General features: G+C 33.4%; 2 protein-coding genes across 5 annotated transcripts; one reads left to right on the top strand and one right to left on the bottom strand.

The window, feature by feature from the left end:
* The first annotated feature begins 3,607 nt into the window (after positions 1 to 3,607).
* Positions 3,608 to 87,482, top strand: LOC106058994 (uncharacterized). Of its 3 annotated transcripts, none has more exons than XM_013216516.2 (92): positions 3,608 to 3,957; positions 9,079 to 9,135; positions 9,308 to 9,370; positions 11,511 to 11,549; positions 11,738 to 11,776; positions 14,086 to 14,124; positions 14,243 to 14,281; positions 14,410 to 14,448; positions 16,088 to 16,138; positions 16,352 to 16,396; positions 16,603 to 16,671; positions 17,392 to 17,497; positions 22,184 to 22,362; positions 22,504 to 22,545; positions 22,722 to 22,809; positions 23,204 to 23,494; positions 23,922 to 24,170; positions 24,723 to 24,839; positions 25,236 to 25,448; positions 29,637 to 29,977; positions 30,090 to 30,186; positions 30,480 to 30,665; positions 30,912 to 31,160; positions 33,800 to 34,027; positions 34,406 to 34,639; positions 34,941 to 35,092; positions 35,384 to 35,478; positions 35,604 to 35,751; positions 36,471 to 36,552; positions 36,670 to 36,894; positions 37,766 to 38,002; positions 38,207 to 38,392; positions 38,626 to 38,813; positions 39,011 to 39,031; positions 39,156 to 39,261; positions 39,565 to 39,786; positions 39,952 to 40,179; positions 41,166 to 41,393; positions 41,850 to 42,045; positions 42,202 to 42,364; positions 42,464 to 42,499; positions 42,629 to 42,740; positions 42,992 to 43,240; positions 45,693 to 45,959; positions 46,592 to 46,852; positions 47,455 to 47,927; positions 48,045 to 48,130; positions 48,466 to 48,631; positions 48,854 to 48,941; positions 49,287 to 49,499; positions 50,231 to 50,494; positions 50,587 to 50,728; positions 50,989 to 51,086; positions 51,578 to 51,821; positions 51,926 to 52,064; positions 52,969 to 53,089; positions 53,686 to 53,857; positions 53,998 to 54,068; positions 54,207 to 54,370; positions 54,599 to 54,701; positions 55,498 to 55,704; positions 56,609 to 56,873; positions 56,991 to 57,084; positions 59,061 to 59,090; positions 59,297 to 59,311; positions 59,499 to 59,607; positions 60,171 to 60,404; positions 60,547 to 60,634; positions 61,632 to 61,810; positions 61,938 to 62,174; positions 62,300 to 62,393; positions 62,607 to 62,859; positions 63,522 to 63,627; positions 63,765 to 63,838; positions 65,366 to 65,468; positions 65,699 to 65,804; positions 65,981 to 66,120; positions 68,286 to 68,520; positions 69,192 to 69,271; positions 69,369 to 69,432; positions 70,231 to 70,425; positions 71,219 to 71,321; positions 71,538 to 71,670; positions 72,552 to 72,691; positions 79,949 to 80,076; positions 80,198 to 80,374; positions 80,484 to 80,664; positions 83,360 to 83,556; positions 83,736 to 83,948; positions 85,721 to 85,832; positions 86,194 to 86,335; positions 86,878 to 87,482. In XM_013216516.2, exons 1-92 carry the CDS (start codon positions 3,882 to 3,884, stop codon positions 87,035 to 87,037), a joined length of 13,716 nt encoding a protein of 4,571 aa, XP_013071970.2. In that variant the 5' UTR covers positions 3,608 to 3,881; the 3' UTR covers positions 87,038 to 87,482. The 3 variants fall into 3 exon arrangements, with proteins under 3 accessions (XP_013071970.2, XP_013071971.2, XP_013071973.2); XM_013216517.2 differs by having other exon boundaries at positions 3,609 to 3,957; positions 51,926 to 52,058; XM_013216519.2 differs by lacking the exons at positions 11,738 to 11,776; positions 14,086 to 14,124; positions 14,243 to 14,281 and having other exon boundaries at positions 3,609 to 3,957.
* A 2,053-nt stretch (positions 87,483 to 89,535) lies between these two features.
* LOC106058992 (ADP-ribosylation factor-like protein 5B) lies at positions 89,536 to 105,850 on the bottom strand. Of its 2 annotated transcripts, XR_008780349.1 has the most exons (8): positions 105,587 to 105,850; positions 99,040 to 99,150; positions 98,740 to 98,800; positions 97,964 to 98,111; positions 95,081 to 95,164; positions 94,829 to 94,980; positions 90,763 to 93,834; positions 89,536 to 90,673 (listed from the first exon to the last, which is right to left on the bottom strand). XR_008780349.1 is itself a non-coding variant. In XM_056045170.1 (7 exons), exons 2-7 carry the CDS (start codon positions 99,083 to 99,085, stop codon positions 93,786 to 93,788), a joined length of 540 nt encoding a protein of 179 aa, XP_055901145.1. In that variant the 5' UTR covers positions 99,086 to 99,150; positions 105,587 to 105,850; the 3' UTR covers positions 89,536 to 93,785. The 2 variants fall into 2 exon arrangements, 1 of the variants encoding a protein (XP_055901145.1); XM_056045170.1 differs by having other exon boundaries at positions 89,536 to 93,834.
* Between the last annotated feature and the right edge of the window lie 4,709 nt (positions 105,851 to 110,559).

The following is a 110,559-nucleotide window of genomic DNA, read 5'->3' as shown; positions in this document are numbered from 1 at the left end:
AAACCAGCGGAGACGTTTTGAAATGTCTTCTTCAAAACGTTTTGACCCATATTGTTTCTTACGCCTCTCACAAAAAAAAAAAGGTCTACATTGGACAAAGTCCTATTATAAGATGAAACGACTTCTCCTAATTAAGATATTGTAATGTTTAAAACATTGGTAATAATGTAATTTTACAAATATTCAGAGAAATTACACTGACAATAAATCATTTTTTATCGCCCCCCCCCCCCATTGTTGTTGGTTGATAATTGGCTTGTGGCTCCAAACAGCTAGTACAACTGAACCAATGCGGGCGTTTTACATTTTTAATAAATAAGATTTAAATAACTTGAACAAACTTTTTATGTGAACAAAAACTCAATATAACTGTTATTACAATATTCACAGACTTAATTTGAGATATAGATCTAGACTAATAGTAATGAGATAAACTGATATTTAAACAAAATCTAGCTCACAACAAAACAACATCTTTACTCTTTCATATCTCAAGATCGTCTGCCGTTTCACATTTGCATTACGCTACTTTCATCCTCAATGCATTACCACCAATCAATCGCATAATCTCTTTTTACCATCGCCACTCTATGACACCCCTTTTTTTTTTTTAGGAGGTTGCGCCTCCCCCCCCCCCCCTTGGACCCAAAGTTTGAGAGACCTTACATTTAAAATGCAGATGATCAATTGATGTAAAACAGAATAATAGTAAAAATTATCCAATACGTAATACTAGCACAATTTTTAAAAAATAGGAAACACTAAACAGAAACTAGAATACCAGTAACCTTTATATATAATTCAATATTAAGTAGATCTAATGTTAAATATAAAATAGATACCGTTTTTAACTGATTTTACTACGAAAAGAGCATAATTAAAATGTATTTTTAACTTATTAGGCCTACACAAATGAACTTAATGTAGATCTACATCTAGACTTTATAATTGGCCAAAAATATTCAACGCTTAACCATGGCTTAACTAACAGCCATTTAAAAGTGAAAAGTTTTTAAAGTTGACTTTTTAATTACTAGAACTACTTAAAGTGCGGAATATTCGATTCGAAACAAATATCACAAACAGCCTTCGAAAATTCAAGGCCAGAAATGAATCGCGCCAATGGAAAAGCCCGTGATAATCCCTCGCGCGACGCTCTATTTTTTTGTTGTTGTTGTTTTAAGTCAGTTTCCAGAATAATTTTTTGTAGTATGAATATCGCCCCCCCCCCCCCCCACGTCTTCAATAGATAATGGAATCATTAGAATCTATATAAAATATTTAAGTATTTTTTAAATTATCAAATCAACAATTTAAAAAAAAAAAAAAAAGGAGCCTTGAATAATGTAAAGTAGGCCGCATGCGTGCAATGTACACATTGCACAATAGGTAGCGGCGGCCCTGGGTACCATGACTTTTCACGTGTGTACGTGTAAGAACCGAAGAAACTCTGAATTTATAATCTACCAGGGAAAGTGAACGGATCTTTACTTTTTTTGTGTGAAACATGATAACATCCAACTTGTACAAATTGTCGCTGTTTAAAACAACAACATATAAACGGCATTATAAAACAAATAGGACGCCATTCTTGCTTTGAGCTGTGAATAAAGATAGTTAAAGATTGGAGATTGGAGGATCGATGGGAATATTTACTAAAAAGAGTCATCAAAATGAGTCGGTGGTAAAGGTAGCTACAATGATATTCACATTTTAAGTAGAAACGTGAAGCCATTTTCCGATCTGTAAAAACAAAGATAAAATTCAAACATCCCATTAATTAATTAAGTACTAGAGCCACAATTTTCTAATAAAATTGTTTCAGGTCAATTTTATTTCGTTTTTGCACATTTTCGGTCATTTCGGAAATTAAAATGGCCCGCAGGTCGAATTAGGTTGGGCATCACTGATCAAGACCATTTTAGACTAACAATAACAATTCTTTGCGATTAGAAATATTTTTTACACATTGTTTTGGTTTCTTAATGCGGTATGATCCTATCACTTGTCTGGAGCTGATGAGAAAAAGGAGAGGGGGTATCTGTGTAAATGTTACCGTGATCGCTTTTAAAATGCATAAAAAAAGTTGAACGATTTGAATTCGAACTCAAGGGAAGTAATTCAACTTATATCACCACATCTGTCAAATACGTTTTCTTTCTCTTGTTCGGTACCAAACATAATAATTAATTACTAATAATTAATTAAATAATTGGTTAATTTTTTTTATTGATTCTTGTTTTGTCAGGTACTAGAAATAAGTGTGCAAAATTTCAACTTGATCCAAGATTGGGTGTGGGAGAAATAACGTGTACAAACGTTTTACTGGACAGACAAGCTTTGTAAAAACTCTAAAAGCGTATCAGCAGTATAAAATCCTAAGATACAATAGTAGAGATTCACAATCAGACGAAGATATTCATTTTAACAAGAAAATAAACATATTGAGTACCGGGATTATTGCGTTTTCCGTGTATTCATGTCCAATAACTTTACAGCTGTAAGGGAAGGTTTTCGGCTCTCATTAAATTATTGCATAAAAATGGGAGCTAACATGACCTATGTTGTTGCATGTTAAAATTCTCTCTCTCAGCGCATTGTGGTGCTGAAGGCATCCACAACTGAACGTTATTGAATTTCATGTAAGACTATGTAGGCCTATTTTGTTTACTTGCTGAATAGGTTACGTAACACCGCCTTAATTCCCTCCATAGATCTCGGGGTTTCCTGTAAACTTATCTTGAAGTGCCCAAAAGCATGTCTTTTAATCCGGAGTAGATCTTGATTTTTAGGTTTCCCTAATCGCCAGTGTAAGTAAGCATACATAACCAAGCTATTGGCAGATATGTTATACAATTTAAGTATCGTATGCAGAATTTTAATCCACTCCTGATTACAATCTAATAATTGAATACGCCAAGTACTTTGATCTCAAAGAAGGATTTCCTACAGCTTTCCCCTTTTTGCACAGAGTTTGATGTTTAGTTTGGCATAGCTCATATTAGAACTACTTCGTGTCTGAAGCACCCTTTGAGACTGAGCCGCCCCTCCATTTGCCACCTACAAAGGCTGCATCTGGAACTGCCGGATAATAAAATTCACTAAATACGCCACATTAAACGTTATTTTTTAAAATTTAAAGTATAATATTAGGCTACACATTAATTCTGTTATGATGATTGTTGTTGCTTTTCGTAATTATATTTCAAAAATAAAATGCCATGAATTTATTGACATAATGACATGGCTGAATAATCCACGTTCCGGCACCGCGACATGGAACTTGTGAGCAAGCCATGCATGTTATTTGAAGCGGAACACCGCTGTGAATCAGGGCATGATCCAAGTTTTTTTGTTCCATTTCTTTTTTCTAGTTTGTCTCGCTTTTTATTTCAAGCCAGATTTATGTAGGCGTAGTTTCAATTTGGCATACTTAAAAAAAATATATATATTTAGCCGTTACGTGTTTTTTTAAAAAGGCCTTTTATTGAATTGAAGAGACAGAAGTGGAAGTATTCATAAGCAATCTTCGGATTCTAGAATAGTAAACACGTTGCTATTGAATTCAAGTTGGAATGAGAATAACTATTGTTGACAGGCCCAGGTGAATGCTATCAAGTAACCTTCCAAGTTGACAGTTGAGGAGTTATTGAAAAAAAGGAACCTACAATGATTCGTCATTCACATTGCAAAATAATAACATCAACAGGTCTGCAGTGGAAAAGCCTGTTTTTCTGTCGAGTTCCACCCAATTTTTTTGTGCAAACTTTCTTTAACGGACACTTTCTGACGTAGATATTGAATGACGTAGAAACAGATTTTTTTTTCCGGCAAGTTTGTCAGAGTTCCAGCATTGGTGTTCTTGGCTTCAACAAGGCACCATGCCACCACCAAGTATCTTGATACAGGCGTTATGTCTGTTCGGTATTTTGCTGCCATGTCTTGCTCAACAAAGTGGTAAGAAAGTTTTTTGATATCTTGTACTGATTCATGTGATATCTTTTTAATTTTTCAGACTTAATTATTATTTAATGAGGCTATTAAAATACATTTATTAAAAAGCTGAGATAAAAAAAAAGTGTAATTATAGATATAGGCACGACGGTTAATCTACAGCCTAAAATAAATCCGTCCTACTTGTTTGAAATACAGAGGGATGTTCAATTAAACTTAAACTAAAGTATAAAACAACCTGGAATTCCGCTCTATATAGGCTAAAGCAAAAAAGAACGCGTGAAAACAAATCTCATCAATTTGTATTTTGCTTATAATCTATGTTTATAAAGCAATGTAGGCCTACTAGGTGAGGTGAATCATGCGCACATAAACCTGGAAAACGGAAACAAATTCTTATCCGATAATGATCAGATCACAGATCTAGATATATATATAGATTGTTATTGTTCAGATCACAGATCTAGATATATATAGATTGTTATTGTTCAGATCAAAGATCTAGATATATATAGATTGTTATTGTTCAGATCACAGATCTAGATATATATATAGATTGTTATTGTTCATCACGTAACTTGTTTTCAAGCTGTAGGGGATGTCGCCCCGCCGAATCTAGGAAAATCGATCTTTTCTGTCTTATAAAAGTAAAGATCTTTAGTTTTCAAAGTTTAGAAATAATGTTTTACCATTTTGCGGATTTTTAATAGAATGGGCTCATAGACTTATAAGGACCAATGGCGAACGCTTTTGTGCCAGTTTTTAGTTTGGAATTTATAACTCCACAATGTATTTTGCTTATAATCTATGGTTATAAAGCAATGTACTTGGTGAGGTGAATCATGCGCACATAAACCTGGAAAATGGAAACAAATAAGTAACTTATTAAAAAACTGAAAAAATCTGCGGACTCCTCAGCTATTGGGCGATAAAACTAAATTTGACTCTTTTTTTCCATATCAGCTATTAAATTTATAATTCAAGTCAACTTGCGGTAGGGGTCGGACCATAGACATAAATAAATATAGACTGGAAAAAGGAAGTAACTTCATGTAACTTGAAAACTTGTATATCTATTGTATTCGGATTTCCAAATTCTGAAAAGTTTCATGATCTTCATTCTTAGAGATTAAACAAAGCTACACTGCCTCCTTATTTACAATATATATAGGTGTGTATCAAAGTTAAAAAAGCACTTTTATACTGCACTTAAATGCTTTATAATAAAGTACACAAAATTGCAAGTCACAAATTTTCGTTTCATAAAACTCTTTAATTGGCCAGTCTATATTTATTTATGTCTATGGGTCGGACCTAATCAACGAACGCAATTTTTGTGGGAGTCATAATGAGCGAAAGGCCGTAAAAAATAGCGAAATAGCATGTTAAAATATAGGAAATTATGCTTCTATCATCTAACTTCTTCCATGAAGCATTAGGCCTAAATTTGTTTTCACTTTTCTCGTGCTCCACATCTCCTTTCTCTGCTTGGAACTGATGTCTATATATGCCTACGAAACTTGCGATCAATTTTTTTCTTAAAAGAAAGAAAGAAACTATAAAATTCTATCTCGCCACCTTCCTATAGGCTAGTCCACGTCGTACTACTCTCCATTTCATAAACTCTCGTTACTGCAACTATTTTTTTTAAAGAACTTATGTTCAGTGCACTTAATCACCATCAACTCGATCTCCCCCCCCCCTCCCCCCACACACGCTGATTGACCCAAAGGCAGATCCCGAATGCGATGGATTGATGATGTATGGAGACAGATCTACAACAGCTTGGGTTTCGGGCATAGAGACGAAAGGCTCAGTAGAGATCTTGTAATTTTATACATGTATATTATATTGTTTATATTATATTTTATATCTTATATTTATTACTAAATATATAGTTCGCGTTTTTTTCCGATCCTAAAATCGAATATTTTCTCCTGGAAAACTCTTGGAAATCTCCTGAAATCCTAATTTCAGAATGGTGGGGGAACCCTGTGAAAATGAATTCTGCACTTCTTTTAAACATTTATACACATATTAATATCATTAATTAGTAACAAGAGGTTAACCAGCCAGTTAAAAAAAAAGAGGACGGCAAAACAGAGTCCCTTCCCCCCCCCCCCCCCGTATAAGCGCTGTTAAGATCAACTGAAGCGTCATTTCACCCTCACTGGCATAGAGGAAAGTAACTGCCAGCATATGACCTCTGAGAGACTGTTCGAGAGCTGCGAGTCAAACATTTTAGACGGGCGTAGTCATGTGAAACACATACTGCACTCATCCTTAATCTTCGAAATCGAAGACATTGGGTTAAGATTAAAAATAGGCCTATTATTTTAATATTTCAGTTTACAAACAATAACAATAGATAAAACAAAAAGAAAAACAGATTAAATCAGTAACTAAATTAATATTAATTTCTTTTTAAGCTTATAATAGGGGTTTCGCTGAATAGGTTTTCAGTTAAAAAGGTCATTTTGAGCGAACACCCCATAATATTTTTTTTTCAACGGAATGAATAGCCTTAGCTATTCTAGCTAACTATTTCCTCATCTATTTAGAAGCATAATATGCAATTTTGTTTCGGCCGATGTCCATTGGTGCTTTAAAATGGCCTTAAGTTCGGACCTATTCTCGTTTATCCAGAAACGTTTTGAGAATGAAATTTCCATACATGTCAACTTTCACCTTCAGCTATGCTTTATTTTATGAGGGAATATGTGGGAAATGTAGAAAAATGGAGTCTTTGTAATACCATTTTATTAGTTCTTCAGTTACTTTTGAAATAAATAAGAATGGATAAAAATTACGGGGAGGTGTTCGCTTTATATGCCATTTTGCTGATGGGCCTTTCCTAATATATACTAGAGTATATCTAGACTGGACATGGAGACTTTTTAACACTACAAAAAATGTCGTGAACATTTTTAGAAAGTTGGATCAAGGCCTTGTTTTGTAAAGTAGTTAAAAGAAGTAAAGGCTATTTTTTTTTCAACCCTAACATATGTAACATATAATTTAATTTTTAGATCTAGATCACTACTTTAAGGTTTATTTCTCTATTTGTATGCCAAGCAAAATTAATTAGTAACCATTAATTTTTTTTTTATTGATTCATGTTTTGTTAGGGACAATGAATAATTGTGCAATTTTTTTTACTTGATCCAAAAAAAAAAAATGGGAAGTGAGAGACATAACGTGTAACAACTTTTAGACCAGACAGACAGACGGAGGGATTTTATATAAGCTTTGTATAAAACATTGACCCTTGGACAGCTTACAGCTGAATGGTGCTACATTCTGGCAGATACTGTGTCGCTGCTCTAAAGGCTCTCAAACGTTTTCCCTAATTCAGTCTTTCGTTATTCTCACATACTCTCCTTTCTCCATCGCCCCTTTCTTTTTTTTTCTTTCCTCATCAACCCATCACTTTTACTCCCTCTATCCCTTCTCTAAAGCCCTTATAGTAGTTGCGCTTTTTGTTTCATAGTTGTCGAAAAGTCATCAAATCGTTTCCCTGGATTTAACTCCACATAGTGTGACATTGAAAACCCTATTTACATTTCCTATATATCTCATTCATGACAGTTTCATAACAACTTTCAATATTCTGTCTTTTTTTCTGTTAAAAAAACCCACTTAAATATCTATTCTACTACAAAAGCCTCCACTGGTTTCTACTGACCACAGGTTGCTACGTTGAAGGTCAGTGTTCAGTACTACTATGACGATTGACCTCAGTACGGGGGTATATTCCAGGCCTCATAGTGGCACCCCCGTGGAAACGTCCGTTTGGTGAGACGAATAGGCTAACAGGGATAGAACACTGCCTCCATACGTGTTATGTTGGCCTTGTCATGGCAAGCAGCGCTATTTTATGGGAAAACATAGGAACCCCTCGTAAGCTAGGCCTCCGGACAGTTGCGTAGCTAGGTTGGGGGGGGGGGGAAATTTGAAAATACCCCGGGCCCTCCTCAACCCAAATGAGTGTTCGATTTTTTTTTTACTTTAAATATATCAGGTGCCTTTTTGTTCAAAGGTCACAATAGGGCGCAAGCTCAACCCTTAATGAACAGACACTCATTGAGTTTAAGCGAGTCAGGACCTAATACTCTAGTGGGTTTGCGAAAGATATTTGTGAAATGGTTGTAGGCTGTAACCTGCTCCCGTACAAGTCTTTTCATTTTTACCAACAAAAGGAAAGGTCTAGGTAGAAAATCCTGATACAGACAGTCAAGGAAAAGAATTGATTGAAATTAGTTTAAATTAAAAGCATTTAGCCATCTCCTTCGATATCTTTGGTATCAAAGCTCAAGTCCAAAAGTCACTACAAAAGACCAAACTGTGGCGTATCTCTGCTGATGGATTAGTATTCGATTCTTCTTACCATCTTCTCTAGACTGTATCCATATTGGTCAGAATACATAAGAAGCGCTTTGTTGGTTCTACAGTTGTGAAAAATGCGAAATATTGTCAGTGTGTTGACCGGGTACTAGAAGAAATAAACAAAAGGGTCACTTAGCGGAGATATAACTAACTCTTTATCTCCGTAATTATTTTCCACGTTCTGAAAAAATTATTCATTTTTCACATTTGTACATTCTACCCTGCTATGATTAAACTTCAATAATATTTTTTTTTGTAATTTTAAAAAAGTTACTTTTGGTATTTAATTATAGGAAAATGGATGCACAAATACAAGTTTATAAAACCAACAAATTAATTAAATTTAATGAGGTCAAATCAACGATCGTATCGTTAATTAGGAGAGTGATACTCCGTTAATATCATGGCAATTTACTATCACTCTTTGAAAAGTGGCGCCAACCGAAAAGTCGAGCGGAATCTTTAGACTGTAGTCTAGAACCTAGACTTAACAGCAGCTTTTCTATAAGCGTTTCTCCCACGGTTAGTGGCTGAATTGTGTAGGAATATGAAGTGATCTCCCTAGATCTTCTTCTCTCTCGCTTCAGCAAAGTGACAAGTAGCAAAAGAGAGAGAGAGAGAGAGAGAGAGAGATTCGCGTGAAACTCAGAACTAACTCATTATTGATAACCTGGAGTAGCCGAAACGTAAAAGCTAATTTAGCCTTATCTCCCTTTTTGTTATTTTGTTCGCTCACAGCATCAACCAGTAATGTGACATTTTCTAACACAACAACAGTCACCAATTCAAGTGGAGGTAAGAGACACATTTTTTCCTCTTAAATTAAAGCTTCTTCTTTCTTATATTTAAATAAAATAAAATAGTGCAAAGTGTACACCATTTCTATAAGGAATAGCTATTATGGTGAGATATTGAAGTCTTAACTTTCATTTACATAATCATATGTCACAAATTATTCACCCCTCAGGACAAATTATCACAACAATCACCAACGTTACCTATATTAATTCTACAAGCACTTCAAGCAGCAGTAAGTATATATTTATCTCCATAATTGTCGTTGTAAATGTTCACCCTATCGATTTCGACCACTGACAGCGTTTACCTTTTTTAAAAGTCATAATATTTAGACTCACTTCAGTTGTGACATGCAGTCTATCTTTCTACCTCATCTGCACAGAAAACAATGACGTGGCTTCATTACTAAATTTTGAAATTGAGACATTCGCCAGTAAGGGTTACTATCTTCAAATATCTGGGAGACATTGCCTTTTGTTTAAATGCTACTATCTTCAAATATCTGGGAGACATTGCCTTTTGTTTAAATGCTACTATCTTCAAATATCTGGGAGACATTGCCTTTTGTTTAATTGCTACTATCTTCAAATATCTGGGAGACATTGCCTTTTGTTTAAATGCTACTATCTTTAAATATCTGGGAGACATTGCCTTTTGTTTAAATGCTACTATCTTCAAATATCTGGGAGACATTGCCTTTTGTTTAATTGCTACTATCTTCAAATATCTGGGAGACATTGCCTTTTGTTTAAATGCTACTATCTTTAAATATCTGGGAGACATTGCCTTTTGTTTAAATGCTACTATCTTCAAATATCTGGGAGACATTGTCTTTTGTTTAAATGCTAGAACATCTTGCCTTAATTGTCCAGGAAACAGCGGAACTCACCAAATTTATTTATCTAAAGACAATATTATAGAACGATAGAAAAAGCTGTAACACAATCAGCTTAGTTTGTTCTTTGTACTTGACTAGTTCTACACGGCTGAGAATCATGGCTCTTTTAAAGTAGAGCTGATGAAAAAGGAGTAAACCATGATGTGATGAATGGAAAGAAATAGTTATGAAAACATCACCTGCAAAAAAACTTAATTTCATTGAGGTCAAATGGAAAAGGATCAATTAGCACATGCAAAAACATTACTGTGACCCTAAAAACATTAACTGATGTGGTTGAGGTGGTATATAACGCCTTCGACACAAGTTCGTCAAGTTGAATGAAAGATGCATGACAAAGAATGGGAAAACATAGATTTTAATTTAAAAAAGGGTCTAGAGATCAACAGATTTTCATAAAATTTGTAGTATTTTGGTTATTTGTCTAAAATAGTATTTAGCAAAGCAATTTTTTTTCTCGTAATTTTGCATAAATGAGGTTAGAGAAATGGGCTTCAAGTATATAAACCCAATTCATAATAAAGCAAGATATTTCCTTTTAATTGTTGATCAAAATTAAACCACTGCCCACAGTCCATATATATCTTATCTTATAAAATACAGACTGTAATAGGCCTATGTGATGTTGCAATTCATTCGTCAACGGGGTAGGTGATTTTGCAACAGAGTACGTGATTTATATTTCACTTTTTGTAAAAATCCACGACTTTAAGGGCCCCTGCATTTTGCGTAGTATTTAATATTTAATGTAAAAAAACACTCATTTGGGGACCCGGGGGATTTTCAAATTCTCCCCTCCCTCCCTCCCCCACCCCAGCTACGCCTCTGTGCTAAATAATTAAAGACATTGCAAACATGTTTTACAAAAAAATAAATATTAATGTAATTCTCTTCTAGTTGTAGATAATTGTCAAAGTGAATGTGAAGGATTATCCATAGATTATTGTGATTACCAAATGTGTTTGTAAAGATAAGTTATTCTAAACAAGGTGCCTCTCAAGATCTAGATCAATGACTGACCAATATGGAGTGGACTAACTTGCGAATAAAGATTTTATTGTCATACTAGTTGTTATACTGAATATACAAGGGCCAAAACTGTATTGTTGGGGGAGGGGCGTTTCATTAAAAATAGTGTGTGTGTGTGTGTGGAGGCATTATAATGCAGGTAGATAAGAAGACTACAACTGATGGGCCTAAGAAGTGTTTGTGCATACTCCATAACAGTGGCTTGCGGGTCGTTCGATTGGATGATGAAAGAGACAAAAATAAAGGGGACTTGTAGAATTTGAGGGCAAGAAAATTGTGCAAGCTGTGGAGAGCGTTGTAATGCGGGCCGTTTAATTGAGGGTTTTACGAGTGTTCGGACAAAAAAAAAACAACAACATATATAGGCCTACCAACTATTTATAAAGACCGTAGCGTAGCAGAGAAACAAAAACAAAATATTTTAATAGTTTCAATTACTCTCCAGGCAATCAAACGTTCAGTTCTAGCCAGAATTCAAGTTATGGTAAGTAGGCCTATTGAAATGAAATTATGAAAATTATCTAAATTAAAATCTAAAATTCTTTAAATGTAATTTATAAGAGAATCATCTAAATCTAAAACTAATTATATTGCTAAATAAGTAAAGACATTGAAAACGTATGTATTAAAAAACAAAAATAAAATATTTTAATAGTTTCTATTACTCTCCAGGCAATCAAACGTTCAGTTCTAGCCAGAATTCAAGTTACGGTAAGTAGTAAAAACACGAAAATAACAAGGTTACAAAAGACAGTTTGTGTGGAAACACAAACTCAAAATCTACCCAGGCAGGCTTCAATATTTTCAGAAAGAACATCCGAATGAAATTATATCCAAGACAAATGAGAGATAAGAATGGAGAAAGAAGGTTAACAGAACTTGTGTAGTGCCCCAACGGTCCCGCAGATCAAAGGATAGGTGAAAGTGAATGTAAAGTTAGATGTAAACCTGGCCTAACTAGTTCCCCTTTCAGACCTTGTGGTCTATAGGGCAGATGATGTAAAGTTCATCTGTTTTTGTGGCCCACGGTTAACGAGGGTGTCATGTAGCCAGCACAACGACCAACCGCCGTTACTCTTCCCCAACTAATGTCAGGTACCCATTAGAGCTGAGTGGACTCAGAGGCGCCCAAAGATTCCAAAGTTGAAAATCCCAGTCTTCACCAGGATTCGAACCCGGTTCGGAAGCCAGGCGCTTTACCGCTCAGCCACCGCGCCTCCCTTGGCCTAACTGATGTCTTATAATTGATCTAATTGTTTTGAAAACAATCTCTTATTCGAATCCTCAAAAAAAAAAAAATTTCGGCAATAAAAAAAAGTTCACAAAAATGAAGTTTACAAGATTACTATTCTTTTTAAATTAGGTCTAACTTGTAATGCATACTAATTAGCTTTTTCTCTTAAAAAAAACTGCTTGCATAACTGATTTTAAAAAATTAGATTTTTCGCTTTCAGAAAAAAAAAGTAGCCGTTGCATCAGAACTTTGAATGGTCTAAAATATTGTGATGTCCGATTTTCAATATCTTTTCTAGTTTACGAGATCTAAACGGGACGGACGGACAGACGGACAGACATTTCGCACAAAACTAATAGCGTCTTTTCCCTTTCGCCGGCCGCTAATAAAACAACTTGAAACCAATAAAACCGCGTGCGATTTTCTCAGCCATTTCTTTAAATGTAATTTAATAGAGCAGTGATGGGTAAACTTTATGAGGAGCAGGCCAAAACATTAAAGGACTAATTTGGGCGGGGCATAATTATTTTATTAAGAAAATACTGACATTTAGTATCAGAATTAGTTATATCCCAATTTAAACTATGTGATTTATGAAACTACGAATGTTTTAATAATATTTTTTTTCTTAATTAGTTTCAGCTTATAACGAGATTATTAATAATTAAGTTAATCCACCAATATATTTCTGACAAATTTTTTCTAAGCTGCTTACAACTATTTTATGATATAAGCATTGCACTTAATCTTTGAGCATAAGATATTCCATTTGGAAAACTTTTGACAAGCCCATGTCGATGTCTAATTCGGAAAATGCTTAAAAGAATTATTAGATAGTTCAATTATTTCAAATCGGGTTTCTCTCCGAGTCAATCCACATTAAATGTTATACTGAAAATATCCAAATTTTTGTCAATGGCACTGAAGTCTTGAAATCTGCTTTCCCATTCACCATAAACTTGCATCAAACTATCTTTGCGGGTAGTTTTTATTGAAAATCTCACAAAATACAAATCCAGATATTTTCCCTATTATATCTGACATTCACTACACCTATCGTAAAAAAAATGCATATGAATTAGAACTTTAAACATTCTTAGACTTTCCACGAATGCATAAAAAAAAATAGTTGACTCTTTTGTTGCTCCCTTGACGGATCGCATGAATGCCAACACACCAGTGACAGAAAAGTTTCGTCAATACCTTTTATACGCAATACTTATCAAGCAGAAACATTAACATCGGTTTAGTTCGTCTGTAGAACTTAAGCAGAACTCCCTATCAGACTTGAGATCTATGGAGAGATGAAGTAAAGGTCATATGTTTCTACAGCCCAAAGTTAGCGAGGGTGTCATGTTGCCAGCACAACGATCAAATGCCTCCTTTTTTCAAACTAATGTCAGGTATCCATTAGAGTTAGATAAACTCAGGGGCGTCCTAAGACATACCCCAAAATGAATTTAAACTACTAAGAAATAATGGAGCAACAACTTTTGAGTGAATCACAGAAATTGGAATTCTCTATTTTGCTCCTTTTGGTTCATTTGGTATTTAAACGTGAATTTTTACATATTGAATGAAATTTGTTTCGGACTATAATTAAAAAAAACATGTCTCGGGCCGGATTAAAAACCTTTACTGGGGGTCTGGAGCCAGAGTTAGCCCGCGGGCCATAGTTTGGCATCACTGTACAAGAGCATCCTACAAAAAAAAGTGCTTAATAAGTAAAGATATTGAAAATCTTTGTAGAAAAATATTATTTTTAATGGTTTTTATTCTTCATCAGGCAATCAGACGTTCAATGCTAGCCAAAATTCAAGTTATGGTAAGTACTGAGATCAAATTATGAAAAATCTAATGGAAACAGAAACATTTGTTGCATAAGTTAAAGCACGTTATAGGCCTACGTAAATACCTTTAAATAATGGTCTGTTTTTCATCAGGCAATGAAACGTTCATTTATAGCCAAAATTCAAGTTATGGTAAGTATTGAAATCAGGTTATAAAAATGATACACTAAACAAATTGCTAAATAAGTAAAGTCATTGGAAACATATGTATTAAAGAAAAACAAAAAACAAACGTTTTAATGGTTTCAATTACTCTCCAGGCAATCAAACGTTCAGTTCTAGCCAGAATTCAAGTTATGGTAAGTAGTAAAAACACGAATATAATAAAACAACTTCACTTACTCAATGGAGCATAGGGCCGTAACAGTAGGCCTACTACGCGATAGCCCAATGCCTCTTAGTTGGGTTCATGTTTATCCTGCCATCTTTACTTCTTTTAGTCTACCGTTTGGTAGATAGTAAAACTGTTTATTAAAAATATGAATTTATCTTGAGTATGGTTCATGTTAATAGATTCATGTTTCGTTAAGTACTTTAATTAAGGTTTAAAGTCTCCACTTGATCCGAGAATGGGTGTGGGAGAAATAAGGAGTTCAAACTTATTACCAGACAGAGTGAGTTGATATAAGCAGGGCCGGCCCTAACAATTGCGGGGCCCTATGCAAAACATTGCGCGGGGTCAAGTATGGATAAGGATAAGTGAAAATTAAGATTTTGGTATTACCCCAAAAATTCGACTTTTGCATTTTAATCATTTTTTTACTAAATACAAAATCACGATAAAATGAACTTTACATTATGATCCTAGCGTGTAACGAAGTCATACAGTATATCATCAAAATTCTGCTTCCTAAATAGATCACGCTCAATAGCAAGAATCAACAATGTTTTTCAATCTATCTTCGTGAATTGTTGATCTCAAGTAATTCTTGATTAGTTTGAGGCGCGAGAAGCTTCGATCACCAGATGTCAGTGTTACGGGTTTTGTCTAATGCCGTTTTTTTTTTTTAGTGCGCGTTAGATTTTCGTTTTCCATGTTGAATGATTCTAAAAATGACAATTTTGTCTATATTTTAGAAGTTTTTCCATGAATTTTTGGGAGATTTTAATAATTTCATGAAAGTGCGGGCCCACTGCGGTCGCATAGGTTGCAGTGATTTAAGGCCGGCCCTGGATATAAGCTTTTTAAAATCTAACCTGTGTAGAAATCACGCACATCTAGTAATGGATACTTAAAGCTATCATTTGAAATATTCATCCATATCTTTTAAAATTTGGTATCTTCCTCCCAAACAAGAAACCAATATTTCAATGATTTTCCTACGATTCTAACACACTTCACATTTTAGGTCTACGAAGCATCACACCTGCTGAATATAGGTCAAAGGTCAACATGCTTCTAGTACATGCTCTATACATTTTTTTTTTTTTTTTTTTGTTTCTAGATTGGAACAATTTTTTTTTTTGGAAAGCTTATATCAACTCACTTTGGCTGTCTAATACACATTTTGAACACGTTATTTTCCTTACTTCCCATTCTCGGATCAATTAGAAACTTTGCCAATTATTCATTGTTTCTAACAAAAAATGAATCAATAAAAAAATTAACCGATTATTTTTTTAATATAAAAAGGGAAATACATCTAACAGTATTAAGCGATATAAGCTAAAATTGCTCTCAGAATTTACTTGTCTTTAGTATGTAGACTCATATATATTAGATATATATCCACACAGTATGAAATATAATTATAAAATACAAGATTAAGCTTTTGATTGTTTTCAAAATAATTGTTTTCAGAATGTTTCTTAAAAAATTTCTGACTTGTTTGGGTTTTATCAAAATAGTTTTTACATATTAACAATTGCACCATTTTTATAAAATCATCAACAACAATACTCAACTCTTATATAATCTTTATGTATTTCTAAACGCAGAAACTCAGTGGAATTACACTAGGTGGTCAACCTTATTTTCTTATGAAAAAGGTAAGAAACATATAATATATTATATGCATTATTGTTTAAATTGATGGATATTTGATGTCAAACTAAAGCACAACTTACAAGTTGAAAATTTGGCTTGAAAAAACAAGTAAAATACAACAATAAAGAAACAGCAACAACAACAAAAAACAAAGTTGTATAGTTGTTATGAACTATATGAAGAACAATGTGGTTTTGTTTTTTTCTTCTTTATAGATGTGACATGGAGCTACACACAATGGTACAAGTTAATTCAAAGTGGTAAGTGGTAAAAACAAAACCATTGCAATTGTAAAATTAACAATAAAAGACTATCTATTACATAAGTGTAGGCAGATAGAAATCTATTACTCTGAAATTACACACAGAGGCTTAAAAAAACACTTTAAAAAATTGTTAGCACTTTCATACAAAACTTATAATTTTTTTTCATATCACTAAAATTTTTTGTTGTAAAAATTATTTAGTAAATATTGCTGAAATGTCATGGAACTACACAGCCTGGTATTCTTATATGATGCTGAGCATGAAAGAAGGTATGTGACACTTTGATCTATCTTTGAAATTTTTTACTTAATACATATATAAGTTTATTTTAAGGCTTTAACGTCAGGGTGGTGCCTTTTCTGTGGTCTGACAAAGGAAGTAATTTCTCAACTTTTCAAAATATTTAATTCTTTACTAGGACCCATGATGACTAACAATATGCTTCATTGTGGTCTTCTACCAATCACTTTGAGGATTCACAAGCAAGTGTCCCAATGCGTTTGGGAAATGAGATTTTTTTTTTACAACTAATTTAGAAGTTTTTTAATTTGACAAAACATGTCTCTGTAAGAAAGAGATTGGGTCTAGCTTTTATTACTATTAGAAACGAGATATATAAAAATAATGTTGTTGATTTAAAAATGAATTTTTTAAATCATTTTAATGAAAACAATAGCTATTTGTAAAAAAATACACTATTTAGTTTAAAGAGACAGCAAACAAATACAAATATTATAAACTTCACACAAGGTGTCAAAAAAAGGATATTGCTTGATTCATTAACCAGCTTTGTAGGCCTATTTGGCGAAAACAAAGAATCGCCTTGAAATATCCTGACTGACAAAGTAATGTACATCATAAGCATGATGAGCAGACACTATATCAAATATTAATTAAACCAGACTGTGTTTTCGTGTTCCGGTTAGCAAGTAAGAACACTCCATCTATAACACACTGGCTAGAACTATTTCATTTTATCATCAAAACAGGTTTTACGTGTAAAGAAAATTCTATTGGCCAAGCCACGACTGCATTTATCCTCACTTTGTTTGATGCTTTATCTAAACATGTGAACAACCGGACCGACAATTGCTTGTAAGTTTTAATTATAACCGAATAACCTCGCCAACAAAATAATATCCTTGTTAATTAGTTTAGAGTACATTCGTTTATAAAAGCAAAAAACTATATAACATAACATTATAAAACTATAAAACATTAATGTTTTAAATTCTTAGCCTTTTAATTAAAAAAAAAATTGTCAAGAAAAAAAACTAAGTAGGCCCACAACATTGCGCCACTAAGAAGCCAGAAGCAACTATATATGACTGCACCATTGATGTAGGCCTTTTTTTTTACGCAAGCGTGTGTGAGTGAAATAAGCTGGGGGATGGATCTTCACACACATTAGTGTTTCACAAACGTTTACTATAACCGACACCATTCGTCTCGCTATAGCCCGCCTCCACTAAACCAAACTACGTTCGCTTTTCCTTTAGCTAAGGGTCTGTGAGAGCCATGCACAACCCACACACCCAGCGGCGCCTAACAGTTTCCTGCATTCTAAGCTTCGGGAATTCATTCTGTTGCTTCTATAACTCACTATTTCTCCAACTAAGAAGAGGGCAGGTCAAAAGAAAAATTAAGAAGGTATGGTCGTAGGGACCAGACTGATACGAAAATGTGAGAGATCTTAGAGACAGAAGAGGATGACGATTGTAATGTGCGTGATTGTCGTACGATCGTCATTGTGTTCAGCACTGTTTTGGTTACGTAAAAGAAACCAACAGAACACTGGTACGTAACTCGGGAGAAATTCGACCTGTCTGTCGTAAGAAAGAATTTAAGGTAGACTCTGGAACAGCGTATTGAAGTGACTTCCTTAAAAGAACTTTTCAGACTATCTTCTTGAAGACGCTTCTTGCGAAAAGGGTATGAATTAGAGATGGGAATCGAACCCAACTTTTAAAGTTCGGGTTCGGTTCGGTCAGATTTAAGTTCGAGTTCGGTTCGGTTCGATGACGAGTATAGTTCGGGTTCGATTCGGTCAGGTCTAAAGTTCGAGTTCGGCTCGGTTCGATGTTATGAAATTATGTAATAGCAAAATTAAGTTATAAGGTTTAATGCAATTTATTAGTTAAAACTTTTTTATTTGAATTTTTACATAAAACAAATACTTTGCAATATATAATAGGCCTATGGGCAATACTTTTTCCAAATAATGTTGCCTACATACATTTAAAGCGTTGTAAAAATTTCTTAATGGAGATAGAAATAAAGATGCGGTAGGTTTTCGCTCAAGTAGGCAAGTGGTTTAATTCAGGGCGTGACTCGGCGCTAAGCGAATTTTTTTAAAAGGCTAATATCGATGTGCTTTCTTTCAGAACGCACTATTCATCATAATAAAAAAAAAAAAGTCGAGGGCCATATGAAATCTAATAATAAAGAGGCAGACCTGGCCAATAGAATTATGCAAGGGACATTCTAGGTAGGCCTACATATTGCGCACGTACTTCTATAATGGGCGTGATCTTTTTAAAGAAATATTCTTCGTGTAAAGACGTCTCTATCGAGGATTTTTTTTTCACACATAAGTCGTCACTATAATAAATTGCAATATACGGAAGAAATTCGACTATTCTGAGACATAAAAAAAATGCAGAACAATCACACTAGCGGAGATGTTTTAAAATGTTTTCTTCAAAACGTTTTGACCCACATTGTGCATACGCGCCTCGCAAAAAGCAGTCTTCAGTTGACAAGGTCTTATTAGAAGATAAAATGACATCTCCACTTAATATATTTTAATTTTTAAACATGTAATTATACTAATATTCAGATAAGTTACACTAAAAATAAAACTTTTTTTTTCGATGCCCCCCTCTCTTTGTTAGTTGGTCGTTGGTTTGTCGCTTACAAACAGCTAGTACAATTGAACCAATATAGGCATTTTATATTTTTACCGGTAAGGATAGTATAGATGGACTTCTTATGGTCCGACAGTTATGCTGGGCAGGGCACGTATCCCGTATGGGAAACGAACGTATGCCAAAGGCAGTCTTTTTTTTTTTGGTGAGCTAAAAGGTGGTCAACGTTACAGAGGCGCCCCATGGAAACTCTTCAAAGACCAGCTTAGGAGTCAACTTTGCTTAGCTGACATAGAAGAGAGCACCTGGTTGCACGTGGCCTTAGAACGAGTCAGTTGGAGTTCACTCCCGAAGGCCGCGGGATACACATTTGAGACCAAAAGAAAATCCGCTGCCGGGGACAAACGCAGACGCGAAAAGAAAAACTAAATCGACCACCTGCGAACAGTGGTTATGCTTGCCCTGGATGTGGCAAAATATGTAGGTCACAGCTGGGCCTGCACAGCCATGGGAAAAACTGCATTCCTCACTAATCTTCGGACTCGAAGACAAGCCTTATAATAACATTTAAACTTAATACACTTTCAAATAAAGTTCTTATGTGAACAACTCAATATAGCCTAACTGTTATTACAATATTCACATATTTAACTTGTGATAGAGATGTAATATTAATGAAATATACTGATATTTAAACAAAATCTAGGTCACCACAAAACGTCTTTACTCTTTCATGTCTCAAGATTGTTTGCCGTTTCACATTTGCATTACGCTAATTTCATCATCCTTAATGCATAAACACCAATCAATCGCTTAACCTCTTCTTATCGCCACCAGACAACACACACACTCTCTGACACCCCTTTTTGTCAGGAAGTTGCGTCTCCCCATCCCCCAATTCAAGGTACTAACCATCCCCACCCACGGGAGAGGACCCAAAGTTTGAGAAACGCTGCATTAAAAATACTGATGATCAATGCAAAACAGAATAATAGTAAAAATATTCAGGGGCGTAGATATGAATTTTTCATCATTTGGGGGCCCAGGAGGGGCTGGACCTCTTTGGATTTTGCGTAATATTGAATATTTGTTGTAAAAAACACTAATTTGGGGCCCCCCTCAAGTGGGGGGGTACATTTCTCACCCTCCTCCCCCACCCTTGCTACGCCAATGATAATATTCCAATATGGAATACTTCAAAATTTTGTAAAAATAAATCACTTAATAGAAGATAATTAAAATTTATTTTAAACTAAAACACAAATGAACCTATTTATATCTACACTCTCTAATCGGCAAAAAATATTCTACTCTCAACTAACAGTCATCTCAAATAAAAGTGACAATATTTTAATGTCAACTTTCTACTTACTAGGAACTTGAATCTATATAGATCTAATTAGAGGGCGCCTATTCGACTCAAAACCAATACTGCAAACAGCCCGCGAAAATTCAAGGTTAGGGGAGAGTCGGCACGTACGGAAAAACCCATGGGAATCAAAGCGAGCCGCTTTTTTTTTTTTTTTTTAATACCACCACCCCCCTCCCAAGTTTTCAAAGTATAATGTAATCATTAGAATTTAAATAAAATATTGAAGTAATTTTTATTTTAAACCCGAAATATAAAAAAGGGATGTAAAAATTGCAAAATTAGTTCGGTTAAGAAAAGGAGGGTTCGTTCGGTTCGGTTCGTACCAAGCAGTTTCAAAGTTCGGGTTCGGTTCGGTCATAAGTGAGGTTCGAGTTCGGTTCGTTCGGTTCGGGTTCGGTTCGTTTCCCATCTCTAGTATGAATAACCCAAATGATGATTATGACTTCACTTCATTAATTTATTTCATTTATTAAATATTAGTTATGAAGTAGTTTTTTACTTAACTAATAATAAAATATAAATGTATATTTAGCCTACAATGAAAATGAAACACAATTTTGTCGAAATTATTTAAATTTAGAGGTCTTTTCACAATTTTTTTTTTTTAGAAAGTCTTTGTAACACCACAAATGAAGAGCTCGATTTTAAATATATATATATAGATATTTATATATATAGATCTAGTAATCTAGTCTTATCTTAGTCAATATAGATATCAAAGACATAAAAATGTCACTATGATAGATCTGTAGTTTTTTTTTTTTAACTGCTTAGGCTTTTATAGAGATCTAGGTTAGATCTACAATTTTTTTTCTAATGGTAAAAATCAGTGTTTTTAATTAGATTTATTTAAATGATCAGGGTGAATTTAAGCCATCACCCACTTTCACTTTTCTGTCCCTCTCAATCCCATTATCATGATTATGGTGAATGATTATGAATGATTACGATTATAAATTATATCATCATATGACTATCTCACTTTACTGTTAGGTTTTGGTGCTATTTACTTCGACTTAGAATCTATAGATTATAATAGATCTAATTAAACCGCTGGTCTGATTAACCAGACTTGACTGCATACTATATATTAATAATACACTATATAGATTCATTTCGATTGGACCAATGATATTGTTGAATTTAGTAGGCCTACAAATAAGTGGCTGGTGTGATATTAACTAAGCAGTGGTTCAAATTAATTGAATTTGACAGTATAAATGCAAGCTTTATTTAATGTATTTTTCTTATAGGCCTATATTTAAAATATATTTATTATAATATTTTCATTTAAAAAACAACAACTACATAGTAACATATCATAGGCAATATATTGCTTACTCTTCATATTTTATTATATATAAGCATAATAAGCTATAGGCATAGACCAGGCCTATACTTGTTTTAGTTTAACTTAAAGTCACAAGAAGATAAAGTTAAAAAAAAACAACAAAACTTTGGTGCCATTTTTTTTTCAACTGATAAACATTTTTAATATATAAAAGCTAAATATATATCCAATGAATTAAATGTATTCTTCAGGTCTCTAAAAGCTTCTTTCCTTCTGAATAAATATATTTTACAAAAATGTAAAGAAGAGGAGTCGCAGCTGGATACATGGGAATCATCATCCAGATCATCAGTGCTTTATTACTCTCGTTTTATGCACAACGATGAGTTTGTAGCCATCTACAGATGCGTCTGCACTGCAACTACAACAGGTAAACGCTAAAGAAAAATATTTGAATGTGTGTGATTGTATTTTTGGTTAGTTTTAAGAATAAATAGTTTTTATCTTTTGTATCTGCAATGTTTTTTTTTTTGTAGCAATCCTTGAAAAAAATGTACTTTTCTTTTTACAGATTCTATGCTTCGTATTGATTATGATGAAGTTCAAACAAGAAGTATGTTGAATTAAAACAATATTGTTACTTCTAAAAACTTATTGATAATTTAGTTACTAGTTAAGGTTTTTTAAGTCTTTATATGCAGTGAAATATCTTTCTTGCAACTGAAATACATTTTGTGCTCAATAGACATTGGAAGTAGTGAAATCACTTTTGTAACAAACTATTTTTAGGTGCTACATGTGAGCCAAATCTCATTAGAAACTCAATACTTGCTTTCTTCAAGCTTGGATTTCATTGGGAAGATATTCGAGTTTGCAAGTAAGAAAAAAATTTCAATTACAATATTATAGAGTTTGTCTTGTAAATGTTCTTTTTAAAAATGTTTTTAGTCTTTTTAAATAAATTTGACCTTTGTCCTGACCAAGAGTTTTATGGTCATCAGCCTTTAATAATTATTCAATGACTTTTTGCTAGGTAAGCATTAGAGCTTACTTTTTAACAATAGATGCCTTAACTGACAGCCCAATTCATTTCATTAAGCGTTATATTTTTCAAAGATACCATATTGAAGATATACAAAAAATGTATTGGAATGAAATAAAACATCTAACAAGGCATCTATTACAAACAGTGTCATTCTTGATAGAGTATAAACTTATATTTCAACATTGAAAAAGTCCTCAAATATTATACTGCAACATGTATCTTGCAGAGAGATTACCCAAGCAGTCGAAGAGACATCTCAGAGACTCAGTGCATGTGAATGGGAGCTATCCTCCTCCCTTTCATTGCTTGTGTCAGTGATGAAGGATATGAAGAGCATTATGTGCACACCTCCATCCTGTAATGTTGAATATGCATCTTTGTGCCTAGCTAATGCTGAACTCTTATGGCATGCTCATGAGCAGAACATGACGCAGAACATGACCATAGCTATCACAAACATAACAACAACTAGTCTAAATAACACTGCAATGGCAAACAGTCGCATCTCTATTTGCAGGTAATTTTTTTAATGTAGTAAAATCTATTTGGACAAGTTCCTGGTAACATTTTTAGTTACTTAGGTATGCTTGGATGCATAATAAATCATGTTATATGCTAATGTTTCAAACTAAGAAAATCATAAAAAGAAAACCTACTTATAAACATTTTAATGGAAACCTGAAATTTGACTGTCAAAATGACAAATTATACCTAACAATGCATTGCATTTTGATCTATATTGTAAAGAGATACCACTTGAAATATAAAATGAAACCTTTAATAGTTCTCACTTGAAACTAAGTGGCAGTTTGAATTTGACAGTTATTAAAAACAGGCCCATAAATAAGTGTTGGCTAATCATTTAATATAATTTGAATTTTATTATGTAAACAAATTATATATTATTTTTTTGTTTCATCACATGCTGAAAATTACTTTTACAGAAACTTAAAACTTGGTATAGCATGCGTCACTAACCATACCATTGATTGTCAGCAAAGTATTTATTTGAGTATTAGTTCTCGCTTTGAACAAGTAAACACTATTTATAAGCAAATGTGTCCTGACTTTATACCTGCTCCAAGAACTTGTCCAACACAACCAGAAAATGTAATTCAAGGAAAGTCAAATATCTCAAGCATTGCCAAAATCATGAAATCAAGTTTCCTATTTAATAATTCTGATGTTTGTCGGTAAGAATAAATTTACTTTTCAGTTCTATTATTAGTCATTAAAAAATAGTTTACTTTGCAAAAAGCAACAATAAAAAGACAAATAAACATGAGCACTTATATATTTTAATGAAACATAACTACTTTGGAAACATTTGGACATAATGTAGCATCAAAAGTCACATTTGGTGATATTAAAAAAAATTAATATAAAAAAAAAACATGACATAGCCCTTCTGTGAAAGTCAGACCTGTGAAAGTCAAAAGGACCATAATGTAGCATCAAAAATCACATTTGGTAATATTTAAAAAAATTAATATAAAAAAAAAAACATGACATAGCCCTTCTGTGAAAGTCAGACCTGTGAAAGTCAAAAGGACCACTGTACCTGTTATTTCATTTTGATTTTTTTTTTTATGTAACACATCTTCAGTCCACTCCTTCCCACTTGTAACAAATCATAACAAAATTTTTTTAATCCTTCCCCCCTTAGTTGTTACGCAACATCTGAAGATTCCCTTTGATAAATATTTGTGTGAAACTTAAAAAAAATGTAACATGGATTCTTTTAGGTCTGTAATAGCCAATAATGGAAGTCAAGATCTTTTGGATACTTTCTGCTATGGCTCAGCTTGTAGTTGTAATCTCCCTTTAGCAAGGAGTTTGATATTGAAAAATATAAGCAGTTGGTAAGGAGAATTTTAGTTTAGCTATCTGTTCATTACTAGCTTTTCTTTACTGGCATCTTATGATATTTGTAGCATGACTGTTGTTCTCCTATCACATTCCCCTTTCACCTACATCCCTATCCTTTGTTTGTTTCCTTACTTAGTGAGTTATGCTCACCAATTTTATCCAACATAAATATATTTCTTGAAGAAAAAAAAAGAAAATCTAGATGAAATTTTAAACTATATTAGCATTTTTTTAAATACAATTTACAATAGTATGCTGGGCATAGTTGGTGGTTAAAGTCTAGTTCATTTATAGTGCATTAAAACCAAATGATGTATAATTGTTTCTTTGTTGGTTTATTGCCTTTTCAGTGCTAAATCACTGATTTAATTACATATTTGTCCTTTCAGCTCATTTGACAAACTAAACATAGTCACCAGTATCAGAGGATGTTCAGCTATGGACATACAAGCGCTATTGAATGAAAGCTCTATAAATCAGGCTCTCCTTAATTGTGCTGAAGTGAAATATATGATATTAAGTACACCACAATGCAGCTCTTATTGCCCAACATTTGAGCAGCTAAAACAACAGTGTAATCAAACAAACAGTAATTATTGCATGTAAGTAATATTTTGACCTCAATGGTTTAGCTGCAATCATACAAGTTTTGACTGAAAATCATTGTCTTCTTCACCAACCTTATGTGTGGTTCAGTGATTTCTTTTTCTTTATGGAATCGGACACTTTCTTTGCATTAGAGTTGAGGTTGGTGAACCAAGTGTTATCTCTGGTGGTTAGGAACTAGTAGGGAGGAGTAGTCTTAAACAGTCAAAACTTTGGCACTTATGCCTTTCTGTGTGTGCCTCTTTACTTGTTTGATGTAATTTGCCTTTATCAATGTTCACTGCTTGAGTTCACAATAAAGGGTTATCTTTGGTCATGTAACCTCTGTGACAGGTGGGGAAATGTGACGTGTGTTTGGCGCGTTAATTGTCTAGGGGATGATTATTTTTAAAGCTATCACACACCAACCTATCAGCATATGAATCGGGAGCAGGCACGCAACGAGACAAGCAATGAAAGATAGATACAAAAGTTAAAATAAAAGAATATTTATTTACATAAATATACATATAAGAATGAAAAAGGGGGGGGGGGGGCTTTGCATCTATCTCTAGTGAATACTAGATTTAATCATCACGCGTGCATTTAATATGAGAGTATGTCACTTTGTCCTCTGACTTAGCTGGTATTCCTGTTGATGTCGCAGCTGGCTGTGTCCTGGCTTGAGGTTCTGCAGCTGGAGGTGGCGCTCTAGCGGATAGAGGGACGCCGGTGATATAGTTCTTGTGGAGTTTCAATCCCCAAAATCTAATATCTGTAGTGGGCACAGTAGGGCGGGTGGCCGGCTACCGTGGGCACAAGGTTACTGCGGGCAGAGCTGATCTGCCGTGGGCAGCGTAGTTGACAGGATATGTCCAGTGAGTTGCAGAGGGTTGGCGTAGCTATGACGTCTCGCACAGACCTGAGTCCATAGGGACGTCGCACCTAATAAGATGACAGGTGGGCTGTCGAATAGGCGGGCAATGCCGATAGCGCCAAGTAGTAGAGTTGAGTAGTGTCGTGTAGACACTGAACAGCAACAGCAAATAGGCAGATCTCAGTAGGAAAGTGCAGTGCTGAATAGCACTAAGCACAAATGCAGGTAAATAGATCGTTGATCCAATGAATAAATAGGCAGGTAAATAGGCAAGTGCAGTGCTGAATAGCACTGAGCACACAGGTAGTAGGTGATTCTTGATATCAAATAAATAAATAGGCAGATAAATAGGTTGTTGATCCAATAAATAGGCAGGTAAATAATTCTTGATAGCAAATAGGTGATTAATCCAATAGATAAATATGCAGACACCTGAGGGAGGCACCAGGTATTCCTCTAGGAGAAAGAATAAATGAAGCGGTCCAGACTTGATAGCTCAGCTCGAATGAGAATGAAAAAAAGTCTGATTTGAGTTGGTTTACTTTATATAAGCCTGGAAAATGCGGGCGGACACAGGAAATGTCCTAGGCTAAGATTTATCTTACACGTGGGTGGATTTGACTCGAGGTGGGAGTCGCACCTTGGAATATCACGCGGTGTGTTGACCAGGGTAATCTCTTAGATCAAAGAGAGACGTGAGAGAAGGGGGGGGGATTAGCTTGCATTCAAACCAAGGTGGTGTAAACCGCTACCGTCCTTCAGACATCCGGCGGGTAAGACAAAAGAGATTGTGTGTTTACCTTTCCCCGATCAAGGGCAGATAAATGAAAGGACGCGCCTTAGCTATCTCCAATGTGGTCAACTAAGTCTAGCCTTTAGAGGAAAAGGTGGCGCGGGTGAAGAAATCAGGGGTAGGATGGGGAAATAATTAAAATAAAATAAATAAATAATGAAAAATAATAATTAATGCTGTGATAATTTAGAGTGACTCTGACAGCGAGTTTTTGACTTGTCACAACCTCTTGAAAAAGCTTAAAAGCTTTGTTTTTTTCAAGCTGTTTGTAATTTTCCATGTAGGGGGACACATATAACTTCTAGTTGGAGACTTATAGATTATCATGTAAAGACCTACAGATCATCATGTGGAGACTTATAATCATCATGTGGAAACTTTTAGATATCATGTGGAGACTTACAGATCATCATGTGGAGACATAAATTATCTTGTGGAGACTTTTAGATTATTATGTGGAGTCTTATATATCATCATGTGTAGACTTACAGATCATCATGTGAGACTTATAGATATCATGTGGAGACTTATAATCATCATGTGGAGACTTATAGATCATCATGTGAGACTTATAGATCATCATGTGAGACTTACAGATCATCATGTGAGACTTATAGATCATCATGTGAGACTTATAGATCATCATGTGAGACTTATAGATCATCATGTGAGACTTATAGATCATCATGTGGAGACTTATAGATCATCATGTGAGACTTACAGATCATCATGTGGAGACTTATAGATCATCATGTGAGACTTATAGATCATCATGTGAGACTTACAGATCATCATGTGAGACTTATAGATCATCATGTGAGACTTATAGATCATCATGTGGAGACTTATAGATTATCATGTGGAGACTTATAGATTATCATATGAGACTTATAGATCATCATGTGGAGACTTATAGATCATCATGTGGAGACTTATAGATCATCATGTGGAGACTTAGGGATTACCGGTATCATGTGGAGACTTATAGATCATCATGTTGAGACTTAGGGATTACCGGTATCATGTGGAGACTTATAGATCATCATATGGAAAACTTATAATCATCATGTGGAGACTTATAGATCATCATGTGGAGACTTATAGATCATCATGTGGAAACTTGTATATTAAATTGTGGAGACTTATAGATTATCATGTTGAGACTTATAGATCATCATGTGGAGACTTATAGATTATCATGTTGAGACTTATAGATTATCATGTGGAGATGTATAGATCATCATGTGGAGACTTATAGATCATCATGTGGAGACTTAGGGATTACCGGTATCATGTGGAGACTTATAGATCATCATGTGGAAACTTATATATTAAATTGTGGAGACTTATAGATTATCATGTTGAGACTTATAGATCATCATGTGGAGACTTATAGATTATCATGTTGAGACTTATAGATTATCATGTGGAGACGTATAGATCATCATGTGGAGACTTATAGATCATCATGTTGAGACTTAGGGATTACCGGTATCATGTGGAGACTTATAGATCATCATATGGAAAACTTATAATCATCATGTGGAGACTTATAGATCATCATGTGGAAACTTGTATATTAAATTGTGGAGACTTATAGATTATCATGTTGAGACTTATAGATCATCATGTGGAGACTTATAGATTATCATGTTGAGACTTATAGATTATCATGTGGAGACGTATAGATCATCATGTGGAGACTTATAGATCATCATGTGGAGACTTAGGGATTACCGGTATCATGTGGAGACTTATAGATCATCATATGGAAAACTTATAATCATCATGTGGAGACTTATAGATCATCATGTGGAGACTTATATATTAAATTGTGGAGACTTATAGATTATCATGTTGAGACTTATAGATTATCATGTGGAGACTTATAGATTATCATGTGGAGACTTATAGATCATCATGTGGAGACATATATTAAATTGTGGAGACTTATAGATTATCATGTTGAGACTTATAGATTATCATGTGGAGACTTATAGATTATCATGTGGAGACTTTTAGATCATATATAAGTAATATGTAATATATAAAATATAAGATGATGTGGAAATAGGAACCCTTTGTATTAGGCTCATAATATGTACTGTTTGTTATTGTTTTGGCTACTTAATTAAATTTTTTTCTTTCTACATTTTATTTCATTTTCATTAGATCATTACTTAACATTTTTTCATAGCTCCAAATTTTGGATGCATCCATACATTATATCTGAATGACATAGTTTTGGGGAAATCTCTTTCTTTTAATATTCAAACACTTAATTAAGTCTTTTATGATTTTATAAACTTTTAATAATGAGAAAATAAAAAAAATAAAAATTTAATGAGAATATATAAATATTTTAAACTGTGTTTTTAACCAATCACTTGTTTTAATTTGAATTGAAACAAATAAATGTAAATATGTATGTAAATATAATTAAAAATCTAGAGATGAAAATGAAAGGATATATTTTACTGTGTAGAATCTAAGTTTGTTATTTAAAACATATTTTTAAACAAATATTTTTTCAAGATCCCAAGCAATGGACTGCTTTAGCTATGCTGCTGTAAGTTGTAGCAATGCTGAGCGGTCAAATCTTCTTTATGGTGTGATTAGTCTTGTCAGCAATTCTTGCCAAAACAAGACACTGACAAAGGACATTCTCAATGGCTCACTTGTTCCTGTGTTCAACATTACATCAGACATGCTGATAGTCAATGAATGCATTGAGAAAATAAAAGAACCATCTTCAACATTACTGCAAGAAACCATAACCTATGGATTAGGCTGCTTAAATGAAGTAGAGATAAAAGATGTAAATCAACTGAAAGTGGAGTCATTCTTGAATTATTTAGAATCAAATCTTCTATCAGGTAAGACTTGTAATTATTCTGTCAAAGTCTTTTATTGCTTGAAAAGTAAGAAAATTCTAGATATAGTCATAAGCAAGTGAAGGAGCATTTTTGTTGACTATTTCTTTTAAAGATATGCACATATGTGCAGCAGATGTGACGTTCAAAGAGCTCATCTTTAATATCACAAAAAGTATTTTGCAGGGGACAGTTGATGTTGGTTCATGTCGGTTAGTTGTTTGTCTTTTTTTAAACATTTCACACAAAAAAAATGTAGTTCAGAAATAAAAGGTAATTTAAAATTCCTTAACATCTTGTTATTTAATTTGTATTTTATGTATTTCTACACTGATAGTGAAAGCCTGTAGATATTAGTTTATAAAAATTAAGTTTACATTGTTTCTAAAAAAAAGAATTTCAAGCTGTTATTTAAATGTATGTGTCAAGTTAATAAATTTGCCTAGGGTAGCTAGGATCTGAAGCTATGTCTCAGCATACCTACTATATCAACATCTCTTTTCAGCAAAACACAATCTGTGATTGACATGTGGTTCACAAGCTGTGGTTATGGAGACAGTTCAAAGCAAAATCTAACTGCAATATTCAGCTTAGTGTGTCATCAAGAAATTCAACTAACCAACTGTAGCTACAATGAAGCCTATTCCTGCTTTTATAATCCTAATGTAAATCTAACTGGAGAACAATATTTGTGAGTAGTATCATTAAGGGAAATATAATTTAATGCTTACCTTTTCATTAGGCTATTAGGCTATGAAAATTAATAGCAATATCTTTAAATATACTGTACCCAACAAAAACCTTTTACACATGTTATATATTTATTTTATATATTTTTTTGCTGAAATAATTTTTTTTGGTAAAACATTTTTTATGTGTAAGCTTTATTTAGTAAATATATTTGTAAACTATTATATATTGTTTTTTTTTTCATTAGCCAAACACTACAGAAATGCATCAATGCTTCAGTTGCAACCTGTAAGGGTCCATTACCTGTTGAATACATAAACCTAGCCAAAAATATAACTCTGGCATTCGGATATAAATTGTCTGCATTGAACCAATCAAGCAGTGTCAGCAACTTTACAGGAAGCTGTGGATGTGATCCAGCAGCAGCCATCAACTGCATCATGGATGTACATCACATGGCTAAACAGCCAAGTCCTGACTGGGAAAGCTTATGCCCGTATGTTTTGTGAATATTATAAGGGTCACAATAACTCAGGGGTCTCAAACACGTGGCACGCGGGCCACAAGAAGCTATTTTGTGTGGCACGCGACCACGTCCGCGAATTAAAAAAAAATTAGATAAAATTTACAATGACCACATATAAGCCGTGAAATGATTTACAACTGCATAAATCAGTAAATGAGGTGTCACTGTCGCCAACCAACCGCTTAGGCTTTCAGCTAGGTGAACGCTGGCCGGATTCTTACCGCTGGCCGATAGCGGCTAGAATCTGGCCACCATTATATCATTATATCAGGCCACGCGGCTAGCGAAACAGGAGAAAGAAAGGGAGATGGGGAGGGATGGGGTACATGTGTCAAGATTCTGTGAAAGCAAGCTTTGTTGTTAGCGAGATGATAGCAAAGGCATCACGACCATTCACTGAAGGCCAGTTTGTAAAAGAGTGTATGCCTTAGGCGTGTGAAATTATCTGCCCCGAGAAAAAGAAACTCTTCGAAGGCATAAGTTTGTCTGCAAACACAGTTGCAAGCAGGATCACCGAGTCAGCGACAAATGTTCAACAGCAACTGATTGCCGCTGCAAAAGACTTTGTAGCATATTCCATTGCACTGGACGAGTCTACTGGTGTAACAGACACCGTGTACTGTGTCGTATTCATTCGTGGGGTCGACGAAAACTTGAACATTGTTGAAGAGCAATTGGACTTACTAGCAATGTTTCAAGAACTGGAAGCTTGTATTGACAGGTGTGTGGGCTACGTGGGAAAAAACTTGTTGAAGTGGTTACGGATGGTGCACCAGCAATGTGTTCAGAGAAGGTTGGTGTTGTTGGATTAATGGTAGAGAAACGGTATCCGCTCAGCTTGGCGGGACCTTCTGCACCGAGAAGCACTCTGTGGCAAAAGTCTACAAACGAAGAACGTGATGGATGTTGTCGTGAAGACGGTGAACTTCATACGTGCACAGGGTCTCAACCACAGACAGTTTGTGTCATTTCTAGCTGATTTAGAAACGGAATACGGAGAGTTGCTTTATCATACGGAAGTCAGATGGTTGAGTCGTGGAAAAGTGCTGCAGAGATTTTTTGAACTGAGACGGGAAATAGCATTGTTCATGGCAATGAAAGACAGAGATATGTCTCAGCTCAGTGACCTAATGTTTTTGTCGGATCTTGCTTTTATTACTCACATCATGCAACATCTCAATGCAATCAATTCACAACTACAGGGCACAAAGCAGCTTATTACCGTGATGTTTGATTCATTCAGATGCAAGTTGACTTTGTGGGCCACTCAGCTGGCAGATGGAAACCTGACTCATTTCTCTTTTCTACAGAGCATAACGGTTGAACTACAGTGCCTGAAAGACTACGTAGACATCCTCTTCAGACTACTTGAAGATTTTGAACACCGCTTTCAGCAATTCACTGCTCTCGAACCACAGTTTTTCCTTGTTGCCACTCCGTTCGCAGTTGACGTGAAAAACGTTCCAGTGGAAGTCCAGATTGAACTACTGGACCTGCAGTGTGACACTGTTCTGAAGCAAAAATACGCTGATGTTCCAGATTTCTACCAGTTACATCCCAGAGAGAAGTTTTCAAACTTATTCTGCGCACCTGCTAGAATTCTAGCGATGTTTGGGAGTGCGTACGTTTGTGAACAGTTTTTCTCCAGAATGAAGATCAACAAAGCAGCATTACGATCAAGATTGACTGATGAGCATCTGAGAGCAACCTTGCGGCTTGCCACTACACGCGACTTCAGGCCTAACGTCGATGGTCTGGTCTCTGCCAAACGCTCTCAGCTGAGTGGACAGAAACATGAGTGACGAGCCATCTGCAGTAGGCCTAGTAACTAGTAATTATAGTTTTTTTTTTTTTTTTTTGGGGGGGGGGGGGACTACAGTTTCTGCTTTTTTTTTATATTAGTGACAGAGGCAACGTCAACTTATTTTAGTAAACAAAACTGCCTGTGCATGTATAAACTACAATAAATGTAATTAATAATTATATAAAAATGTTATTTTATCATTTAACTGCACAGTGACAGTAGTGTTTGTAAAATTTAATGAAAAAACATTCTCTTTTCGTGGTGTGGCCCACTGACTGATTGTTACTTTCCACTGTGGCCCACATGCTGATATGAGTTTGAGACCCCTGCAATAACTGATTAGGAGGGCTTTGATTTGGTAGTTTAAAATTAAATGGCTCAGAATTTAGGCATAAGTTAAATTTTATTAATAAATTAGAAAAATTTTTTTTAAAAGTGTTTCTCAGTATTCTCTTATTATGAGCTAATGGCTTGGGTAGGGATTGTGATTATGATATGTTGTAAAGATATACATTGCTATGCAAGTAAGTAGAATTGTGAAATGATTAAAGCAGTATAATAGTAATACATAACCTTTAATACAACATACAAGGTTTTGATAACATTTACACAGCAAAATCTCACATTCAGTACACCTTAAAGTATGTCAAATAAGTTAGCTCACTCTCATGGTTGTGTAATTAAATACCTAACATTTAAAAACATATTATTATTAATTTGCCATTGTCAAGAATGAATATTTCTAAATACATATAGTTATGTATTCTGTTATTTCATAGAAGTGTATTCTATTATTCTATCATAGACTGTTACCTCTCAGCAAAGATTGTGCCTACAGCTACGTGTCAGAGTGTGATGAGTGTAAAAGATCTACAGTAGTATCTATTGTTTCCAAGCTGAACAACAGACTAGAGGAGCAGTGTATTGAACCTCCCGAGACAGTATGTCCAGAAAGCAGAGCTATGAAGTGTGTCACTGACTTGGCTAATTTCCAAACGAGCGCGAAGGTCTCTGACAACAACTCCATTTGTGTGTAAGTAATAATTGATTGGTCATTGTAAAAACTATTGATTGGTCATTGTTAAAACTATTGATTGGTCAGTCTTAAAACTTGATTGGTCATTGTTAAAATTATTAATTGGTCATCGTTAAAACTATTTTTGCTTTGACTAGGAGGAATTTATTTCAGTTAGAATAGAGATATTCTACAAACACTTGAATAGAAATGTGGGTATTTAAATTTAAGAATAATTTTCATAATGAAAACTTTTTACAAAACAAATTAACAAAATTTGTCTCAATAAACATAAAATCTATATAAAATCTTTATGAAATTATTTAGTAAATAGTAAATATGTTTAATGAATAATTATGTCATCTCAGACTTTGCTTAAATTTGTTTACTTCACAGTAAGATCACATTGGCACGTGACTGTGTATATGAAGAAACTAAAAATTGTGATGACATCACTTCTCTGTCCATTTCAAAACGTTTGGAACAGGTGATTAAACAGTGGACCAATTTGAAGTGTAATGACACAGAAGACCAGCTCGTCTCATGTCTCGACATCTTCCAGAAAAAAGTTTATTCTATTGTTGGTTTTGATGTAAGCCTGATGGAAATAAATGTACAGAACTCTTCCATGTAAGTATTGATTTTGTCTTTCATTCAACTGACAATATATTTTTTTCTTTCAGTGTTTTTTGATGACTACATTAGGACAAATAAAATTGCGCTTCTCTTTGTATATAAATACATTTTAAGTAATGTGATATTTATTTTAGGGATCAGTGTTTTTTAAGTTTGTGAATATACTAAGTGACACTCATGTTTATCCAAAAATTTTTTTTTCCATTTACTATATTAAAAAAAAAAAGCATATGCTTTGAGAAAAAAATTGCTACAGAAAACTAAGGTTATGAAATATTGTTTGCTGTCTCTATAGTTGGACTCAAGTCTCCAGTTTGTGTGAAGAGCTGCAAGTGTCCTGGTCCTGTGTTAAAGCTTCACTTAACCTGCAAAACAATAGTACTTCTGGAAAAATCATCAAAAAGTCTATGCAAGCTTTATATACAGCAGTTGATCAGATCTGTACAGGTAATGGCTGATTGTTATCTTGATTTAGAATCTTTTTTTTAAATTTCTAAAATGTTTGTTATCCTTTAACTCATGTGTATATAACATCTTATCTTATCTTATATATTACAAACATTGCTTCAAAAAAGAAGATAATTAGTTCCTACGCATTTCATGTGTCAAACTAGTTATGCATGTTAATCAATGACTTAAACTCTGTCATTGGTTATCCTAGCTGATTCAGACAACCCATTCCATTCCTTATTATTTATTATTAATATCATAACAATTTTTTTCTGTTCTGAAATCAAGCAAGGAGAGATACTTTACAATGCTACTCATGTCAAGGTGAAGGGGCAAAAACTTGTGCTGATGTAGCAGAGGTTGAAACATGCAACAACAATCAGGTTTTCTTCACTCATTTACTCTAACAGTTTATATTTGAAAAGATAAACAAAAACTTGTATATATAAATAAATTCTGTAAATTTTTGATAAGACTAATGTTTGAAAATATTTCCCAACATCTACAGATCTGTGAGACAGTGACTGAAGCAGGCCTACCAAAATCTAGAGGCTGCAAACCTGAACCAGCTTGTAAACCTGGATGCTTCAAAGATAAATGTACCTATTGTTGCTCCAACAACTTATGTAATGATCTCAACAATGGACCTCTGGCTGGTGAATATTCATAATCTAAAGATTTTTACCTTGATTTTAGCAAAAGAATTAAATAATTCATATAAAATGTGCAACTTAATCTGTAAATTCAAAAAATGAATTTACATATTTGTTTCTCAAGATGTTGACAAAAACATGACTGGATTAGTTCACTTTACTCAACATCTCTCTCCAGTTGTTTTTTTTTTTTTTTTTTTGGGGGGGGGGGGGGGGGGGGCAGGGAGTTCAGGCACAACAAAAATTCTAATTTATAATAGCAAATATGAATTTATCATAAAGTAGGACAAGCCAAACTAAATACATGTCACTTAACTCTTATAATCTTATTTCTGATTTCACCTACACAATAGGACATTAATATTTTTGGATTATCATACATATAATACACTAAGCATAGTAAAGTAACTTTTATCATTTCAATATAACTCAACTTTGCCACTTGTGACTGAGTGTAGTTCTAATAATGATGACTGTAGAATCCTGACATCATTTTTGCTGTACTAAATGAATGAAAAAATTAACCTCAAAGCACACTATTTTTTTTCTTGTTCTGTGAATATTTTTGTTGTATATTTTGGTATTCGTCCAACCTTAATTTTAAAATAATAGGAAAAAGTAGATTGATCAAAAAGGTTAACAATTCTGTACTGGTATGTTTTAAATTTAAAGGCTTATTTTTTTTGTTTTTCATTGCTTATAAAATGTTTATTTCTGTCCAGGCTACTGTAATACGACATCTCTAGCAAGCTGTGTGCTAGACCTTAGTGCAGAATATATTCAGAAAAAAGAAATCCAGTGCAGGTAATCTTTCTTATGCACACAACACTCAGACCTAATACAATCTTCCTTAATTTTGTGCCTAATTTATTTTATTTAAAGAGTAGAAAGTACATTAAAATGTGTATTTGACTGTTTCAGCTCTGCTAGTGTTGTGCTAGACTGTATTCACAGCAAGAAGGCTGATTGTGAGTTGGGAGGGAGGAAAGACTTTGTTGACACATTATCATCACTCAATATATCTGCTGAAGTTAAAGTGTGTCTCATCCAGGAGGCTAACCAAACTTGTGACATAGGACCCATTAGCACCACAGCTATTTTAATCAACACTAATGGTCTCGAAATGTCTGAGGATGACTTGTGCAAGTGAGTGCTCTCCCCCAATAAAAAAAAATTCATCTTTTTTTTTAAAATTAAAAATAAAAAAAAAAAAAATACAGAAAAAATATCTGTTTTCTAGAACACTTGTTGGTCATATTTTTGAAAATAGTTGTATGCAATAGTTTGCAAATATTGATGACAGTAAGTAACATTCCCCATTTATAAAGCTGATAACGTTTTGTAAGAGGGATTACTTTACTCTTTATAACAAATGATAGATAAATAAATAAATATTTTTATTAAACAGCTCCTGTTCCCCTGTTCTCCTTCCCCCCTGGAAAAAAATACTGGTTATGGCCTGTATAAATCTACTTAGAATATATAAAAAATTCTAGTTTGGTATTATAGATCCAGACTTAAAAACAGAAAAAGACAGAAACCTAGACATTTTGGGTGAGACATCTACAACTGAATATGTCATTGAGAATATCTTAAACCTGGTGGAAAGTGTTTCTGACACAGGTGAATTGAATTCTACAAAAGACAGTGCCCAAAAATATTCCTTAATGCCTATTTGCTTATTTTTCTCTTTAGTGAATATAAGAAGAAATTTCCACTAAAGTTTTCACGATATAGATCGCCAGACCAAATTTAATTTTGAAATATTCTTATTTGAAAATTATAATGGTTTAGTGCTGTAGGTTAAATTAGCTAGTAATTTTTTACCCAAAGTTATACATAAACTGTAAAATTTCCAGAAAATTGTTAGAGCCATTTTCAAGATCTGTATCAGCATTCCATATTTTTTCAATGAATAATTTGTAAGCTAATTTGAGGAATTGTAAAACAAAAAAAAAAAAAAAGAAATTGTTTTGTTATATGCTACTAATTCAAGTAATTAATTTTTTTTATGTAGCGCTGTCAATGAAAGCAGAGGTCGTGTTGCACAAGCTGAGTCTTTCTGCCTGAAAGACAGTATCCTAGAGTTCAAACAAACCCAGTGGGCACTTGAAGCAATGATTGGTTCTTTGAACTGTTCTGAGAAATATAACTTCACAATCCAAGATAACTGTAGACCCTTGGATGCTTTGAAATGTTTCACATCAGTTTTAAATTCAGAAAATATTCCTTTAGTTCAAGATATTTCTTGCAAGTAAGTCTTAACATGCATGTGTCATTTGTATTTTAAAAAAAAGAAAAAAAAAAGAAATAAATTTGCATATATTTCTTGACTTCCAGTATTTAAACAAATAAATATTTAATTAATATTTAATTATATATACATCAAAAGCAATAAAGCATTTATAAATTATGCATAAATGTCTTTGTTGACTTGTCACCTGAAATCTTCCATTAGCTTATTTAATGAGACTACCCAGTGTGTGAAGGAAGCCATCAAGAACTGTACATCTGCTTGCCAGCTAGTTCAAGTCAACTCAAAGTTTGAAGTGTTTAAATCAATCTTTTCTCAAGTTTGTTCTACTGATGTTAAAATTATAGAGAAGAATGTTACAGATTTAGAAATAGCCACTTGTATTAGCAAGTAAGTTTTGACAAGGAAATATAGTTCAATGAAATTCACTCATCTGAGTCACAAGTAGAATAGGTTTATGATGATCTTTGTTCTTTTCATCTCCCTGGAACTATACAAAGTCAACTGTACATTTTTTTTTTTATCTTTACTGTTCATAGCCCAGTAGTATTTTTTAAAAATTTGATTATATTATTAAAAATGATCAATCTGTTGAGCAGTGAAAATTTTTTTTATATTGACAGTTTTACAGAGTCTGTAGGGAAACAACAAAGTAATCATAGTACTTTCAGTTTCGAAACCATAACTGATGCCTTCAATAATTTGCGGTCCTGCTTCATGGGGATAGAAGTAGACATTTTTGGTGAGACATCTACAACTAAATATGTCATTGAGATCATCTTGAACCTGGTGGAAATTGTTTCTGACACAGGTGAGTAGAATAGAAACAATAGCTGCACTATTAATATTTGATCCAACTTTTTTTTTCCAAAAGTGTTTATAAGCTCAACATCATTTATTATTGAAAGACACATTTTGAGTTAGAATTTTAATCATTGATAAAATATAAAATTTAAAATGAAAATACTTAAAAAAATATTTATTGATTATCCTTTTTTTTTCCTTCAGAAATGACTTTCCCGATGAATGGTATGTTGTATTTGAGATGGTTGATAAATAAAATTGGAATTTTATTTTAAACTATTGTTACATGATTTCATTAAATTTAATTCTAAAAAAATGTAATGTTTTCTATTTTCAATCTATTTTTTAGTGACACCAAAATGTGAGCAAAGCATCAATACTTTAATGTATGGCCATGTGGAACGCATATTTACTCTTCCTTTCCTTTCTCTGTCACAACGTGAACATGCTTGTGGGTAAGTATTATCAATTACTGACCTTCAAGAACTATTCATGGAGTTGGAAAAAAGTTGTTTAGGAAACTTAAAAATAAGTTTATATAATAAATAGCCTGTTGAAATGTAACTCAATTGTTCATCTTCTCTTATTTTTCTATTGACATCATTTTAAGACTGAAGTAATACATTTACTAGTCAACCCAGAAGCTACAATTTTATATCTTCTTTTAAATTTGGGCAGTTGGGGTGATCCATTTATTTCTTCTAAATAGTGTTAAAAAACAAGTAACTGAGCTAAATGTCTTCTCTTTGTTTTGCCAGTGATTTTGATGATGAACAAGCTCAGCTAGCCGTGAGAACCAATTGCACTAGCAACATGACTTCATCATATTATGAGGTCTTAGACACAATGAGAGAGAAATTCATTATCAACTTCTGTCCTGAAATAAAACCTGTACCCAGATGTCTGATAAGCAGAGCTGAGGAATGCATGGACAGATTCACAGCTTATTTGAATCCAAATTCAAGTGATGGACTGTGCAGGTTAGCTATGTATTTATATATATATATTTATGTAATTTTTTAAGTATAGAAACATTTTTATTGGTTTTGGAGCTTTTTTTGCATGCTGATATATTTAGGGACATGTTACATTTTAAGATAATAACAATGTATTGACATTAGGTGTTTCTTGTAATTCTTTTATAGAGAAGCAAGGGAGACAATCACATGTGCTGTCGACTACTCACAATTTTGCTCCTATGATGAGATTAAAGAATTCCACCGCAAAGCAATTATTATTTCTGACATAGTGTCACAAACTTGTTATGATGACACTGAACTAATTACCAAAGTTCGTTGTCAACTTCTAGGACGCATCGATGTTCAGCCAGGATGTTCAGAACTTACATGTAACAAAGATTTCAGTGATTGCAGGTAAAATGCATATTTAATCTAGTAGAACATTACAAAACTATGGTATACATTTAAAGTCATAAATAGCAGATAGCTAAGTTTTTTTTAACACTTTTCAAATCATAAAGAACAGAAAGCTGTTTAGTATACTTTTAAAGTCACAGATAATAGATAGCTAAGTTGTAGTACACATTTCAAGACATTACAGATATTTTTGTTTCTTACAAAATTTACGTTTTTAAAATATAACAATAATAAGGCATTGTCTCTAAGTTTGAATATTAGAGTAATGTCTAAAATGGCTTAAAATATCTTTATCTATTTCTTTTTTATATATCTATAAATTTTACTGTATACTCCGCACAAATTACAAAATGAGTAAAAAAAAATCATACAATCCACACCCTTATATACACTGTATGTGCATAGCGCCACTTGCCGTCAACTACTTTACATAGAGTTTTTGCTTATCATGGTGTATTAAAGATTCTCAGCCGCATCCATACTAATTGTTTTCTTGGGGTTTATAATGATATGTTTATAAAGCTATCCAATGTAGATTTCACAATCACACAGCGAACTATAGGAAATATAAAGACCTACTGGTATGTCCATAGTTTCCTATATGCTATGTTTATGAGTAAAATAAATTTTGTAAACCCATTTATTTGTAAAAACTTTTATGACCCGCGGGGTATAAGCACAAAACTATGGTACACCTTGTTGAGGTCAGTACAAAGGGTGGGTGTATAATCTAGCTTCCACTGTATTTAGATATTTTATATTTACACATTGCTGTAACAAAAAAAAGAAATAAATTAAAAAAATCCTGTTCAAGGCATTTTTATTAAAATCTTTGCTACTTCTCACCTTGTCAAGTAACTACTGGGGCAATTTAATATTGCCCTGTGCTAGACAGCATGTGTAAAATTTGCCATGAGCTATAATTCATTAATTAATGTAATAAACAATGAAATAAAATAAAAACAACTTTTGTTATATTCTAGTGAGGCTGAAGAGCAAGCTGCTTGTCTAATCAAGTCTGCTGGTTTGTGTACAAACCCCAATTTAGACACCACTATCATTCAACAAGTATCTAAAATTGGTGAATGCCGTTATGGAGAACCAAACAGCACCATTTCTTTGACATCCTGCAGTCAATTGCCATTCAAATGTGATATCAATGAAGCCAAAAAATGTTTAACATCAGCTTTGACAGCTTCCACAGTCAACTAGTAAGTTTTCTAAATATATATCTCATGTCTCTTGGTTGTGAATTGTGATGACATGTGAAGACATGGAAATGAAAAAAAAAAAGGATCTAGTTTCTTCTTGTAATAATGCTTGTTTTTAATTTAGTGTGATTTATTGAAAAATATATCACTGTTACGGTCGTAGCACAGCACGGTGTGCATGAATAATGGTGCAAATTTGTGTAATGAATGGAAGGGAGGTTTAAAAGGGGAAGCCGGGAGAAATTGACAGGAAGAGAAATGAAATGTTCGTATTTACATAACTTGTTGTAATATTAAAGTATTTATAGAGTAATAACCTGAGAGTGTATTATTATTTCGAAGAGTCTTGTGTCGTAACAATTACTAGTATCTGTCTTCATGACAACACTATTTTAAATTAAGAAGCAAATCATTAATATACTTCCTCATCAATTATTCTTAATAATTTTCTTTCAGTGCCACTGTTAAACAGTGTTTTGAAGAAAACTTTTACTGCCTTGGCTCTACTTTAAGTCTAGTAGACTTTGATCTGTCCATTGTCCAATTGTTCAAGATCATAATTGATGTCACCCCAGGATGGGAGAAATTGGAGAGTGAGGAGCTCAGACAGATTCTTAGCATACCAACTCATATCATTGATTTGTTTAATAAGGTAGGGTTACAACATTTATACATTTTTTTAGAGCTTATCTCAAAACTCTTTTTTTGTTCTTTATAAATGGTTTCTTTAATGTTATATTGGATAATACTTTTTGTATACTTGTTCACCCTTTCTTGAGAAATATTCAGCACATTTGAATAATTTCAGAGTTTATCTGTCAGCCTTAATTTGTGGGATGTTTGCCAGCGACTGGACACCATTGCTTTGTATATACAAGATATTCAGAGAAAATTCACCAACAGTTTTTTCCCTGCTGCAAGCCAGTCTGTAACCAAGATATTGAATGTCTTAAATGATTTTTGTGATTCTGGTAATTAAAAATACTTATTGTTGTCTTAAGAACAAAAAGTCTTTTTTTAAAAAATACTTTAATCACCAAGCTTTAAATTTGAATGTCATTGTTCAACAGGTGATGTTGATCAGAATCTTGAATTTCCTGTGATTGGTAAGTAAAATACAATATTAACATGGCTTTGGCTTCTAATTAAAACATACTTATTAATTGTTTTATCACTTTTTGAGGAAATAAACTTATGTCCGAATTTTTTTAATTGAGTGAAAATATTTTAAACAGAATCTTCAAGTTGTCCATTTCTGCAAGTCAATGCAGAATTAAACTTGTTGGTGTCACGTTCCATCTCAGAGTTTTACTCACCATCTCAGTTGGCCAACATTTCTTTGTGCAGGTAAATATTTAGTGAATCCATATGGCATAGTTAAGAAATAAATGATACAAATCTTGATAGCTAGAGAACTCATTACAGCAAACCTGTTGGATATGTATTACAGCAGTCACAGAAATTATGATAAATATTTAGGAAATCAATCACACTGATCATAAGTCTATATTTGGAGATAGAGTTTGGCATTAAATATGAAAATAAAAAACAACAACTTCTTTTTTAAATTGCTTTTTTTTTTTTTTTTTTAAATTTAGGCTTCACTCTAGGCTGCAAGAAAAGTTGGATTTTGAATTATCTGGAAGTTGCTCTGCTAGCTACACAGCTCAAAGTAAGTTTATCTTAAAAATTGCCCAAACAATTCTTGGAGATCGATGTCAAGTAGATCTATCAGAGGAGGATGTGCAAAAAAGATGTGATTTGAAAATGGTGGAACAGTGTATCCACACTTTAAACAAGAACATCCAAGATCTAGGCAAAAGTCAAACCATTACTGGCCTATGTCTGTAAGTATAGTAGCTGTATTCTCTGAAAGCACAAATATATTATTATTATTATTATGTTAGAAATGAACGGGTAGTCATTCTCTGGCGCTGCCAGGGTCGAGTTTCGCTAAAGAGAAACAAAATTCATTGTAGTCCCTTTAACAATTTCCACTGAGGAATTTTCTGGTGATGTGGCAGGTCTGCAGCAGTACCGCCCTCTGACAGGCAACAAAGATGTTCCTAGGAATGTTAAGGGCCTTGAAGGTGTCTGTGAGATCAGTTGTTATTATCCCCTTGGTTGATATAACAATGGGGTATATTGTTATTTTGGATAATATCCATAGACGCTTAATCTCCAAGCCAAGGTTCTCATATTTTCTTTGTTTTTCGATCTCAGTTTTTCTTAAATTATGAGACAGTGGTACGGCGATATCGATAATGGTAGCATTTTTTTCTTTTTTATCGATGAACAGCAGATCCGGGCGATTGAAATCTACCGTTTTGTCGGTCAGAATAGGCCTATCCCAGTACAGCAGATGTTCAGTAGACTCGAGAACCTCTTGCGGAGAGTATTTATAATAAGGGGGAGTGTCCTTACCGATCAATTAGTACGTCAAAGCCAGGGGTTGGTGTATTAACTTTGCAACTTGGTTATGGCGACCTAGGTAGGCTGATTCTGATAGGGCTGGACATCCTGCCATAATGTGTTCAATCGACTCGCCCACATTTCCACATTTTTGGCATTTGTCGACAACATTGAGTTTCAGGATATGCTTCTGGTAATTTTTTGTCCTGATTACTCTGTCCTGTATTGCTGTAACAAAGCCTTCTGTTTCAGGGTAGAGATGACCTGCTTTGAGCCATGTTAAGGAAGCAGCCTTGTCGATGTTGTCCCCATGTAATGAAGCCGGAAATTTTCCGTGGAGTGTTTTTTCTTCCCATTGGTACTGCATTTAGTATTTAGGGGTATTAAGTTTCAATGAAGTCTTTCTTAATATTTAGACTTGTAAGGCAATATTTATACACTAGCCCTGTGATGACCAACCTTATTTGGTTTGCGAGCCATTTAGTTTCAAACACTAGTGTTACAGGCCACAACAATGAAAATAAGAAAAAAATGAAATAGAGAATAAACCATTTTAAATAGTTTATTACAAATCAGTCTCTCTACTTACACAATTAAAGTTTTTTTTTTTCTGAAAATATTTGTGTAGCCCTACTCAATTAATTGTTTTTAAAATGTTCATGATTGGAAATCTCAAAAGTTTCTACAGGCAACAGGGCATAGAAAACAATTGTCTCCATCGCTTGAAATTTCTTAAACAGGGATGTCTAGCTTTGTAAATCAGTTTCATTTGCATATCTGTCTGGGCACTCCTCAGCAGCAATTAAAAACATTTCAAAATCTGCTTCTCTGTCATTTAGTTTTGAATGGAGATTTGTACCATATCTTCCACTCGTCTTGCGATTGTCTTACGATAAAGTCTGACAGCTACAACTGCATTCTTCTTTTTAGGACAGATTTCTTTCATCACTGCTAACAAGTACTTTTGCATGCTTCATTTCTTTACTCATACTGTGTGCAACTCAGTAGTTTGCCCTTACTGCAAACTCATTTTCTTTTTCCTTTTTGGTAAATAATTTGGTCATTCCCTCAACTCACTCAACTAGGTGTAAATTAGTAATCTTTTTCTTTGCGGCTCAAACCAATGATGCCGCAATTTTTAAAATGTTTTGTTTTACAATGCCTTTTTAAGCTATGTTATGTTATGTTTAATAGCAGACTCCTTTTCTGTACAAATCAAATATTTTGGCTTATTATCATGTTTAAAAAAAAAGCAAACATCTATCAAGTTTTTCTGGAAGTTTCTTAATTGAGTCTACCTCTTGCTCCTATTTCATTAACGCTCAAATATTAAATGGTATGGTACTACTGACATTGATACCAAAAAGATGCAGTAATGATGCCATGTGTTGCACACACAAGGTGTCAAGGACATGACCAGCTTAAGAAATCAGTGATATTGTCTAAAAATAAAAAATAATACACTAGATTTGAATAAAATCCATGGAATTTCCAATCCTAACTTAGTGATAAAAATGTTCTACTTTTTAAAACATTTTCTACACTTTGTTCCGATGTTTTTGTGGGCCGGATGGAAACAAGTCACAGGCCGGATCTGGCCCACAGGCCATAGTTTAGGCATCACTGTACTAGCCTACTTGTATTTAACTTTAATATTATAGTCTAGGTTATTAGTGTCCCTTAAGCCTCTGTAGAGCAATATGGGCTCATCTCTACAATAGCATAATAGCATATCTGTCTTTCGTACGTGGTTTTTTAAGTAACTATAATGATGTTAATTAATGTATAATTGATGGGGGTTAATTCAATTACTGGGAAGTCTTTTTATTAATCTTAGTTAAAAAGTTGATACTTGTAATTTTTTCAAGTATGTATAAATTTTTGCAGAGTTCTAGAAAAGACAGATTATTGTGTTGAAAGATTTAGTTACAAGTGTGATAGATGTGCACTGTCTAGAATAAATGCAATGTACAAGTCTGTTAAAGAGTCTGCTGCAGAGAAGTGCACTGTGGCTGAACCAGAGCCAGTCTCATGCCAAGAGAATGACCCAGAAGATACATCAGCTAAATGTGATGTTAAAAAAGCTGCAAAGTGTGCTTTCAACCAAATGAAAGAAACATTCAAAATATTTAAGAAAAACAAAGACAAGTGCAAGTATGTACAATGTTAACCATTCATTGTATCTTATTAAAGGATCTCAAACACAAGTTACAAAGCTACATCACCTTTTTAAAACAGTGTACATTAAACACAACTAACAAAGTGAAGAATTTACTCTGGGATTTATTTTTCTATCCTTACTCTATTAGATTCTATTTTGAAATCTGCAAGATTTGTCCAATGACCATAATAGGAGAAAATATAATGTGGTGAAAGGTAGTAAACAACCAAAGGTTTCTGATTCTTTATTAGCCCCCACCACCACCCAGAATCTTACAAACTTGCAATTCTTATCTCTTGTACAACTAAGATTAAAATATAAGATATGCACAGACTCTTCTCATTCCTGTTATCATCAATCTGGAAAAGCCTACCTTCCTATGATAATTCAGTATAAATTTAAAACTCTGTTTTTGTAGCATACTCTTTGCAAATATTTTTTATTGTTTAAATATGATTGTAACTCCAACATAAAGTTTTTAAGCATACTAGTGGTTTTATGCTAGATAACTTACCTTTATAATTATACTGAATTATTAAAAAGTTTTTAATTCAAGACAGCACAAACATCTTTCAATTCTAAATATCTTTGAATAAAATAAAAAAACAATCTCTTCTATGTGTAGAAAACTGAGTGAAAATTTGGACTGTGTACAGAAATATACTGCCAACTGTAACTCCTGGATTATACCAAAACTAGCTCTTTTAGACTCAAAGATTGTTGGAGGTCTACAAAGAAAGTATGGCTGTGAAGTGGAGCAGAAAGATGAAGTCAACTTTGGGTGTCGTCCTGGTTGCTGGGTGAATGAAGCCAACAAGTGTTTTGATCTCTTCTACAAGCATGTTCCCAAGTCCCAAGTGGTCAATGTCAAAAGAGACACATGCCAGTAACTATTTGAATTTATAACAAATATTTAGTAATTTTCTGACATTTGGTTAAACTGAATAGCTTTGACTAATTAAGACATTTTTCAACATATTAATTGGACCAAAGTGTAAATGTTCTAAATATAAAATGGTTTTATATATTAATTTAAGTTTTAAATATCTATTGTTATGTCTTACAATTCCCTCAAAAGTCAATGTATGGAATAGGTTTTTCTTTTTAAATGATATATAACAATCAAGTATCTCATTATTGAACAATCTAGTTTATCCACATTTAAGATTATATTCTCTATGTAGTCTTTTACCTAGATTTTTCTAAACACTCTCAATTTAAGCAATAATTTTTTATTTAAATTTCCTATAATTCCAAAATACTATTTTGAAACATTTTGTTTGGAACAAGATTGACTACAACATGTAGTAGAAATACACACCAGGTTTTAGAAGGATTTAATTGACCTTTTAAGCTTGTATTTAGCTTTGATTTAGTTTTATGAGAACATGTTTTTATAGGCCATTATTAAAAGTGTAAAAATGTATCCATAATAAAAAGAACTATTCATTTTTGTACAAACACATGTTTTTATCCTAATTCAAATAGGTACATCAACACTTTGAGGTCTTGCATTTCTTACAACACTACAAACTGTAACAAGGAAGAATCCAAACAGATATCACTCAAGCTGAGCACAGTTCTTGACAGACTACCTGGCCATGAAGATCTTTGTATAGATCTTCCAAAATGTGCCCAAGACTTTGATAGGCTAGTTAGGCTCCTAAATGATCTTAAGCCAGAACTGAATGTCTCAGACAGTGGCACAGTTCAATCGGAGGATCTCAACAATGAGAGTGACAATGATGATGAGGATACTTCCCCAGCCAGTGAAGAGAGTCAGGAACCTGACACAGAAGATGATAGTCCATTCAATCTAAATACTGTTTGTGTTCAGGCAAAAGCTGCTTGGGGATGTCTACAGAAGGGAATTAAGAATTTGCCCAAAGGAAAAAAGAAAGTGCTTACGTCTATCTATGGAAGACTGTGGGACTTTGTGACAGACAAATGTGATGATACCAGTAAGCAAAACTTGAGAAGTATCTAGTGTTTTCAATTTGACTATTCTAACTAATTCTGAGTATAAATATTGAAATAGAAGGTATAAAAAACAGTATGTTAACTCTTTCTATTTTTAGGAGAGTTTTCTTGTTATTCTTGCAAAAATGTCATGAGCTCTGAAGAATGCACAGCAGACATTGAAACCTGCCCCATGAACAAAAGGGTGACTACTCCATTTTTTATTATTGGCTACATTACTTTTCCCTCTACAGTAGTCATATTTGAATCACATATATCAATACTTTCAAAATATTTAAATGGTTATATTTATCTATATCCACTACTACATTATGTTCATTTATTACAGCTACATTTACCCCCCCCCCCCCCCCACTATATTTGTTAATATATAATGGATACATAGCCATTTCTTTATTTTTCAAATTAGTATTAATAATAATTTCATTTATATTACAATAAATTGTATAATATTACTAATATTAATTTATTTAAACTAAAAATATAAAAATCCTTAAGCTTGTGATATTTTTCCCCTAGGCATGCATGTTTAAGCAAATCTTAACTGGTAAAGGCATCAAGTACTCAGCAGGTTGTATCCCCATTAGTGCCTGTAAAAGTAAAGTAGCTGGAAACGAACGTACGTCTTGCTGTACAAGTGATCGTTGTAACACCATTAGTCAAAGCAGCACACCAGCAGTACAAGGTTGGCAACATAATAACACAACATGAATACATGTTTTCATTCATTTTTACTTGAAAATTTTCTCATCAGAAATCATTCTAGAGATTATTAGTACTGTTATGTGATTTTGATTCTTATGAATAAAAATAAAATATTTCTGTACTTAGTTTTAGTTTTTGTCTTGATGCATACTGCACAATTTTGATTCTCTTACTGCATTTCATTAGCTTCATTACATTTCAGAGCCTGTACAGTGCCGCCAGGATTATGCTTTGGGCTGTGCTTTAGATTTTGTTAGTGAATACTTGAGTTCAGAGACTATTAAATGCAAGTAAGTGTTAAATAAAATAAAAAAATCATTTATCTTTGAAAATGTGTTGCCTACTGATAAGAATAATCTTACAATCATAACATCTCAGTAATAATAGTGGTTAGGGTTAGGATGTCACAGTTAATAATTCATTAAAAAAATTGAAGCATAGGAAACAACTCTTGCAAAGCTTAGAATAGTTAAAGAGTATATATATATATATTATATAGTTCATATGTTATCTTATATTTTCTTTACTATAATTACAATACACCAATAATAATTACAAAATGGTAGTACTGTAATATAATAGGAACATAATTATTTTAATTGTGACATTTTCTTCTTGTTTTTTGTTGTTCACAGTCAAGTTTCTGCTTATCTTGGTTGCATCCAGAAATACAGTAGCAGCTGTTCAAGGGGAAGCAAGCTAGCTGCAACATCTGTGGAGATTCATCTGTACTTTGCCAATACAGAATGTGTTTTAGATGCCCCTGCCGACTGCTATTCATTAGCAATTACCTCATTGCAAAGTGTCTTGTCAAATTCTTACTTTATTCAAGGAAACTCACCTTGCTTGTAAATAAGTTACTCTAAATTCATTATGACATTTAAACAAGCACATTGACAATCATCATAATTATATAGTTATAGTAATAATGTCATGTCCCTCTAATGCATCATTTCTGAAATGCCTGTATCTGGCTTTAATTTTAATTAATCTTAAGCTACTCACAGATCATGTGGTACGCTAGCTGGCCTGTTATTCAGTTGTCTTGAAGGTCCAGTGTTCATGCTCTCCCCACCCCCACTCCCCATCGTCCTGCTGGAGGTATGGGCTGGGATCTAGATTATCATTTACAAAAACAACATCTGAAACATGTAAAAACATTTTACAAAACATTTGGTTTCTATTTCTTTTCTTACTCCTGCTGCCTATAGGAAGATCTGCTAAAAGAAGAAGCCTACAGTTTTTGCTAGTTTTAATGCCTTTTGTAAGACTTTCTTGTATTTAGTTCAATCTGTAGATACACTGTTTTCTTGGTGCTATATGTTTGCAGTGCTAGTTGATTAGCACTAGTGCCAAAACTAGTTAAGTTTTTTCAGACAAAGATGCTAAAGCTGCTAAGTGATAAATGGCACCAACCAAACTTCTGATGTTGTCATTACCTCTTTTACCATTTCCTTTGACCAAGAAATAAAAAACAATGAAATGAAAACATTTTCCGTACACAAACCTCATTGTAATCAATGTGTCTATTATTGTTTTCACTAGGACTGAGTGCATTTATAATTGTCTTTGTTTTCAGATCAATGAATGAAACTGCAAACAGTGTGACAAAAATTTTAGCATCTGAAAAGTGCACAGAGGCAGGAAAAATCAGCCTACAACAATCTTTTGACTTCTTACGTTCAGTGGTTCAGCCTTATTGTAGCCAAGGGCAATGTTCTGACAGTAGTGCAGATGATGATTCGAATGATGATGCTAGTTGCTCTGGGATCTTCAGTGGTATAAAACATATTTACAAAGGTTATGATCAACTAGTTAAAGGAAGTGAGAAAATGAACTGTGGGTAAGGATATTAAAATACTTTTTTGTATGATAGTTTATTTATTTTATTTTTTTGTGCCAAATAATTTATATTTATGGATATAATGTTCGTAGTGAGTGTGCTACTAGTGCTTTGAAAGCCCGCAAAGCCTTAAAGAATTGTGATATTGCAAAGTTTGTCTCCAATAAACTTGATGAATTGGATACTGGAATTCAGAAAAATTGTCACATCAAGTCACAAATTGAACTTCCTCAGGTAAAAGGTTTTACATAGAAGCAAGATTTACTAATTCAACAAATAAATTACTAGTTGAACCAAAGACTTTGCAATTTAATTTAAAAAAGGATTCTGTAAGCCTGAAGATAAAGCTTACAAGTTACTTGGTTTATTATTTAAAATTAAGAAATCTTAAAACATTTCTCATTTGAATAAATATAGGATCTAGCTGTTAGACTGACTTTTAAACAATGACTTGTGAATATAAGGAACTACTTAATTTTTTTGTATTTGCTCAGGTTTGTAAAACACTTTGTCAAGAAGAGAAGATTATAACTTTTGTTGATAACATTGCCAGAAATATAAGTTCAAGCACAAAGAGAGATCTTCAATGTTGGTAAGCTCACAAATGTTTTTTGTAAATAGTAGATATATATTATTATTATGGCCTCATTCTATTGTTAATGACTATGGATCATCTCATAGAGATGAGATGAATGCTTGGGCATTAGCTATAGTAGGAACCATTTTGCCCACACAGCAGTTCCCCCCTCTCAACGCTGCCTATACCTATATAGTTTGGGATCAGCAACATTGCAGGCTCTGCCAGCGCTGTGCACTGCAAGCTGCCTAAGAGTCACCAGCTCTTGATTTTTGTCAGGGTTGACTCTCAAAGCTTTTCTCATGTTTAGTTTTTAAATTGTTTTTGTAACAGTTTCTTCATAATTCCTGCTTTTAGAGTACAACAATCTCTTTATTCTAATATGACCCCCATCTCCTGCCTTTTGTTAGTATTGCACAGCAAATTTTTCCATGATCAGCTTAAGTAAAAGTAACTTGATCAACAAGTATGGGTATGTTTAAATCACAGCACAAGTCTTTCACCAGGTACTTGGCACAAGTAGCTGAAGCATACCAGGCCTACACTTCTGGCTGTAGCTCAATCCAACAGAGAGATGTTGTCAACTACATTAACTATGTTTTTGAAGAGTACATCAGTGACTGCGAACATAACTATGTTGAGTTTCAGTTTGAGCTTGTGCTGAATGTCGACATATATATCAGCATAGCCAAGAGTCAATTGGATTTTCAACAAGCCATACAAATAGCTTTCCAGGAAAATTCTCAAGAGGTACATAAAATGATTCTTTTGTTATCTTTATATTGACAGATTGTAACGTAATATAATAATAACAACTGAATCTCTTGAATCTTTTATATCTCCTTTCATTCTAGAAAACATGTGCAGCTATTAGCAACCTTCGAAATAGTAATTGGAATGTTCCAGTCATGATCATGGATTTCTTAGTTGGACCAGCAAAGCAGATAATTGAGGCTCTTGATGCTGCAAAGATCTGCAGCAATATTGGTAATGGTGAGAGTAAGATTTCCAAGGGGGGATAATGGAGTTTTTTTCTTGAGATTTTGACTGTAGATGTGCAAATCTGTAGTGGTTTGTTGAGAAATCTCTTAACAGTAAGTAGAGTAACATTTCTTCCTAACAGTGGGTTCTCATGGACTGTCTCTTAGAATAGAGATTTTAGTTGAAATTACTTCTCAGTTCTTAAACATTTTGCAACTATGACCATTTTTCTTCTTTGTTCGCTATGATGCTAACAGATTTTTGTTTCTAAAACTCTTGCAATTCATTGCTATCATTTTCTATCCTTTTCTGTTTTACTCTTACAAGTAGGATAGAGTCTTTTTCAGTTCAAAAATAGAAAGCTGTATGTAGTACCACCTAAAAACTGCCAAGCACACTCCTTATATTCTTTTCTCCTTGTTAGACCAAAATTTGTCAGAAAATTTTAGTACAAACTTAGGAAGTAATATTAAACATTTCTACAATGGGTTTAAAAACGGAATAAGAAAAATTAGTAAAATATGTCAAAGTAAATAGGAAGTTTTCTTTGGATGTTGAAAGTAATGAAAATTATTTAAGACAAATCTTAAAACTTAAAAAAGTCTTTAGAGCATTAGAGATGTTTGAGTTAATAGTTTTACATGCTTAGATTTGAGTGAAGTTTGCTTCTTTTTAAAGGTTTCTGTTTTGCATTCTAAATATTTGGTAGGCTTATGTAAGTCTGTTTTTTTTTGTTAAGCTTTTTAGATATTTGGTAAGTTTATTTGATTCTTTTGTAGCTAGCTTTTTTCTATTATTAATTTAGAATTTTTAACTTAAAATCAATTAGAATTTATTTGATTAGAAGTTAAATCAATAGTTTTAATAACAAAATAATAAAGAAAAACATATTTTGATATTTTACATTTGAATTCAGAACGCACCAAGAGAGATAGCCCAGTGTGCCAACTAGACAAACTAGCTTCATTAATTTATCATATAAGCAGTCCTCCACATATTGCCTCTGCTCCAGTGGAATGTAGAAATAAATACTGTCAGTAAGTACTTTAAGAGTGTAGAAATAAATAGTGTCAGTAAGTACTTAAAGAATGTAGAAATAGTGTCAGTAAGTACTTAAAGAATGTAGAAATAAATAGTGTCAGTAAGTACTTAAAGAATGTAGAAATAGTGTCAGTAAGTACTTAAAGAATGTAGAAATAAATAGTGTCAGTAAGTACTTAAAGAATGTAGAAATAAATAGTGTCAGTAAGTACTTAAAGAATGTAGAAATAAATAGTGTCAGTAAGTACTTAAAGAATGTAGAAATAAATACTGTCAGTAAGTACTTAAAGAATGTAGAAATAAATAGTGTCAGTAAGTACTTAAAGAATGTAGAAATAAATAGTGTCAGTAAGTACTTAAAGAATGTAAAAATAAATATTGCCATTAATTAATTTGTGAGTGTAGACATAAATGCTGTCATTAAGTAGTTTCTGAATGTAGACAGTAAGTAGTTTATTTTAAATCATAATTAAAAAAAAATAACAGATCTATTTTTGTAAAAAAAACTTGAAATTTGTTCTTTTTTAACCATCTATAATAAATCTAATTGTGTAAAAAAAATCTTGAACAAATTTTTTTTTAACTATCTCAGACAGATGGAGTCAGTATTTGACCAGGCGGATTCATTAGTTCAAGAATGTGGTGATGCCTTGTCTTTGTTTCAGAAAACTTTGTTTAAAATTTTCCAAGAAAACTACAATAGTGTGAAGAATCTACTTTGTCCTGCCTTGCACTATGAAGAAGAACAGTGTGACCTGAATTTGGTAATCTTTTTTTCTTTTTTTTTTTTGCTTAGAAAAAGTAAAGTAGCTATGAGAAATTACAAAAATTTTTTTTTATTTATGTATATTTCATCAAAAACATAAGACATTTGAAATGACAGATGTATGTTTCTTATGTGCAGACATTGGCTTGTAGGAAAGATTTTGAGTCAGTTTCACAGTTTGCCATGATTGATTCAGATGTTTTATGTAGGTGAGTGAACTATTATTTATACTTATTTTGAAGTTGATTCAATACTTGAAGCTTCTTGGCCAAGTTGCTATTTAATTTATATAACAATGTTTATTCTCAAGGTAATATAATAACACAATCCACTCTTTTTGTTTTCAGGCTTGGAAAGTTTACTTTGGAATGCACTGCACGTTTCACAAAAAATTGTTCTTCTGTCAGTGACATCCAAAAGGCAGAAAAAATTCAGTTAGAAACAAAAATACTTGTCAAGCAGGCTGTGGGCAACAATTGTTCTCTTCTGACTCCATATTTCTATTGCAATGGTAACACAATCTTTCAAGCAGATATAGTGGTATATTCTGCTTTTGTGTGAAGAAAGAAAAATCTAGTTGATAGTATAATTTGTTATGTTAATTAGCCAAAACAATAGTTATTTGATAATAATGTGTATATTTGAAGTAAGTAGTTACTTGATAGCATAGTATATTTTAATAAAACTTACAATCACATGAAATTGAACTTGAACAAACCTAAAAACATTGCTGTTTCAGAATCTTTATCTGTGCTGGAACCAGCATGTAGGGAGGAAGAAGCTAAGAAATGTATGGCTCTGTCTGACTTTGACTTTACTAAGACTGATAATGTTTCCTGTCAGTAAGTTCAAAAGTTTAGAATTATGAACTGTTGAGGATGAATAGCTGGGATTGTCCATTTTTCTACATTATATATATATATGGGGTTTTGTGCCTCCTCATGTGGCTGGTGAGACCTACATTATATAACTACATTTAATTGAGACTATGTTTTTGTTAACATAACCTACCATTAATCAAAAACTACTGTGACATTAAGTGTATTTTTCAAGGTACTTAGAGGTATCAAGCATTTTCTTCTATATATATATATATTTATATATATTTTATATTTGTATAGCCAATAAAGATTATTTGAATTCAGCAAAATAACTACTTTCAATCATTTTGAATGACAAAAAGATTTTATGACTTAATCCATAATACTTCTGATGGAGTGATGGGCTGAAGTTCTGGACAGTTTTCGTCATTTAGTTTTTACCATCTCAGCATTCTTAGCCTTACTAATGAACAAATCAAATCCTCATTTTAGTCCTGTTTACTAATTCATGCAGAGTATTGCTCCTTTATCTACATTAGCACTTTTGAATGACCCACCATGGGATATGGGCATATGCATCTTTCATAGATTGGTAATAGATTAACCATATAATATGCAAGATTTGAAAAAAAAAAAAATTATTACTATTAATCTGAATCATCAGTATTGTTAATGTGTCTAACATACTGATTATGCACTGTTTTAAACTTGCTTAATAAAATGGTTAAATATAAGTTATAGTTTTTTTTTAAATTGCTAATTATTAATACTGTTCAGATAAGGAATTGAGCATTAAAAATTTTATATCATATTTCAGATATTTACAGAACAATGTCTCCTGTGTCCAGAAAGCTATGAGTGGTTGTCAGGCCAATCAGATTAAAACCCTGGGTTGGTCCAGTAAAGTGGTTGCAGGTGTTTGTAATATTGCTGATGCCACATTGAACAACGTCTGTGTTTCTACTCCATTGTGCCCTTCCAAATCTATTGCTGAATGTTTCAGTACTAGCCCAAACAACTGCTCGTAAGTTGAGCTCTTTAATTCCTTTTGCTATGCCATTTGCATAGTCTCATAGCTTCTGAGTTAGTCAGCACACTTACAACGTTTGCAAAATTTCTTTAGCACATTTTTCATGTTCAGTGTACTATGATCCAATCTCTTTTGTGGACCCTTGGGGAAGGAGGTATCTGGGAAGGTTTCTGTGCTGTCTTAAGGTGCTCAGCAAACACAACTTAGCTTAAGTCAGGATTTGAATTCAAGCCATTTTAATAGGTAGCCAAACAGTTTATGTCACTCAACTTTGCCTTGAACAAGACTTCTTTTTCCTGAGAACTTGACCTTCAGGATTTTATAATTACCAAAATATTTATTTAAAAAATTAAAATGATACCATATATAGTGCAGAATTACCCTTCCTTTTATTTTAATAAAAAAAAACTACCATAGGATTTATGTCTTAAAGGTAAGAAAATCCTTCATTTTTCTAATACTTGGCAATTAAATCACTTTTTCTTGCTCTAGATTACAAGCAAAATTCTGCAGACCATAACCTAGGAGATTATGTATGAATGAGTGAGAATGTAAAGTAGTGGGGAAACTAGTTCACTCTTCATACAGAAAGCAGATGAGGCTATTTATAATTGGATTTGGATAGTAGTAATCATTGAGAAAACAAAACACAGTCAACAATGATAACAATCATTGTGATGGACTGAATGCTCAACTATCTCAATCTTATATTACAATTGAATGATAAATTACATTGATTGATCTGATTAATGTTATTTTATTTTCTAGCTTTATGAAAAGAAATATCATAAATATTCCACACCATACAGCACTCACACATGTAACATTTTCCTACACATAAATAATCATGTTTCTTTCTCATCTTCTACAACATCAATGTCCATCTCTTCTGCCCCAGGTCTTTACAGAAAGCTGTGACGTGTGTTAACACACTATTGGCTGCCAACAAACAGTGCTCAGAATCTTGGGGAACTTTCATTGTGCGCAACTATGTATCAGTCTACTATGAAAGGCTGTATCAGAAGTGTAACTTGAACAGTGATGTAACTGTCCCACAGTTTTACAACTCTTCCTGTCTAGTGACTTTGGTCAAGGATGTCAATGTTGCACTAGTTACTAAATATAGAACCAAAGATCAAATGTTTTCTTATTTTGTGTCAAGGGTAAGTTTGAGAGGAATAAACAAACAGCCTTTTAAATAAATTCAAAATGTATGAAATTTACAGAAACATTTTATTTCAAACAGTGAAAGAATTCTTACTCATTTTTGTGTTTTTCAGTTTATCAATTGCTTGCAGTCAAAGGAAAATATAAGCCCCATCATAACCATGCTTCTTGACTTGAATGTGCAACTGAATCATACAGTCATTTATGGTAATATGTCACATTACTTTCCTACCACTTAGCTAAGATGTTCTTTTTAAAAGCAACAACAAATAAATAAAATTAATTCTTCCAATAAATATCCAGCAATTAATTAACTAAAATTAAATTAATGTTAAACATATTTCTGTTGAGCAAATACTATATTTAATTGTATATTACTGTTTGCCAGTATCTTGTAGATCTTATCTCAATAAGCCAGTAGATTGTTTTGACTTATTTCAATATATATCAGTACATTATAGGCTTTTGACATTTGACTAAAGCTTTTGACATGGTCAGCAGAAGTGGCCTTTTCAAACTCCTGAGGAAAATAGGTTGCCCTCCCAAACTACTGAAGTTAATTGAATGTTTTCACGAGGAAACTAAATGTACTGTCAAATTCAATGGAGCCCAATAAGCACCTTTTTAGGTTTGCAGTGGTGTCAAGCAGGGATGTGTGCTCGCACCTACTCTGTTTGGCATATTCTTCTCCTGTCTACTGCATTATGCGTACAGCGACATAAACGAAGGTGTGTTTCTCCATACAAGATCCTCTGGAAAACTATTTAATGTATCAAGGCTGCGTGCAAAAACCAAGGTTAGGAAGCTACTCGTCAGGGAACTCCTGTATGCTGATGATGCAGCTATTGTGGCTGATTCTGATATTCAGCTACAGTCCATGGTTGACAAACTATCTGCTGCTTGCCAGAAGTTCGGCTTAAACATCAGTCAAAGCAAGACTAAGATACTTGTCCAAAACACAAACACTGCACCTCAAGTAAGCATTAATGGCCAACCACTAGAAATTGTTGATCACTTTTGTTACCTTGGCTCCATCATATCCAACAACACTCTACTGGATAAAGACATAAACAACAGGATAGCCAAGGCAATGGCCACCATGTCACGGTTGCAGAAAAGAGTCTGGGACAACATATTGCTGACTAGCAGTACTAAAGCCCTAGTCTACCGGACCTGTGTGTTGAGCACCTTGCTGTACGGAAGTGAAACATGGTCAACCTACTCATGGCAGGAAAAAAAGCTGAATGTCTTCCACCTCCGATGCCTAAGGCGGATCTTTAAAATAAGGTGGCAAGATAAGATAACAAATGAGGAAGTGCTACATAGAGCAGGATGCCAGGACATCCGCTCTGTTATCAGCAGCAGACGCCTTGGCTGGCTTGGCCACGTTCGTAGAATGCCAGTAGGTCGACTTCCACAGGACATCCTGTATGGCGATCTAATTGAAGGCAGGAGAGCCGCTGGTCGCCCACTTTTACGCTATACGGATGTATGCAAACGCGACATGAAGCTCTTCAAAATCGACACTGGCAACTGGGAAGAGGTGGCACTGGACAGATCCACATGGAGAGAGAGCATAAAGGAAGGGTCACAGATTGCAGATGTCATACACAACAGAAGCAGAAAGAAGGGTGAAAATGCAATGGCGCCTGGTGATTTTATATGCCCAACCTGTGATCGCAGCTGTGTATCAAGGATTGGCCGCTTTAGTCACACAAGAAGTTGCAAAGGGAAAAGATCGTCTCACGAGACGTAAAATGCCACAGACAGATTATAGGCATATCGAAATATAATCCAGTAGAATGATACATTGAACTCTATATTCACATTATAGCTGTTTAGATGTTTTATAAACACATGTACCGGAAGCTCAAAATTGGAACTAGTGAAATCTGCCCATGTGGAGTATCACCAGAGAATGCCGACCACGTCCTCCAAAACTGCTCCCTTTACCAAGAAGCCCATATAAGACACTGGCCCCAAAACACCCGAATAGAAAGAAAACTATATGGAGAGCTCCCTGATTTGGAAACCACTGCGCAGTTCATCTCATGTATTGGTCTAGTCATCTGAACGCTCCAACATAACAATGAGAACGAAGAAGATTAAAGAAGATGTTTTATACAGATAATTTATATGAACATTTTCTTCTAATTACTTTCATTCTTGTTCTTTTAAAACAGATGTTTCCCTGACATATAACAGTACTACAGGTAAGTAAATATTTATAAAATATATGACTTGGAGTTTCTCTACATAACCAAACAAAATATAAAAAAAAATAGGAAAACGTTCCATTATATCTTCTTATTTCATAAATTTAAAACAAATAGCATTGAAATATTTATAATTTATATATATACATACATATATATATAAATTTCACTTGTCTAAATTGCTTGTTCATTTTCCTCCTCAGATCAACAGTTTATAGGTATGTTTAAAAAAAATAATTTTTGGTTCGTCTATCTAAAAAAATGTATTTTTAAGTGATAACCTTTATTTAAGTCTCAAAATAAACTTTGAAACTCAATTTGTTTTTTTAGATGTCTCGTCATGACTGTCTTGTATTAAATAGTTTTTGTTACACTAAGTTTTGACTACTTTTTATATCTTTATAGATACAGACACCTGCTACTATTCTCAAGCAAGAGCTTGTCTCACTAAACAGATTCTCAGAGTTACAACTGTAAAGCTGCTTAATGGGGATGAAAGAAATGAACTCTGCGAGTATGTTTTTTTTTAACTTATATTTTCTGTAAACTAAATATTTTTCTCTTTTGAAAATCATTTAGTATAGTTAAATTTAACATTATTAAATTCTTCTTTAAGATCTAGTAAAGGTCTCTGTAGTGGGAATTGGAACATTTTTAAGGTTAATAATTTTAAAAAGAATTATGTAGCTAACACATCATTATTTTTACCTTTCTCCTTATTGTGCAGAGTATCATTACATAGATCTCTCAAAAATGCCATAAAATTTTGGAAACTTTTAGAATTCAAACTCATGGCTACTCTGCTAACTGAAAAAAATGAAAATAATTAAGTATAACCCAGTGCTTTTTTGTGACGATATGCACTGGTACGGCGTACGAACACCTTTTTCAGTGTGGGGAAAACATTAATTTTCTTGTATTTTAATGTTTATTTTTAATTTATTTGTAGTTAAAAGATAGGCAATCGATCACTGAGTACTGGCACCTATTGTATTTAATAATACATGACTCAATAAAATACTACTATTTATACTATTTATAAATTAAAAAATCAATCCATTTTTAAAAATCTTTCAGCTCTTACAGTCAAAGTACTGTATCATTATGTATTGAGCAAGCTCTAAGCAAATGTGGTGCTGATAAAAGTGTATTTTTAGGAGTTAATACACTAGTAGATGTTTGGATTGAAAACCTTGAGATTTGTGACCCACCAAAACTGTGTATTGTTTCTGAGGCAAGTGAACTAGTCAATAAGCTTGCTGCTGCCATGGCCAGTTTTGATCGAACCAATGACAAGGATTCTCTTTGCGAGTAAGTAAAGATGCTAAATTTTAGTTAGTGTAAGGTGTCAATTTTTTAAAAAGCATTACTTAGATTATTATTTAGAATTGTGGTTGTTTTAAATATAAATTTATAACAAAACTATTTAAGTTATTTTCATTTTTTTTAACAGAGCAAGACTTCGATACAAGGAACGACTTGATTCATATTTGTTTACATGTGCTGAGGCTGAGACAGTATCAGCCAAACAGGATTTCATGGTCAGAATTCATTCTTCTAAAAATACTTATCACTTATATTATTCTTATATGACATTACATTGACCAGCTACAAAATGTGTATGTCAAATACTAAAATTCATTATATAAACTATTTCTTGCTCTCTGAATCAAATTAACTAGGTAGTAATATTACTCATGTGCTTATAAAATAAAACTGTTGATTAATATCACTGAAAAGCTTCCATAAGAGTTCAATAGATTCTGGATTGATTAAATTAGAATGTTGACAAGTTCCAATTAATCTTGCAGGCTTTCATGTGGCTAACAGATTGGTCCATCACTTGCTAATAGTGTTTTTTTTTAAGATTTTTATGTATGTATTCATGTATTTTTTTAGCCTTCCCGAGATAGATTCATACAACATATTTAGTTGTATTCTCTGAGCATATTGTTATGGCACAATTTGGAATTGGTGCAAAAAGTTATTTAATAAAAAGGGAAAGTTTTGCTTAGAGACTGACAAGACTAGTAAAAACAAGATTTAGAAGTGTAGTGAAAAGCAAATAGAAGACTTTTGACTGCTTTATAATAAGGTCGGCTTTAATTTCTGAAGTAGATATTTAGATAATACAATAATCAGTGGTTCCCTTCATTATGTATAAACTTCTTGTTTGACATCGTTCATCAGCATTGACTACCTTTATATTGTTGGCCTTTTTCCTGTGTTATTTTGTTATTTGAGTGATATATCCATTTAGACTTATCTGCACCAGACACAGTATGGAGGTTTTTAACAATATCATAACCATCAGACTTCAAATTTCATATAATGTTTTTGCCTCTGATGTGTATGAGTAAAATCAGAAGTGGCTTATTGATTTAGAAAGTTGTTTCATGTATTTCAGTTCAGTGAATTAGAGATATAAAAAAAGGATGACTGCATTAGTTTGAAAAAAAGTTTTTAATTATTAGTTAATAAATAATTGATTGTTAAATACATTGGATATAAAAACAAATTCTGCATTCATTACTTTAGGTCTTATATACTAAAGTTGAATCTATATGTAAAGACATTGAGACACCATCACTGATCTGTCCACAAATACCAGAGAGAAACCGTGTGTGCTACTTTGGCAATGCCTTCCGTTGTATAGCTCGCTGGAACAGCAATACTATTCTCACTGGTGATTCACTGATTTGGCGACAACAGTGCCTGTAAGTTAATTTTTGTTGTTGTCTTGTTTCTTTTTTATTACCTAACAACTTATTTCAAAGAAAAACTACTTTATGACCTATGTATTTAACTATTTTGATTTCACACATTTGTATTTACTATTCTCAGTGCCATTCAGTCTGTGATGGTGTGTGTGGCTACCAACACTACTTCTTGTGATTCAGAAAGCTCAGATGTCAAAGCCATAAGAGAGTCCTTGGATGAATTCAGGCAGGCTGCTGACACCCAGTGTCCTTGGCTTTCAGATGACCTGTGCACCAAACAGGAGATCTGCAGTGTTGTTACTGCTGGCTGTGAAGTGGAGTTGGAGAATGGACTCATCAACAGAGCTAAGACTGTCTGCGAGTGAGTAGTGTACACAATTGGAGTCTAAGCTTAACAAAATATTTTTAAAATCTTTGTAATTTAAACTTTATCTCTAGCCTCACCAGAGTTATAGGTATTAGTAACTTTTATTCTTTTTAAAATAGATTAAAGAAAGAGGCTGATGATTGTGTGGCTAAAAATACAGTTAATTGCAATCGTGCACAGAAACATCAGGCTGTAACAGTGATAGCTAAAAAGGTAAATCAAAATACTCAAAATACTCAGGATTTATTAAAACTTTTAGAGCATTTTTACAATCTTCTACCAGTACTTAAACATTTTCTTATTTCAATAATTATCAGTACACATTCCTTAACTCCTATAAGTTCCAGTATCATTCCTAAAAGTGCATTTTTTTTCATGGATAATTGTTGTTTACATTATTTTAACATTTAAAAATATATTCTACAGCTTCAAGCGGCTGGCTTTCCAACAGACTTGTCTTGTGATAACAATAGCTATGATGGATGCCTTTATTCTTTCATGTCAGTGGGGAATGACATTTATATTGAAAAACAGAAAAATGAGTCTTGTCAAATATTGTACTCACAGTATCAATGTATCTCTACAAGATTCTCGAATCCAAACAACTCTGCATTGGTTGCTTTGGGTAGACAACTGCTGAGTGAAGTTTACAGACTCTTAAATGCTTCTTACTGTACAGGTGAAATAACTTTTTTTCTGTATTATTTTTTTTTTTTAGAAGATTTGAAGATTAATTAAACCAGTAACTGTCTAGAGGGTTATGGATCTAACTTTTTTTTTTCCTCTTTCTATTCAATTGGAACTTTTAACATTCTACCTTTCTGTGTCAATGAGTTGTTGTAGTACTCAATGATTGCTATGTTTGTTCTAGCTAGAGTATAACAAAAAAGTACCCTTTTCAGACCTTGCAATCTAAAGGTCATATGTTTCTATGGCTGATGGTTAACAAGGGTGTCATGTGGCCAGCACAATGACCAACTGCCTTTACTTTCTCCAACTCATGTCAAGTACTATTAAGAGTTGGGTGGATTCAGGGGCATCCTAAAAACCCCAATTTTCTCCAAAATTTGGAAGCCAAGCACTTCACCAGTCTGCTATGACACCCTTATGGCCAGAGTAGATTTTGAGATATTTTAAATCAGCTTTTCAAATATCAGGTCTCATCCACTGTAGTAGTAGAGCTATGATAACAAATATAATGCTGAAGATATATCCTCTCCCTATCAAAAAAAAATAAAATTTTATGCACTTAAACAGAAAACTATGTTGGTTTCTCAAAACTGATTGATAGCCATTGAGATTGAAAAAAAGAATTAAAACAAAAATATCTTTTTTCTGCAGAACCCAATACATTGAGCTGTACCAAGAAACTGCCTATGCAAAAATTGTCTGTCCTAATTACACAGTTACTGTTTACTGAAGATCTTCATAGCACATCATTTTGCGCGTAAGATAATTGAAACTCAGTTATGAGAAATCAGTGTTACAGAAATAATTGTATCTTTTACCAATACGTTGTTCTTAAGCTATTAGCAAATCTAATATTGTATGTGGTGACGTAGCCTATAATTATTGTCATTTCAGAAAAAGTTTGGATATAATCCAGGAGCTGAAGTTGACAAACTGCTACACCGGGCTGTATGAGATCATTCAGAATTGTAAGTCATTAAATGTAAATTTAAAGGTAACACAAGATGAAGGATCTTAATTTGTCTGAGTGTTCTGTTGACATTTTATTTAATTTATACAAAAAAGTTTCAACATTTTTTTCAAAGTAAGCTTAAAGGACATCACGTTCCGGGGGGAGGGAAGGTTTGAGAAAATGTGACAAGGGGCGGGGGGGGGGGGGGGGGGGTAGCGATTTTGTGACATTACAAATTTAAAATTCAGAAAAAAAACAAAATATTTTTTTAATCTTTAAAAATCTTTGAAAAATAATAACATTTTTTAGGCACTCATTTCAACATGAACTTCTCAGGTAGTTTTATTCTCAAATAAAAAGCATTGAAAATATAGAGATATTTCAGTCTTGTTTGAGGAGTTCAACTGAAAAAAATCATGTTGGCACTGCCGACTGAGAATTTCACGTTGTTCTTCTCAAAAATACTAATCTTAAAAAATGATGTCAACATGTTTTTTGAAAATTCAAATCTCTAACCTGAAAACAACATCAAATGGAGAAAAAGTTAAATTCATTTTATTTTGGACAGCACTTAGATGGAGCAGGAAAGACTGTAGATCAGGAACTTGAACAAAAAAACTTCGAGCACGATGGAGAAGTCTTGGCTAAGGTATTTTCCAATACAGTCATTGATGGATTTGGAGTCCATTCAGAATTTATCAAAAGCAATGATTCTGAAATAGACAAAAGCTTGATCATTACAAAAGACCAAAATTGGATCGCCACCCATGTACATTCATCACAATATATGCTGCAAATATCAAAATGTTTTGACAAGCAATGCTGTAGTTCACCACGGGGAAAACTCTTGGAATTTTTCCCTGATCGCTTCCTGCCTCCTCCTACTATTTTGAGCTACAACCCTGAAATCAACGTAAAAAAATCAAGTGAATCCAAATTTAAGCACACAAGTTTGTTCCAATCTCTTCATTTATCTCAATCAATTCTGCCCATCACTTTCAGGTCAACTTCAGAACAAAATTTGTGAGTATGGACTCTACTTTGCATCGTTAACTCTTTTAAAAAAATCACAAAAAAGTTCATCCCACCATTCAAAAAAACACGAGCACAGAAAGCCCAAAGAATTATTCAAAAACAAAAAGACAATGAAGTCCTTGTAGTTTTGGGAAATGCAGGTGAGGAGAGTGTGGAATGGATAAATGAAGATCTCATTGAAGACAATTTCATTTTTGAGTCAGCTCCTCAAGCAGCAGAAGAAAATTTTCCTGTGTATACTATCGATGAGCACATGAAACCTCTTTGGGAAAAAATTGATGAGAAATAAATAATTTGAAATAAATATTTTTTTTTATTTTGTGACATGATGCAAAGGAAGGGGAGGGGGTCTGAGAATTTGTGATACTTTGTGACAAGGGTGGGAGGGGGGGGGTGTAAAAAAAGGTCATATTTTGCGTGATGTCATTTACGAACGACCCCTTACATGCCAAAATGAAATATATTTCAAAACCTGTTAGCTAGATGAACATTTTCATTATCTCTGCAGCTACTGCATTCCAGCAGAGATGTGTTAGTGAGTCAGTCAGCTGTTCTGATGCTGAAGCAAAGATCCAAGAATGTATTAAAGGTTTTTCAAGTTCCTCTTGTTTGTAAGTCTCCAATGTTTTATTATTTGAGTGAACAACAAAACTATTATCTCTTTTACTTGAACATCTAGTAAATAAAAATACAGTTTGTTCCTAATAAGAAAGATATGGCTTCCTCTCTCCTACTCATTCTTTTCATGTTAACATTTCTGTATATTGCAACGCTCCTGAGAGCAATGATAATTATATAGAATGAAACTAGGATGGTGTATTTTTTTTTGTTTTAACTACAGTGACAATCAAGCAGCTCTATGTATCACCAAAAATCTGCCTGCTAACTGTACCTTTAAATCTGAATGGATCTCACAAAGTCTTTGCAATGACACAGTTGTTTTAGTGGTATTTATTGCATTTATTTATAACATTGTTAACATTGTTATTTTTAACAATTATTTGTTCCTTTCTTATATACTTAAAAAATCTGACTGTATTTTATTGTACTCTTTAAGCTGTAACTCTCTTTTTTAAACACCTAAACTAACTAATTAGAACAAAAAAATCTGTGAATCTTTCAGAATGCTGGCCAACAGAACTCAAAGAATTTTATCTCTGAATCTGGACTCTATACAACTTTCAAGTGGAAGTGGGTGGCTGGAAGCCGTAATTTCAAAGTCCTAATGACAGCTCAAGCTGTAAACAGCAGTGCGCTACCCAGGTAAATATTTAAATATTTCTGAGTAATTTGTTTTCACTTCTGTGATGACTGCCTAACAAATTTATTTCCTTGATACTAAACACTTTACTTTAACTACACTAAAGCTTCATAATGTAGTGTAAATGGGCGAAAATCCCAACATAACCTGATTTTAAAACCAGCATTATAATCTATCACAATGCAGTCAGATTGGATGGCTGCCTGGGTGTGTGGTATGCATGCTGGACTGTTTTTCGGTGGTCTAGGTGGTCTTGGGTTAATACTCTACCAGCTGTCTCCCCTGGCATGAGAGGTTTGGGCTAACATGTAGATTATCTGTGAAGGAACATTCGACACATGTAAAACATTTTACAAAACATTTTTAATAATCTTCACTAAAAATGTCATTTTGTAAACATATCAAGCTGACTCATTATTTGGTCCTACTAAATCAATAGAAGAATCTTTCATTTTTATTATTGAGACCGATAAGTTCAAAATAAAAATGTTACACAAAAAAAATTTGAAAAATTTCTGTTTTTACAAGGTTATTATTTATTACAAGTAAAGATTGAACTAAAACTAGAAGATGAAAGGAAGAATTAATAATAATAATAATAATAATAATTTTATTTATAAAGCGCTGTTAACAAACAAAATGTAGGCTCAAGGCGCTGTAATAACATTACAAACACAAACACGACAATAGAAATCAAAAACTAATCTAAAAAAGTTTTAAACAAGTAGGTCTTAATGTTCTTCTTAAAAGTGGTATAGCATGTTGTCTGTCTGAGATCAATGGGGAGTGAGTTCCAAACCTTTGGTCTGTGCACTGAAAAAGCCCGCAGACTGTAGCTTTTGAGGGAGAAACGTGGCACCACTAAAAGCGTTGAGTCAATTGAGCGCAGGGCTCTCTGGAGGACATGGAGTAATCAGTTCTCTAAGGTACAGGGGCATCTCATTGTTATATATACACTGATGACAAAGTGTGGCGACCTTGTAATCGATTCTCGCTTTCACTGGAAGCCAATGGAGCATGCGCAAGAGCCTAGTAGCAGAATCTTGTCTTGTTTTTCTAAGTACTATTCGTGCGGCGTTGTTCTGTATACGTTGCAGTTTGGCTATTTTGTCATCAGGTATACCTGCTAGCACGGCATTACAGTAGTCAAGGCGGGAGAGTATGAATGCCACAGCTAGCGTTTTTGTTGACTCCGTTGTTAAATATGGTCGGATCTGGCCTAATCTACGCAGCTGCAGATAAAGACCCTTATGTGTGGGTCGAAAGATAGTGTTGAGTCGAAGAAAACTCCAAGATTCCGCACTACATGGACATAAGAAAGCTGGCAGTTCATAATAAAAAGAGAATCTGTGCATTCAACTTTTGAGACATTGTTCCGAGTGCCAATCTTAATTATTTCTGTCGTATCTTCGTTCATCTTGAGCTTATTTTCAACCATCCAATTGCTCACCCTTGCAACGGTACTACTGATTTTCTCTGCCAGATGCAACACCTCTGATGGTACTGAGGAATCGTATAACTGTGAGAAATGGTATAGGATGCCGGTTGGCCGTATGACACCGCTGAGTGGATATGTATACATAGTGAACAGTACTGGGCCTAGAACTGATCCCTGGGGTACTCCGTACTTCAAGAGTAAGCTTGTTGATTCTGTTCCGTTAACAACGACACTTTGGGTGCGTTCAGTCAGGTAGGATCCAAGCCATTTTAGGACGATTCCTGTTAAACCAAAAGTGGCAGAGAATCTGGCCATCATAATTTTGTGGTCTAGCGTATCAAAGGCTGCGGACAAGTCCAGCATTGAAAGAATTGAGATGTGGCCTATGTTGGAATTGTGTAAAAAAATAAATATATATATTTTTTTTTGAGTTCAATGATAAAATGTAATTAAATTGTTACTTCAGATTTCATAGATCTAATGGCAGGGGTTCTCAACCTGTGGGTTGCGACCCCCTTAGGGGTCGATTGACGATTAGCCAGGGGTCGCCTAAGACCATCGAAAATATGAATTGTTACTGTCTACTCTTCTATCGCTGTATGTGTGTGTGTGGGGGGGGGGGTCGCGGCAGAGTGGGGTATTGTAAAAAGGGTCACAGAGCATAAAAGGTTGAGAACCGCTAATCAAGTGTATTGATAGATGTAACACTATGTTTCTATGTTTCTCTAGGTGTTTAGAAGGATCCCAAACCGATGAGCCCATACCTCAAATCTACACTGAGAGGAATCCTAAAGTTCTGGCTAATGAGAGCAATGAAATAATTTTCAACATCTATGCTCGTCAAGATTATATCAAAGATGGACCAGTCTCAATAGACACCATTTTCAAATTGATACCATGTAGAGTCGAGAATGGAACTCTTCAAGAAATAAAGACAGCTTCTTTTAAACTTGCAACTTTCAGAGTAAGTAGTTTACCTAATTATTTTATTTGATCTAAACATTTAATGTTTGTCATTTAATAGTAGAAAAATCCACAAATGATAAACATAGTTCCAACTTGTTTCACTAAAATCTTTTATTGTAATGAGTGCCTTATGAATTTCTCATGTTAAAAACAACTTACCAATTACAATAATTAGAATAATTAGAACAACCTACATACACATAGCTTGTTTGTGATTGGAAGACTCTTTAAAATACAGAAACATTAGTGAACATAAAGTTTTATTGTGTCATTTTTTTAGATTAAAAAAAAAAGGTTAATTCTAACAAATATATATAGATCTAAGTACAGTCTACTGGCATCAGCTTTTATTTGTTTCATAAGATACACAGTTGTGTGCAAATACAAAGCAACACAATGTAGGCAGCTTTGTCAACTTTGGCATCATGCTAAGTGCAGTATGCAAACCCAGTTGCAGTGTATAATAGATGTGTCACATATATGGGTTTATTGAGACTTATCCTTTTTCTCAGCTTTTTAAATTAGTTTTGGAGGTAGTTTGATATTTTGATATCCTGAAATATTTTCTTAAAGGCTTGCAGAATATGTGTTGCCTCATAGGTGTCTGTTATCTTATGCTTAATTTTTTTTTCACTTTAGAATTAAGAAATTTCAATGCTCTTATTACAGGTTGAAGTTGACGACAGAGATGTGAAAATATCTTTGTGTACAGTCATCAATGATCCTCATGTTAAGACGTTTGATAACTTGTAAGATCTGTCACTGATTGTTTTTGTTTTTTAGTTGACACATTTAAATAAAGTCACTTCACACAAAATGTACCATCTCGGTATTTTATATCTACAGTAAATACAATAACATGGAAGAAGGAAAATACATCATATACAGACACCCACTATTTCCAGTAGCTGTAAGTACAGTACAAATTAATTCCTGGAGGATCATACATTATTGTTTGTTTTTTTTTCTTTAAAAAATTATTATAATGCTCTACCTACATGCACATTTACACATAATTACTTTATATACACTAATAGCCTTTGTGATGATTATAGAGAAAACAACAACAAAAAAATAATCTCACTGTGTAATATTCCATTGCAAAAGCAATGTTAAACATGTCTAGTAATGAACTGAGTGAGAAAACTATTTTTTTTTTATTAAAAAGGCAGAATAATTTCAGAATAATTTTATTAAACAAAAATTTAATAGCAGGATTCCAACTTAGATTTGCAGATGATTTGGAGCTTATAATTCAGTTTTAAGATTTTGCTTACAATAGTTAAGACTTAAAATTTAGTGCTTTTGTAACATGTGCTATAACAATTGAAGCTTAAGGATCAACCATTTAAGAAAGTCAACACATTCAAATACTTTTTATTAAACATATAGTTAAGGAAGGAGATACAAGAGACATTAAAAGTCTGAACTGTATCGTTTCCTTCATACTATTGAGATTTAGACATTAGATTTCTAGTCAAATTAAAATTGTACTTGACACTGTTGGTTTTGAGGACTTTGAAAAAAGTTGCCTGCTACATGTCAAAAGTTTGAAAGTGCATTCAGTTCTTGAAAATTTCTCATGATATGCTTATTAGCTTAGCTTCTGTTTGTGTACATTGTTATAGCCTCCCTTGATATTAAAGTCAATTGATATGATTTTGTGTTTTACTCTTAAAGTAACATTTTACTTAACTCATATTGACAGGTTATTGCTGAGTTTCGTCGTTGTGCTAAATATGGTTCATGCACTTGTGGTATGGAAATAAAAGTAGGGCTCAGTACATTGACCCTATCCAAATGTAGGTTTGCACCATTTATAACCTATGACACACCTCCAGGAATGAGTACAGACAAGCAAAGATTACGTTTATTTCAAAATAAAGATCAAAATACATATGTTGTAAGAGCTTGTTTTTTATTTTTTAAGTTTTAAATGTGAACATTTAAGATTGAGTAATAATCACAATCTGTTATAGATGTAAATAGTTTTTACAAAGCTTATATCAACTCTGTCTGTCTGGTAAAACATTTATGCACATTATTTCTCCCACACTCAATCTTGGATCAAGTTGAAATTTCGCTCAATTATTTCTTGTACCTGACAAAACAAGAAAAAAAAATAAAAAATTAACCAATTATTTCATTGACTTGACTTTAACGAATAATTATTTTGTTTGGTATCAAACAAGGGAAAGAAATTGTACTTGGCTGATGTGGTTATATAAGTTAAATTAGTCCCCTTTATACTTTGTTTAGAGTATTAAGTTGTTTGAAACTAACAATAGATAACTATTAAACCTATTTTTGTAAGCACTTTGCTGGCACAGTGGTTAGTGCATTTGCTTAAGGAGGCTTGAGCCCTTGAGTTCCAATTCAAATCAAACAACTTTTTTATTTATGATGCATTTAAAAAGTGATCACTGTAATATTCACCCTTATACCCCTTCTTTCTCCCCTTCTTTCTCCCCTTCCTTTTACCCAACTTGTCCAGACAAGTAATAAGATCATAGAGCTTTGAGAAAGCTAAAGCATGAAATTGGACTAAACAAAAACAATTGGTAAAAATATTTCTAATCACACAGATTTATTATTGTTAGGCTAGATCTATTACTAATTTAATTACATGACTGATCCAAACTAATTGATACAATTAAGCTTAATATAAGCTTTATTTTTTTTATTTTTATTGTCAGATAGTTCTCTTGGATACTGGTGCGATGGTGAAAATAACTAATCAAGATACTTTCATGAATGTCATTATTATGGGATCAAGGAATTACTTTGGCTATTCTCAAGGTACGTGCAATGTCTTTCACACTACTTATGTACCAAAATGCAAATACAATCTGTGTCAGATATAGAAAGAAAAACAAATTTTACTACAGAATACTACTTAGAGTTGACATGCTTTTTTATCTGTATAGAAACTTATAATACAATACATGTAATAAAACTATCTTATTGAGTGAAATCCTTGATATTTGATTTGTAATGTTTGATGTCAATGTTTAGGTCAGTGTGGAGATGGTGATGGTAATGGCTACAATGATTTAAGAATGCCAAACTCTAGTCTGTACAAAGTGATGGATACTGACTATCAGTTTAATGTTATGAGTCCAACATTGTACAACCAAGCATGGTTCATGTATGTAATGGATTAAGGCTTCTTCATTGCATTGATAAATTTAAACTTTAATACATATTTTTGATTTATTAGTTAGTGATTTTTAGAAGCAACTTAAAAGTCATCTTCTTTATCTTGTAACATTGAAACCATACTTTTTATTTTCAAAGATTTTCCCATCTCTCTTAATACAGTTTTATTCTTGGTAAATCTGTAAAGGATATGCCAACCCAATCCTTAATGCCCTCAACCTATTATTTATTTATTTTTTTTGCTTTCTTTTATGTGGTAATATGCTTTGTAGAATTGATTTTGAAATGTTGTTACAACATATCTTATACCATTTAAGATATTTTGTCTTTAATAATACAGAGCAAAGAGTCGGAAACGCTCATTACAGTCAAAATATAATCATTTATTATAAACATGGATAATAAATTCAGTTTTCTTATCATTTATAAAGAATAGAGTCATTTAAATGTACATTCTTATTTTTTTACAAATAATTTTAAACCAGACTACCATTATGGATTCCCAATCAACTTTTACAATTATACATAAAACACTGAACCATAATTTTCAAACACAAAAACAAAATTGAATAAAATACTCTGAAAGACACAAAGATAAAGGCACATTTCTGGTTCCATATGCTAGGACAAATTTGTACTAATGCTCCTTCTTCTCTAGTGCTATTGGGCTGCCTAAGCTGGCCAGGAAAATCAGTGACTTATACAGAATTTAGGTCATTTGTTAATATGCATGACTGAATGCATGACGCGTAGGACGTAATCATCTTCTTTTTTGAAGTAATATCTGTATTATATAAGATAAGAAGATATATAATGAATTATAATATGTCATGTGTGATTTTAATTTTTCTATGTTTTTTGTGTACATAGCTCCAATTCCTCCAACCTATCCAGTGTTTATGGACCAGATGTTGATATGTCCTACACAAAAGAACATTATTACTGCTATGGCTGGGAAAATAACTTGTGTTCCACATATGGTCATATAGAGACTTGTAGTTTCATTCAAGGTATGTTGTACTTTCCCTTAAATTAAAAACAAGTGAGTCTACCATCATCTTACATCTTTTGTCAAACTAATATCTTCAGATTAAGTAAATTTCCTTAAGTTATTTTATGTTACAGATATTTTATTGAACTACAAATGCGTCCTGAGACATGACGTTAAACTGCGCTCCTCTTTCCTTAGCACTTTTGGAGCTCAAAAGTGCCCTACTGCTTTTCTATCATTGTGTCTGACTCCTCTTTTCCTCAGTCTGCCTTCATTGATCAACACCCTGTCTCCTTATCTCTAAAATCTCACTACGTCCTAGACCAGTCCGTTTGCGTGGACTGTGACGGGTAAGGGGGGATAAAGAGATCCTGGTGTTTGAGTGGTGGCTATCTGAGGATAAACCACCACAACACAATACTTAGGCTCCAAGTTCCCCTAGACCTGAGGCCCAGATGGCCCGCTCTGGGTCAACCGGCTGGTCATGGAGGGTGGTGGCTGGAGGGTCAATCAGGGAGCTGCTGTATTAGACACATGTCCGATGCAGCAGCTGAGTATAGCACCTGTGTAGCCCTGGCGGGCTCATTCTGGACTTCCGAATGGCCCATCCCCTTGTTGGACTCGATGGCGGGTGGGGAGCATAGGTGCCGAACTAACAAGAATATATATGGACAAAAAAACCCCCCAATAAACAACTTGCCCTAGATTTAAGTCTGGGCAAGAGACGCCGTATTGAGGCAAAAAAGGAGGAGGCCACAAAAAGCTGTACTACCTGGCCATCATTTTTGGTGGTCAGGTGCACAGAGGAGGGGAAAAGCCTGACAAAGCTGAGCCCTTTCCTTATCTATAAGGGACTCAAGTCAGTAGTGGGAGAGCCCAAGAGTGTGTCTAAGCTACACAAGTCAATGGAACTTCTTGTAGAAGTAGATAGCAAGACACACTCTGATGGGCTTTTAAGATGCAGAAGACTCTGATCTCCAAGTAGATGTCATGCCACACAAGAGTCTGAACACCAGCAGAGGTGTAATCAGCTCTAGGGACCTACTGGAATGTTCCGAGAAGGAAATAGTGGAGGGCATTGAAGGAGTCACCCATGCCCGGTGCATTATCAGGCGCCACTATTATCCTCACATTCGGAACTAGGACACCGCCAGAGTATGTGAAGGCAGGATACCTACGAGTTCCAGTGAGGCCCTACATACCTAACCCCATGAGGTGCCTCAAGTGCCAGGGTTATGGACACGGCGTGGCAACCTGCAAGAGGAACACTGTGTGTGCCAGATGTGCTGGAGAGGGTCATAAGGACAAGGGCTGCACAGCCCAGTTCAAATGCCCAAACTGTCACGCTGGCCACTCAGCCTACTCCAAGGACTGCCCTGTGTGGAAACAGGAGGTTGCCATGCAGGAGTACAAGGCAAGAAATGGATGTACCTTCAGCCAGGCAAAATCAGTTGTATTGGCCCTACCCAAGGACCTACGCCCAGGCTGTTGCTAAGATAGGAAGATCCATAGCCACACAGACAGACACATTGACCCCACCACCCCCTCCTCCAACTCTGAAGAAAACACAGCCACAGAACACACCTCCGAAGAAACAAGAAAGCCCTGTTGTCATGCTAAAGAACAGGTTCTCTGTGCTCGCTGATGAGAGCATGGAGACTGAGCAGCATGTCAAAGTCAACACTCCGGGAGAACCCTGAGTCATCATGGCTGACACAGGTTCTCCTCAGAGAACCCAGCCAGACACCCCAACCTCTACCGAATTAGAGGTTGACCAATTCTCTAAGGGGAGAAATCAAAGTGGAGAGGATGCCCGAGGTGAGAGAGGAGGAAATAACCTCCGCTCTAACCAGAGGGATCTCCCCTCTCCAGAGAGAAAGACTTCCCCCAAAAGGGGGTTGTCCTCCTCTCCATCCAAACCCAAGAATAAAAATACCAAGGTCACTGGAATAAAGGGAAACCCCTCCAGGGGCCTCCCAAGGTCAAATAGCTCCAAGTAGGTCATTTAGAATAAGCCATGGACTCCAGAATTATACAGTGGAATTGTAGAGGCCTCAAGGCCAATTATGAGGAAATGCAGCTACTGATGGACTCTGAGACTCCTGTAGCTGTCTGCTTACAGGAAACATTTCTGAAAGATAGCATCAGTTTCCGAAGTTACAGTGCTTACAGCAAGAATGTTGAGGATGCAGAGAGAGCATCAGGTGGAGTCTGTATCCTTGTGAAGGACAGCATCCCCCATGAGAGGGTAGAACTATAGACCACACTACAGGCCGTAGCACCTAGGATAACCCTTCACAAGGTTATCACTTGCTGCAGCCTGTATCTACCACCAGGCGCTCCATTAAACCCAACAGACATGGAGGACCTATTGAAACAACTCCCCCGGCCTTATATAATCCTTGGGGATTTCAATGCCCATAACTCCATGTGGGGATCCAACAATACTGACACAAGAGGTCGTATGCTGGAGGATATCTTCCTCCAACATGGTTTATGCATACTTAATAATGCATCACCGACCTACTTGCACCCAGGAACTGGATCTCTCACATGCATTGACCTCACCGTATGTGTCCCTGGACTTCTGGACGACTTTAAATGGTCAGTTAGCAATGATCTACGGGGAAGTGATCACTTCCCAATCATCATTACTAACAATCTCCCCTCATTGGAACGACCTCAGCGGTGGAAACTGAATAAGGCCGATTGGGAACAATTCCAAAAAAGATGCTCCGAGGATATCACAGAAAATATCCTTGATGAACAGAACCCAGCTGATACCTTTGCTAGCAAGCTACTTAGTATAGCCAGGAAAGTTGTCCCCCTAACCTCCGCAAATCCAAAACGGCTTATCAAACCATGGTTTGATACATCTTGCAAAAGTGCTATTGGCGATAGGAAAAAACGACTGGCTGCATTTATAAAGAATCCTTCCCAGAAAAACCTAAAGCTATTCAGGATAGCTAGAGCAAAGGCTAGACAAACCATACGGTCAGCCAAAGGAATTCCTGGAGAAGTTTTGTTGGCAGTCTGGATGCCAAAACTTCTGCTAGAGCGGTTTGGAAGGCAGTAAGGCGAATCAAAGGGAAAGAATCAAATGCAATAGGGCATTTGAAAAACCAAGGACGAACTGTCACGTCCCCCAGAGAAATAGCTGACTGCCCTGCATCCTCAATAGCAGAAAAGTCAACCACTGCACACTACACGCCAGAGTTTCAAAAAGTCAAAACCAGGGAGGAAAGACACCCCATTGATTTCAGGTCAGAGAACAATGAAGACTACAACAAACCGTTCTCGCTTGAGGAACTGAGGGGAATCGCTGGACAAGTCATATCGTGACATGACACAGCGCCTGGAGAAGATTAAATCCATTACCAGTTCCTCAAGCACCTTCCCGAATCCTCATTGGCAGTCCTGCTAGGGGTCTATAACTGTGTGTGGCAAACAGGCACTTTCCCAAACAGCTGGAGGAAAGCCACAGTTATACCGATACCTAAACTGGGAAGAGACGGCTCTGACCCAGCTAACTATCGACCAATAGCACTAACAAGCTGCATCTGCAAAACTATGGAAAGAATGATTAACAGTAGGCTGGTCTGGTATCTGGAGAGGAATATAGTGATCTCCAACTACCAGTGCGGATTCCGGCAGGGGCGGACAACAACTGACCACCTGGTAATGCTGGAAGCTTATATTAGAAATGCATTACTCATAAGAGAACATCTAGTAGCTGTATTCTTCGATATAGAAAAGGCCTATGACACAACCTGGAAATATGGCATTCTACATGACCTGGAGCTTATGGAGCGTAAGGGACACCTTCCCCGTTTTGTGGGGGAATTCCTGTTTGACCCAAAATTTCAGGTTCGAGTGGGCAACTCCGCTTCTGACACTCATGACCAGGAAATGGGTGTACCCCAGGGCAGCATTCTGTCAGTCACCCTGTTCAACATTAAAATAAATAGCATCATAAATGCTCTGTCCCCTGGCATAGAGTGCTCTTTATATGTTGATGACTTTGTCATCAAAAACATGAACACCTTAGAAATAAAATTACAGTTATGTTTAAACAAAATTCAAAATTGGGCAAACGATAATGGTTTTAAATTTTCGGACTCCAAAACAGTTAGTATGCATTTTTGTAATTTAAGGGGACTCCACCCAGACCCTGAACTATTTATACACAAAAAGAAGATCCCTGTCGTGAAAACTACAAAATTTTTAGGCCTCACCCTAGATTCCAAATTTAATTTTCTCCCCCACATTAAGGAACTTAAGAAGAAATGCCAAAAGTCATTAAACATACTTAGAGTACTCAGCCATACGGACTGGGGAGCTGACAGAGATACCTTGCTGCTGCTATATCAGAGTCTAATTTGATCCAAGCTAGACTACGGATCCATAATATATGGAGCAGCAAGGAAGTCTTATCTAAAAATACTGGAACCAATACAAAATGCTGCCCTGCGTCTCTGTCTCGGCGCGTTTCGTACATCACCTATCCCAAGTCTCCATGTGGAGGCTGGAGAACTCCCCATGGATATAAGAATGAAAAAGCTTGCAATGCAGTATATAGTCAAGCTAAAATCCAACTCCACGAACCCTGCTTTTGACTCCATATTTAACCCCACAGAGGTAGAATTATACAATCGAAGACCTAATGTCATACAGCCGTTGGGCCTTCGAATGAGAGAACCCATCCAAAATTTAACCCCACCCATTGACCAAATCTCTAAAATAGAAACCCCTCAGAACTCTCCATGGCTAATGAATAAACCCAAATTAAATTTATCCCTCCTCAATTTCAAAAAAGAAAATACAGACCCAAGCATACTACAAGTCCACTTTAGGGAACTGCAGGAGAGCTACGGAGATTGTGGCACCACCATCTACACAGACGGATCCAAAATGGAGGGAAAGGTCGCGTGTGCCTGCTCCTTTCGGAACAAAACAATCTCCCATAGACTCCCCGATGGCTGCTCCATCTTTACGGCCGAATTGCATGCAATATCGCTTGCACTTATGGCCGTGAAAGCATCAGAAAGGAGGAAATTTATAATCTGCTCCGACTCCAAATCTGCATTGCAAGCTTTGGGGCGGATGAAGACTGACATCCCATTGGTACATAAGAGACTGAAGCTGTTGGACCAAATAACAGCCGACCATAGGGATGTCACCTTCACCTGGGTCCCCTCCCATGTTGGCATTGAGGGAAACGAAGCCGCAGACAGAGAAGCAAAGAGAGCCCTAAATCATGCAGTGTCAGGAACCCAAATTCCCTGCTCGGACCTGAGACAAAGTATTGCCTCTGCCACCTATCGAGAGTGGCAGAACCATTGGGAGGCTGAGACTCACAATAAACTCAGGCAGATTGTGGCGGATGTCAGGTGGCGGCCCACATCTAAGGGTCTGACAAGGCGTGGTAGCACAACCATGTCCAGACTTAGGATTGGCCACACCTACATCACGCACTCTTTTGTGCTGAAGAGAGATGAGCCCCCACTTTGTGAGTACTGTGACTCTCGACTCACCGTGGAACATATCCTCGTTGATTGCCCCAGATACCAGGATGTCAGGGCGAAATATTTTAGAGTCACTAATTTAAATACACTATTTGATAATGTCGACCCTGGGAAGGTACTGGGCTTTATCCGGGAAGTGGGGTTGTCTACGAAGATCTGATTTATGAATTTGTGAACATGTACTATTTACATTAGATTTTTACCAAATAATTAAATTTTTACTACCTTTACTATTTTAACTGTGAATAGACCTTGATTTTAATGATATGACTGTATAGAATTTGGCCCTTGTTGTTTAGAGAGAGAGTAGTCCTTAAGGGACTGCAGGCATGACATGGCCTAAATTGTGCCGATGTGCCTAAAATCAAAATCAAATCAAAATCAAATCGAACTACAAATCTTCATTGATACCGGTATTGTCTATCATGGGCGTAGCATAGCCAGGGGGGAGGGGGAATTTAGTTACTGATTTTTTTGCTTTGATTTTGTTTATTTTGTTTATTATAGTTGAAATTTTAATACTAAGCCATCATTTGCCCCAGCTCAGCCAATGGGGTTTTGAGTTTAACTCCCCTACCAGGGGGTTTTGCAGTTAAATCCACCTCTTCTATAAAACAAAACAAAATAATGCAAATGACAATCCCCAATTCCAAGAGAATAGCTAAGGAAGATTTTGATTTTAAAACCCTCTCTTCAATATGACTATTCATTCATTAGTCACCAGATTCTTTGAGTGTAGTCATGAGGGGTTTTGTGTTTAAAACCCCCTCTAGTGTGGTTTGAAGCTAAAAAATACCTCTTCATAAAAAAAAAAAAAGGAAACCATTCACTCAAAATACTATGAGGGTAACAAAGGGGTTTTGAGTTTAAAACCCCTTCAGCAGTTTGAAGCCAAAAAATACCTCTTCAATTAAAAAAAAAGCAAATTACTCAAAATTCTATGAGTGTAGTCAAAGTGGTTTTAATATAAGTTTAAACCCCCTTCAGCAGGGTTTAAAGCCAAAAAATACATCTTCAATATAAAAAAAGCAAATTACACACTAAAACTTTTATAAACGTAGCCAAGCCAAGGATGGTTTTGAGTTTAAACCCCCCTACCAGAGGGTTTTGCAGTTAAATCCCTCTTTTCTATAAAACAAAGCAAAAAAATAATAATGCAAACGACAATCCCCAAATTCCAAGAGTATAACTAAGGAAGATTTTGATTTTAAAACTCCCTAAGAAATAAACGATAAAACCATCTCTTCAATAAAAGACTATCTATTCATCAGTCACCAGATTGTATGAGCTTAGCCAAGAGGGATTTTGTGTTTAAAACCCCCCTCCAGCTGGGTTTCCAGCTAAGAACCAACTCTTCAATATAAAAAAAGCAAATTACACACTCAAAATGCTATGAGCTTTTGAGTTTAACCCCCTCCCCTTCAGCAGGGTTTGATGCTAAAAAATATCTCCTCAGTATAAAAAAAAGCAAATTACACAACAAAAATTCTATGAGCATAGCCAAGCCAATGGGGGTTTTTGAGTTTAAAATCCCCTCTTCCATAGGGCTTTTTTTTTAAAGTTATAAACCACTCTCTTCAATGAGTTTAAAATCCTTCTTCAAAGAGTTTTGAGGTTGAAAACCACTCTCTTCAATATTATTCTAAAGCAAACTACAGTCACCAAATTTTATGTTCTTAAAGTTAGTTCTTTTTATGTAAGATAAAATAGAAATATATGAAATCTATACTTAAGTATGTTTCTTTTATCAGGTGAAGACCAAACTAGTCAAGTTCTTGAGATGCAGAGCCAAGTTCAAAGCAGTGGTGGAAGTAAGAGAAGAAAGAGACAAGCTGAAGCTGAAATACCCAAAGAGACCACAGCTATAAACTCTACTCAAGTAAAACACACTATTTATACACAATATAGCTTCATGTCATTGATATAACAATATTACTTGCATACATATATATATATTAATGTTCATTAATTCTATAATGTAAATTCACTATTTACTGCAGACAGCTGGATGGCCAACATCTACTGGCTGGACTTTGGAGAATGCTACTTTATACTGCTTAGATAACTTATTCAACAAACCCCTGCAGGCTTGTAAAGATGCTATCTCAGCTATTGATGCAACTCTGAAATCTATGAGCTTTGATGACCCAGTTGCTATTTGTGTTGATGATATCAGGGTGAGCTAAGGGTTTTTGGTTAGTTCTCAATGCTTTTCAAATTACACTGATTTAAAAAAAAAAATTGAATCAGTGTTCTATTGTTACCATACTTTTAAACTGTTTTCAGGTGTCAGGTGGAACAGAATGGGTAGAAGCTGCCCGTCAGGCTGCCTCTCAGCTGTGTATCATTGAACTGAATCATAATCCAGAGTATCAGAACCAAAAACAGTCTAATGATCTGGCATTGACATTCTTAAACTTGACTTGCTTGCCTTATGATTGTAATAACCATGGAACTTGTAACAAAGGTCAGAAATCTATTTTTTCCATGTAAATTTGTTTCATAATGTTTACATTTTCATACATTCCTTGAATTTGTCTACCTGCTGACACTTTTCCAAATATTTCTTTGCATGGCGTATAAAATTGCACAACAAGCGCAAATAAATTTTTATTAGTCGACCCGCGGCGTAGCATACGCCGCTATTTAGTGATGGGTGAACACTTCCTGAGTCCAAAGGGAGTGGGTTTGGGCAAACGACTGTGAGTGAATGAAAAGAAGGAACTCTGGAGTGTAAGGACTTAATTACTAATTATTAATTACTAAGTATTATTAATGTGCCTATAATAGGTATTAAAACCATAATTTGAATTATAATAGGTGTATGTGTTATAATTACTTTAACTTGTAATATTTTAGGCCCAAGTTCAGCCCGACAGTCACACCATACACACCCAATTTTTCATAAAATAGTAAACAATGTGTATGATGATTTAAATAAAATTATGAATTTAATCTAATGTTATTTGTACAATGTAAATGATATATGATCAATGATAATAATAAAGAAATATAATTACATATAATATGGTGTGAAAGATTCAATACTTGTAGTAAGATTCCCATAAATACTTAATTAGTATTTTAAAAAAAACACAAGAATAATTCACCTTAATAATAAGGTTCAGTAATATTGTTCACAACAATATTTCAAGACAACAACTGGCAATACAAGTAGATCTATCTTCCAGCCAAGATACTGTCCGCCGACGATCAATACTCAAAAGTTCATAATAGCATCAAAATTCACATAGTACCACCAGGTCTGGATATAGCAACCCACAATCTGGAACCTCAGACTCGTAAATCAAACTTGAAACATCAGACAGACAAACTGAGATGAAAACCTCAGTCCTGTAACCTAAAACTGAGAATTGTGATTTCACCCCTGAAACCTGAGACCCCATAGAAAGATAAAAAACAGATTCTTCTAATCCTCTAATCTAAATACAAAATATGAATATAATCGAATACATACTAAAATTAACTTTACAATATGAAATAAACTCACCCTAAACAGGGGTCAAGATAATCCTTTAAGAATATCTACCAAGGCCAACGATCCAATATTAGACACAAGGAGAAATTCAAGAGCTGAACAGAATAGAGCCTGCTTCTGTCTAATAACATGGTGTGAATGCACCAAATGTGCTAAGACAATTTACGTCATAAAAAATTATGACGAAGCAACAAGGGGAGATCGATCACCTACTGCACACAAATAAAACAAATGCAAATGATGACATCACTTATAGATGAAAGCCGTGCTATTAAAATGTGAACATATTTACTATGCAACTACATAGATAACTGCGACATGGAGAGAGCAACATACAATTGTCCATGACTGAAAACAGGTTTTGGAAGATACAGGCATATCTTTTCAAACTTTTGGCCTTATGCTTTATTAATTGTCATGGCAAAGGCTAATCTAACAGGGAATTGTCTGCACCAGATTTTGACATGTGTAAAAAAATACACACATAAATGTAGTCATATAGAATGTAAAGAGAAAGATTACTTTTCTCCCCCCCCCCCCCTCTATTTTGTCTGAGCCTCGCTCTTTGTGGCCGCGAATGTTATGTGGGGTAACTCTAGTCCGACTTGCAGAACTTTTTCATCAAGGGTTAGAGAGTCAGCGGGCATGCATGGTGTCCCACATGGTTGGTGTAAATGTTAGTGTTGACGAGTATTAATATTACACATGGGACTGATCACTAAGGTGTAGAAATGTGTATCACTATCAATGTGTCGCGAATGCTGTAGAATGCTGGGTTCGTGCTTTCTGGAGTCGCACTTGACATGTGACAAACATAAATGGTATAGATTGAGTGAGTCCGAGTTTTGGCAGACAAGACATAACATTTATTCAATAAAACAATATGCTGCACTTCATAGTAGTTACAAAAATGATCCAATGCATAGAAATATAGTTACGTCCGCATAACAGCGGTATCAAACATATCCAATATACTAAGTCGTCAGGAATAGGTACATATATAACTTTACTATGAAATCACGTCCGCATCACAGTGGGTAACAATAAACTTCAATAATAAGTATCCAGCTCTAAGTACAGAAAATAACTATCAAAATATGTGTACTGTCTCAAGTCCCATAAACAACTCTAAGTAACTAATTCACTCAACTCACTTAAGGTTCTTACTACCATCCGCAAAGGACCTAAAGGTTTTACTGACTAGAAGTCAATTTAGTCATTCTTACTTCCTCTTTCCATCTCAGAGGATTCACATGTCTTTCACTCTAATGACCCGAGGTGAACATATAACAGGCAATGTCAACAGAGACTGTGACAGTTGGGCTACCAGGAGAATTATATACATAGATTTAACTATTCTGAAGTTAACTTATTGCTTATCATTATCATCTTCATTAGACTCTCAACTTGCATTATGTGCATCTAAATTAAGGCTCTCCAGTCATGTTGTCAATCTGCTTGTGCAAATAATAGACAGCTTTATACCTTAACCTTATCTAACCAATATTTCTGTTGATTTTTTTTTTATCTGTAGCTCAAATTATTAACTTTGAGCTTGACAAACTCATTGGTTGCATTCTTCTGTAATTGTTCACCCAGAAGACTTTTCTAAGGTTTGTTTAAAATATGATGAAAAAATAGAAATTTATTTATCTAATTTTAGGTCAATGTATCTGTAACACTGGTTACTTTGGAGTAGACTGTAACATGACAATGGATCAACTTGTGCCACCAGTACTTGAAGTGTTTGAAGACAATCTGCATATATGTGAAATATCTGACTCGACAGATTGCTCTGCTGTTTATCTAACTGGCAGTGGGTTCATCAGTTCAGCTTTACTTTCATGCCATGTTAAAGAAGTAAGTTTTCTTTCACAATAATTTAATATATTCAGTGCAGTCCACTTAAGATAAACATTATGATTGGCAAATCTAAGAACACTCAGAATGACAATCTTTGTCATGAACAAATGTATGCTAATTGTTATATAGAAACAGTATATTATTTGTGCTGATATTTCTGTTATGAACTATTTCAGTCTGTTGAAGGTGCAACACTGACATCAGTTGTAAGTGCTAACTTACTCAGCAAAGATCTTGTACGTTGCAATCTAGGTACCAAGAGTGCAATTAAAAGATTACTGCAAATATCTGTAAGCAATGACGGCAGGAGACCAGATCCACATTATCAAAACTTCCTTGCATTTGACCCAATGTGCTATTCATGCAATAAATTAACTTGCAAGAAGAATGTGAGTATACTTCATGTGCATCAGCGCTTTTATATTCTTGAGCTTTAATCACTCTTTTTATTCTTGTGTTTATATAAAAGAAATTCTTCATTAATTAGCACTATTTCTTTAAATAATACCTTTTAAGAATAGGTTAGACCCATTTTGTAAAATAAAGTAATAATTTGTGGCAGTTATGGAGGTACGGTGGATGAGTGGCAAAGGGGTCCCGGTTCGAATCCTTTAGACTGGGATTTTTAATTTTGGTATCTATAGGGCACCTCTAAGTCCACCCAGCTCGAATGGGTACCTGATGTTATTTGGGGAAAATAAAGGTAGTTGGTCTTTGTGCTAGCCATAAAAAACAGATGATCTTTACAAGGTCTGAAAGGGAAACTTAACTTTTTTAAATGCTAGCATCCTGTTGTTCAATGCATTTAAAAATAAAAATTTAATGCTGCTGCAAACATGCACTTAGTGCTTAGCTAAGCCAATATAAATAGCTACAACAAACAATTTAAGTAAAATTCTTTGGTAAGTAAAAGTCTCTGGTAAGACTCGTAAGTTACATGTGAAATGTTTGTTTATCAGGTAGTTGAATTGTATTTAATGATTTCATTGCCATGGAAGCAAAGGAAATTTTGTGTCTTTTTGTTTTTCTAATCAGTATCTCCTTTGTGATGGTAAAATCTCAAAATCATGACCCAGAGGATTAAGAAAACAATCACAATAGACTTAAAAAGGACTTGAATTTAATGTACCATTTAGGACCCATACAAATTTTAAACTTGGAAAAATTATGACTTAATTTTCACTATTTTTTTACCATATGACACACTTTAAAAAAATTATTTTCAATTGAGTGAGAAGATCCCTGGCAACTTAAAGACGAATGTGTCCTTTATTCATTCAGTTTGTTCCGCTGGTCTTTTAAGGAAAGGTGAAGGAGAAAGATGAGGAGCACACTTCATAAAAGTGCGACGATTTATCAATACTTTTTTTGTTTTTCAGTCTGCTGCTAACTAAATAAATGTGAAAACAGAAAACACAAACATGTTTCTTTTTTTTAACTGAAGGCAATAAATGTTCTCAAGAACATGCAAACATAGCAGCAGCTCACAATCTGGTTTCACTACCTTCACCTATCCCTTAGTCTGATGAAATGTTAAGGCACCACACATGATCTGTCAACCATCTTTCTCCATTTCTCTCTATATTTTTCATAGATAGAAACTCTATCAATGACAAGTTCGTCCATTCTTTTATATTGTCTTTCTATTGCTTTTTGTCTGCTTCTTCTTCTTTTTTGTGGTAATGTTCCCTGTAGGAAGGTCTTACAAGCCCTGACAATCTTGAGAAATGGTCATAAAGTTTTAGTTTGCGTTTTTTGACAGTGGTTAGCAAGTCATCGTATGGTCTGATTGCTGTTGTGATCCTGTTACTGTCTCTTCATTTGTGATGCAGTCTTTGTATATGATATCTAGGATCTTCGTATAGCATCTCTATTTGGTTTAGAATTTTGTATTGTCCCTTAAGCCCTTTATGGAAGCATCTCATGGAATGTAAAAGGTAGTTACTTAGAGTAAAGCTAAAATGATTTAATTTTTCTATAGGAACTTGACAAATTTTTTGTACAACACAACATTATCTCCTAAATTGAACAAATTAATACACAAATTGTTGGCTAGCTCATGCAAAGCTATCTTCATTCCAACATATTCAAAGCTATTGTATTTTTTATTTATTGAAATTATTATTTTTTTAAATTGAGATATTAACTTTGTTTCCCACAGACAAATGTTTGTTTCATTGGCACCAAATGTATAGGAGAAGGAGAACAATCTGTTTACAATGAATGTGAATACTGTGACCTAAGTAATCCAAACAAATGGTCAATTTACAAAGGTATATCGCTTCACAGTTTTTGTATTGCTAGCAAAGTATGCTGAAATTTTTTTTAGGTTATTATATCATTATTCATATTTTCTATTAAAATTGTTTTAATTTCACAAACAAATATTAAATTGCTTTATTTATATTGAACATCATTTTTTAGAAATGGTAAATTTATGTACCAAAGTTTTGTTTATCACAGCATTCTAGAATATGTTTTGAATAAGATTTGTTCTCTCATGGTCTTATACTGCTTCGTTCAGAAGTCCATTCCACCACTAGTTGACACAAGTCTTTAAAACATTACTATTATTTAGACTGTTAGTTGTTTTTTGTTTATGCACACTGTATTGTATAGCACCATACCTTTCAGATGTGGCAGGCTGCAAAGAGGAGACAGTTAGCAAGAAAGACAATGAAACTTCTGTGGTGGCTACAGCTCTTATAGCTGCTGGTGTGACATTAGTGGTGCTTTTAATTATCTTGGTTGGAGCCCTGTTTATATATGTTAAAAGGTAAATTGTGGGATAAAGTGCATGCTTTGCCATATTTTCCATTTAGCTGCTTTGCCTACTCAGACCACTCACATTTTTAATACTTTGCTAGGTTTCTCTCTCTTGTAGGTTGATTGATGAAATAATGCAAATGTTGTGACAAATTTCCTAATGGACAATTAAAATTATTATTATATTAGCAAGTAACTTTTAAAAGTCTGAAGCTTTATTGGTTACTATGCATGTTTTTGAAATGTATAAATGTCTCCTAATGGAGAGACAAAGATTTTAAAAGTTTTCTGAAGCATTAAATGTGAACAAAAATGTGCTTGTAGATTAGAAAATAAAAAAGTACAAGTATTGTTTAAAACATTTTATTTTCTATGACTTCTGCTACCATTCCTCACTCTAAAATTTAATAGAGGTGGTCCTCCATGCAGTTTGGAAGTTGAGGTTCCAGAGTTATCATTTGTAAGCCTGTATCTCTCAACCATTAGACATCTAGATATTGTGTTTTTCTTTTTACTTTAACTGTTTGTTGTAGGTATTTTTTTGTTTTTCAGAAGAATGGCAGCTAGAAAACGTGAATCTGCTGCAATGCACAGATATCACAATCAGGCATACCAAGAAAATCCACCATTTTATGGACAACCCATTTTGGCTCATAACACAAAGGCAGACATAGCTGGACTTCTACGACCAAATGCTACTAATTCAGCTTAAGGTGTATGCCATAACACCTTATTATACATTTAATTTTGCTTTCTAGTTAAACTTTTATTGTTGAATTGTTTTTATTATTTGAAAAACATGTCGAAAGTAATCTTGAATATTTTATGTTTTTGTTGGTTAAAATAATGGCATTGATTTTTTTATTTCATTCTTACAGTCTGTAAAGAAATATTAACTGAGAAGTTTCAATGCTATTTACTTTACTTAAAGTACTTGTAAACATTTTTTTTTAAATTTATGAATCCATTTTAAACCATGGCCAATCTACTGGTAAGCGTTTTTAAAATGTTAAAAAGACTATTATTTGTTTGATATGACTTTGTCAAATTATTTTATATGAAAAAAAGTCATATTTGTTACGACTCTAAGTTATGCTTGTATTATATGTATTTTCAAATTTCTAGTTAACTTAAACAAATAAATCTAAATGCATTCATTTTGTAGCTTTTTTTAATTCATTAAAAATGTTGACCTACACAATAATAACATGCCACATCTCTATGGAAGTTTTCTTCCTTTTAATAATGTTTTATGTAGAATGAAGAGACACCAAAGTACAGAGTCATTCCTCTCAAGAGTATAAATATTAAGAATATAACTGCCCTTAGTAAAAACATTTTTTTATGCTTCCTGTTTCTTTCATTGTACCAGTATTTATATTGTATTAGTATTTAGAGATGTTGATCATAATATTTTTTTTTAATTTCCTAATAAAATATTCATATTCACCGTATATGTTTACTACAGGGATGCCCAATATATGACGAGTGGGCCATATGTATTGCTGGCTCAAATAAATGTCAGCACGAATGAGTAGAAAATCACACAAAAGAGAAATTCAAAAATTTCTTTACCTACATATAACTAAATGTTTTAAGACAATCTGCCAGATAATTTGGGATGAAAAAACATGGCCAAAATTATTCCACTGCACAAGAAAGGAAACTTGAGACAATGCCAAAACTATAGAAGCAAGATAATGCTAAGAATAATTCTCAACATACTAAGAAAAAAGCTGAGGAAGTTCTTTCCAAAGAACAGGCTGCAGAGACAATAGAAGAAATGTTGAACAAATATTTTACATCAGAATGTGGAATAAAAAATGCCTTCAATACCAAGAGAAACTAGTACACAACTTCAAAGACTTCTTTCAACCAGGTTTGGAATATAGCAAGTGATGAGGGAGTTCCATAGATAAAAACATTATTGACGTTATCAAAGCCCTATATCAAAATGAGAATAGCTCAGTTATTCTGAACAACCAAATTGGAGAAAGTTTTAGGACATCTATAAGGATGCATTCTCTCTCCAGCTCTTTTAACTTATTTCTGGAGCATATTATGTTGGAAACTCTGGATTGAAAGGAATTACTCCTAGCTTGACCATAAATGGGTGGCCTATTTCCTATCTCAAGTTTGCAGATGATCTAGACCTCATTGAAGAAAACTTAGACAAGGTACAAGATCTTACTTCAAAACTAAATGGTGCAGATAGAGCAGTTGGCATGGAAATCAGTGCCGAAAAGAGCAAAGTACTAGTTTGTGGTGGAAATAGTTTGAGATGTTGCATACAGTTAAATGGCCAAACATTAGAAGTTGACTTAAATTTAAATTCTTAGGGTCATGCACAACAAGAGATGGAGGATCAATAAAAGAGATAAAAATCTGTTTAAGCTTGTCATCCGGTGCCATTAGCAAACTCTGGAAAAGTACAGTGAAGGGACCATGAAGAAAGGGTTGTCCAAAGAAAAGCTTGCTGGATAATATAAAAGAATGGACTGGCATCTCTCTTGATATTCTGCTAAGAACAGCTGCTGACCAGGAAAGGTGGAGGGTTTGGTTTACTGGTTACACAAACTATCACAGCAACCCTACGATGAAAGTCAAGAGACAGATGAGATGGCTTTAAGTTCATTCTTTGGTTTTTCTTATTTTCAGTTTTTTCTTCTTGTAAAAAAAAAACAAAAAAAAAACATGTTAATATTTTCAGCGACATGAGTTGACAGCTATTGTTAATTTTTGGACATTTCTGCTGCTGTCTTGGGCTGGTCATGCTCTTGACATTGTCTGAACCGAGTTGGCATCTCATATATTCAGCCAGATATTCAAAAGTTGATTGCTAATAAACTTTGAAACATCTAACATCTCATAAATTAATGTTAATACTAAATCTATACTGGGGTTTCTTACAAAAATATTATCAGGTACAGGTATATTTCATTCCCCCTTTTTTTAAAAAATATGTTTAGCCGAAGTGACCCCAAAATGTTGGAAATTTAAATTGATCCTTGGGTTGAATAAGGTTGGGCATCACCGTTTTACTAAGTTTTTAATAGTTAATATGACACTAACTGTATAATTTTATCTTAGTGGGTCATCAATTGCTTTTGTCCAGAAGTCCAAATTAGTAGAAAATTGATGGCACCTTAAATTTATTACGATTTAATTTGATGAGATACACAAACTAATCAGCCTAACAAACAAAACACAAATCATTGAAACAAATTGTATTTCCATTTCAAAGTGAATTTGTTCTCATTTAATTACTTGATCAGATGACTAACACAAGTTGTAGTTTGTTTGTTTTTTCATTGAAAGTGTAAGCACAATTAAATGTCATAGCAACAGCTTGGAAAAAAATTAGTTTTTAATGTCAAATAATATACTTTACTGCTGGCTTGTACAAAATATCTAGGATTGCAAGTTGACAACATGTAAGAATTTAAAGTTTTTCATCAGATATAAACTACAAATACATATTTACACATACCAAAAAAATAAATCATCATTCTATCTTCATTTTGAACAAACAGAATTTGTGCCTGTAGTGCCGAAAAAAAAATATGATATAATCCAAAATGTGCATCTGAAATGTCATAAGCTTCCAGTTTAGATGAGCATAAAACACTTGATAAGCAGCAGTACAAAACAAAATAAATAACAACAAAAATGAAAATAGTTTTTTTTTTTTTTTTAAATATCAGTAACTCCTTTCAAAGTGAAAGTAAATATTAGAAGCATTTCAACTGAATGACTATTTTATTTTAAAAACCTTTGGTATAACCTCAATCATTTCCATTGGATCATCATGTGTATTAAAAAAAAAAACTTGACAGAATTAGTGAAGGCACCATTAAATGAAACATGAATATAAGTGTGGCCAACCATGTTAAGCATACATTTGGGATGATTGTTTACTTTAAAAAAAAGTTCTAGGTCCGGATAAATGACTGAAAACTGAACTAATGCCTATCTAAACCATGAACCCATCTCCCATGTTAGGTTTTTCATACATACACCCACAGTCAATGTCAATCACACACTCGTGTGGAGCAATGTGACATCTAAACTAACATACAAGCATATATACATAAGAACACCAAGCAACAGTTTTCAGTGTAACTTTAACCCAATCTTTCTCCATCATATTCTTAGTCAATATTTTACCTTTATTTGAACAGAAAACTATGTTATTGCCCGCTTATAAATAAGTGGCCCAATTTTCCTGATTGAAGTTATAAAGTAACATGAAAATTCGCCTTCAAATTAATTACCCCCTCCCAATAATGTAATCTATACTATAAAGTAGAATGTGAGGTGTATGTATGTTACTTATAGACATCAAAACCTTCAAATTAATTACCCCCTCCCAATAATGTAATCTATACTATAAAGTAGAATGTGAGGTGTATGTATGTTACTTATAGACATCAAAACCGCTTGACCAATCTTGATAAAACTTGGCAGGAATGTTTCTTGGGTACCAACTTAGACCTTAGTGTATGTATCGTAGCCCTGAAAATTACTTAAGACCCTAAAAAAAAAATAAAGTTGTCCGACTCTATTAAAGCTATAGTATTTTATGGATCTAGGCCATGTCTACAATGTTGACATGAGAAAAGATCGAAAGGATTTAGACCTAGATCTAATTTTAAGAAATACACTTTGTGCATATAGTTTTTTACTTTGACACATGAAAATACAAAAGAAGATCCTTTGATTTCATTATATAATAAAATTAACCTTCAATTTTGTGTTTCAAAAGCATTTTTACATTAATTAGTTCCTTATATATGTAACCACAGATTTCCTGACGAACATTCTTTCATTAGACAATACCGTAATGAATTGTGTACTAAAAATTAATTCGTTTAAATGTTTACTTTATAATCCCATCCCTAGATCTAAAACTCTAATTCAACTCTAAGATGATAAAACTTCTGTTCGCACAGATAGTTTTATACTTTAACACATGAACATACTAATTATAGTCCATTAATTTCATATATTGATCAAATAAACATTCAAATTTGGTTTTCTAAAGCATTATTTTTAAGAGACTACATTCGTTTACAAAAGCTGCGAAGCCGAGTTGAGATAGGCCTAGATCTATATTCATTCATGAATCGCGTACTAAAAATTATTTCGTTTAATTGTTCACTTTATAATCCCATTCATTTAACAAAGCTATCGCTCTTTTCGTTTTTAATAGATATGAATGTATCGACTTCGGGTAAACCCATTTTCGCAAAACTAATTTTATTTTCGTAGCGAAAGAGAAATAACGTGAAAGGATCATCATCTAAGTTTAACATACATCTAAATCCAATCCACTACATTAGTAAACACAAACTTAGACCCGCAGGCCGCGGGTAATGCCAGGCTAGTATAAAATAAATAAAAACGACCTTTGACAGGGGATGACTGTCCACATGATTATAGATTGAGGAGAAGCACTGGACACAAAAATATCAATGCAATGCAAAGTGAAAAAAGCATTTAAAGTTATCAAAGTAAACTTAATGAAGAAAACAATAACTGGCCTATAAGAGTAAGAAATAACAATACAAATAATTGTACGGTAAAGGTCACAATGTTCAATAAAACATTTAGTTCATTGTATTTTTTTTCATTATATGAGAAAAATTCTCTCTCAGAACTAATGCAATGGAAGTTGAATTTGGGCCAACTGAGTCAAGGCCCTTATGAAAATCAATCAATAGTCATTGGACATGAATCTTCAATTACTTTAAAAGATTCAATTGTGCTCATTTTAATGACATTTGGTTAAAAAATACTTGTAATTTTAATTATGTGTTTTAAACACAATTACTAATTATTGGCCAAGAGCACATGTCCGGGTCATTACAAGTAAACATAATATATAAAAAAATATAAACTTTATCTATCAATATAAAAGTACCATTACACTTCCGCGTTTCACAACAAGAGTAAGTAGAGAGTAATCAGCTCAGGTAAAAAAAAAAAAGCCTAAACATGTTTATAATTCTATAACATACAGAGCAAATAACACAATTTTGATAACATTAGGTTTTTAATATATATAAAATACAATGCAATATAATTCACAAACAATCTACAAATACAAGATTACAATGATACCTTTCAAAATCTTTATCAATCTTTGCAACCAGGCTGCAAATTATTTTCACAACAAAAAGCATTAGATGACATAAAATGATAGAAGACTAAATTCTAATGAACAGTGTTAATTAACTAGCTGAGGTAAAAATAGCTTTTTTTAACAGCTGAATATTAATAAAACAACAATCTAAGTTTCAATATATTTTAGAAAATAACAAATATAAAAAAAAAAAAAAACATCTATAAAAAGGACATTTTGTTTTTCTCAACATTTCGAAAAAGTAAAGTATCCCTTTCAGACCTTACCATCTAAGGGGCAGATTTAAAATGGAGTTCTGTAGAAGCTAACATACAGACTGTGACTTTTTCCATTACTAAATCTTATAAGATACAATGAATTTGTTTCCATTAACACAATTTGTTTACTCACTGGCAGCATTTACAACAAGGCAATCCAAATAAACACCCAAAAACATTTCTGAGACATTGGCATTTCAATTGAATGAAGAAATAGTAACAAAGAAGATATCTTTCAACCTAATACTCTTTGTTATTATTGTTCTGAGTAGTTTTATTTATACAAGATATACAGTTTTTTTTTTTTTTATATGAACAGTACAAGTGATTGAAGTATTATACAGCTACTAAGTTATGTTTACTAATCTTCCTTTTTCTCAATTATTTAAAAAAATAAACATAACAAAAACAACAATATGACAACTGTAAATAATAATGATGATAGGAATTTATTCTTTTGATGTCCCTGTTTACAAAAAAAAAATGTGCTAATCTTTTTAACTTGAAAATAATTTTGTTTATACTGAGCACTGTGGATCATAAGAAAAAATTGCACATGCATAGCACAGGAGTTGTGACAAATGTCTAACATGAGTTGCCATCATTTTCTTTGTTCCTAGGTAACAATCTAAAACTAAAAATCTTTATATCAAAACATTATTAAAAGAACTCTCTTAACAGTATTTTCTCACATGGACAAAGGATCCAAAATATCTTGAATATCTATCACATATACCTCGATAGGGTCACCTGCTAGTTCAACTAGTAAGAGAATGCTAAAAACATGCTTTTTTTCCCTCTCTTTTTGGAAGACTAATTAATAGTGTTTAATAGAAGATACTCAGCACACTCTCATCAAACTGTGTTGATAATATGACCAGATATACAAGAACAGTAGTGACAAATGAGCTTAAATTAAATGGATATAGAGGCAAGGCAAAAACTTGCCAATAATATATATGAAACCATACACTACTTAAAATGTGTGTGCTAGTCATAAACTTCCAGGCCGCCAACATTTCTTAGTATCAAACTAAAACATATTTACAAAATAAGCGTCATCGTCGATGTATATGGGAAGTAATCCATTCTAATCCTTGATACAATCTTCAAAGAAAAGAACATACAAATTAAGATTAGACTATGTGTCATAGTGAAGATTACAAAAGAGAATGCTAAAAACATGCTTTTTTTCCATTCTAATCCTTGATACAATCTTCAAAGAAAAGAACATACAAATTAAGATTAGACTATGTGTTATAGTGAAGATTACAGAAATGGAGGCTAAATAGATAACAGTCTAATCAGAATTATATATTCTTTACAAATGAGAATGTTTCCAAACAAAGTGACTGTCATGGTACATGGCTTAACTTTGTCTCTCAGTATTTAATAAAAGTATTTAGAAGTCAAATTACTTACTCGCCTATTATATATTGATTGTGTTGACAGTCCATTAAGTAGAATTATAGAAATGTTCTATTCATTACTAAAATTGTACTGTTTAGCCAAACAATTCAAATAATGTCAATACAGAAGCTACTTTAGTTAAATTTGACAGACAAAAGAGCACTAGATTGCTTAGAAGATATATATATATATAAATGTATTACTATTAAGTACAATCTCATCCTCTTAACTTCCTATTTTTCCCATTAAACAGCCTGATAATTTTTTATCTAAGAAACTAGCTGTACAGCCATAGCAGAAGTATGATGATTTATAAGATAAAAAATGATGGTGATTGGCTAACATCTTGAACAGAAATTCAACATGTTCTATTGAATTCTTCACTAAAAAGGAAACTATAGAATAAAAACTGAATATTTTATTTACTTTGAAAAGTTATGGCATTAAATTTTACCCCATATCTGGCTAAGCTAGAAAATGTAGAAAATGTGAATTTTAAAACTTAAACTTCTGATGAAGAAAATGGGAATTGTAGAGAAAATCATGACTATCATTTTTGTTTGTGGACAATTTTTATAACTGTAATGTCTTTGAAACAAAGACGAATGCTGAAACATAAAATTCCTCATGTTGAGTCATATTGGGTACTACTCCTAGTGATGACAGTCAAACTATCAGATAACTAGCTTACCCTTCTCCTGTGAGTCCACAGCATGCCTGTATGTGCCAGACATGATCCTTGACTGCAGTTAGATTCAGCTGTTGTGAAATTTCAGCCGGGGACATGCATCCTTTAATATCCTGCTTGTTGGCATAAATTAAGACAGCGGCTTTACGCAGATCCTGAAGTAAAACAAAAGATGTGGATGCAAGTCCAAATTATTAAAATATTAATTATTCATAAAAAACTTTCATCAAATACTATATACTAAGTAAACTTTACCTCATGGGCCAACATCTTGTAAAGTTCTTCTTTTGTTATAGATAAACGCTCTCTATCTGTACTATCAATAACCATTATTATAAACTGAAATACAAAAATTAAATAAATAAATAAAGACAAATTATATTTTTTATTTCTTCAGTGTTTCTCAAACTTTTTTGTCTGGCAGCACAGTAAAAAAAACTACAAAAATTTCGTGGCACACCACGAAGAGCAACAGTTATTTTATAATAAAAAGGAAAAAAAGTATTTTACCTGTTTTGAAGTATTAATTTAATTTGAAGGGTTTGCCTGTTTTTTTTTTTAGAGCAAATGCGATCTAATCGAGGCTCCAGAGTCGACAAACAAACTCGTATTTCATCGTCTATTGTAAGAAGTCTCCTCTTTTCTTTGATTTTATTTCAGTCAATGCTGAAAATCCAAACTCATAAAACCATGAAGATGCAAATGGAAGAATTATTTTGATTGCTTTTAAACTGATTGCAGGATATAACTTGTTGATTGAAATCCAAAACTTATCCAGGCTTTTCTCAGCAAAACTTGACTTAAGAACTGCATCGTTTTTTAAATCAATGAGCTGCTCTGCTTCTTCAGTTGTCAGATTTGTAGCTTCATTGTTTCCAAATGGATAACTGACCCATCCATATTCATTACTTCCAACTGTTGGAAAGTAATGCTGCAATGCTGACTGCAAGTGTGTCAAAGTGTCCAGATTTTCGGGGGGGATTTTTTTTATTAGAAGCACATTCATAGTAAGTAGGAAAGCAGTCGAAGACTCCTTTCGAGATCTTTCTTTGCCACAAAGACAATTTTTCACTTCAGTTTTGAGGATGCAGTGATGATGGTTTCCGATGGTCCTTGAAGACTTAAATTCAATGAATTTAATTTGTCAAATAAATCAGAGAGAAATGTCACCTTAACCCACCAGATCTCGTCATGAATAGAAAATCCAAAGTCTTTTTTGTTTTCAGCCTCCAAGAATTGGAGTTGGATGACACCTTTAACACTTTTCCCCTGGAGAGCCAACGAACGTTGGTGTGATACAGGAGACATTTGTAGTCTGAATCCATTACTTTACAAAGCTCTGAGAAAAGTCTGGATGCAAGCGGTCGAGATTTGATGAAGTTTACAACTTCAATCCCTTGATCCAGAGCAGACATCAAATCTTTCGGTAAAGATTTGAAGGCAAGAGCTTCTCTGTGGATCATGCAGTGAACAACTAATACATTTGGATTTTCTTGACGCACAAGAGTGACGAATCCCTTTCTATTTTCCTGCATGGAAGGACAGCCATCGGTGCAAACGCTGACACAGTTTTTCCACTGTAGTTTGAAGAGCAAAATGTTTTTGTTCACCACTTTAAAAATATCTTCGCCTTTGGTCGTAGTTGGTAAGTCTTTTCAAAATAAGAATTGGTTGACACATTTTTCATCCTTTACGAACTGAATAAAAGCTAGCAGCTGGGCTTTGCTGCTAACGTCAGTGGATTCATCAACTTGAAGAGACCACAGCAGAGACACTTCATCGTCAGTCATGTCGAAGTGTTCGCAGATTTGATCTTGTAAATCTGACGATAAGTCTTTAATTCTGTGCGAGATATTATCATTTGACAAAGGAACTTTTTTAACTTTTTCGGCGGCATTGGGTCCAAGGATAGTTTCAACAACTATTGCTAAAGCTGATGCAATGATTGATTCAGCCTTTGTGTGTGCTTTCTTGCGTTTTTGTTAATAACTGAGCAACCTTATAACTTGCAATCAATCCCTTTTCTGGCAGCTTTAGGTACTTTGTAAGTTTCTTAGCTTGTTTTTTTGTTGAGCCCTGATGTTTTCAACATATTTTTTCAGTTGCTCTTATATAGCTGGATATTTTGTTTCCAAGTGTCTCTTCAATTTGCTTGGAACAAGTGCCTCATTCGACAGAAATGCATTGCAGATCAGACAGAATGGCAATGGAGCATCTTCAGGTCCCGAAGATATGAAACCATATCCGATGTAATCTTTGTACCTTCATTTCTTTCCTTGCTTTTCATTGAACACTTTCGCAGTTTCATTCTTGCTAATGTATTTCTCCATGGATAACAATGAATAAGGCTTAGTGATAACTTGTTATTATTAGCATACATCTAAAAAATTTACATGAAACGCATCGCTTATTAATATCGTTACCAATTCAAGAACTGCTGTGCGTCTGCTAAGGCGGCCTACATTTGAATCATTATAGTAATATATGTATAGTTTAAAAATTCCATAACCTGAATAAATAACAGCCCTTTCCGTCATAATGGAGCAATCCACTACTACTACTGGTCATAGCAAGTGGAGATGTCATCGCAACATAAAATAAAAATTTAGAAGTAGGCAGACAAGTGTAACGCCTGCACGTGTGGCGTTCTGAAAACTCCCGCGGCACACCTGCTAATCTTCGGCAGCACACAGTTTGAGAAACACTGAATTATAGCCATAGAAATATTTGTTTTAAAAACTTTTAAAAGCTTTTGGAATAAAAAAAAAAATGAATATATTGTTTTAATAAATAAAAACTTAAAATGTAGTTTAGAAACTAATATTGCCAGTAATCATTTATGGTATAAACATAAATAGATCTATAGAAATACATTTTTGTTTACACCCAGTTATAAGCAAGTAATTTTGTAATTTGTGTTAAGTAAAATTTTCCCGTTCTTTTTCATTTTTTTCTTAACAAATAAAAATAGAGAGGACTGGTTTTTAATCTTGTTTTCATATTAATTTTTTTATGTCTAAGTCTATTCAAGAAAACATGAAAATATATAGAATATAGATAGGAATAGTCATTAGAAAATTTCTCCACATTGTGTTACATATATATATATATAATATATTTTACAGATGACCAATGTACCTCTGAATTAGTATAATATGTGGTCCAAGAAGCACGCAAAGATTCCTGACCTCCAATATCCCACATTAGAAAGTGAATATTTTTCCACACCACTTCTTCAACATTGCTTCCAATAGTGGGAGATGTATGAACTACTTCATTCATCAAGCTAGCATGCGAAAAGAATTATAATTGTGTTTGTTTATCTCAATATTATTGACAAATTAATCAAGTTACAATAATATTTAAAATAATCAAACTAGTTCATGATAAACTCTTTGGATCTTCTCTTTTTGTTTTTCTTTCTTTGAACATACAAAGTGGTATTTTTTTTAAAATAAATGGTAGACTAGAGGCATGTAGATTTATAACTTATAAATATTATATGTTATATCAATGAGATAAGTTAAAATTATTAAGCAAGGCCACATATTTCCATTCAAAGAATGTTTTCCAGTATAAAGCTCAGTTGAGAAATATCAGGGATATGAGGGAAGAATAGTGAACAGGAATGGAGAGAGGGAGACAAACATTTGTTCAAATTCTGGCCAAAGCATGCGCGACATGAGTGTAAAAACTAGTGTTTTTTTTTAAATAACACAATTTATATAGTAGAAGGACAACAAAATGACTGAAAAATGTATACCAAAATGGAATTATTTGTGTACTGCTGCAAATCAATGTACAATATGTAGCCAACAAGTAAAGAAAGATTACTTTTTAGTAATTTGCATTTAACCCATCATGTTTTGTCTATTACATAAGTATAAAAAGTCTTAATATTTTTTTTTACTTACAATTGGTATAAAATTGTTGTTTTTCCTGCATTATCAAGTCCTACTATAATAATTTTATGTTCTGAAACAAAATATTTTTAAAAATTCATATTTCAGAATATAGAATGGGGATTATTTAAAACACTAAAAAACCTTCCATACTGAAACGACAATAGTGTCAATATTTTTCAAGTATATATAACATAGCATGCTTCACAAAATACAAACATATAGTTATACAATTTTTTTACTATCCCACATGTTGATGAAATTAACTTGAAGTATGAAACTATTAAAAATAAATAAGAAAAAAAGAGATACCTTCATTTGTAAACAGGCTCCATATTTTTGAAAACAAAATGCCCATTTCACATAACACAATATCTCTTAGTATCAATGTGCAATTGCTGTCTTCTCTCTAGCTCATACTAGCTAAAAGAAGATAAAAGGTTAAAATTTAATTATTATACAAGAGGCTTCTTTTCCATTAGGTATTAGGGCTTTGACTGACAGTCCTGTTTGTTATCCTTCAATTCCTTGGTAAAGAGCATTATAAATCATTAAATGCCACTTTGCTTAGACTAAGAGTGATATTAAGAGAAATTAAAATATTTCGGCATTAATGGTCCACTGCATCAGTGGATTAAAGACTTTCTGATAGGGAGAGAACAAACTGTAATAATAAATGGCTCTAAATCAACACCGATAACAGTAAACTCAGGTGTACCTCAAGGAACAGTCTTGGGTCCACTACTATTTTTAATTTACATAAATGATTTACCAAATTGCATTACTTCAGAAACAAAAGTCAGATTATTTGCAGACGATTGCATAATATATAGAACAATAAAAACAACACAAGACACAGATATTTTACAAAGAGAATTAGATGAATTACAGAAATGGGAATCAAATTGGAGCATGTCTTTCCACCCAGAAAAATGTCAGTTGTTAAGAGTAACAAAAAAACTAAAACAAATTAATTCCACTTATCTTATTCATGGCAAACCAGTAACACAGACTAAAAACGCAAAATACCTAGGTGTTATAATAAATGAAAAACTGTCATGGAATCCACATATTGATGAAACTACAAAAAAATCAAACAAAGCATTAGGATTTATTAAAAGAAATTTCTATAAATCAAATAAGAACATAAAACTAAAATGTTATTTAACCTTGGTTAGGCCAATAATAGAATATGCATACTCTGTTTGGGACCCCTCAACTCAAGAAAACATTAAGAAACTAGAACAGACACAAAATAGAGCAGTGCGATTCATAACAAACGAATATTCACATTTGACTAGAGTAACACCTTTAGTAAAATCACTAAATTTAGAAAGCCTTCAGGACAGAAGGCTCAAAAGTAAATTAGCAATAATACATAAAACACTGAACCATAATCTTCAAATACAAAAACAAAATTTAATAAAATACTCTGAAAGACACAAAGATAAAGGCACAATCCTCGTCCCATATGCTAGGACAAATTTGTACAAATACTCCTTCTTCCCTAGTGCTATTAGAGCATGGAATGGGTTGCCTGAGCTAGCCAGGAAAACCAGTGACTTGGCAGAATTTAAGTCATTGGTTAATATGCATGACTAAATGCATGACGCATAGGACGTAATCATCTTCTTTTTTGAAGTAACGTCTGTATTATATAAGATAAGATATCCTCTACCTTCCCTAACAGCCTACTAAAAGGGACTCAGACAGTGAAAATATGTCTTAGATATATCTAATAAATAATAAACTGCTAGTTTTTTTTAGACTGTATGTTTTATACTATGATCTAGAATCCAGATATATGTAGCCCAGACTTGTCTAGATCTTAGTCTTAACTTCATTAGTAAAAAATTCTAAGTTTGATCTAGGATCTAAGTCATCTTAGACTTTAGACAAGATTATATTAGCAGTAACTAGGCAGTCTCTAGTTAACTCTAGAGTCTAGTTACCTAGTGTTAGGTACTTCGATAAACTGACCTAGATCCATTTTTTTTTCTCCCAAAAAAATGGCTGAAAAGTGTGTCAGCACATTTTACCCTTTTTTTAGGGGTGGTCATTTCCATCAAAGTTTTAGCATATTGTATTTGATTTGAGGACTAATTATGATTACTTTTTGTAAACATAAGATATCAGAGATCATTTTTATTTGCTTTTGAAGCCAATCTGTTAAATTTTTCTTAACAAAAGTTTATGTGAAAGTTGACATTTTTACAACTTTTTTCCTATAAAAGTTACAACAATGCTGTTTGCTACAATAATTTATCATATTATGAAATGTGTATATTTCAAATTTCATTAAATTCTCTTGGCGCACTTTAAAGATATTTGATATTAAAGTTAACAAAGACAAAGAAGGGTAAAATTTTCTTTTTTAAATAAAATAAAAGTGTTTATGGTTACAACAATCTCACTAATTCTATTGAATTTAGCATGTTAATATATATATTGTGTGCTAAGTTTGAACTTTGTAGCTTGGCGCACTCTTTAGATATTAATTTTCAAAGTTGATGGTTAAAATCTATTTTTAGTAACAACCAACACTGTGATTTACTGGAAATTTCTGTCTATCACAAGCTATTTTTAGAAGCACACATAGGAATTTTTCATTTAGATTAACTTTTATAGTGTTTGAATGCTAGATTATGGAGAGGGACTGTGTCTTTATTATAATGACTTTGTAATCTGCAAATTTTAAAGTAAAAGTTTAATTACTTTAAAAAATAATATTAAATATTACAATTTTTTTTTCATATTTTTAGCTCAGCAAACTAATAATTTTTTTTCTGTATGTTGTTTTTTTCTATTAATATACATGTAAATTAATAGTTAATAAATGAGTACATTATATTTTTAAAATGATGAGCTATTATTGCACAAAAATTCAAGTAAAAAATCTTTTAATAACTTCTAAAAAAATCGCAAGGTTTTTTTTTATTTTATTGTCCGAAGCAAGAAATTTTTAATTTACAATCTAATTTTTAAAGCATTTAAATTAAGGCATTTTAAAATGATTAATTGCCAGTGCTCTACAAAAAGGTTAAAACTGTTTTTTTATGAAGTTTATGAAACTTATAGTCATTAAATTTTAGGAAATATTTTTCTGCGCAGTGCTATTTTCATTTATAATTTATAAGAATTATCTATCTGATGCATATAAATAGCTATTTAAATACAGTAGAATTATAATTAAACAAAATAAAACACAATACAGATCTCTGATTTGTTTTATTTGTGATTTTTGGGCTCATATGATAACAAAATCACATATATTTTTATTTTTTGTCGAAGGCTTTTTTTTATATATTAATTAACTTTTTTTCAAAGATTTTATTGCTTGGTCTTATTTTTTAAATTTATTTTAACAGAATACTGGTTAATGTAAAAGAGTGTGAATTTTCAACCCCATATCTTTAAGACTTTTTATAATACAGTTAATTTAAGTTCAACTGTCAGTTGTTTCGGTCACAGTTTTTTTTTTAATTTACAAAGGCTAAAGAAGGCTAATTTTTGGCCACTAAAAATGTAATAACTTCCCTCACAATTAACTCAGCAATATAAAATTGGTATCATTGGAAAGCATTTCTCAAGCTCTATCTAACTAAAATAGGTTCCATTGCTTTGTGATCATTTTGAAATTTTTATCGAAGTACCTACTAGTGTAACCTAGCACAAGTAGTAGATTCTATATCAACTATACGAATACTACATACTAGAACAGATCTACTATCTCTAGAATAATATAGTAGTAGTTTGAAGGCTCTAGTTACAGGAAGAGTCTAGTAGACTCTAGTGTCTCTAGTAAAGTAAAGTAAAGTAAAGGTCTAGTAAGTAATAAAAAGTAAGACTTTTAGACAAGTGTCACAAGTTACTACCTAACTACTAAACTAGTACAAGACAAAAATAGTACAATAGTAACTAGACTAGATCTAGAGTTTGAGTTTGAGTTTAGCACATCTGCACAATTTAGGCCATGTCGTGCCCGTAATCCTTTAAGGATCACTCTCCCTTTACATAACAAGGGCTAAATACTAGAGTAAAGTGCGAAGTTCGAAATTATTAAGCCCGCAGGCAGCAATTTTCATGTTTGGATTTTTATAGCACCCTAACGGTCTGACCTATGAAAAAACTGATGGTATCTCTGAATTCCTCGTCCTTTTTTCTATAAAAATAGATCAAATTTAATGTATCACTAGGCTTGGTTAAAATTAAATATGAGTTCAAAGAGGTGTAGGGTAGGTATCGCCAAGCGTACTTTACCTCGAGCGGATTTTTCCCCAGTTAGTAAGCTCGAATGGGTTGATGGAAGGTTTGAACAGATCAAAGAAAATATATCTAAAAACGTTTTAATATTTAATTTTCACTATAAAGTCATTTTCTTTTTACTCCAGCGCAAGAACACCATCCATTGCACCATTTCCCACCCTCCACAACTTCAAATAGTCTCTTTAAGCTGATGAGCAATCAGACTTAAAAATAGCCTTAATCCCATTACCCATTTCCTTCACTTCTGGGTAGTAAAAAAGAATAATTCCACACCTCCTGAGTTTGACCTCACCATGAACTTAGTCTTTACAAGGAAAAGGAAATAGTATGTGTCGGAAGTAAAGAAAAAAGGTGCATGCGCAGTAGCAATATAGTAGTAATTTGGTAAACATTCAAATAAAAAAGTTTTAGCAATAAAAAGTGAACTGTTCGAACCTCTTGACAAATCGGGGCTGCTCGAACTTCGCACTTTACTCTATGACTATGTCTATACAGTTAAATCATTAAAAGCAAGGTCTATTCACTGTTAAAATAGTAAAGGTAGTAAAAATTTAATAATTTGGTAAAAATCTTATGTAAATATTAATATGTTCACAGTTAAAAAATCAGATCTTCGTAGATCTAGATCCAAGATGTCGAGTCTAACTCAGCAATCTAGATTATTCATCAGAGGAGTATTCAGACTAAGTTAACTAAGTGAAGTCTAACACTAGAGTAGAATCTAAGACATAAGACTAACCCTAAGTCTAAGACTCTTACTAAGAGTTAGAGTAGTAACTTAGTAAGAGTATGTCAGTAAGACCTGTAGGCTGTAGTGTAGTCTAAGACTAAGAGTAAGACAAGTGAAGTCAAGTCTAATAATTATAATACTAATTAATTAAATTAATACTATGGTAGATTCTTATAACTGAACACCGACTTTCGGGAACTAGATCAATTTTTTATTTTATTTTTTTATTTGGTGAAGGTTTAACTTACAAAAAAATTGAAAGCAGATTCTTATTCTGCAACTAAAGGACTATAAAAATAGCTGTGTTCCTTTGTATTACCACCCATAGTCAAGATTTTATTTTAAAATAAATTGGGTCACCTCATGCTCCTATTTTGAACGCAGTTTTTGGGCTTTCTCCTTTAGTTGAACAGTGAGCACCGGTGTTGAACACCACTATGTAATTGCTAATAAATTATATCTGTGTTACTTAAAAATTATTTAGATTGTAGTATTTATAGTCTATTTCCTCATATACTCTCTCTCTCTCTCTTTATATATATATATATATATATATAAATAAATATATATATATATAGGCCTATATATATATATATATCGTATATAGTTTATTTATTTAAATACCTATATAATCTATGTGTAGAAACAGACAGAAATAAATTTATATAGATTATAGAGCTATAAATTAATTATTTTAATTTAATAAACATGATATTTTCTACTAGGCTACTTGTATTTTCTCTGTCTTTCTTTTAACTCCCATCCAAGGACCCTCTTCTTGTTTTCATAATTTGGACGTTCATTTTGTGAAACCTTAACATCCCCTCCCTCCCATAGATGCTTATAATTCTTTTCATGACTCTCTCCCCCTATCCCTCCACTGCCTGTTGGATAGTTTGTGAGTGTATACCTCTCCTCACCGCCAGCTTATCTTGCGTGATCACATGCAGTGGGCACGGTCTCTGGCTTCAAATTAGCAGCCCACACTTTTTCTTTCATTCATAAGTTATATATTCTAGATAACTCTATCTAGGTCATGTTTATTCATTGAAAAAATCATAGATTATTTAATCCCAATAATATTTCATAATACGATTTTGCTGTGTTCAAAAAGGAGAATGAGCTGAATTCATTATTGATTATTATTTGTTTGGACATCCCCATTTTAAATTTTATTTAACAGCTAACAGTATAAATGTGATTGGAATGTCTTTCTAAAGATGTTTGGAAGCTTATTTTGATATGCCCATCAGCCTACGATCAAACAGGCTCATGATATAGCCTTCATCCCTTATATGGGTATGAATTGCCAGGGGGAGGTTAAAACAACAGCTTAACATACATGGTTACCGAGAATCTAAATAACTGCCATCTGCTTTGGAAAAACGGAACAAAATTACCGGAACTTATCTAAAATTGGACATGCACAGTCCCGAAACATCATTTTTAGCTCCAAACATAAAAATAAATGAATTACAAACAAAAAAAAGCGACCCGTTCAAAGAGGAGAATTCGATGGGGTGTTCAAACTATAAGAGTTAATAAGAGCCTCCTCTAGCTAGATCTAGAATCTAAATCTAGTTACTAGATCTAGAATTCTAGATGTGATCTAGTCTAGACAGTCTAGTAGTAGTAATTAGTAGTATTTTACTCACTAACTCAGTATTAAATGCTATTAGACTATTACTATTATAATATTATTATAGTACTTAGACTAAGTAGACTAACAAAAGAGCTAAAGATCACTGAACAATTTTTCTGTAAGTTAAAATTATCATTTTAGACCTAAAATTTAGATAATCGAGAATCCAGATCTAATCTTAGTCTAAGACGAGTCTATTTTATAATAAAGTCGTTGATTACCGAATCTAATTTAGATCTAGACAGCTGTTGTTCAACATTTACGGAAGTCTACTTGGTTGCCTATTTGTACAATTCTTTTTTAATAATAGATATAGATCTAGTAAAATGTATGTCATCCCAGATTTTTCAGTAATATAGATCTAGACTTCTAGATATCTATCTAGTTAATCTAGAGACCAGAACTAGAGGTCTATATAGATCTAGGGAATCAAAAGTTTAGGGTTAGTTGCAAAAAAGATGCTTCATTCTAGTCTAAATTGATATGATCTAGATCTTGTATAGAGTTTAGAATAGTTTAGATAGTAAAAGTAAAATTTTGAAAAGCTTTGTTTTAAATAAACTACATGTTTTTAACTGCTCAACTCTACACCTTACATTTCTACTTTCTAATTCTTCAACAAGACCGAGATATCTAAAAATAATAATAGATCTAGATCTAGATCTCAGTAGTCACTATTGCGGAGCAGGCATGTTTGCGGAACATCTCGTCGATATTAGTTAAAATCTACTTTATTTTGAAATTTTCTGCTAAACTACTGTAACGGTACTGCCACTGCGCATGGTCCATTTCTCTACATTTCCAATATAAATAATAAGTAGATCTATAAGTACTATAAGTATAAGTATAAGGGTTTTCCTTTCACAGCAGAAAATTCATTTTGACTCCAGGTTAAAGTTGACAGGTGTAGAACGACCAGGAATGGTCCATTATTTTTCACGTACCAGGAGAACCTTATAGATCAAGGCTTAAGGTTTTTTAAAAATGATAAGGACACATCACCTGCATGATACACCTATTTTTCGGTTTATAAATGAATATGGAAAAACTATATCTCGTAACCATCTAGATGATCTACCATTGTTTCCCAAAGTCCAAGTCAAGACATTCATGATTCATTGATTCAATTTGAAGTAGTAAGAATCTAGTTCAAGTTCAACATTAACTTGATTAACATATATTTATTCATCAAGTCATATATAAAATATATTAGATCTATATTTAATATTAATATTTAATATATTATAATATATATTATAATAACACTATCTTGGGATTTCTTCGGAACATAAACAATAACAAAATAGTAACAAAGATGGCTGCCCCTGGAACTGCAGAATTACCTAAAATTTAATAACTGACATGACATACTAATAGTATACTATAGTAGGTACTTTGATAAAAATTTCAAACTCATATTGTAATGAAACTGATATAGTTAGATAGAGCTCTTTAAACTGAATTTATTGATACCTAATTTATGTTTATAAGATAATTAGAACAGAAGTTATAGCAGTTTTAGTGGCGAAAATTTTGCCTATATTTTAAAAAATATTTCGTGACTGAAAAAGGGAAATTTTGCAATAAAAATGCTGTAACTTATAAACTATTTGAGTTATGTGCATGAAAATTTCACAAGAAATGCATGATTATGTCCTGATATTTATTTTACTTTCAAACAAGGGATAGACTTTGACGAAATTTTCTTATTAATTTTTAAAGTGAGGTTACTTGTAAAAAAGAAACGATCGACGAAGAAGTACTTTTTCACATTTCAAAGACTGTAACTTTTGAATCGTAAGAGATAATTGAATACAATTTTAAACAGAGATGCTTGATTACCTGTTACTACTTATTTTACCTTTAAATTAGACATAGAAGTCCAAGAAAACATTTTACACTTCATGACGAGGCACCACGTGTCAAAAAAAAAAGACAGAAAAAGTACTTTTTTTGTGTTTGAAAGGCTGTAATTTTTTAATTTTCAGAGATATATGAATAAAATTTTCAGCACAAATGCATGAATTTAATTGTGTTGTTCTTTTCATTATTTTGAAACCTGAGATTGAAGTTAGCACAAAACTTTTTTTGGTTATAGAACTGTGGCAACAGTAAGTAGATGTAATAAGTCACCAGGTCGAAAATAATTTTCCAATATGAACTATTTTGCTTGCCCTCAATGATAGTGGCAGAATCTGTTAAAGTATTAAATTACATCCCTGTCTGTTGCTGCCACATTAGTGTGTATGACAATCATGTCACACCGCAGCCACATCTCCTTATTGAGCTCTGCGATGCTGCCAGGTGTCAAAGTTAGTGTATCATCCAATACAACTTAACTACACCACTACTGCTCCCTGCCTCTGCATCATCAGTGTATGTTTTGTTTGTTTTACATGTTCCGGATGTTCCTTCAGAGTTGAAGATAGTTACTTCCTAGTTCAAACCTCCGGCTGGACGACGGGGGAGGGAGCGGGCAGGGTTTGAATCCAGGACCATCGATAAATCCAAACGACAATCCAGCGCGCAGACCGCACGACCAGGCAGCCATCCATCTGACTATCATGTCACCACACTCACCACCTAGTGGCACACCACTGCCAGTTACATCCAGAATGAAGTTTTCTGTGAAAATAAAAAAAATATTTATAATTGAATAATTGTCTTTAATTTGATTTTCAATTAATTATCATATTCATAATTTAACACAATTTATTAGATTTTGATTTATTTTAGAAAAGTTATTTTAAAATATTTTCTTAGCTACTGATCTAGCATGGTATGTAATAATAATATTTCTTTTAAATAGACCTAGTATTCTAAAATAAAAAAAAAAAAATTATGTCTTTAGAAGATGGGTCCTTGCTAATCCAATCTAATCTTAATTATATTTATTGATTTTTAGGAATCCAGTCTTTTTGGACCTAGATCTATTTAAAATCTAATTCCACTGCTAAATTTATATATATATATATGTATAGATCTACAATTTAAATTAAATAGTCTATAGTATTACTAAAAGTATAATAAAGTATAATATCATAATTATAGTCATTATATGATTATAATATATAGTTAGTATAGTATGGTTATAGTCTGATAGTAAAATAATAATAATATAGATCTATAGACATAGAATTAGAATCTGTAGGTAGGACCTATAGATCTAGTTATAGTTACTAAAGTAACAAAGTTAGGCTTACAAAATAGTACATATAACAGTATTTTAACATGATGAATCATTCATTGAAATCATTGTGATGATTTGATGATTGAATATTTGATCAAAGTTTGATAGACTTGACATTTCAGATAGTCATTGATAGTTTAATATAGATCTATTATTTTCTATGGGTAAAACTTCCCATTAAAGGCCCCCTCTTGCTATATAACATTTATTTGGATCAATGAGTAAGATAAAAATGTGCTTAGACAGAGGCCTTATTAAATATTAGATGAAGGATCATCCTAATTTGACTTGCTAGACTGGGTTTTCAGGTATCTCTTTCAGCCTCACCTGGAGCCTGGATGAGATTTAAAAAAAAAAAAGCAGAAAGCCCACCCAAGGTAACCCGACATAAGCTAAATTTACTACCTGTTGTTACGGCGTTGTTTGCTTAATAGATCCTAATGGACCTCATTCACCAATCGTAAACAAACAACATTTAGCCACGTGATTCTCTATATATATATTCTATGCAAATTATGTAATCGAAAAAGGCTGTCACGTGATGCATATTTTTCATTGTTTTATCAATATTATGACGTGCCTAAATGTGTTTATTTACGATTGGTGAATGAGGTCCATTGTAACTAAAGGGATGTTTTAGTACACTCCTTGTATTTATTTTTAAGAATGTCTGAATTATTATTATAACATTAAAAATGAAAATACCAGGAAAATCTGTACTTTTGGGACAATAAAATTAAGTAAATTTTTTTTTTTTTTTTATTCCTTAGATGCATATTATATATATATATGTAATGAGGAAATAAATGTCAGAAGGTGTTGGGGGCATTAACAATCTATGGACATTTTCTTTTATGCTAAATAAACACTAAATTCCCTACTTTTATTGTTTTACATCTAAATAAAAACTAATGTTTTCAGTAAATCTTTACATAGAGCAGAGCTACTATATTTGAAAAAGAAAATACATTTTTCTGTTTCTATGTCCATCATAGCATTGTTTTCACCAATAACAACTTATTTTTCAATAACTTAAAATCCTAAAAACGATTGGTTATGCTATATATATGTTACTATTTTTAGTGTATGTAGTATGTAGATATCCTTTTTATAGTCCTTCCTATTATATATTGTTTTCTTTTTTCACTTCCAGCTTTATTACAACAATTCCTAATTAACTTTCCCTTCTCTGTTTGTGACTGATGTCATGCAATGCCATTGGTCAGACATCCCCTATCTCTCTTTAGTCTACATTATTCACCTTACTTCTGTGACTCCACATTGTACTCAGTCACAGTGTTCAGGTAATTTGGATTTGTGGGAAGGAGGTAGCATTTCCATGCTGTGAGAGATCAACAGCATTTATTTTTTTACTTTGCCCAAATCACCCCTTATCTCTGTAAATTTTTCTCTGTAAATTTTCCCATTTATGTCACCAGGCCACACATTGGTTAGATCAGAAGATTCTCTCAATGGTTGATGTTACTAACCAACACACTACAACGTTACACAAGGCTATTGGTCATATCAGTTGTACTTATGCTTAACCTTGTACCTGGGGTTAATATTTGGTGGTCTTCTACTTAATCTCCCACCCCTCTCTCCAGATGTATTTTTTTAAGAATAGCTTAGCCACTTTGCTATGCTCTGTATGTGGAAAAAAAATAAAAACTTACCAAATTGGGATGATTTAGCACAGCAGTTTTGGTATTTTGGTCCTTTTGACATTTAGGCACTAAATGTTTTTTTGACACATTTATATTCATTTCATTATGTCTTTATAAAAATAATGACACTTATCATTGTTTTGTATGCGTGTTTGTATTCAAACTTATTTTTATGTGAAGAATACGTTTTTACAAAGCTTTTATCAACGCACTCTGTTTGTCTTGTAAAAAGCTTGTACTGTATGTTATTTCTCCCACACCCAATCATGGATTAAGCTGAAATTTTGCAAAGTTATTTCTTGTACCTGACCAAATCATATATATAACATAACATATC

This window comes from Biomphalaria glabrata, chromosome 1, assembly GCF_947242115.1.
Source record: "Biomphalaria glabrata chromosome 1, xgBioGlab47.1, whole genome shotgun sequence".
In the NCBI taxonomy this organism is placed as follows: domain Eukaryota; kingdom Metazoa; phylum Mollusca; class Gastropoda; family Planorbidae; genus Biomphalaria; species Biomphalaria glabrata.
The sequence above is the reverse complement of the archived record's forward strand: the minus strand, read 5'-3'. Positions and strand labels throughout refer to the sequence as shown.

Excerpts from the sequence above, each read along its gene's own strand:
- LOC106058994 (XM_013216516.2), top strand. The coding sequence starts at position 3,882 with ATGCCACCACCAAGTATCTTGATACAGGCGTTATGTCTGTTCGGTATT. Across the intron at positions 9,371-11,510 it reads TACAAGCACTTCAAGCAGCA|GCAATCAAACGTTCAGTTCT; the intron begins GTAAGTATATAT and ends ATTACTCTCCAG. Across the intron at positions 54,702-55,497 it reads ACTGATAATGTTTCCTGTCA|ATATTTACAGAACAATGTCT; the intron begins GTAAGTTCAAAA and ends ATCATATTTCAG.
- LOC106058992 (XM_056045170.1), bottom strand. The coding sequence starts at position 99,085 with ATGGGCATTTTGTTTTCAAAAATATGGAGCCTGTTTACAAATGAAG. Across the intron at positions 94,981-95,080 it reads ACAAGATGTTGGCCCATGAG|GATCTGCGTAAAGCCGCTGT; the intron begins GTAAAGTTTACT and ends GTTTTACTTCAG. Across the intron at positions 93,835-94,828 it reads TGTGGACTCACAGGAGAAGG|ATTGTATCAAGGATTAGAAT; the intron begins GTAAGCTAGTTA and ends TTTTCTTTGAAG.